Genomic DNA, 136,702 nt, shown 5'->3' with positions numbered 1-136,702 from the left:
CCTCACCTGAGGATGTTTTTCCCATTGCTTTTCAGAGCAGCGGTGCAGCTCACCCCCGGAGCTGTCCCCTGCCCTCGTGGTCTGACTTCATTTGACCTGCTCCCCGGACAGGAGCCCCCGAAAGCAAGCGACATGCGCTCATGCAGCTAAGCCTCGCACGTATGAGAACCTGCTCCAGGGCCGGGAAGGCCCAGGGCTGTGTCCCTACAGTCACTGAGTTTTGTAGAGTTTGCAACAAACAGAAACGGAACCCTGCCCTTTTACGGGCAACCTGAGCCCTTGCCTTTGCTCTGCTGCTGTGTCCGGCACCACAGGCACCTGTGGTCTCTCGGGCCACGTTTATGCGGCCAGTCGTCACCAGCGGTCCTGGGACAGGGAGGAGCTGGAAGCAGTGGCTCTGCCAGCCCCGTGCTGTGCTCCTGGGAGGGGGGCGGGGAGGGAGGCACACCACACGGAAGGTGCCCTCCAGCGCCTGGCACCTGAACTCCGTGCGGGCAGAGGAGGGCAAGGCCCGGCACGCACAGAGCCAGAGCCGCTCGGAAGAGCCTTTGAAGTGGAGGAGCCGCTCCCAGCAAAGCCCTGGCAAGTCCTCTCCTGCCACGGGCCGGGCTGATGTACGGGTCATCCTGATCGGGCGGACGGACGCCGGGCGGCTGGGAAGGCTGTTTCCGAGTGTGCCTGTGAGGGCGCCTCCCGAGGGGGACGGCGTTCGAACGGGGAGCCCGGGTGGAGGACACGGCCCTCGCCTTGCCCAGCAGCAGGCCCGGGGGACCTGTGGCTGTGGGAGCTGGGCCCGCGGGTCAGGACCGCGGCTGGGCACAGACCACACGCGTCCCAGGCTCACGGCAGGTTCGTCCTTTGCCCGTCTTGGGATGGGTTCCTGAGAAGCCGCTGACCCAGTTCCCCCGCCGGCCCCGCCTCTGTGCCTGCTGTCTCCCGGCTCCGGGCACAGGGCCTGCAGGAGCTCGTCCGGGGCACCGTCTCAGTCCTGGGCCACTGCCCTTCCCGCCCCCTCTTCCTGGCTGTATAGTATTCCAACGCACCTCCTCTTCTTTGTCTGGTCGTTGCCAACGGGCACTGAGGTTGTTTCCATGTCGGCCACCGTGATCGATGATGCCGTGACCATGGGGGTTCACGTGTCTTTACAAGTAAGTGTTTTCATGGGTTTTGAGTAGACGCCCGGTAGAAGGATTGCTGGGTCTATGTGGCTCTATTTTTAACGCTTAACCTCTGATAGGGGCTAATATCCAAAATATAAAAAGTGCACATACAACTCAACAACATCAAGAAAACAATTCAGTTAAAAAATGGGCAAAGGACCTGGACAGACACTCCTCCCAGGAAGAGAAACAGAAGGCCAACAGACGTATGACAGGATGTTCAAGTTGACTAGTTATTAGGGATGTAAATCAGCACCTACCACGAGGTGCCACCTCACACCTGTTAGAGTGGCTTTGACAAGACAGGTAGTGACGCGTGCTGGGGAGGTTGTGGAGGGAGAAGAGCCCTCGCTCACTGCTGGCGGGATGCAGGCGGCGAGGAGGGTCCCCTCCTGGCCTCCTCAGCTGCCAGCAGGCCCCACATTCCTCCCTCCTGGCCCATCCCTTCCTCTGTCTTCAAAGGCGAGACCTCCCCGCAGCGCCTCCCTCCGGCCGGCCTGCCCGTCACAGCTCCTTCCCTGACTGACTCCCGTCCGCCCCTCACATTTCAGGACCCTGCCAGGACCCTGCACGGCCTGGACAACCCAGGTAGATCTCTGCGCTCGGGAGCCTTAGTGTAATTCCAGCTGCAAAGTCCCCTTTGCCTGTAACCCACGTGGTCTCGGGCTCTTGGGCCAGCACTTGGCATCTTTGGGGCGGTTTCTCTCTCTCAGCCCTGTGGCCTCTGGCCCGAGTGATCGGATTTAGATCCGGAGAGGGGCCTGCTTGTGAGGAGACTCAGGGGTCTCAGCACTGAAGGGGCTGCCACAGGGCCATCGGGCATTCAGGGAGAGGGCAGTGCCCAGGGTGCCCGGAGAGCACTGGCTCTGACTGCAGGGCTGGAGGTGAAGTGGGACTGCCAGGCCACCCAGGGGCCAGTCCCGCCCTGGAGCTGCTGCCTCCCCACGGCTCCTGCCCGGGGTGGTGGCTGAGGCTCCAGGTGGGGCCTGTTCCGGGATCACAGAATCCTCCCATTGCCCAGGACAGTGCTGGACAGCCCTTTGCACCCTCGGGCAGCTGGTCCAGAAAAATCGGCTCCCAAGCCTCCCTCCGTGCCAGGCCCCCCAGGGCAAGCCCGCCCACCAGGCACAGCCGGCCTGGCTCTCCCCTCTCTTTGACTGTGCCCCTCCCCTGGGAGGCTAGGTGGCTCTCAGCGATCGATCACTCACTCGGCCATCAGCAAATTGGCTTTCAGGGAATTGATTTCTGGCAAATCTGCTGAGAGTGGCCAGGTGGCACCGTGACAGGATGGAACTGGAGCCAGGCCTTCCTCCTGCAGTGACCAGGCAGGGTCGAGGAGGGGGCTGGGGCTGGGGCTGTCCATGGATGGAGGTGCCCCACCCGGCTGCCACCAGCGCCCCAAGCTCTGGCCCCCCTGGGGTTCTGTGCTGCTGTGCTGGCCTCCGTCACAGACCATCAACGTCGGAATCCAGGTGTGGGGGGCGAGCCAGAGAGGCCTGCTGAGGACCAGGCCGGCGGGTAGCTGCAGAGTGGGAGGGAGGGCTGGGGGCTGGAGGTGGGGCGGTGCTGGAGGTGGGGGAGTTTGCAGAGATGGGAGGGAGTTTGCAGAGACAGAAATGACCGCTGGAGTGGAAGGCATCGGAGGCAGAACCTCGGGGCATGGCCATGGGGGGGGCGGCAGAGGGAAGGGCCTGGGAGGAGACTTGGGGTTTGTGAGGCAGGAGGCCAGCCTAGGAAGGTGAGGGGCCGTCGCGGTTCCAGCCGCCCCGTGCACAGACCTACTCACGAGGTGGGCTTGCCCCGTGGCAACGCTGCTAGTGTCCGGGGCTCGGCCCCCGGAAACTCCCTGGACGTGATAGAAGTTGGCGGATCCTATATGGATTTTTTGTGGGCTAGACTTTCATGCGCCTATTAATGTGATATGTGTTGGAAGTGGCTCACGTCCCCTCTAAATTTCTGCTTTAAAAATGCCTGATGGAGGAGGGACGGCCACTGCGCTGCGCTGTTGACTGGAGGGTAGGTAGCCGGGAGCCTGGGGACCAGGCTGTCCCCTTCGCCAGCCTGGGACAAGGCCGTCTGCCCCTTCGCCGGCCTGCTCTCCGGGTTGGCTGGGCCCCGGGCTCCTGGACCTCTGTCTGCCCTGTGCCCTGCGCCCTGAGGCCCAGTCACTGAAGGGTCTGTGGGGGGCCAGGCACCCCCCAGAATAGAGACAGGCCTGTGCCCTAGGAGAGGAGGTCCTCCTGCCTCCTCTCAGTGTCGCCTCCACGTGCGACCACAGAAGCCACGCAGGCTAAGCAGCGGCTTTACTCAAGTTCCATTCATTGCCCAGACCTGCCTCAGGCGCCGTCCTAGCTCATCCTGCGCATCGCCCTTGGCACAGCGCGTGCTGCCGGCTGGGTGAGGAAACGCGTCACTGCCGTCGGACGGAGGGAGCCTCCCCGTCCCACCTCCCCGCGGGAGTTTCCCGCCGAGGCTGCCGGGCGGGGTGAAGCCGTGTCGCGGGGCTGGGGCCCCCTGCCTCCCCGGGTCTGGGCGCCTGGGGCAGCATCTCGCAGGGATACAGCAGGGGCGAAGGGAAGCCCGCTGGGGGCTGGGCTGTCGAGGAGGCAGCTGCCACCTGTGCCACGTGTGAGGAGCTGAGGGGGCCACGGGCCCACAGCCTGCGAGGCTGCGGCAACCAGTGCGCCACCCGCGACGGGGACCCTCCCCGTCGACCCTGCAGGCGCGATGCAGCCCGGCTGGCACCGTGATGCCAGCCTTGCGAGACCTCGAGGGAGGGGCACCCGCCAGGCTGGGGCCGGATGCCACCCACAGACACGGAGATGGTGGACGCCGGTTGCTCTAGGCGCCTAAGTTCGGGGTGACTTGCTCCGCAGCCACTGATAACTCACGTGGCTGCCAGGCGTCTCCACGTGGCTTTCGAACGTCTGCTAAAATGTCACTTTTTTCTCCTTATGCTGTGAACGTAATGAAATGCTGCCTCCTCCCAGAATGAAAGCTGTTTTGTCCTGGACGAGCTTGCGTCTCAGGACCCACTTCCGTCTCCCCGCCAGCTGTGGTCTCCTGGGGGCCACGGGGGCCTCGCCGTCTCCAGCAGTGGGAAGGGCCAGGCGGCGGGTCCGCATTGCTGTCTGACCTCCCGCCTCAGGGGCGCGTCAGCCACAGGCCGCTCCACACGGCCCGGTACGCCGGGGCGGGCAGACTGGCAGGTGCCCAGGGGACACCGGGGAAACCCAGGGCCCCAGCCTGCTCCCAGCGGCCACCTCTGAGCCTTAAGCCATCACGCTGGCGACAGGGTCGGACGGCTGAGTTTCCAGTGGCGGGCACTGTCCGCTGCTGCTTCACTCTGGGAGCTGAAGGGCTGCCCACCGGGTGCCGTCCCTCCCTCCCACCCCACCCGTGGAGTTGTGCCACACCTGCGTCCACGCCACGCTCCCGCTGCGTCCCACGGCGACGTGGCTCCGCCTCGCCACGGAGTGGCCGGCTGAGCTGTGACAACGCTGCTCGTCTGTGGGCCGTTTGTTCTGTTTACCTGCTTTCTCTGCACCTGTGCCCAATGCTGCCCCGGCTTGGACACGCCCCTGCGCCCCCAGGAGCACATCGCCGGGCCTGGTTTTCCCCGTCTTCCAGGAGCCACGGGTGCCCCCGTCCAGAGCAGCCGCTGGGACCACCCACCACCCCAGGACCCTCCCCCACTTTCGTCCAGGAAGAGCCGAGCCCTGGTGGCCACAGTGCTGTCCCCGGTCCCCCTTCAGTGACGACCGTCATCCCAGGGACTCCAGAGAATGGGGCCAGGAGGCTGTTTCATCAACGGTATCTCCCTCCCCTCGTCCACGTATCCGAGTGGGTTTTGAATATTTCCGCCCCCCCCCAAACCTCTCGTTTTATATTAATCTGTGTTTTATTTTAGAACCATTGTCCCATTTTGCTGTTTCTCTTTCGACTTCGGTATGACGTCTTTACCTCACCTCCGAGTGCAGTCAAACTGTGTCTTTAAAAAGCTTCCTGGCCCCGGCCTGCGTGGCCCCGTGGTTAGAGCATCGGCTCAAGCACCGAAGGGTGGCGGGTTCGATTCCCGGTCAAGGGCAGGTACCTGGGTTGCAGGTTCGCTCCCTGGCCCTAGTCTCACGTCGATGTTTCTCTCTCTCTCCGCCCCCCCTTCCCTTCCGCTCTCTCTAAAAATCAATGGAAAAGCATCCTGGGGGAAGATTAACAGCAGAGAAAGCTTTCTGGCCTTGTCACGCCAAGAAAGGACCTCCCCTCCTGCGTTATACACGTTACTTTCAGAAGTTCTTAAATCACGTAAATCCTTTGAAATTTGTTGCTCTGAGGTAGCAAACGTTGTTTTCGTTGGCCACAAAATACAGTCAGTAAGCCTGCGGAGGCATTTGCATCTCACCCATATTCTAAGAACTAGAATGGAAGTGACCTCGCAGCCGGGCCGCAGTGGCAGAGATGGTGTCGCCGGTGCTGACAAGGTGAGAGGCCTCCCTGCCGGCAGCTGCTGATGGAAATGAGGCTGGTGGGGCGACGGGCGCTGATCTGTGCGGCCGCGACCCCCGATGCCGCGCTCTCACGCAAGGGCACAAAGATGCCCGCGGCTGCCTTATTTCCGACTCTAAGTAAGCGGAGCCGAGCCCGTGCCCATCACGATGAAACTGGTGAAATCAGCCGCTGCACGCCCGTAATCGAGCGCAGCCCAGAAACGCGTGGAGCTAACGGACGGACGCGGCGTGTTTGCACATACGGTGTACAGTGTGCGGACGCAAACACACAAAATATTTACATAAACACGTAGTTTTAAAATAATTTTTAAAACTATGTTTTTATTGATTTCAGAGAGAGAGAGAGAGAAATAGAAACATCAACGATGGGAGAGAGTCGCTGACGGGATCGAGCCCGCAACCCGGGCACGTGCCCTGACCGGGAATCGGACCCTGATCTCCTGGATGCTGGGTCGACGCTCAGCCGCTGAGCCCCGCTGGCCGGGCAAAACGTATATTTTACATACATATTGCATAAATATGAGTTGCATTTGTATTTATCAATGTGCAGAATTACCCAAGATAATTTCTGCCCACGCGAGGGAATATTAGTGCTGACAGTGTGATCCTGGTCCCGAAAAAGCGGTCTCCACGCGGTCGGTGGGCGCAAAGGGTTTGAAAGGAAATACGCTGAACTCCTCGGGGGCCGGTGAGAGTCCAGGGTTTCTTTTTCCTTTGTTCTTACACTTTCTGAATTTGTAACTTTTAAAAAACGGCAAAGAGCAACCACTTCTTTTTAAATAAAAGCAGCGCAGCTGTTTCCCAAAGGAGCTATTTGGTCGCACACCGGAGTGACGGGACCGACGATGCCGAGCGTGGAGGGTTTTCTCATCAGGGGCAAGGTTGGTCCAGGCAGCGGGGGGACGCTGCTGGGCCTGGAGCCGCCCGTCCGGCCAGGCGGGGTCTCCGGCCCTCCAGAGGGAGTTGGCCTCTGTCTGTCTGTCCCTCAGGGGTTCTGAGGACAGAGGATGGAAGTCAAGCCAACAGTGTTCACTGCGGCCACATTGGTCCTTGGCCCCCACATCCATCCACGTCCCCTGCGTCCATCCATGGCCCCTGTGTCCATCCACGGCCCCTATGTCCATCCACAGCCCCTGTGTCCATCCATAGCCCCTGAGTCCATCCACGTCCCCTGCGTCCATCCATGGCCCCTGTGTCCATCCATAGCCCCAGGCCTTCTCATTTCCTTCACAGAGGCCCCTGAAGAAGGGCTGGTTCCTTCCGTTACACCGAGGCCGGCACAGTGCACACACCTAGATGACGGGACACCAGGTGGGGGGGTAGGGGGACAGGCATGGCCATCAGGGTGCAGGGAGCATGCCCAGAGGCTGTGGAGTGTGTCGTGGGCATGGGCCTGTGCGTGGACCAGGAGGGCTTCCCGGAGGAGGGGTGACTGAGGAAGGCAGGGGTGAGGCAGGTGGACAGGGTTTCCTGGGGCCTCCTGCTCACACGGGTCACCAAGGTGCTTGACGTCTGGGCCCCCATCGCCCTCAGCACACGTGGCCCAGTGGGGGTGCGGATGAGGGAGACCAGCACCCCTGATCTTCACAGGAGCCTGCACAGGGTGAGGGCCGGGTGGGTATCACACACTGAGGGTGAGAAACGTCTGCCCCGGGCTCGAGGGGGCCTGGAGCGGGGGCACCTCCGCGCCGGGCACATGTGGGCACGTCTTCCGCCAGCTGCCGAAGGCCCAGGGCGGCTGTCGGCTTCTGCTGAAGCCTGCGGTCACGCGGGGACATGAGGCCTGGCAGGTGAGAGGGAACGTTGGCGGGAGGGGCGAGAGAGGCCTGGAGCGCGGGGGAAACGCGTCGGGAAGCTTATTAATCACAAAGATTAAATTGGCAGCCGCTCAGCAGAAACCTTTCTGACTCGGTTTCCAGTTCCCGCGAGGCCCCGCCGTGCCTGGGTCAGCACAGGCTCTTCCTGTCCTTGTCACTCCTGTCCCCGCTCAGCCCTGCACCTGAGCCCCCTGGGGTCCCCCCAGGCTCATCTTTCCCAACAGTGAGGTCGGAAACCTGCCTCTTCACAGTCCAGCCAAGCTCAGAAATCCCAGAGCATCAAAGGTGACGTCTGAGCTGTGGACAGCCGGACGGAGGCCGCCCTTTGCTGGGCGACGGCTGGGGCCGTGGCCCCTGGGAAAAGGAAATTCCTGCCGTTTGAAGCTGGATCCTGGGACTTGGCCTGCACACTGGGGCACGTGTGGCTTCTGGAAAATTCCCTGTGCTGCAACGTGCCAGCGGACTCTCGCCTGCCAAGGTGTCTCCCGGGGCGTCTGGTGGCATAAAGTGCCCGCTCTCTGTGCAGCTGGGATCTGGAGCCCCCGACCCCCAGGGCTGCCCCCCCCCCCCACTCCGCGCCCTGCTCCAGGGCCTCCTGTTGCCCGCAGGGGCGGGAAGGGCAGGGCCTTGCTCAGAGCTCTCGCCTCCCCGAGCGCCCGAGTGGTTCTCGTTCCCTCTGTCTTTTCAGTTAGATGTTTACAAGCCGAAGCTGCCCTTGTGCCAGGTTGGCTTCTCCTCTCGGTGGAAGGCCGTTTGATGACCATTAATGGAACTTGCCCTGAATAATTGAGCAGCAGCTGGAGCCGAGGCCGTGGTACCTTTGATGGCCTTCAGTTGTCTGGGTTCGGGTGTGGCCAGGGCTCACCCGTGCCGGCAACCGAGGACTCGTGGCCTCGGGTCTGGGTGGAAGGCTGAGGGTTCCTGCCCCACAGCGGAGTGGAGCAGAAGCCCTCCCGGCCTCTGGGCGTGGCCCCCTCCTCGCCCCCAACCCCCAAGCAGCGCACGGAACTGTGCCCCTGGGGCACCTGAGTGGTGACAATAGACCTTCGGTATAAACATCTTAAACACAATATTAAGAAGCAGGGTTTGCTGGTACATAGTAAAACACGGGGCCAGCCCAGCCGGGCGTGGCTCAGCGGTTGAGCGTCGACCTAGGATCCAGGGAATTAGGGTTCGATTCCCGGTCAGGGCACATGCCCGGGTTGCGGGCTTGATCCCCAGTCGGGGGCGTGCAGGAGGCGGCCGATCAATGACCCTCTCATCATTGATGTTTCTCTCTCTCTCTCTCCCTGTCCTTTCCTCTCTCTGAAATCAATAAAGATATATTTAAAAAAACACACAAAAAAAACACGGGGCCGCCTCAGGGCCGTATCCCTCTGAGAATGCAAGGACGGCTCAATGCTCAGGAACCGATCGATTTCACACATTAGCAGCAAACGGAGAGGAGCATGTGTCTGCAGCACCACGTGCCCCCTGAAAACTGGGCACGAGCGGGACCCCCATCCCGTCAAAGGGGGAGCAAATGAGCTAATCCCAGGCCGTCCTCACCGTGGTCTCCTCTGCAGCCATCCAGGGATTCAGATGGAACTGTACCTCCTGTAGGGAAAGAATTACAACATAAATTATTAAGTGAAAATAGAAAGCAGAAAAGCAGTATCTTAATATATAAATAGATGAAACACAAATATGGATAAAACACCTTATATACTTATATATAAATGTGGTGCATAATTCATATGTAAATAGTGTATGCGCCACTCACACCCGACGGGTACCTGATCTGAGATGCAATTCACAAGCATTATTTACATGTACATACGTGTGTTTATGTCCCGGGCATCAGCAGCCTAGGAATACAAAAGAAAGCTGCATTTATTGTTATACTCAAAGCACAGCCCAACCCCTGGTCCCCTGCGGGAGGAGCCCCCCCCTCCCAGCCGTCCCAGCGCCTGGAGAGTGAGCCCAGCCCTCTCCTGTCCAGCTCAGAGGGACCTTCGCCGCCTCCCAGGGCACCTGGCTCCAGGCACAGCTGCGAGACGTTTGCTCTGGGCGTGTCCACAGCAGGCGTGGGCACAGCGGGCACCTCAGCCCCAGACTGAGACTGAGAGGGCAGCAGGACCCTGCCCGGCAGAGCTGTGGCCCTGAGAGGGTGGCGGGAGGGTCCCTGGGCGCCAGGCCAGCTGCCCCAGCCCCGGTGCCCGCACACGGAACACAGGGCTCCGTGTCAGAACTCGCGTGAGCAATGGTTTCTGCTTCGTGTGATTCTAATCGCAGGCATTTCTAGTTTCTGTTTCGTGAACATACAAGTGTTTCGTTGCCCTTACTTTCTTATTCCATTGATTTTATTAAAAATTCCAGAAAGTAAAATAATACAGAGAGTGTGAGGAAAAGCCAGCAATCCTCCCGCCTCTGCTCTTCCCCCGCGGGAACCGCACGTCTTTCTCACCTTTCTCTGGCTCGTGAATGAGACTCACGCGCTTTTCCCTGGTGGGTCTCGCTCTGAGCCGCTCCGAGGGGATTCGCAGCCAGTCCTGGGCTTCCTGCCTCATTCTCGGCAGCACGGGGCCCTCGGGCACAGGGGCCCATCACCGGTGACCAGGGGGTGTGGGCTCCTCTCTGCAGGCCTGTGAAGAGCCCGGCTCTGAATGGGGGCCAGGCAAGGGCCTGGGAGGTGTCCTGTGGTGGTCACCATCCGGACTGACCCCAAGGCCAGCCCTGGAGAACTGACGACTGCCTTGACCCCCAGCCTGGGTCCTTGGCCCCCAGTTCCTACACAGCACCTCCCAGCAGCCCAGTGGTCTAGGGAGGTGGACAGCATGGCAGGCTTGGCGGGACCCTGCTTCTGAGGTGGCCCAGCTTCCTGTCTGGGGAAGGACGGAGGCCTGGCCACAGCAGGACAGAAATGCTGCCTACGGTGGGGGGACAGATGAAGGCCTGGGAGGTTTCACAAGCACCTCGGGAGGACATCAGCCGACAGAAGCAGGCTGTCCGGGGCCACGCAACCTGGGACTGTGAGGCTGGAAGGCAGGTCTGACCGAGTGCCACCTCTGGTCCCCGAGACCCACAGTGCAGGGAGCTGGGTGGGAGCGGGGCCGTGGGGCCCGCACACCTGACCCTCACAGCAGCACCTGGGTGGGCCAGGAGCAGACGCCTTAGGAGCAGCACCTCTGAGCCCTGGGCAGCCGGGCACCCAGGGTGAGCTGCTGACAGCTGGTGCGGTGGGCGCTGGAGCTGAGAGGGTGTGGACGGGACCCAGGGCGGCTGGCAGGGCAGGAGAGCACAGGGGACCCACTGCTTCGCTCCTCCCTGACGCCTGGCACGGAGCTGCAGCCAGACAGAGGCTGCTGGACCCGGGCCTCCCGCCAGAGCCCCTCGAGGGGGCAGCCAGGAGCAGGCTCATCTCAGGGCCTGCAGTGGGGGTGAGGGCTGGGGGCAGGTGGGGTGAGGGCTGGGGGCAGGTGGGGTGAGGGCTGGGGGCAGGTGGGGTGAGGGCTGGGGGCAGGTTCAGGTGGGAGGGGTGGGGGCTCAGTGGACGAGCTGCTTTATCAGGGAGGCTTAGTGAGGGACAGACCCCGTCTAAAGCCAGCGTGAGCCAACGCAGACTGCGATGCCCAGGCTGCACACCCCTAGGAAAAGTGGGAGACAGGGAAGGGCCGCAAGAAGGAGCAGTGAGCGGGAGAGATGTTTGCTGAGAGAGGGCCAGGGAAGGGGGCTGCCGCCCAGGGAGTTGGGTGTTCGCAGCCCCCCTTCTCTAAGCCATGTCCACCTGCCCCCTGGATAAAGTGTCCAGCTGGATAAAGACACAGAGAACAATAAGGATTGTTCCGAGGGGCCCGGTGATATGAAACAGGGTGACCCCGAGAGCCAGCTGCGACGGGCACTCACCTGTGCTGGGTGCTGCGTGCGCTGCAGGGCAGGGCGAGAGGCTTCACTGAAGCCTGCCCCCAGCATGGGGGGCGCTGGCCCCCCGGGCTCGCCTGCTCCACCCCTGGCCCCACATCTCTAAGGGCGGCCCCGTGGGCACCGGGTCTCCACGTAAGATGAGGACTGACCAGGCCGACCAGCCAGGGTGCAGGCTCCTCCTGCGGCCTGAAGTGGGGTCCGAGCCTGTCTCCAGAGCTGCCCCCAAATAAGGAGCCCCCCAGGTCTCCCAGAGGCAGCTGCGGACCCTTCAGCCTCGCCAGGCAGAGGGAGGGGGTGGGGGTGAGTGGCCGGGCTGCAGGGGGCGGGGGGCTGGGCGGGAAGAGGCTGTTGCTCCTCCAAGGCCAGTGCTGTGGCCTCGCCCCCAGGGCCAGATGGCGCTGCCCGGAGGCTGACTCCTCAGGCAGCAGCTGACACCTGTCGAGGGGGCTTGTCCTGCAGCAGAGCTGTGTGTGCGGGGGGGCGGGGGGCAACCAGAGTCATCGGCTGGGTGGAGATGGGAGAGTCACGTCCGGGGCTGGGTTATGGGGGTCTTCCTGGCTCCACACGTCTCTATAATTATAACACTTTGCTACCATGTGCACACGTTGACGTGGACATCAGGAAATATCACGTAATAAGAAGCAGTAATGTACCGCGGTGTCCAGGGGAGACCTGGGTGTCGAGGCTTGTACAGCCTCCACCGACGGGTGGGCCCCGACCCCAGTTCCCCGGTTATTCCAGCGAGTTCGGTGGCCTCGAGCCCGCTGGCAGGCTGGGAGGACAGCTGCCCAACGAGACCCCACACAGCCCCGCCCCACGCCGAGGGCACTCCTGCCAGTCTTCTCGCCTGTCCCTGCACAGCGGGGCCTTCTGGGGCCCGGCGGGTGGCTGTCCATGAGAGTGTCAAAGCAACGCCCCTGCGCCCAGCGGAAGGCCACCCCTCAGACTGTCAAGCTCAGTGGGTGGCTGGCCTGGTGGCTGGCAGCTCTATTAACCCTGGGCGTCCTGGGCGTGGTAGAAAGCAACCGCCGGTCCCTCCCAGCACTCACTCGTGTTTCACTCCCGACAGGGCTGCACAGGCTGAGCTCCCAAAGGCACCTGGGAGCCTGGCCTCGGGTGCTCCCCCCACATGGAGGCTCCTGCCCTGGACGCCACACGGCCGCTCCGCCTCTGGTCCTCACAAGGAGGCCCCAAAACGTGAGGTGATGGCCTCAGCCCTCAGGAAACGTCAGCGATGTGTGGTTCCTTGGCCTTTGACCCTTTTGGGGACCCATGTGATCTTATCTTCCTGTGGCTTCCAAGACCTCTGAAGGCAGCTGAGCGATTCTGAGCCAAAGCCAACATTCTGGCTCCTAGGAAGGAGCTGGGGTGAGAGGAAGGCTTAGGTCCAGGTTCCCGGAGCATCTTCTCCAGGCAGGGCCAGTATCCCCTCCATCTCCGCCTTCTGGACCCACAGGGCCTTCCTCTGGGTGCTCAGTGTCCCTCCTGTGTGGGGGGCTCCCAGTAGCCTCTGAGCTCAGACTTTGGGAAAATGGGAAGGCTGGACCCTCCCAGCTCCTCCGGGTCTGACTCCCACAGCAGGGGGCGCTCTAACTCTAGAAAGCGCCCATGGGGCCTCCAGGAACAAATGTCTTGTGTAAAGGGGAGGCCAGACCCTGGGCCCTGGGTTTGCCTGCCCGGTCTCCAGAGCAAATGTGCTGAGGGCCCTGTTCCCAGCTCATGGAGCATTGAGGGGGACGGTGCAAGCTCAGGCCCCATCCTGGCCTGGGGTGGGATGCCTGTGACATTAGGGCGGTGCCTGCAGGAGGGCAGGGGAAAGGGGTGGCGTGGAGCCTCAGGGACTGTGTGGCCCCATTAGCTGACAGTCTGGGGAAGGGCAGCCCCACTGGATTGCTCGTGGCAGCTGATGCAGGACACCGGAGCCTCTATTCACAGGAGAGGAAGCTGAGCCCAGAGAGGTCAGTGACCTGCCCAAGGCCACACAGCCCAGAGGTGGCAGAGTGGGGACCTCCCTCCTTCCCCTTCCTCTGAGGCAGGGCCTCTGAGGCAGGCAGCTGGGTGAGCGAGGCTGTGTCGGCCTTGAGGGTGCAGATGCCTGGCCGGCTCAGCTGGCCCCCTTGCAGTGCTGAGCCCTCAGCCTGCCGTGTGGACAGAAAGGATGAACATGCAAAGAGTTGGCACCTGGGAGCTGCAGCGAGGAGGGCGTGGGTCCTTACGTAATGTGCCCAATCTTACATAACCACTCACAGGACACAGCCCTCTCTGGGTGGGGCCAGGCCAACACGCCCCTGACCCAGCAGGTCCATGAGCATTGCCTGGGCGTGCCCGTCTGCACCCCAGAAGCTGCCGCCAAATGCGCCTGGAAGAAATCTCACCCTGGGCTGAACCCCGAACACAAAATGCCTTTGAATTCCCTGCACGAGAGGGACTTGTGGCCCCAGAGCCCCCGGCTCCAGCTTCCTGGTTCAGTTTGTTTTTCTAGGATGAGTTTGCACCTCTCGGTCTCCGCGAGCAGTGAGCTCACCTGTGGGTCCCCCCAGCCACAAAGCCGCAGAGGCTGAGAGGAGGAAGAGGATGCTGGGGGCAGGTTAGACTCCCCTCACCACCCTTTCCCCCTCCACCCCTGCCCCCCAGCCTGTGGCTATAGCAAATGTGCCATCATCACCCTCGGGCCCTGGCATTCACCCCGGGGACCGGCTCTGAGAGGGCAGGCGGGAGGCAGGGCTGGTGGAGGGTCCCCCCAGGCTCAGGCAGACCACAGCTGCTCCTGTCTCCCCGCCAGCCCCAGCCCAAGACTGGTCCTCCCTTGAGTGGTCCCTGTAAGCGAGACGTGACCCCTAACAAGGTCACCGTGGCTGCCTGGCCCCGGCTGCGGCCTACCTCCATCAGGGCTAAAAAAGGCCCTGCTGATGGACAGGGGTAGCCAGGGAGCCGGCTCTGCGGTGGCCAAGGAGTGGCCTCCGTCCCAGGCACTCAGCCCAGCTCTTCCTTGTGACCCGAACTCTGTCCCCTTGGAGTTTCTTCTGTCTGCCCATCAACTGTCAGCCGCTCCCCCTGGGTGGGTGGCCTGGCTCCTCCCTGCACTGCTCCCTGGGGCAGCTGGATGACTTCTACCCCCTCCCAGGGCAATGTTAAGTGTATAAAACAAAACACAGGGTTGAGATGGGAACACAGGGCATTGGAATTGTTACCAAATATTCGGAAGCCCCTGGTGCCTGCTGGTGACCTGCTGCTTCTTTGTCGATAGGCCGTAGAGGGGACTCTTCCAAACAGTTCCAGCTGACCTGGGCCTGGCCCGCCTGCGAGACAGGCAGACGCAGTGGCCTCATGGGCTGCTGTCCCTTTCCGCCCTCATCACCAGTTAGAGTTTAAACGCCCCCCTCTCTCTCTGAGTTCATCAGGGTGAGACCCCACCTAACCTCCCTCCCAGTGCTCCAGACCCAGGAACCAGCTCCAGTGGGGCCACTTTGGGCCAGAACCCTCAGGGACCCCCACCACCGGGGATGGTGCCATCCAGCCTCTTGGCCCCCCAAGAACCTCCCCGGGAATTGCTTGCTCTGGGTCTGCCTTCCAGCCTGGCCCTCGGCCTCCAGCCAGATGGGCCTTTCCTGGCCTCTGGCCCGACACACCTACCCTCCTCCTGTCCCCACCTCTGCCCCCCCCCCACAATCAGTCCCTTCCCGGAAGGCCACACATGTCCCCCACCAGCAGCTACTCCCCTCCCTGCCAGCCTCCCTGGGCCCTAGGTCAGTGGCCCCACGCCCCAGTTTCACCCCACTTCCCAGCAGGGTCTGGTCCACCCCAGGCCCCCGGGTCCATCTGGAGTCAGGAGTGTGAGCTGGGGAGGTGGGGCCTGCGGTGGGGCTGGAGCTCTGACAGGCCTGGCTCTCGGGGCCTCAGGGCTGCTGACAGGGGGCAGCTGGTTCACAGTGACAGGCGGTCGGGCGATGGCACCTGTCATCGTCTCTGCCCTCCGTGCTGAGCGGAGGGACATGTCTGTGTGTCTGAGAGAAACCTCCCAGCCCACCCCCCGGGCTGCCTGCCCGGAATCTGCCAGCTTAGACCCGAGCAGAGGGGTGGGGGCTCCCGGAGACCTGGCAGTTCCCATTGTTACGCAGCAGGGTGGGCTGAAGCTGGCCCTGAAGTTGGGGACCCCTGGTGTCCGGACCAGGCTTTGGGGTCTGCAAACACAGGGTGTGGTGTACCCAGGGCACAGGTCTGCCACGCCCCCCCCCCCTCGGGGTCACTAGCCTCACAGCCCTGGCCCAGTCAATTCCACACCCTGTCCTCTCTGCTTCCATATCTGGAAAATGAGAGGAATGTGGCCAGCAAGGAGCCCACAGCAGGGGGCTGCCAGGAAGTGCTGCCCCTCAGCTGTCTCCGCCCGGTTCCCCTCCCTCCTTCCCTCTGTCATGGGCAGTTAGACAGACGTGAGCAGAGCAGGACGCTGAGCCAGATACAGAAGGTCACCAGGGCAGGAGGCCCCGGGCGCCTAGCAAGGGGCAGAACTGGGAAAACAAGAACCTCGCCCCAGGGCGACCTTCCCTCCCCAGCATGTCGCTGGTCATGCAGTTTAGACCTCTGAGCGGTTCCTCCCTAAAGATAACATCTAGGCCTCAGTTGTATTTCGGCTCCAGGCCCAGAAAAGCAGCAAAACCAGACACGTGGCCCCGAGGCTGTCTCAGGACCAGCTGCACCGACTAATGACCCCCTGCCCTGGTGCCGACCAATCAGTGGGGACCACGACCCCGAAAAGCACCTGGAGAGCTGATCAATATTCTGCTGAAATGCTCCCAAGACCTCCCCCAAGATTCCCACCTGCAAGAGAGAGATAAATATGCTCAAGACAAAGCACCCAGTGTGCGCCCCAACCATGGGAGCCGCCAGCACCATCACCATCCCCCTTCTTCCCTCTATGGGACCCCGAGACTTGCAACCAGGGGAGCAATGGTCAGTGGCAGCTTGTCCCAGGCTAACCCCCTGAACCTGTCCCCAGGGCCCCTTTTCTCTGACTTCCCAGGGAGCTAGAGCAGCCCCACCCGGCTCTCCTGGTGCCTCTTCCATGCACCTTCCTTGTTCCACTGTCTTAAGTATATTTTTGCCGCACGAAGGGGCATCAGCACAGAAGAGGAGGAGGTGGGATGAAACCCTGGAGAACAGCCTGGAAGCAGTGGCATGGAAACTGGCCTTTGTGGATGGGCTGGATTTCAACGGCTGGCATTGAGGAAAGAGCATTTCTGGCTCCCCTGCCCCCTGACACCACTGTGGCTCCCCTGTCTTCCTGCTGGAGGCAGACTGAGCCTGCGGCCTTCCTGGAGCTCAGCTCCTCTGCTTTTATTGTGGTGTAAAAGCCGCTGGAAGTTTCAGACCATCCCATGTGGTTTCACTTATTTGTTGGCACTGAAGGCAGATGTGTGTTTGTAGATTCCAGAGGAAACCGTCCTGGAGCACAGCAGAGGGGACCCTACCTGGGACAGGGCCACTAGAGGCTGGGGACAGGGGCTCAGGAAACCGGGACAGACAGACAGAGGGCTGAGGGAGATCGAGGAGCTGCTCCAGCCCCCTGGGTCAGTCCCTAGCCCTGGCCTCCACTGCTGGGCTGCACAGCGTGGGTTGGTGTCCCCAGCTTTGCTGGGGGAGGACCCCACTAGGATGGGGCCTCCTGGAGGCTGAGGACTGTCCACAGCCAGGCTGCCCAACCTGCTGTCCTTTTAGAAGGAGACGCCGATTTCGGCATGATGCCCTGAGGCCTGCCTCTCAGGCCTTTTAGAAGCTGGACAGTCCTTCAAGGGGGAGATTGAGCTTGGTGCCCACAGGGCAGGCCTAGCCCCCTATAGGTGCTCCCCATAGCAGTGGGAAGCCCCTCAGCATGGCTGCTGGGGGTGGCCTGTGCCGGTGACTAGCCTGGGGGTTGCGTCTGCTGCCTGGAAAGAGGCCTCGGCTGGAGCCGCCGGGGAGAAAGGAAGGACCAGGGGATTTGCAGGGAGTGGGGTTAGGGGCCTCTGGGGTCTGTATGCCACACCATGGCCGGACACCACCTCCCCCGTGGCCCAGACCCCCTTCTCCAGACCCCTGCCTTGTCCCCCCCCCCCCGACTGTGCTCTTGGCCTGTTTCACAGCCATGGCGCCTTTTCTGAGCCAAGAAGTTGGGTTTGCAGAGGACCCAGGCGGCACTCCCTCCCTGTGGTCACCAGGTGCCGAAACCCCCTCTGCTGCTGAATCTTGGGGGGGTCCCTCTCATAAGAGGCTCCCCACCCGGCCCAACCAGCCCCAGCTCAGCTGACCTGACCCAGAGGGTCTCTCCTGCTGGCTTCACCTGGGGGCCCTCCCAGGACACCCCGCTCCCCTCCTCGTTGCTCCCCTGACCTCGGGCAGGGCTGGGACCCCTCCTCTGCTGAATGCATTTACTGTCTCGCACTAGGTCCTGGAGTTGAGACAGAGCCAAGCAGGGTGGCTGGGAGGAGAAGGGGCTCTTGTTTCCGCTCAGCCCCTCACCAGCTGCCCAGTCCCCCCTCCAGGGGCCCAGGGCTGGCTGTGAACCGTGGCTGGAGCAGGTTTTCTCTGGTGGCCATTCTGGGACCTCGGGGTGGGGAGGGGTCTTTCTCCAGGTGCAGGGAGCTGCACAGGGTGGGGGTGCTCTGGCTGGGACCCCTCCACACACATATACTGTGTGATGCCGCCTGTCACTCACACTCCTCTGCCCACCTACCTCCCACCAGGCTGGCCAATCAGATGAGGCCACCTCCTTCCCCCACCCACAGAGACCCCCCAAGGGTGGGGAACCAAGTTAGTCTGGTGAACCTGGGGGTGGGACTGAGGAGGGTGCTGGGCAGCACCTGTGGTCTCTTGGCTGTGGAACCTGTAAGGATGGGGACCCATGGCAGCCGGGCCCCACTGCCTGGCATGAACGAGCTCTCGGAGGGAGGGTGAAGGAAGCCAGAGGGAGAAAGATGGAGATGGGGGTGCCGGGGCCGCTGGCAGGGGGGCCTCCGCAGTGATGGTCAGGCCCCCAGTGCCCAGCCCCCTGCTGTTGGGATGCTGAGGGTGGCTCTTGGGTGTGAGGGTCAGAGTGGCTGGGACAGGTGAGCGGTGGGAGGAGCCGGGAGAGGTGAGGGTCCCGACAGCACAGCAGAGGGGCCGCAGATGGAGGAAGGCCAGCGATGGGGTCAGTGGGGGCCCAGGGGGCCTGGGGAAGAACACCGCGGTGCCAGTCTGGTTTCTGATGCCCTCCCGGCCACACTGCCCCACTCCTGACCCCCTCTGCTCTCTACTGTGGGACAGACAATCCCAGCAGCACCCCACTGGCCCTGACCTTGGCCCAGACCCATCGGCCCCCACTGGCCACACACAGCCCTCCATCTCCCCCCCCCCCCGTGTCCTTGGGAAGCGTGGGTGGACACACCACCACCACCCGGCCCACAGCGCCCGAGGGCCAAGGAGAGAGCTCCTTGCCCTTGAGGCCAAGTGGCTCACACTGAAGAGGCTCAGGTGGCAAGACTGGTCCCCAGATTGTCCCCAGGCACCGAGGACCAGTGAGCTGTGGTGCCCATGAGCAGCCCACCTTGGCCAGGCGCCTCTAGACTGGGGACAGCTGATCTTCGACCCAGAGGGTCACGGGCACCTTTGCTTCCTGTGCCCGGTGGCCCTGCCCCCTCGGCCATCCCCACTGTCCTCCATCCCACACAGAACAGAACTAAAGCCCCAGCAGGCGCTCGGCTTGTCCTTGTCACGTCCCAGGTCCCAGAATAGCCTGACCTTCTGCCTCCCACCCTGCGCGTCTGTTCCCGGGGTGGAGTGGGTGGCTAGCCAGGCGGCCGGGGCCGCGTTCCCGCTGGGCCTGACTCACTGCCGGCTGAGCAACCCCTCGCCCCCGCGGCCCATCCCTCAGACAAGGAGCTGGCTGTGCCCGGCTCGGAGGGGGCACAGTGACCCCGGGGGGAGAACACTCGTAAGTCGTGCAGCCCTGTGGTTAAGTGGGGCTGTGGGGCCGCTGGTCATTCAGGACAGCTGGAACCAGGCCCACAGGATCCCAGACTCGAGGGGACATCTTCCCCGCCCTCGCTGCCCGGCCCCCCTCCGTCTCACACACCCGTCTGGTTAAAATAGAAACTGCTGCCTAGCAGAGTAAGGGCCTCTGGCTCTGTCCCTTCCCCTCCCCACCATCCAGGGCCCAGGGTGGTGGCTGGTCCCGGGGTCCCTGGTGACCGGGAAGTGTTGGTCGGTGGCCCCCGCCCGACTGTCCACTCAGCCTGGCCCACCCTGGAATTGGGCTTGGGCTCCGAGAACTTTCCGGGGGATGCGCGGAGTTTGGGGCCGTCCACTGCATCTATCATAATTATTTTAATTAAGGAGATAAGAAACACAGCTCATCAGATTTAATTATAATCAGCCGCCGACAACCGTGGGCTAGTCAGTGACGGGCGCTGGTAGCTCCGACTTCCTTGTGAGATGCTGGAGAAACAGCCTGAGAGGCTGTGGAGCTGAGATGGGAGAGCGGGCACGGGGGACCCCATCCCCCGAGCTCGGCGCACACGCTCGATGTCTGCCGCTGGGCCGCCTGTGTCGGGGACGCACTCCCGTCACCACTGGACGTCCTCGGCAGTCTTCGACAAGACGCCCATTTTCATTTTACTCTGGGCCTGCCCAGGATGCAGGGTCCTGGCCCACATCTGTGTGGGGACGTGCTCTGTGGCAGTGTCATGTCCCCGGTGTGGCACCCACGGACACGTATAAGTGGCCACTGACCTTGGTGGTCAAGACAGAAAATACTGGGGGTGCAGGGGCACCCACAGGGGCGAAGGAACCCAGAACCCGAGGGCTGGGAGCAGGGCGCCGTGGTGCGGGGGTGGGGAGGTTTCCCAGACAGGGATGGGTTGGGGTGGCCTGGCCATTCGTCACATGGAGACACTGGGTTTAAAGGGGCAGGAACAGGACAGCCCTGAGCCGTGGACTGAGTGTGGCTGGGTCCAGCTCAGGGCCCCTCCGTCCGTTCGGGCACCCACCCTGCTGGAGGGGTGACTTGGGCAGGGGCTCCAGCTTCGGAGCTCAGGGACCCCCCGTCACCGTGAGGAGGGTCGCAGGTCCTGTCCTCGTGGAATGGGAGTTGGCTTTGTGTCCAAGCGTCTGCACAGAGCGCCAGGAAACTCCCGGAGAGGCTGGCCTGGGGCTGCGCATCCTGGCAGACGTGGAGCAGACAGACAGACAGGTATCCAAGCCCCCACCCTGCCCAGAAGAGCCCTGAGCTAACAGGGAGCCACCCTGAGGACCCACTGGGACGTGAGGGGCCTCTTCTAGAGGGGACGTGGTTCCTTGGATAGGACACGGCTCCTTGCGGAGACCCCAGGGTCACCTTTCCACCTGATTTCCCTCCCAGGCCTGGCCTCACTGCACCCCACCCCCTCCTGGACCTCAGCTCTGTCCTGTGTCCCGTGTCCCCTCAGTCCCGGCACATAGCAGATGCTCAGCTCCTGACAGGAAGTCACTGACCACAGCCAGGGCCAGGCCTTGGGGCCCCAGGTGAGCTGTGGGCCCTTGGGCAGGTGTAGCCCTAGTCACACGGGTTTTTGAGTCCAGGGAGGCACCTTGAGGGCAGGCCTTGGTCCAACCAACGCCCCACACCCTTCAGGGCTCACAGTGTCTCAGCCAGAACTGCTGGGGGCCCATCAAAGCCAATCACACCCGGAGCCCCTACTCCCGGGTGTCGCCAGTCCCCAGCAGGCACCCCGATGTGTGGACACCACCGTTTGCTGGGTTCTGAGCCCTTGAGGCAGAATTAGGACTGAGACTGGATGGGAGCACAAAGCCAGCGTCACCAGGGGCTCGTTGAAGCACAAAGTGCCCCGGGAGCCACCCTGGGCGGAGGCCACCTGTCCGTCACCCGTCACCGGGCCTCCCTGCCACCCTGCAGAGGGCAGGTCAAGGTCACGTCCAAGGCTCCTCACAGGTTTCAGTGGAAGAGGCCCTGTCTCCATTGCACCTCCATCTGAGCCGAGAGAGACCGCAAACCAAATTAGCCGAAGATTGAACAGGAATTGATTTTAATCTAAAGCCCTTTCAGTGCTTCCTCCCACCGTGGGGACCAGATGGAGCAGAGCTGTCTTCCGACTGCTCTCCTATCAGGTCAGATACTGGCACCTGACCTGCCCCCGCCCCACGCGGCCTCCTCCCGATGAGGTCGGCTCTGCCCCCGTCCTGGTGACCGCCCAGAGTCGCCTGCGGTCACCGAGGGAAATGTAACTTCTCGTATCTGACCTGCTGTCTTCTCACAGAGCGATAGACACTCCCCTGAACCAGACTCTTAAATCCAGGCCTGCTCACAGCAAGTTCTGCAGCAGGAGCTCGTGGGCGACCGTTGGTCCTTCAGGGGGAGGGAGGCCGAGTGTCCCCAACGCCGGCACCGCCTCGGGGAGCGAGCGGCCCTGTTTTGGGAGCAGGGCCCACTTTTGATGCACCAGCTGAGAGGTTCCTGGGCCAGGATCTGGGCTATTAACTGGCTGCAGGATCTTGGGAAGGTCCCGTTAGACTTGCAGGAGTTAGACTTCCTGGAATCAGAAGTGCATTTTGGGAGCACCCATAGGTGAGCACGGGGGACAGACAGCCTGAGTCGCCAAGATGCCCCACCCCACAGGGTCCCCTCCTGGTCCTCAGCTCCTAGTCCACTGGCCAGTCACGGAGTCCCAGGGACACGCCTGTCCTTCCCAGGCCCAGGCCGCGGAAGCGGCAGGTCCTGTTCTCCTCTGTCCGGTCTCCCTTGCCCTGTGCACCTCGGACGGTGCCACAGGAGCCTGGTGCCGAGGTCGCCTGCCCTGCAGACTAACGGCCCCTCCTGGCCAGGCCCCCTCCGCCCGTAGCACAGCCTGACTCCCCATCGCTGAGAAACTGAGGCCCAGCTGCTCCTGCGCCTCCTCCCCAGGTGGCCGGAGAGGGGTCCTCCCTCCCGGGGCCATGTCTCAGCCCCAGTCACAGCCTCACCCCTGCGTCCACACCCTGCCCTGGTCCCAGCTGCTCTGGGCGGTCAGGCCGCCCCCTGGGCCTGTCTCCCTTCCTACAGCATCCCTCAGGCCCCGGCCCTCCCCCAGTCCTCACCCTCAAGCTCCTGTATGGAACGATCTGCGTGTGACCCCCCCCGACTCACCACCGCTTTACACCCACTTAAGAAACACTGTTTGCTCGGCTCCCAGACTGGGGTCTGGAATTGAGAGGCCGCCTCTCAGGGATGGCGACAGAGTGTGTCCCATTCAGTGCCTGGAGCTCGGAACCATCAAACATGGGCCGGGAGGACCTGAGGGGTCACCCGGCACCGCGTCCCTGGGCTGGGAGTGGAGACCACGGTGGTTGTCATTATAGAAGCTCAAGCGGAGCCCAGGGCGGGGCAGCGACCTCGGGGACACCCAGCGGCTTAGCCCGAAGTCCCGCTGCCCCATCCTCGCCGCCCTGAGTCACCCAACCTCAGCCTGGTTCCGAGGCCGGGCTCGGCTCCTTCATCCCCGTGACTCCAGGTACGTTTTTGTTGCTGTGTTTCTAACATAAAAAGAACCGTGCTTCTGAGGACACACGAGTCTCTCAGACAGCGACTCAGAGCCGGATGAAAGCCGCAGCGCGTCTGCTGCAGACGGCCCTGCGCATACCTGGAATCGCGGCCGTCTTTGATCACGATGCCCAGGGAGCCCCCTCCGAGATCAAAGCGGGCGGCGGACAGGCCCTTTGAAGTTGGCGGGGCTTTTCTGAGACGCAGGTCCCGGCAGCCATGAGATCTGCTCCAAACGAGGAGGTTGGCAGGTGAGCCCAAGCCTCCTGGCAGAGCTTTGCCTGCGTACACGCCTCTCCATAGGAGCGGTCGCTGGCCACCCCGCACGGCCACGTGGGTGCTCCACGTGGGCAGCCACCCCTCCTTCCCGAGTTTCCCCTGAAGATGCCCCTCTCCCCAGTGCACTGATGCTGGAGGGACTGTGAACGTGGCAGTGGACACGTGGCCCAGGCCAGCTGATCAGCACTGCCCAGCCCCTAAGGCCCTGATCAGCCAGAGCGGACGCGGGACCCAGGTCACCCGCCTCGGTTCTGTGGGAGATCCAGGTGTTTATCGAAAGGGGGGCTGCTCTGTGCCTGGGGCTTCTCTGGGCCTCAGTGTCCACCTGAGAAGCTACAGGAGGGAAGCAGAACCGAGAGGGAGAGACATGGTTCTAACAGCCTTGTCCAGTCCCCTGGATCCAGCTGTGCCTGAAGCTCATCTGCCCCTCGCATGTAATAATTCTCTAATCCGATCCGTTGTCCTGCTTCTCTGAGGAAGTTCTGAGAAACCTCGATGCCCGACCACCGAGCATCGCTTCTCACAGACGTGAGGCTTGGGGTGGGGGGGGCTCGAGGGTCTCCTAGTGACGGAGCGTCCGCGAGGAGGGGCCCCTCCTCCAGCTGCCCAAGCGGCCTCTGAGGGGGCCTGGAGCTCCGAGGGCTGCCCGCCGCTGGCCCCTGAATGACGCCGTGAAGCCATGAAGTTGTAAACTGGAAAGAGGCTGCAGCTCTCCGTGGACACTTTCATCAGGAGGTTCCTGAAGGACCCCGGAGGTGTCGTGTGTGTGGACTGGCCAGAGTGGGTCTGGTCAGCTGTGGACCAGGGCAGAGGCCCCCAGGGATGCCAATCGGGCCCTCCCTGGTCACCCCCAGCCTTGCCCAGGTCAGCACTTCGTGTGAACACGTTGGAGGCCCCCTCAGCTACGGGCGGAGCTCCGCGACCCTTCCACCTTATCACCCCTGGCTCTCCCGCTCCCCCCACCACACACCCGGCACTGGTGTCACTCTGCCCTGAGAGCCAAATGGCCTAGAGATCGCGTGTGGGAAGGCCAGCGGCAGGCACTGCGAGGTCCAGGAGAGAAGGGATGGGGGCCAAGGCCGGGGCAGTGGCAGCTTCGACCATTCATTCCCGTGAGAGACCGTTTATTCACCCGCCTCGTTCCAGCAGCCAAGTGCTACCCCTGCCCCGGCTCATGCCCAGGGTCACCTCGAGGGCCTGGCCTGAGCACCGGTCAGCACCGGCTGGGAGCCTCGCCCAAGGCCGCGGCGCTGACCGCCGGCTCTAGGCGCCGGGTCCTGGGCCTGCAGCCCGGCACACACAGGCAGCCGTCCCCGGGGCCTTGGGAGGTGGGGGTGGGGTGGGGGCCCCACAGCCCTCACACCCTGAGACCCCGTGCAGGGCCAGCCTCTCGGCTCCTGGGCGCGGGAGGGAGGGCGGGGTGACGCCTGCTCTCATCACCCGGCCTCAAGGACCGGGGCAGACGGCCGCCCGGACCAGCCCACACAGGCTCTTCGGGGAAGGGAGCCGGGCTATTTCTGCCCTCTGACGACACAGCAGGGCAACTCTGACTTATCTCTGCTGCCACAGAGGCTGCTTTGTGCCCGTGGGCCCTGCGCCCCCACCCCGTAGAGTCCCAGCATGAGACAAGGCCCCTGAGTCAACACCTCCCAGAAAGCCCAGGGGCCCTGCCAGCCGACCTCCTGACCCAGACGTCCCCTGACTGTTTGTCACAGGCCCACGTGGGGTCACTTGTTCAGGCGACATCTCCACAGTTAGCGAGGGGCCCTCCCCCAGCACTTCAGCACTTCCCAGCCCCCCCAGGCCTATCCAGCCTCCAGTGGCCGGAAGCGCGAGACCCCTCCGGCTGTCAGGCGGCCTGGAATCAACGCAGAGGGCGCCTGCTGAGGACGGGTTATCTCCCCAGGACTAGGTAAAAACGGGTTATCTCCCCAGGACTAGGTAGAAGTGAACTCCACAAGCAATTGCCACCCAGAAATGACAAGCCGGGCTTGTCGCGGGGCAGTGAGGTGGCTGTGAGGTGGCCGGGCCACCGTGGATACCTGTAGCAGGTGTGGCCCTTCTGCAACCACAGGTCACGACTGCTGCCTTCCTTGATGACCCTGTCACCTTTCCCCCAGGGGCTCAGGGTGCTGACCGCAGCCCCATGCCCCCGGGTGACCTGATGACCCCGGCCAAGGTCTCAGGGGCGGATCTGCAGGCTCCTGGCTGCCACTTCCTGCCTGGAGTGTCCTGGGCTGGTCTCAGGGGTGGAGCCCACAGGGTGCCACTGAGCTCACCCCACCAGGGCCCACACTTGGGTCACAGGCCCCACTGGCGGATGACATGGGCCACATCTGGGCAGTGGGGACTGGGCCGGCTGGAGCTGTTCCGCGGAGGGGCTCTGTGCCAAGGGCTCCCTCTGCCCATCAAAGCCAGTCCTGGGCTTGTCTCCAGATTCTCCTCCTCATGTTTATGGTGAGGGGACCAACCCCTGGTGGTCTGCAACTTCCACCAACAAGTTAATAGATGGGGCCACAGGCAGGAGGGGGCCCTTCACCGCGGGTGCCCATTTCAGATTTCTGTAAACAGACAGACGGCCAAGTGGTCTGCATTATTTTCCACCACCACGGACACAGACGTGGAGAGGCAGGAGGGCTTCTCGGAAGAGGCAGCTTTCTCTCAGCCACCAAAATTTCCTTGGGGCTGGTGACATAAAGCACAGCAGGCCCAGACACTGGAGCGCTCACCGGCCGAAGCCAGGGGTAGGTTTCCTTGCCAGGGGCTGGCACAGTCGGTGTGCTGAGCACATCGCTGAGGCCATGTCCCATTACAGGCGCTAAATATACTCAGGTGACCTCATTGCCACCGCTTCCCGGAAAGGGCGCTATGCACACGTGTTTGTGCACATTCGGATGCGTCCTGATAACTGAGCCACCTCGCAGCTGCCACCACTGTCCAGACAGGGAGCATCTCCTCGCTCGGCCAGCCCCCCCCACCCCCACGGCAACCTGTTTTCATTTCTGGGCCGCCCACTGGTCGTGCCTCTCAGAGGCCACGAACACGAACTGGGCATTATTGCGTCTGGCTCCTTTCCCTTGATGACGTGTGAGTGTCGTCTGTGTGTTGCGTGTCCCTTTCCGTCCCCATGTAATATTCCACCGTGTGGCACAGCACCGATGCGTCCCAGCAACCCCATCGAGGGTACCGGGGAGCTTTTTGCTCTTTGAACCCCAGGGAGAGGTTATGTCTGCGAATACCGCCTCTCACAGCCCGCAGGGTGGGTCGGCATTTATTCACATCTCCAGTCCCCTCAGCAGCGTTTATGGCTCTTAGCAGAGAGGATTGTTTTGTTTGATTATTTTTTTAATGTATTTTTTCCATTGATTTTTTTTTTTTTTAATATATCTTTATTGATTTCAGAGAGAGGAAAGGAGAGGGAGAGAGAGAGCTAGAAACATCCATGATGAGAGAGTCATTGATTGGCTGCAGCCCGCAACCCGGGCATGTGCCCTGACCGGGAATCGAACCCTGATCGCCTGGATCCTAGGTCGATGCTTAACCGCTGAGCCACGCCCGGCCGGGCCCCATTGACCTTTTTGAAGAGAGTGGAAGGGAGGGAGGCGGGTGAGATAGAGAGAAACATTGATGTGAGAAAGACACATCGACTGGTTGCCTCCCACATACATCCCGTCTGGGGCCGGGGATGGAACTTGCAGCTGAGGTACATGCCCTTGACTGGGACGTGAACCCTCAACCCTTTGGTCCGAGGGCCAACGATCCAACCACTGAGCAACACCAGCCGGGGCTGAAGGAATCTTTATGTCACCTCATCTGATGGGTAGAGAATCTGGGGCTGACAGTGTTTATTCAGCCATCTCCAATCTTTACTTACGGTGAAGTTTTCATTTCATATATTTTACACTTCAGTGTTAAGATACTGATTTGGTCCTTTCTCTAGTTTCCCTTTCTCTGGTGAGATTTCTTCGGACGGACGCTGGGGCCGGTCAAGTTCCAGGAGGGGTAACCTCAAGTAGCTCCCTTCTCAAGGTCAGATGTGCGCAGGCGTCCGGGCTGCGGGGAAACCTCCTGGTTAACGGAGGAAGCAAATGTCAGCTCCCAGTTCTGTGCAGGGCCCGGCCCAACCTGAGAACCGAGTCGCAGTCCGGACTGTGAGGCGCGGAGAGCCGTGCATGACCCGGGGGCTCCTTCCTCTCCGGCGGTTCCCCAGGAGGCAGCCGGAGGCGTGTCCGCAGCCCCAGGGCGCCGAGAGCGCACTGGACACTAGCGCTCAGGCTGGAGGGCCGGGCGAACGAGAAATGGCCAGGAAAAAGGTACAAAAACGTGACGGTGGCTTCTCAAACCAGTAAGTGATACAGTGACGTTTAGAGAATGCAAATGTTGACCGAATAGAGTGTAAATGCCCAAATAACTTGCAAAAACACGTAACGCATACAACACTCACAGATGAAAGCTCGGGAAGCCGACGGGATTCAAACACAATGTGAGGACTGGACGCGGAAAGGAGAAACCCGAGGGCGCTCGAGCCGCCCACCCAGGGGGCGAAACAGGTGCTGATCAGGATCCCTGCCGCAGAGAAACAGGGTAACACGTTTCAGATTCAAGGTAGCTGCTGGGAGAATAAAATGTTTCCTTCTCAAGTAAAGACAAAGCGTAAACAGTGCAACCCTGAGCAGTGTCTCGAGAGAAACAAAGTAACAGCACACGCGGAAATGTTACACCAGGAGAAACGTGCCAAGGATGGTGGAAGAAGACAACAGAACACAATCACAGTGAGCCCGAGGGGGCACCCAGCTGTCACGGGGCACCCAGCTATCACAGGGGCACCCAGCTGTCACAGGGGCACCCAGCTATCACGGGGGCACCCAGCTATCACAGGGCACCCAGCCATCACGGGGCACCCAGCTATCACAGGGCACCCAGCTATCACGGGGGCACCCAGCTATCACGGGGGCACCCAGCTATCACGGGGCACCCAGCCATCACGGGGCACCCAGCTATCACAGGGCACCCAGCTATCACGGGGGCACCCAGCTATCACAGGGCACCCAGCTATCACGGGGGCACCCAGCTATCACGGGGGCACCCAGCTATCACGGGGCACCCAGCTATCACAGGGGCACCCAGCTGTCACGGGGCACCCAGCTATCACAGGGGCACCCAGCTATCACGGGGCACCCAGCTATCACGGGGCACCCAGCTGTCACAGGGGCACCCAGCTATCACAGGGGCACCCAGCTATCACAGGGCACCCAGCTATCACAGGGGCACCCAGCTGTCACAGGGGCACCCAGCTATCACGGGGGCACCCAGCTATCACGGGGCACCCAGCTGTCACGGGGGCCCCCAGCTATCACAGGGGCACCCAGCTATCACGGGCCACCCAGCTGTCACGGGGCACCCAGCTATCACAGGGGCACCCAGCTATCACGGGGCACCCAGCTATCACAGGGCACCCAGCTATCACGGGCACTCAGCTATCACGGGCACTCAGCTATCACGGGGGCACCCAGCTATCACAGGGCACCCAGCTATCACGGGCACTCAGCTATCACGGGCACCCAGCTGTCACAGGGCACCCAGCTATCACAGGGGCCCAACGAGAAAACCCAGGCCCCTGCTGTCACAGGAGATGGAAATCAGACAGGACCAGGTGAGCCCACCAAGGACGCTGCGGCCCAGCCTTCCACACAGGCCGCCCTCCGCACACAGAGGCCCGGGCGGGACAGGGTGCAACCAAGGCACGCGAGATCTACGTCAACGCCTTGGCTGTACAGGTGGGGAAACTGAGGCTCGGAGAGAGGGGACTTAGCCAAGGGCACGTGACAAGTTGCCCGGGCTCCTCCCTCGGGGTCTTGCCGTTTGCTTTCCCTCCAGGGCTGCAGGGGGCGCCCAGGAATGGGGTCTCCTCCGCTTGTCCCCGGGACTGGCCAGGGTGACTGCACCGCCCCCACTTTCCCTGTCTGCTCACAGCCGGGGGCGGGGTGGGGGTGCTGCCTGGACCCCGTGGACCCACCACAGACCCCAGGGCAGAGCCACGTCTGCCTCAGAACCTCTCCCCCTCCCCCGCGCGTCCCAGAAATCCCCGACTTTCCAAGATTCTGAAGAAATTCCTCAGTGATTTAGCTACTGTGGTTTCTTTCGAAAGATACCATTAAGGGTGGAAAGCAGAGTGGAGAAGATGGAAGGAATCTGCAAAAGCCTGGCTTCCTGACCGTGAGCAGGACCCGCGATCTGCAGGCGCAGGGTGAGGGGGACAGTGGGCGGGAGACACGGTTTGAGAACAGCGATGCTCAGAGGGCCCGGGAGCCGTGGAACGGCGCTCGCTCCGCAGGGGGGCAAGTTCAAGCCGCGAGCTGGGCCGGCCGGCGGAGGCTGGACGGACGCAGAAGCCCAGGCCCGCCTGTTGGTGGGGTGGAATATTATGCGGCAACGAACACGGACGCCCGCGGCTCCACAGAGCGAGCGCGTCTCAGCCACGCCGCGGGGCACGGTAAACGCCACACACGAGACGGTGTGTCCCACGCTATCCCCCGTGTGAGAGGCCTGAGCCAGCGAGACGCCTCGCGGAATGGCGGTGCGAGGGAACCTTCCCGAACGCCGGGAACGCCCGGTCTCTCCCCGGGCGCCGGCCGGGGGCGCGCTCTCTGTGAGCACCCGCTGAGCTCGCGTGCGTCTGTGCTCCCCCGGATGCGGGATCTGCTCCAGAAAACTCGAAAGCTGACCAGCAATTTAAAAGCCGTGGATTTATACCCAAACCAGGGAAGGGCTCTCCCGACCTCCCCTCTGAAAAAGGGGCCGAGTCCTGTGGACCCGAAGCAGCAGCAGTGGCCCTGCCGGTCGCCCGCTGGCGGAGCCCAGAACGGAAGGTTCGCCCGCGCCCCCAGCGAACACCGCGTCCCGGCCCTTAATCCAGCCGCGGGGCTGAGCGGCGTTCCCCGAGGGGGTGACCAGGTGGGTCCCTCCGGAGGCGAAGGTGGGACTGTCCCTGTCGGGTGCGCCGTTCGCTGGTGACTTTAGTGGTGAGGGTGCACTGGGGGGGGCGCGGGGAGGGGACGCACAGCCTGCATGGTGTTCCTGCGGATCCCACGGGGCTCCGGGCGAGTGCCCGCCGGATGCCCACGGCTCCCAGCTCGCACATGGGCCCGTCCCCTGCGCCAGGCAGTGGGTGGGGGCCAGGGTGTGCCCGGGCGGCCCCTGCCTCCTGCACCCGCTCTGCTCCTCCAGGCCCCCGGAGCCTCCCTGGCAGGGTTCCCGCTGGCTGATGTCCGGGGGCGGGGTGGTGCTGACAGTGTCATTATTGAAAACCTCCGTGAAATGCGATTTGCGCTCGGCGGTGATGGAGAAGCCGGCCTGATGTGCCATTCAGGAGGAAGGAATCTAATCTCAGCGCCGGACTCAGGCCAGCGACCGCAGCTCTCTGGTGGTGTCCCCGGCGGCCTTGCAGGGTCCCTGCCCCCTCGAACTTCAGGGGACACATTTTAGAAAGTGTCCCTTCCTTAGGTTAACGCAGGGTCACACTCGGAGGGGCCCAGGGATTGCCGGGCTGGAGAGAGAGCGCCCAACTACCCCGACACCCATGTGCGCGGGCCTGGTCCACGGTGGCGCCAGGGCCCGGAGGAGGGGAAGCGGGGGTGCTCGGCCAGGGGACAGAGTCTGGGTCGCGCAGAACGAAGGCTTCTGGGGTGTAACGTACAGTGTACGATTGTAGTTAACGCTGCGTCGTGTCCTTGAAATTTGCTGAGAGGTGATCGCAAGTCTTCTCGCCACAAAGGAAGGGGGGGGCGCGTGGTGGGTGTTAATTAGAGCAGCTGTGGCAACTCTTCCGTATTGTGTACTTATGTCCGATCGTCGAGTTGCACACCTTGAATATATATGATGTTTAACGGCCCGTCACACCTGAAGGGAGCTGGGGAAATAAAGCTGGGGGGGGGGGGGAGCGTTTGGAGGCAGATTCATGTCTGGGAGCATCACACAAAAGGAAATTAGTGCAACTATGGCCTCTGACTTTCTAGACTTGTAACCCCTCCATGTGGGGACCTCGGTCTGGGTGGGCGACTCCGCCTGGTGGCCCTTCGGCCTGCACAGCTCAGGAGGCCGGCCCTGCAGAGCTAGGTGTGCGGCTGGGGTCCGTCCTGCTCTGCTGGGCAGGCTGTGCTAGGGGACAGCTGTATCCCCAAAGCCCGCTGTGTCCAGTGGGGGTCACCCCCTCCAATTGCTTCTTAGCATAGCCACTGCCCAGGAAGGCAGGGACCACACCCAGGGACACTGGCTCTGCCTGGAAAGGGCTGGGGCAGATGGGATGGACACGGTGGCCTGGAACAGTGGGGCTGTGTCCGGGGATGCCCTGCTCAGAGCTGTCCTCAGGTGGCCTGAGCTGTGGAGCTGGAGCCAGACTGTCCTCAGCAGGTCTGGCGCAGTGTCCAGTGGTCAGTTCTGGGTCCCATGCTGGGAGGCGAGTGCTGGGGAAGCAGCCCATCCCCGGGGGTGGGCCCCGTGTCTGGCTGCCTGGGCCGTGGTCAGGGACGTGCTTCTAGTACAGGGTGGTGCACACGCAATGGCTTTGGGAGGTGACATTGGCGTTGCACCCTCCACTGGTGGCCTCACTAAGGCTGTGGCTTCTGTCCAGGGCCCGGGTGTGTGAGTTTGGGTGACAGTGAGGCCCACTGCCTGGAAACACACCCTGTCTCCCAGCACCTGGCTGGAAATTTAAGACTGCAGCAGGTGCGGTGTGCTCAGGGTGCTCGAGATGGCATCCTCTCCAAGTACCAGCCTGTCAATCCCCAGGGGCTCCAGGGAGCTTTTGGGAAAGATCCAGGGAGCCCTGCTGCCTGTCAGGCTGTGAGGGGTCGGTGCCGTTCCCCGGTTCTCATTTTCAAGCTGGGGAGACTCCACAACAGCCGTGGGCAGGTCGGGTTTCCTCCTAAGTGGAACTGGCTGGGCGGCCAGGCCGATAAGAATGTGGTGCTGCTGGATGCTGAGCCCAGCCGGGTCCGATTTCTCCCTGGAGACAGAAGCCCATTGTTGGCGGGTGGTTCCCAGGGACGGCGGAGGCCTCTGGGGGCCCGGGCACCCCCAGCTGGGCCGGGAGAGCCGAGGGGGCTCCAGAAAGATGAGCCCAGTGGGGCAGATCTGGTTTGATTCGGGGCTGGGGATGTGATAAGTGACCCTTGGTGGCTTCTGGAAGCAGAGTCAGGAGGAGGGGCTGAAGGCAAGGCCCCGCTGTGCGTGGAGGGGCCCCCACGAGCCCAGCTGCCCTGACACTGTCCCCAGGGAAACCAGACCCGGAGGCCCACGGGGTCCTCCCTTCCTGCTCTCGCCCCCTCCTGCACGGCCTGGACAGGGGGTCAGGTTTTTAAAAAATAATTGTGGCCTTCCCAGGCGTGCAGTTCAGTGGCGTCAAATACATTTACAGAGCGGTGCGGCCATCGCCACTTTCTACACCTAAAGCCTTTCACTTTCCCCAGCAGAGACTGTCCCCTCAAACACTAGCCCCCCCAATCTGCCTTCCCGCTCTACGCACCTGGCCAGGTCCCGAATAGAATGGAATCACCTAATGTCTGTCCTGCGTGTGGCTCACTTCCCTTTGATAAGGTCTCAGGGTCCCTCCGGTGTAGCGGGTGACGGAAGAGCACTCGCTGTGGGGGGGCCGCACACGGTCATGCGTCCGTCCGTCCGTCCGTCCTGCTCCACCCGTCAGCTATCGTGAGTGACGCGCTGTGAACACCGACGTGCAGACGCCTCCCGTCGGCATGGGGGGGGTCCAGCTTCTCCACACCCCCGGCCCTGGCTGCCCCCCGTTTTCTTGACTCTAACCCTTGCGGTCGGGTGCGGTGCCATCTCGTTGTGGTCCGAGTGGCGTGTCCCTGATGGTCAGTGATGCTGAGCACCTCACGGGCTCGTGGGCCATTCCTGTATCTTTGGAGAAGTGTCTGTTCCCTTCCTTGGAAGTGTCACCTTTTTTTTGTTAATCTTCACGCGGGGAAACTTTTTCCGTTGATTTTTAGAGACAGCGGGAGGGAGGGAGGTGGGGAGGAGGGAGAGAGAGAAACATCGATGTGAGAGGGAGAGACGTCGATTAGTTGCCTCCTGCAGAGGCCCCAACTAAGGCTGAGGATCGAACCTGCAACCCAAACACGTGCCCTTGACCGGAATCGAACCCGCAACCCTTCGGTCTGAGGGCCAACGCTCTAACCACGTTGCCAGACCCGCCAGGGCTGAAGGGCCAGATTTTTTGACACAAATGTTCTGATTGACCTGGAGCCAGCATGGGCCCTGCCCATCCCCCCCGAGGCCAGGCTGTCACCAACCCTCAGGGCCACCTTCTGGGAGCTTGGCTAAGGACCAGCGGGTGAGGGGGGCGATCGCCCCACAGCAGCTTCCCCTGCCCCCACCCCAGGTTCCCTGGCTTCTCGGTGACAGGGCCGCGGCGAGAACCCACGGGCAGGGCTTTCTCACGGTTTGGGTTACAACCCCGAGCGGCCCGGAGACAGGATTAATTGGACGGATCAGAAACCGCCCTTCTCCGTGTCTCCTTTCACGGGCTCTCTGGCGAGCACCTACCTACTCCAGACCGGCAGGGACTCCCGCCCCACCCCTCTGGGATAGAGCCTTCTCACAGCTACCCAACACCAATTAATTTGTCTCATTTACATGAAAAAGTGCAGAAGATGTCTTTTTACATAATTAACTATATTTTGCAGGTCATTAAAATTCTGCAGTCTTGCCCACAATAGCACCCCATTCACCAGCACAGATAAGTGTCCCTGGGGAGGGGTGGTGAGAATGGGGGCCAGGAGGCCGCCCTGATACATATTCATGAGGGGGCCCCGGCTGCTCCTGCTCGCAGGGCTGTTCTTGTTGGGGGGGCGGCCCTGTCAGGGGAGCAGGCGGGCCTTGGGTGGCCTGTGTGAAGGCCAAGTCCCCAGAGCTCTGGTCAGGGTCTCACGGCCCCTCCCCCCTCGGGTCAGTGCACGGTGTGTTCCCAGCTTCCTAGAACCACCCGTGGGTGCCTGTGGTGCCCAGTGCCGGGGACAGAGCCCAGGGCTCCCTGCATCTCCCCCACCTCCCACCCCACCTTCCTCCTGTCCCCAGGCCAGCCCCTGGGTGATTCCAAACAGAGGAGGCCTTGGCCCCAAGGGAACTCGCCCCTCCCCTGAGGGACAGCAAGTGGACTGTGGGGACGCGCTGAGGCTGGAGGTAAGGCATGTCCCCATGTGCCCCCTGCACCCCTCCTTGCCCGGACATGACCACATGGCCCCAAGTGGGCGCCCCCTTCAGCCCAGCCGCTTCCTTTCCCAGCCTGGTCCCTCCTCGGGGACAGGGCTGACTTCCCCTCCTCCTGGTGGCTTCTCCACCTTTACAGGAGCTCGGACGCGTCACACCTGGAGGCCCTCGAGCTCGCTCACAGCACCTCCCGCCTCCGGCCGCAGCCCAGGAGGCCCAAGACTGTGTTCTGTTGGGTCCCTTGTCCCCGAGTGGGAAGCAGGGGACCCTGCGGTGACAGCCAGGAAGGCAGGCTCCGTGGGCTTAGGGGCAGCCTGCAGGCCGGTCCACGGGGAGGGGGTGTTGGGGGGACTGATGGGGGGTTCTGCTCCCCAGAGAAGCAGAGGGCACTGGCTGGAGGTCAGGGCAGGAGTGTCAGGTGCTGGCCCTTGACCCCCACGACCTTCATCCCCGATAAACGGATAGCGGAGCCTCCCCCGGGGTTTCACGAGCACCCGGGAGGATCCTGCCACTGGCCTGCCCCACAGCCCGGGTCCCCGAAAGCCCGTCCTTGGGCGCTGCAATTAACTTAATTAAATTGTCCTGCCCCAGAGGGAGGCTCTCGCAGTCTGGAAAGAAAAAAAAGGGGGAATTGAAATTCTGCCCGGAGACAGTAAATGGGAAGAAAGTGTTCAGCTTTAGGAGGATTAGAGACGTGACTCGGGGGACGACCCCGTGACTGCCCCTGGCAGAGTGGACGGTGGGACGAGAGGGGCCCTGAGGCGCCGGAGCAGCCTGTCCCTCGGGTGGGGGTGCTCCGGCCAGTGAGTGGGGGGATGGGGCCTCCGAGAGCCACTCCGACAGTTTGGCCGCTGCCCCAATCCCGTGCCGTGCCCTTTGACCCAGAAACTCCGCCACCAAAACCCCTCGGGCAGACAAAGGCCGAGTGTCATTGTCACAGCGCCCGCCCGGGCTGCAAATGCCGTCCTGGAAATACCCCGAGGGCTTGTTTTAACCGAGGACGCGGCTCCGGCCAGCTCACTGGCCTTGTTCCGTCAGTTAGAAGCCCCTGGACCAGCTCAGGTGAGGCCAGTTCCGCCCTCACGTAGGAGACCGGTTGGCCCGGACTAGCTGTAGGTGCCCTGGCGCCCCTCACCCCTCCCTGTCCGCCCCACCCCTCCCTGCCCACCCCCACCCCTCCCTGTCCGCCCCCACCCCTCCCTGTCCGCCCCCACCCCTCCCTGCCCACCCCCACCCCTCCCTGTCCGCCCCCACCCCTCCCTGCTCACCCCCACCCCTCCCTGCTCGCCCCCACCCCTCCCTGTCCGCCCCCACCCCTCCCTGCCCGCCCCCACCCCTCCCTGCCCACCCCCACCCCTCCCTGTCCGCCCCCACCCCTCCCTGCTCGCCCCCACCCCTCCCTGCTCACCCCCACCCCTCCCTGTCCGCCCCCACCCCTCCCTGCTCACCCCCACCCCTCCCTGTCCGCCCCCACCCCTCCCTGTCCGCCCCCACCCCTCCCTGCTCGCCCCCACCCCTCCCTGTCCGCCCCCACCCCTCCCTGCTCACCCCCACCCCTCCCTGCCCGCCCCCACCCCTCCCTGCTCACCCCCACCCCTCCCTGTCCGCCCCCACCCCTCCCTGTCCGCCCCCACCCCTCCCTGCTCGCCCCCACCCCTCCCTGTCCGCCCCCACCCCTCCCTGCCCACCCCCACCCCTCCCTGTCCGCCCCCACCCCTCCCTGCTCACCCCCACCCCTCCCTGTCCGCCCCCACCCCTCCCTGTCCGCCCCCACCCCTCCCTGCTCACCCCCACCCCTCCCTGTCCGCCCCCACCCCTCCCTGTCCGCCCCCACCCCTCCCTGTCCGCCCCCACCCCTCCCTGCTCACCCCCACCCCTCCCTGTCCGCCCCCACCCCTCCCTGTCCGCCCCCCCAGCCTGCTCCCTCCCCACAAGGCCAGCAAAGGGGCTCAGGCTGAGCACAGGTGAGGGGTCAGGGTGACCAGGGCTGTATAAATTGTCTCGTCTAAAAGCCAGGAAGAAAACCCCCCACTTCAATCCAGAGAAGAGTGTGTATGTGAATTTGCATGTTTGAAACAAAAGAATTAGGAAACAGCAGGAACCTAATGGCTCAGGGGAGAGACGCCCAGGGCAGGGGGGCCGGGGGGGGGGGGGGGGAGGGGGGGAGGGGGGTCTCCCCAAATCTTTCTGCTTTGTGTTAGGGCGGCGCCCTCCCCACTCCAGGCCGAGAGTCGATTTTAGACGAATTAAAGACGAGCGAGGAAGGAAAACAACGCGGGGATGTTCCTGTGATTCAGGGGCCTCGGAGACTCTGCTGAGAAAACAACCGAAGGCACAGCCACAGCACCGTTATTTTAAATTAAATCAAGAAAATTGATGACAAGGTGGAGACTTTTACCAAAGAACTGGAGCGAGTTCCTGCAGAACCGGTGGGTGTTCTGGAACTGAAACACCCACGTGAAGTTAGGCAGCCGGGCCTGACGGGCTGAGACAGGCCTCGGGTTCAGGGTCTCCCCTCGCTGGGGGTGTGGGGAGGGGCCCTTCCTGGAGGGCGCTGGCCCTGCCGTGGGAGCCCCGCCAGGATGAATGGGGCTCTGTGTGCAGGGCGGGGACCCAGCGGAGGCCTCCGTCCCCTTCCCAGGCTCAAAGGCAAACGCGACCTTTCAAAGCTGTCTGACCCCAGGGCGGAGGCCTGTCCCCAGAGTGAGACCAGAGCCGGGGTGACAGTGGGTCAGTGTTCTGGTCACAGGCGGGTGGGGCCCGGGAGGCAGACCTGGCCCGGGGGCCCCAGGCAAATGTCCTCATGCCCACTGTTGGCTCTGCTCTCAAGGGTTGGGTGAGCCCCTCTTTATGAGCCAGCCTGGAAGGGGGGGCAAAGCCTTGGGCCCCACCCCAACCTCCCACTAGCATGGAGCCCTGGGCACAGCAGGGCAGGATGCCTCCAGATGGGGGTGGCCTGGAGTCTCCTCCGCCTGTCCTGACTCCTGTCCCCACCCCAGCACCACCCCATCGTCCTGGGTCTCAGGTCTGGTCTGTCCTACCCTTGTCTGGACCTCCCAGCTGCCCCAAAGTGCTTGACCAAACCTGCCCCGCACACCTCCAGTCCAGGGAGAACGAACATACGGCCCAGACGCAGGGCCCGGTGTTGCCCCTTCGACGGCGGGCGGCCACGCAGCCTTGGAGGCCTCCTTCCCCACACGCCCTCCGCGTGGGCGGCCCCAGGTGAGGGGGGCACCTGTGAGTGTCGGGGCAGCTGCTGGAGTTGGCGGCGTTACCTCTGAGCTGGATGGCGCCGGGGCCTTCCCCGCGGTTCCCTATCAGGACGTGCAAACATTCTCACCACTCCCAGGGCGGACACATTTGTTTTGAATTATGTTTGTAAAAAAAAAAAATGTGGGGGCTGTGACATGTTAATAGTAGCTTACAACTGAGATCATTTCAGTCAACGCAGCCGCTCTGGAAAAAATGAATTGCAGCGGCGAAGGCTGGCGGAGCCCCGTCGGCCGAGCGCAGACAGGCCTTGTCATCGCATGCCACCATTTGCGGGACGTCACCGCGAGGGCCTGTCATGGATGGTCTGAGCGAACTGTGTGCATGTTGTCAGCATCCAGTCCTGGTTCTGATTTCCTCTGGCAAAGCCCTTGACGGAGACTGGCCGTGTCTGTTTCGTGTCCGTCGCTGTCTCTCTGCTGAAATCTGCTCCTTCTGTCCGCAGGCCTTCCGTGGCTGCTCCTTCTGTCCACGGGCCTTCCGTGGCTGCTCCTTCTGTCCACGGGCCTTCCGTGGCTGCTCCTCTGTGGGCTGAGCTCCTGCCGTCGCGGGTGCGTTGCTGAGCCCACCGCCGTGGGGCAGGAAGCCGAGGCTGAGCCTCCCCCCAGGGCGCCCGAGTCTCCCCTGGGGTCTGGGGTGGTGAACAGGGGAGAGCGAGGGGAGCCCTGTTCCTCCGAGGTGAGTGTCTGGGTGACGTGGCGAGAGGAAGAGTCACGTCAACGTGTGGTCTAAGGAGACGTCGCTGCTGTCTTCACTCATCGCGTGGTTCTGTGACGGCTACGTTCGGAAGACGGCGTCACGGCTGACAGGCCCGGCACCCCCGGCTCTTCGGAACAGGGTGTTTCATCTCCCGAGGACGCCCCTCCTCCCGAGGCCTTTAAGGAGCCACGCAAACTGCCGGGAGCTGGGTTCCAGGTGGCTCTGCTGGGCGGCAGCAACAGCAGCACTGAGTCACCCTCGGTGGCTCCTTAGGTTCAGTACCAGCCGCATTGCCCACAGCGGAGCCGCCTGTGCCCCGGGCCTCGTGTAGGGATGCCAGCTGGAGGGAGGGCAGGACCCGGATACGCAGAGAGAGCCCTCGACCAGGGTCCTGACCGGCCCGTCCACCCAGGGCCTCCTTCCCGCCCCCATGTGGCGATGGCCACGGAGAAGCCCCCACCCCGAAGGCCCCACCAGGTCGGGCGGATCCAGGTGCCTCTCTCTGCACCATCTCCAAAGAACGGGAACCTTTCCTTTGCGTCTGGAGTTGGGGGCTTCGGAGACTGGTTCACCCCACACCCCTCTTTACAGGGAGGGACACAGGCCGGCTGAGCGCTGGCCTTGGCTGGGCATGGGGGCTGGACCCGCAGGCTCTGCCGCCTGCAGCAGGCTCCCCGCCGCAGGCCTAGCACCCGGCCCTGGCGGAGAGGAAATCGTGGCCTTGACCGAGGTCACGGAAACGAGGGGGCAGTGCCGGAGGACGGGCCTGCAGGGTCTGAGACGCTGCTCTGCGCTTATCTCTCTGTGTAACCTTGGGGCTTACAAGTAATTAAAAATTGATTTTCTTTTACTTTGTGGTCCTGAAATTTCAGGGGTCTAACTTCAGGATATAGCTGGGTCTCCTCAGCTAGCCCCCCTCCTGACCTCCCCACCCTGGGCCCTGGCCGAGGGCTGGACAGTGTGTCCTTGCTGGCCCGTGTCCCCCCTGAATGGTAACCTTGGAGTGCCCTCCTGGCTGACACCTGCTGCTTTCAAAAAACAGACTTTAGCCCGGCCGGGCGTGGCTCAGCGGTTGAGTGTCGACCTAGGATCCAGGCGATCGGGGTTCGATTCCCAGTCGGGGCACATGCCCAGGTTGTGGGCTCGATCAATGACTCTCTCATCATTGATGTTTCTATTTCTCTCTCTCCCTCTCCCTTCCTCTCTCTGAAATCAATAAAGATATATTTTTAAAAAAACAAAAAACAGACCTTAGTCATTTAGCGGGAATCAGGTAATGCCCAGCACCTGTGGGTGACACGTCTTCTTGTTGGGCCACTGCCTCTCGCGCCAAGCACAACACTCGCTGCTCCCCAGATGCACCTGGTGGCCCGGCCCTTCCCCCTGGCGCCTCTGGTCGCCCTTCCCTGGCCTGGCTGAGACACAGGGAAGCATCTACGCGCAGGACGTGAGACTGAGCTCACCCGGCCAGCTCATGGCAACCTCCCAGCACCCCCAAGGTGGAAATACACCCCCTTTGCAAACCAGAAGTGGGCTCAGAGGGGCCGAAAGACCGTCCCAGGTCTGCACAGCTGGTAGGCGGGGGAGCGGTCTCCTGCCCGGGTCCACCTGCTCCCAGAGGCCTCACTGGTGACCTTGGCTGAACTTGAGTCTCCAGCCACTGCTATTCCTGGTCACACCGGCCCAGCCTCCGCGTCCCCAAGCCACTCAGCTCCCCAGGAGTACGTGTCCCCTCTCCTGTGCTCGGTGCTCACGGCGACCAGGCAGGGTGTGCGGCCAGGATGAGGGGACACTGCTCAAGGGCCCAGAGGACAGGGTGAAGTTCACACCCTGGAGCTGGCCTGTGCCGCCCGGCTGCCCCTTGGGCCCTTCCACGCATCCTGTAGAGCAGAGCCAGGAGCCCAGTGAGCCGTCTGCGGTGGGAACGGGGGGCCCGGGCAGCTGTCCCAGGGCTCGCTCGGCAGCCTGGCATTGGATAGGACGGGCTCTCAGGGAGGCTGAGGAATGAGTGCGAGTCCCCTGTTCCAGCAGAGCCAGAGGCGGGGGCCCTGCTGCTGCTGAGGGCAGGGGCCACGCCGTTCCTCGCAGGAACCCACGAGAAACCCAGCCGGCCCTTTGCAGCCCGGCCACCATAGCCACGGAGGCTGCCGGCCCTCACCCGCCCTCGCCTCCAATCCCCTGGACACTGGACACAGTCTATCAGAAAAAACAGGGAAAGAGGAGCTGGCCTCCCGAGGTGGCCGCTTCCCGAGGCTCCTGCACATGGGTACCGAGGGCCAGGGTGGCCTCTAGCACGGGCCCAGCCTGCTCCACCTGGCCTGCCCCCCCTTCCCCCCCGTGTGGCCATCAAGACGCAGCTTCCTGGGGGAGGGGGTCTCCTCGCCTCCGCGACTACATGCCCCTGTCTGAGACCCCTGGTAGCTGGAGGCGCCCAGCACAGTGGCGTCTCTGGGCCATGCCTGCCGCCCTGGGCACAAGTCTCAGCTTCACTTGGTTATTTCGAGCCTGCGGGCTGGTCTTGGCCGAGGCACAGAGGCGTTCTTTCTTGGCTGTGCTCTGGCCCCGGCTGCTTTCTCCTCTCCGCCCTGTGGCTTGGCCGGCTCGGCACCGCACGGCTTCGGGGCAGCCTTCTCAGGCTCCCCTCCTCACCGCAGAGCCTGGGGGCCCCCGGGCCTCCCCAGAGAAGGGCCTTCCCTGCTGGGCCCTCGCTGTCCTGCGGCTGAGCCTTGGGAGCCGGCACTGTGCTCCTGGGGCTCTTGGAAGGTGACTTCCCTTTGGGTGTGCTTGAGCCTGAACGAGGACCCTGTCCGTCAGGACGCCACCCTGCCTGAGGCCCAGCAACTGACCCTGGCTCAGGGACTCGCCTGCGGGCTCTGGGACCACCCCCACGCAGGGGCCAAAAGCTGACCCCACTCCCATCTGAGCTCACCGGCCCCCCCCCACTGCTGCTGCCACTGGGACTCTAGAACCCGCCTCACCCTGAGCTGGCCACCCAGCCGGACTCTGGACCCTCCACACAGGCCCCAAAGAGGTCCAGACAGTGGCCAGGGGAAGGGCAGCCGCCCCCCAGCACACCAGGCAGGCAAACCCGGCCCCCTTGGCAGCTGTGGTCCTGGAAGGACACGCGGGGCCCTTCTGTCTGCACTTGGGGCTCTCACAGCAGGAAACAGGAGGCTCCAGAGATCCTGGGCCCCACCGAGAGTCAGAGCCCATCCCCCGGCTCGCCAGGAGGAACCCAACCCAGACAGCCCCACCCTGGCCTCAGGAGGGGAGGCACGTCCTGCGGCCTGGCCTTGGGGGCCGGGCAGCCGTGGTGAGACTGTCCTCGTGTCTCCCTGGAGGGGGGGCTGGTTCCTCCACCACCTCCCCAAGGCTGTGGGTGCTGGGGCCTGTGCGCACCCCTCCAGACACCGCAGGTCCTGCTAGAAGCTCCCACCCACTGGCCCACCAGGCCCCCACCTTGTGTGCAGATGGGTGTCAGAGGAGTCCGACCACTGCCCCCCAGGCTGGGGCTGCCACAGAGGGTGCCCTGGGTCTGGGACCCTCCTGAGGGCATCAGGGTTCATTCCAGCAGAGGGCCTGCGAGGGGACTTCCACTGCCTCCCACCACCCAGACCCCGAAACACCTGTCTCCATGCCCACCAGGGGGTCCTGCAGGGACAGACACGCACCCAGGCCAAGGCTGAGGAGCTGCGTGCCGGGAACCTTCCCAGGAACGTGGGTGCAGCTTCACCTCCAGACACGCCCACAACCTGCTGGGCCTGGGTGGAATCGGGCCTCTGCCCACCATGACCACCGTCAACTCCCAGAGCCCCCTCCAGAGCTGGACCTCGGTGGTTGATGGTCAGGATTGGAAATTGGAGGAGACGGGGTGGGCTCAGGGACACCCACAGCGCATGGCACGTGAGCACGGGAGGGCCAGGCGTTGGGGCCTGTTCCCACTGACTTCCCCAGGGCCACATGCCCAGGTGGGCCCAGGACACTGGCTCCTCCTTGGTCCCTGATGGGGAAAGCCCCTTGTCACCCGGGGCCGGAGCACAGCATGATCTCGGGGCTCCCAGGCCAGGGCCACACTCCAAGGGTCCTCAGTGGCTGTGAGGTCAATGCCTGAGTGCAAGGGTGTAATTTCTATGTAATGAAGGGATCAGTAACCGCTGTTCTCGTGAGGTCCTTTATGAGGACCCGTGTGTAGCCAGCAGGGGACCGAGGCAGGACAGGCTTCTCAGAGCAGCACGGCCCTGCCGCCCCTGACCACCTCCGCTGGGGACAGACTGGGGTGTGAAGGAAACTTCCAGAGCCCTCCTTGCCAGAGGGCAAGGGCCTTGCTCCGGAGGAGGGGGGGTGGCTCCAGGGGCCGGGAGCAGCAGCTGGCCGGGGATGTTGGCTCTAGCACCCACCCCACCCCGCAGGGATGGCTGTGCCCGGAGGGGCTCTGGGGACGGGACGAATGCCTGACAAAAGAGGAACCATCCACACTCCTGACCAGACTTCCAGGAGCTCTGGGGTGAGAGCAGCAGGGCCGGGCTCTGAGCTCAACCTCCCAAAATAGCCCAGGGTGTGGCCAGCGGAGGGAAGGGCAGCTGACTTCAGGCCGAAAGCACCCCTGGAAGCCCCAGCTGTCTGGCGGCCACACCTGCTGGGCTCAGAGCCAGAACATGGTCTCAGCAGAGGGGCAAGGACGTTGCTGGGCCACCCACCGTTTGGGGCCTGGGTCCCAGAAAGGGCTCGCTGTTCCCCACCTTGCCTGTCCTTCACTGACCTTGGGCCCGCCCTGCCCCTCACTGGGCCTGGATCTGTCAGTGAGCGGAGGAGCCGTGGGCGCAGAGGTGTGGGAGAGGGACTGTCACCCCTTGAGGAGGCCTGGGGGTGGGGGGAGTGTGGCCCCACCCAGGTGGAGTCTCTTGTTTCCCCCAGGGGGTCTCTGTGGGCTCAGGAGAGATTCGATAACCTAACTCAATAAAATGAGGGATGAGTTTTCACTTCATCCCCGTGAGTCATGTTTTCTCCACAAATGCTCTGAGCCTCCAAGGACACCCGAGGCCCCAGTCCCTCTGCTCCCACATAGACCTGCTGTAGCTCTGGGGACACCTGTACCCCCGACTGACACCCAGTCCGGGGCCTATGAGGGAGGGCTCTGGGGAGAAGGGCCGGGAAGCAGGTGTCCTATGCCAGGCTTCCTGGGTCTCGTGGCTTCCTTTGGGGTGTCTTGTAGCAATGTCCATGCTGGGGGTGGTCGCAGGGCCATCTGGAGTCCACAGAACCCAGGCGTCCCTCACGTCAGCCCCAGCCAGGCCCTGGAGCAGGGAGTCTGAGCAGGGATAGGATCAGCTTCTGGGACCTGCACCATGAACAGGACAGACACAAAACTGCTCTCAGTCTCTGCGGCTGGCAGACAGACAGACCCCTGGGTCTCGTAGAAATGTGGGTGTGGTGACTGAGGAACACTGTTCAGATCAGGGAGGGGCTCTCTGCGGAGGTAACATCTGAGCAGAGACCAGAAAGGGGGAAAGGGGGAGACGGAGTGCAAGGGAAGGCAGTCCTGACAGATGGGCAGCACGTGCAAAGGCCCCGGGGTTGGGTGCTGGGAGGTTCCAGGACAGCAAGGGGGCAGCACGGGCACGGCTGAGAAAACCAGGCTGAGAGTGAGGGTGGGGTTGGGAGACTTAGGGCCAGGAGACATGAGGGGTCCGAGGGGGCTTTGCATCCCATGCTGGTGGTGAACCTGCTGCCAAGGAGAAGCCACATCTGGATGCACCGTGAAGACAAAACACGCAGCTGTCTAAGGCCTGGAGTCGAGGTGCAGGGAGGGCCTCCCACCAGCCCAGGGGGTCCCTGCCCAGCCCCAGAGTGCAGACTGTCACCCACATCCCCCCGGAAAGTGTGAGGCCGCGTGTGCCCAGGGCCTGGAAAATATCCCGCCTCATCCCAGTGTGAAGTCACCAAGGGCCAAAATAATCTAGTAGTTGTATTTATAACTGAGCGTTAACTGTATCTTTTGGACAAGAGAATTCATGTAACTATATGTTACCTTTTAACAACACAAAGAATACCTGTCACCGTCCTGAGAAATGCAACAGAAACTATCTTTAAAGCAGGAGATTCCACCAGGGGCAGCAAGTGAATTCCTAGAGGTCTTTGTACTTGGATGGAGGAAAATTACATTTGTGCTTTTACCAGGCTCCCAAGCCCTCCTGGGGAGTGGGTGGCCATGGACACCGGACCCTCACCTCTCTCATGCCCCCTGCACCCACGCTCAGTTACACACACGCGTACACACAGGCACACACGGGTGTGCACACTCACACTGTGCCCAGTGTGGGCCGTCAGATGGGGGTGGCGTCCTGGAGTGGGCACTCACCACCCTTGCCCTGTGACAGCCTTTCTTGGCCCCCACCCCCTGGACTGGCCCAGGCTGGGGTCCCCCACTCCAGCTCTGTCCCTACTTCACATCCCCATGGGGCCCCACGGGGGTGATGGGGGGGGGTCAGCAAGGCCAAGCCTCCAGGCTGCAGACACAGTGGCCCCTCCTCAGCCCTGGACCCGGGTGGGACTTGGTGTCTGGGTGAGCCTGGCCATGCTGGCCACTGGACCCTGCCCTCCTCCTAGTCACAGATGTGACTCTGGGCCCTGGCTCCTGGCTGAGAGTGGAGGTGACAGCGAGGCCATCACACTTCACTGTCCAGCTGGTGTTCAGGGATGACCAGGCCCTGAGTGATGCCACATGGAAGCTGCTCCTCGCAACCCAAGGACCTCACGACTCAGGGACCCCACAGCCCAGGAACCCCACAGCTCAGGGACCTTATGGCCCAGGGACCCCGTGCTCCACCTTTTGTTCGAGTCCTCTCCTGCCCTCCCCCAGGACCAGGATGAGGGGAGGGGACCTGGCCCGAGGGTCCTCTGGTGCCAGCCAGGCAGCCGGGCTGTCACATTCCTGAGGAGTGAGACAGCGGCCTGGTTACCACAGGCTGTCACCGCGGAGCCCACAGTTGGGGTACAGATCCACCCTCCACTCACAGGGCCAGGCCAGCCGCAGGCCCCACAGGTCCCAGAGGGGGCGGGTCCCGGGAGAGGAAACAAATCATTTTTGGTTCCAGTGTCACCATCACTGCTGTGGAGCCGGCAGTGAGGGGTCCTCCCTGAGCTCTGGAGACTGCACACCCGTTTCCAAGGGCTTGGTGTCTCTTTAGTGGCCTATCCACCAAAGAGTAATTTACATACAGAAAAGTTCCCGAATCATAAACATGCAGCTCGATGCACTTAAAAAAGTGAACACACCCATGAAACCACCATCCAGACCAAGACACTGAGCGTTTTCAGGGCCCCGGTGGCCGCCCCCATGACCCGCAGAGGGAGCGGCTATCCTGACCCCCTCGCCGCCCGTGAGCTTCGCGGGAATGGACTCTCACGGTGCGGACTCCCTTGTGTCTGGCTTCTTTGGTTCAGGTTACACTCGTGAGACTCGTCTGGGTTACTGTGGGCAGAATTCATTTCTTTGTCATGACTGCATTCACCTGTATGGCCGTGTACTTGTCTGGGAGTTTTTTCAGCATCGTCAGTGGACAATCGTGTGTGTAGTTTAGGGCTTTGATGAATCATGTGGCCCTGCCTTCAGGCCTGCTTCTCAGGGTAAACTGGGGTGAGCATTTCTAGGGATGGGTCATCAGATTTGTGTGCTTCCAACTTTGGGAGACACTGCCAGACAGTTTTCTAAAGTTTGGGTACTGTTTACACAGTCACCAAAAGCCTGCGAGGACCCTTGCTGTGCAGGGGCCGGAGCCCGTGATTTGGTCTGTCCTTATAATCTGGCCATTCTGGTGATCACTGTGGTTTCAAATTTGCATTTCCATGGTAACTAATGATGTTGAGCACATTTTTCACAGGTTTGTTTGCCATGTTGTGAGTACTTTCCCAGTCTGTTTGTTTAAACAAACACGTGGTCCTTGGCCCGACGTTTATTCTCAGTTGATCATGAGCAGAATTCACGTCCAGTTGATCCAGCATGGAGCCAAAGATGGATTTGTCCTTGGAGGCAGAGCATGCTTTCAATCTCTCCCTTTACGGGGGACATAAACTGTGAATTTTAAAAACCAAGACCAGCATGAAGGTGTATTTCCACTGAAGATCAATGAGTTTTCTACACAACCCGCAGCCAGGCCTCTGAGACATGTGCTGTGACCGCTTGGGACAGTGGCAAGTCCAGGTCCAAGTCTGAGTCTGGACAGGCAGTGTGGGCCAGATGAGAGGGGCTGAGAAGTGTGTGTGGGGGGAGGCCCTTGCGCAGGGTCCAGGACCCAGCTTGCAGCAGGCATACCACCCAGCCCCCAACTGGAAGGCAATCCCTCCCCTCCCACTCACGACCTGTGGTTTGAAAGGAGTGGAGCAGGTATTGTTCTGGGAGACACTGAATCCACCCTAATATTTTAGTAAGTCCGTTATATCAGTGGTGTGCTGGTCAGTCGCCAACAGTCAGCTCTCAGAAGGGGATAGGCTGATGTGTGGTATATGACCATTACCATGGTGTAAATTCTGCCAATTTAAATGACTGTCTTCAGATCACTGATCGAAAAGGTGGGAGCAGATGCACAGTGGAAGCCCTCCAGCCAAGCCAGCCCCCAGCACCACTGCAGGACACATGCTGATATGGGCGGTGCATCAGCACCCTAGCCCTGGCCTCGATCCAGCACCTGGCCCCACTGTAGGGAGCTGCTGGTGTCACTGGCATGACAGGTGGCACCTGAGACACCCAAGTCACGCCCTCCACCCTGGGGCTTCTGCAGCTGCTCCTATATCAGATCCTCAGCTGCAGAGCCTACATGATCTCTGGGCTCTGCCTGGATCCCCCACGTGTGCTCTGTGTATACCACAGGCTCCAACCCAGAGAGCACGTCCTGCTCAGGAGAAGTCTGGGCCTGGGCTGGGCTGGGTGGGGACCACATGCCTGTTTACTCTGCCCAAGCTCATCGGCTAGACAAGCCCAACGGTTCAGGCCAGCCTGGAGGAGACCTCTTGTGGGCGCCCTCCCTCCTCCCGCTCTGAGGGCTTGTTGGGACTGCAGAGCAGATGCCAGTGGGGCCTGAAGAGGACCCAAGAACCACAGGGCCTTGGTGTTCACCCGAAGGGTCTGCTGGGGAGGGCAGCGTGAAGGGGGCAGGAAATAGACCCCGGGCCTGTAGGGAGAGACGGCACAGGAGCTCCTGGGAGGACAGGGAGAGCTTTGATCAGTACCTACTGCCTGTTCCATGCGCTCGGGGGGAGCAGGACTCGGAGGCCACATGTCGCACCATTGGTTGCACTGGTGGGAACCTGCCGAGCAGGGCCACGTGCAGAGACACAAGCAGGCTGGGGCAGCTGGGGCCAGGCCCGGCCAGGGCTGGGGACAGCTGGGAGCCCCCCTCTCCTGGGCAGGTCACTCTGGGGGGTGAAAACCTTCTGGGATCGGGGGAGGCTGCACAGCTCTGTGGATACACGTAAGGGCCCCTGAACTGCACACATACGTGAGTGAACCGCATGGTATGTGAAGTTTGTCTCAATAAAGCCGGTATTTAAAACAACCGCCCAGAGTTCCAGACACTCCCCCTGCCCAGGCTGGGCCCAGCCACATCCCGGAAACCCGGGGCCCTTCTCCAGGCTGCTGTTCAGACCCCTGTGAGCCCCTGTCTCTGCTGCCAGCAGTTGGGCTCCAGCCTCTCTGTGGGGCCAGCTGGGAAACACACATGCTTGAGGGAAACAATGAATGAGTTCATCCGGACACAGTTCAGGCAGAATGGGGCCCACTCTTCATGAGCTTCTTTATGTGCATCTCTTGTGTTTTACCCTAAAATTCTCTTGGTTCCTAATCGCTGAACTACTCTTCTTCATCCTAAAACAAACAGAGACACACACACGACCGTTCAAACACGAATATGTCACTTCCAGCACTGAGACCCCTGCGCTGTGAGACTGGTGCCTCGCTGGACTTTGAAACAGCTGAGTCCTGTGGTCTCCGTGGCTGGATTATAAATCCCACAGTTCCTGCGTCACCTCTATTACTGGTGGCCTCCCAGGTCCCAGAAGCCTTCTCCATGGAGGAAGCTTGTCCAGGGGCCTCGGGCCTGTGGGCTGGGGCCTGTTCAGGGGAGGCAGTGGGCCCACCTGGAGGGGGAACCCCGAGGGACACCTCTGATGAAAGCCATCCAGACTCGCCCACCTGGGCGTGGCTCAGAGGTTGAGCTTAGACCTAGGATCAAGGGGGTCACGGTTCAATTTCCGGTCAGGGCACATGCCTGGGTTGTGGGCTCGATCCCCAGTTGGGGGCGTGCAGGAGGCAGTGGATCAATGACTCTCTCATCATTGATGTTTCTCTTCCTCTCTCTGAAATCAGTAAAGATATAAAAGACATTTTTAAAAAAAAAAGTCATCCAGACTCCTCTGCAGCCGCCAGGGCCCTGGGCACAGTGCCCATTTTGAACACACAGTAGGGCCTTTCTCAGGCTTAGGGAAGGATGGGGGAGGCAACTGTCTTTCCTGCTTGTGGGACAAGGGTCCCTCCCAGCCAGGGCTTCTGGCCACTGCTGGCCGACCTCCCTTCACACTTGCTCACCCGGCCCACAGGCGGGCCGTCCCCAGGAAGGGAGCTGTGACCCAAGGTAGCCAGTCCTGCAGGCCTCCCAGACCCTTCCCAGCTCGCCAGCCCTGTCAGCACCGATCGCCCCTAACAGAACGAGGGGTGGCCTCCTCAACGTGACAAGAGTCCAATGCAGGGGTCACACACCCAGACCCCCAGAGGGTTCGGAGCTGTGACCAGGAAGCAAGTGTCCTGCAGGCCTGCTCAGCCCTGAGCGAGGTGGCCAGAGGTGCGGGTGGCCCTGCTGCCGAGCCTCCTCGGAATGTGGGTGTTCCCCGGGCGTGGCCAGGAAAGGACTCGGGCAGCTGGCCTCAAGGTGGTGGGGGCAGCACCTACACCTGCCCCTGTCTCGCCCAGAGGTCAGGGTGGCCCCTTTCACCGGCGTCTACATGGAAACTTCCCAGCTGCAAACCCGGCCACTCCCGCCCCGCTGCGCCTCAGGAGGGCCGAGCCCCTCACCGGGTCCAGGCCCTCCCCTGCTCCGGGCCTCACAGTGTGGCTCCCACACCCAGACGCTGACCTCAGATTCCAATGCCAGAGCCTGGAGCCCTGAGCTGTGCGGCCAGGATTCCCCGTGAGGGCGTGGCTGGGCCTCCCTCTGCTGCAGGCTTTGGGAGGGGTCTCCTCACTGCTGGGTCCCCCCCCCCCAGGGGAGCACACTCACAAGGCAGGCCGCTCAGTGCCACACGTGACCGTAAATTCTCCATTTGCTGAGCTCCTCCGGGCTGGGTTTCTGTTCTCACAACAGGCACTTGCAGAGGCTGTTCCCTCATGGATGGACGGATGGGCGATGGACGGACGAGCAGACATAGGCTGGGCAGGACAGAGCCCTGGGCAGGACAGGAGGACTGTGACTCCACAGAGAGGGTTTAGGATGAGTTCACAGAAGTGAGGGGCTTGCAGGAGAGAAGTTTGGATTTCATCCTGATGCAACAGAGGCCCTGGGGGATCCCGAATGGGGTCCGACGAGGTCAAGTTTAGGTTACAGAGCTGGTGAGAGACAAGCCTAACCCTAGCCCTAACCTCCTGCCCTGGATGTCAGCACCAACACGGCCAGCTCGGGCATGGGGTCCTCAGACCTGCCCTCTCTGTCCCCAGGACGGAGGACCCTCCCCCCTCCCCACCCCAGACCCCGTGCAGCTGGCAGGTGGGGCCCCGCTCTCTGAGCTCCAGGGGTGCACCCCCACTCCTCCCTCATGGCCCAGGGAGGGTCCCTGGGAGTGGCTGTCCCCTTGCAGCGGCCAGAACAGAGCATGGTCCAGTTCGGGGCTCCCCACACACGCAGGCCCTGCGGGCAGCCATCCCCACCGCAGGCCCCCGCCTGCCTGCCCATCTTGTTTGCAGTGGCCAGGCCAGCTCCCCAGCCCCTCCGCCCACGGCCGGCCTTTGTTGTCACTTCTTCAAAGCGAGCACAGGAAACGCCGGCCTGGCCCACGTCCCTCTCTCACCCTCTCACATCTTGAACCACTTGGAGAGCCCGGCCCGGTCGCCCACAGTCCCGCCCTGAGCCCCAGCTCCGAGGACCCTCTAAAAACAAGGGCTGACCGGCTCTGTCTGTCCCACGCTCAGGAGGGAGGCCGGGAGCTGCACCTGCACGAACAAGGTAGAAGGAAGCCTCATTGGGGCGAAGGACCAGAAGCAAGCACCCCCAAAATGCCAACCCCCCGTCGGGCTGCTGTTCTCTTTTCCAGATGTTTCGTAGCCACATGTGAACCACGTTTATAACAGACGGGAGCACAGAACCGTGGCCTGGAGGCTGCACACCAGGAGGAGGCTTGGGGGAGACTGGTGCTTGGCCTAGTGGCCCCCACAAAGCCATGGTCACGTGTGGCTGCAGGGATTGGGCAGGGCCGAGGCGAGCGCTGGGCTTGGAGTCAGGCTGCTGGGTAAGGTCAGCCCATCACATACCAGCTGAGTCACCCAGGCCAGCGGCTCAACCCCTCTGAACCCCATCTGGGGGATGGAGTGGGTGATAATGGCAGCTTTTGGGGTCTTGTGGAGACTGAAGGAGCCACTGTGTGCAAAGTCCTGCCCTCAGCCTCCACCTGGGCCTCCCACCCTTGGCTCCAGGAAGCCACCTTCCCAAGCAGGTGCACCCACTCCATCCACGCCCAGGGATGTGGGGGGGCACTTCTCCGTGGTAACAGCAGCAGTGGCAGACACCTCTCACCGGCCCCCAACATCCCCTCCCTCCGCCCTCAGTACAGAACTCTGGTTTTATGGGGCAGAGACATTTCCCAGCCTCTCCACAGTGCAAGGAAACCAGCAAGAGGAAGGCGGCATGCCATGGGGCTTCCAGGAGAGCTCCCAAGGGGGGGCCAGCTCAGCTCTGAGAGTCCCCCTTGTCCCGGGTCTGTCTCCTTCCACCTACCTGGAAAGCAGATGTGAGGGAGGGAACCCCCGCAACCATTTTTTACCTTGAGGTAGCCACAAGCATGGAAACTCTGGGGATGGCAGAGCAGCAAGACGGGGGGAGCCTGGGCCCCAATGACATCATAGAGCCACCACATGGCCCCCGAACGCCTGCTGGAGAGAATCAGCCTCCAGTGTCTTGAGTCGCTGCCATCCCAGCGCCATTACGAGCAGGCATATGCAGCTTCTAATGGGTTTGTTGGCCGGGAGGCCCTGCTGCTCCATGACCCAGCACCAGGCCCTGCGCTCACTTCTCATATGTGCATGTCATCCTATTGCCCGAGAAAGTGGCTATTACCAACCTCTTTTCCCGATGAGGAAAGTGAAGTTCAAAGAGGGCTGGCCACGTGCCCGAGAGCCACAGCCAGGCAGGAGGAGCGGCCAGGAGCCAGCCCAGGTCTGCGGACTGCAAACCCCACTCTTGGCCAAGTGCCTGCCGGGCGTATGCGGGGGGTGGGGTGGGGGTGGGGGGGATAGGGGTCTCTGCCCAGCTCACAGCCGCAGGGCACAAATCAGCCGTGTGGGACCCAGGGCTACGACCCACTGCCCTGCCCCCCTGTCCTTTCACAGGGACATTCCCTTTGTGGGAACAGCCTCTGTCCCCAGAAACCCCATCTGGAAGACAAGGGGTTACCGGCCAGCTTGGACAACGACACTGGGGCCCACCAGCTGCTCCAGGTCAGGAGTAAGCCTCTTTTCCAGCTTTCCTCAGACCCGAATCCTTGCCAGGGCACCGACACTGTGGCCTCTGCCTCCAGAACCCAGCACCGGGCTCAGGAGGCCCCACAACTGCATGAGATGCCCGGACCCTAGTGGAAGCTGCCTGGGCCAAGCCGTCCCTGGGATAGCTGGCCTCTGGGACCAGGGAAAGGGAGATGGAACAAAGGGAGGGACCAGGCCAGAAGGTGCCAGGCCAGCAGCCGGAGACCTTCTGCCCGCTTTCCACGGTGACTTTCCTCCTCTGGCCTCAGTTTCTCCACCTGAGAATTGAGGGCAGCGGGCAGAGAGCCTGAGATCAAAGGACAGAAGGATCTGACTTGGGACAGGGCGGAGCCCGAGGCCAGGGATGGGCAGGTGGCCCAGCCCTGGTGCCCACAGCTGCCGCACCCACACCCCTGCCCTGGGCGACCCATGGCCTGGAATGTGGGGCTGTCATGCCTGCCCAGACAGGGCCCGGCCCGGCCCGGCCAGGACGGGGGACGCAGGCATCAAAGGAGCCAGGCTGCTGGCACGGGGGACAGGCTGGGGCACGAAGGCCGTGCTGCTCCCAAAGTGCTCACCTGCCGCAGGTGAGAGCCGGCTCCTGGCGCGGAGGGCGTCCTGGCCCCTGGGAGGCAGCCGAGCGCCCCAGGCAGGGCCCGGGCGTGGTCCAGGCTCCAAGCCCTGGAGGCCCAGGCTGGCAGCTGAACACCCCTTACACCCAGCAATCCCACCCCAGGGCGTCCCTGCAGACGGTAGAGCACGTGTCTCCCACAAACAACCAAGAACGTCCTCAGGGGTCCTACTGGTGACAGCCCCCGAGGCAAACAGAAAAATGCCCCGAGACATCCCATCCTCTGCCCCAGAACCTGACTGTCCCCTCAAATGAGACAGGGACTTTGCAGGTGGATCAAGTGGAAGGTCCTGAGGTGGGAGGTTCTTGGGGGCCACCCACGGGCCCAGTGTCATCGGATGGGTCCTCTTCAGCGGGAGGTGGGGGTCCGAGCAGGAGACTAGAGGGTGGAAGCAGGGGTGGGGTGAGGGGCCACGGGCCGCGTGAGGCGCCCCCAGAGGCCAGGCGAGGCCAGGGGCGTGCTCTCCTGGAGATTCAGCGTCTCACACCCTCGAGAAGTGGGCTCACTCAGGGCAGGTCCCGGCCCAGTTCATGGCGCCGAGGAAACTCACGGGGAGTTTAAAAAGGCAACGAAGTAGAAATGGATGGAAACCTCCCTCGCACGATACAGACACCCATCTCTGCCACGGCGGAGGCACACTTGATGGGGACACATCCACTTTTGTCCCTAAGACCGGAGAGACCACCATCGGCCGCTCTCCCTGCTGCCGAGGCCCTGGCCAGAGCGGTGAGGAGAGGAAAGGAGCCAGGGGGTCGACGGGAGCAAGAGATGGGTAACATCAGCACTGTTCTCAGATAACAGGACTGCAGACCTGGAGGGGCATCGAAGGAAACCAGCCCAGCTTGTCACAGCCGAAGGAGCATTTCACATGGTGACTAAGTTCAGGAATGATATGCTGGAACCTGTGGCCTTCATCAACACAAGTAACAAGAAATCGCAGAAGATAAAATGCAAGAGGAGGTCCATTGAAATAGCAAACAAACTGATAAAATCCCCAGGAACTTAGCAAGACACCTAGAAATTCTATGTGAAGGAAATTTAAAAATGCATCCATGAACCCGGCTGGGCGTGGGATCCAGGAGATCGGGGTTCGATTCCCGGTCAGGGCACATGCCTGGGTTGCGAGCTCGATCCCCAGTCGGGGGCGTGCAGGAGGCAGCCGACCAATGACTCTCATCATTGATGTTTCTCTCTCCCTCTCCCTTTCCCTTTCCCTTCCTCTATCTAAAATCAATAAAGATATATATTTTTAAAAATCCATGAGACAAAGCTATATATTTTTAAATTAAATTTATTAGGGTGACATTGGTTAATATAATTATATAGGTCTCAGGCATACAATTCTATGATACATCCTCTGTGTATTGCACCGTGTGCCCACCACCCAAAGCACAGTTGTATTTTGAACAAATCCACAGGCCGACTAGGCCTTCGTGTGGATAGATTCACGTCACACAGACGTAAGCCATCTGTAGAGAATCTAAAACATTAATGCAATTCCAGCAAGAATGCCAGTAAAATGTGCTAAACAGGATAGCAGAAGTTCAAATTAAAACGTGAAACATACTCACCGGTGTAAACGGCTGGACGGCTGGACAAGGCCGTCCGGAACACGGGACGCCTGGGAGCTGCTGGGGACAGTTGCTAGGACAACGGGAGGGCTCTCACCTGTGACACCAAAACATCAAAGGCGGGAATACAGGTGGTGAAACTGAACGTGCTCACGGCAACTGCGGAGAGAATGTACTTCCATTCTTAGGGTGAAGGAAGGCCTCCCACACCTGACACAACCCGGAAGCCGTCAAACGTCAGGTTCACATCAGCTGCCTCGGGGGCTCTGCTTCTGTTCAGATGGGAGAAGTCACAGAGCGTCAGCCCCTCCTTGACGAGAACAAGGCCTCAGAGGCATCATCTCGGATCCAGGGGGAGCTGAGGTGGGAGGACACGCTGAGCTGAAATCTGGTGCTGATGCCCCCGGGGACAGACGCCAGGTACCGTTTCCCCTCTGAGCACAGAACCACTGACATTCCGACGCTCACGGAAGCGCCCGGTGAGGCTGGCGGTTTGGAGGCCCTGGAGTCCAGACAGAAGGGAACACATGTTCGGGGGTCACGCTTGACCCAGGCCCTGCCGAGGACTGGGGGCTGCACCGGGGGCTTGGGAGAGGGCTCTGCAGCCGGGGACACCAGCCAGCCAGGTGTGAGGGAGCATGTGGACCAAGGGAAGCCCGCCTGGGCCTCGGATCCTGCCTGATGCTCTGTCTCCCAGGCCCTGGGTTTGACTGAGAGGAGCCCGGATGAGGAGGGGCCGGGCCAGGCTTGGAAGGCTTCTTGCAGCTGCTCTGAGGGGGGAAGAAAAAACAGACTGGACAGGCCCCCCCCTTGGACCTAGAGCAGCTGATAGTGGCTTCGGAGGAGGGACTGGAGCGTCACAAGGAGACAGACCACCCTGGCTGGGGATGGGCACTGCCCGCCAAGTCCAAAGCCAGTCCTGTGGCCTTGGGAGTGAGAGTGGGCACACCGAGCTCGGCTCCCATGAGCCGCTGGCAGGATGGTGGCGAGAAGATTTCGGGTCAAGTCAGGACGCCGGGCTCTGGCTCTGCCCTCTCCCGACCAGCTATGCGGCTGGGCAGTGGCCTCCTGTGGACGGGAGCACAGGCCTCTGCGGCCGCATCTCGCCTCTGCCTCTGGGTAGCTGCCATGGGCGGGTTTCCAGGCTCAGAGCCTCTGGAGGCCGTGGGCCTTTGGGTCCAGTGCAGGGTGAGCCCTGGATGGTCCCATGAGCCAGGGACAGGTTCTCAAGACACGTCCTGAGACAGCGGGGACCCCCTTTCCTTCTCTGCCCTGATCATCGGGGTGCCTGCTCTCTGTGTGACGGCTGAGTTTCCATGGAGTGGGGGCAAGGGTCCACTCCTGGGTGGCCCTGGGGAGCAATGCTCAGTTTGTGTGTCCAGTTAGCTAAAATATAGTCCCCGGCGATTCAATAGGACACCAGTCTGGGCCCTGCTGTGAAGGTGTTTGTGGATGGGGTCAGCGTCTACAGTCAGTCGGCTCGGTAGAGAGGATGGCCCTCCACCACAGGGTGGGAGAAAGCCTTAGGAGCAACACTGAGGTTTCCTGGAGAGGATTCTGCCCTGGACTGCACATAGCTCATGCCCGGGACTGTTCAGCCTGCTGACCTGCTTTATGGATCGATGGACCGTGGACTTGTCCACCAGCCCCCAAGCCTCCTGTAAGTGTATGAAGTCTCCAATGGCCCCATCTCTCCCGTCAAGCCCTGCCCGGCACAGTGGGCCAGGAGGGCGGGGCTTGGAGCCCCCTACGGAAACAGCCCAAGAGCTTTGGGCTTGTCCATTTTATAGACTGAGGTTGGGGTCTGCAAGGTGTTCTTTTAATTATGCATTTTCTGCTAAAAATGAAGTTTTCACATCACTGATGGAGTCAAATATCATTGATGCCCAGAGGAGGAAGAGGCACGGGAGGGGCAAGGCAGGGGAAGCCCAGCTGCCCCCCCCCCGCCCCCGTCCATCCACTTTGACCGGGTGAGCTGGCCTGTGCCGCAGGCCGGGGGAGAGGGCCGGGCAGGGAGCCTCTGCAGCCTCGCCAGGCAGCGCGGCCGCTCCTCCGGCATCGATCCCTGGCAGGCGGCCCAGCTCGCTCATCAATCACCCAGGGTGGACAGAGAAGATTCTGGAATGACCTGCTTCCCCTGCTTTCTTTCTCAAAAAGGGGGCTGGCGTCAGGGAGCTGGTGGCCTCATCTTACTCCTACCTGCCGGGACCTGGGGTGGGGCTCCAGCTCATTTTCCTGGGGCTGAGCACCCACTGTTGTCCCCAGTTGCTCTGCCTGGGAGGAGGGCTGGCTGCAGTGGTCCTGGGGGCGTAGGGCCAGCCCTGGACCACAGGCTGAGTCCACCCCAGGCGACACCTGAGGGCCATCTGGGTTCCCAGCACACAGGTCCCAAGGGGCCTCTGCTTCCCGCACCCCGATGCGGGGAACCCGGAGGAGGACAGGCTTCAGAACAGGGAAATAAAGATGGTGGAGGGACCCTGAGACCTGTGGTCAGGGGCACGGGGCCCCCCTCCCTGCACACCCCAGGGCAGGCCTGTGTAGTATAAGCTGCTGGGAGGTGAACTCGGAGCTCTTGGAAGGTCCGCCTGGTGGAGGAGCCTCCGGCCACGCCAAATAGTGACCACGTGCTTTAGGGTGGGGGGGTCTCTGGGTCACGTGGCCAGTTGACCTCAGCAGGGGCTGCAGACTGAGGGAAGCTACTTGAGCAATCAATCAATCAGTCAATCAATCAATGGGCTTTTGCTGTGCAGGCCCCTTGTAAGCTCTGGACCCGGGGCTCGCTCTGCCCTGGTTGGCAGTGCTCTGTGGGTAAGGTCACGCCGGTGCCCGGAGGTCCTGCTCTCCTGACCCAAGGAGAGGACCACGGAGCTCTGTGTCATGTTTACAGGCTCGGCCTGTGTGCTGACCTGAACCTGCCCGCTTTCCTGGGGAGACACCGTAGCCACGAGCAAGCATAGCGGCTTCCGTAAGCTCTGAGTGCTTCCAGTGAATGGCAGCACCTGAGGGTGGTCTCGGGGACCACACACTGGTGTCCAGGTGAAGGTGGCCTTGTCTGGACTGTTCCCTCCAACTTGTCCAGGTGAATCCCGGGCAAGGCCCCACCCTGAGCCACACCTCCCAGAGCTGCTGAGGGGTGACTTGTCCTGCTGTCCAGAGCTTGAAGGCTGGAGACCACCCACTTGCTCCTTGGGTGGGGTGGAGATGGGGGCATCTGTAAACACCTCCATGAGCCCCCCAGGCCTCAGTGTCCGTAGCTGGAGAAAGGCCCGGTGGGGAGGGCGTTGGGGTGAATTCCTACCTTGGCCACCTCCCAGGGCCACCCTGCGGTCACATTGGGGGCCCCGCCCCAGGCTCCACCTCCGCCCAGGGGCCAGGTTCTCCTCAGGGCCATCTGAGCTGACCTCAAAATTCAAGTAGAATCAAAAGTTTTTTCAGAGTTTGGACAAAAAATTCTTGTGATTTTTTTTTTTCTTCAAATAGTTTGGGCTTGGCAAGTCCCATACTGTACTTCGCCAAGTGCTCCTTCCTCCTGTAATTTAAAGAAAAACCCAAAAAGCAAAACCACAGTGCATTTGCAGGAAACTTGGTCCATGTGCCGCCGATTCTGCCGCTGTCATCAAAATCTTGGGGTGGAGAACCCGCTCGGCGTCCAGAGAGCCTCCGGAGCTTTCCCTGGGCTTTGCAATTTTATTTTATTTTATTTTATTTTATTTTATTTTATTATTTTATTTTTTATTTATTTTATTTATTTTAACTTTTAACCTGTCAATGAGGCGTCTCTGGGGAGTCAGGAGTTGGCCAGGCGCCGGTGGCCAGGTGAGGCCTGCCCCTCCCTGTGGCTGCCAGACCCAACTGCCGGGCGGGGGGGGGGGGGGGGAGCCTGAAGGGGCTCCTGGGTTCTGTTCATTTAAGAAACAGTCAAACCTGTGAAGAATTTTTGTGAGTTTATTTGAGCCAAACTGTTGACAACTTCCGGGAAGCAGAATCTCAACGGACTGAGAGAATGCTCCAGACAATGGCAGCTCTGCCCCCGGTTTTATGCATTAGAGTCAGAGCTACATGAAATCCATCGGCGACAGGTGAGGGAGGCGGGAGGAAGCAAGGCCGGGAAACCTCTGGGATTGGATAGGAAGTAAAATGATAGACACACTTCTTTTACTTAGGTGGGTGCAGGATAGTTAACAGTCAACAATTAACTCAGAATCCGACGGGGACAGTGTCCTCTCTAGGGGAAGGGCCCTGGCTGCGAGGGATCCGTGAAGTGGGAACGATACAGTAGAAACTGGACGTGGTGGGTCCAGGCTGCCTGTCACCACTTCAGACAATTAGGCAGAGACAAGGTTGGGTCATATATGAGCCAACTCCAGGGTGCCAGGTAAGTCCTGCGCCATGAGGAAGACCGTGGCATTGGCACATGTAGGCACCAGGCGGGGTGAAAGCAGCCCACAGCCTCCCTCCAGCTCCGGGGCCGGGGCTCTGGCCTCCTCCATGCTCAGTGGTTTTGTGGGTGCTCAGCTTCCAGTGCCCTTGAAGTTGTAGGTGCTGCCAAGACACCAGAAGGTGGTCCACTGAAAAGCCATTAGACTGCCCGGCTGGTGTGGCTCAGCGGTTGAGCATCAACCCAGGATCCAGGAAATCGTTGTTTGATTCCCGGTCAGGGCACAGGCCCGGGTTGAGGGCTCGATCCCCAGTCAGGGGCGGGCAGGAGGCAGCTGATCAGTGAGTCTCTCATCACTGATGTTTCTCTCTCTCTCTCTCTCCCTCTCTCTGAAATCAATAAAAAAATATTTTAAAAAAGAAAAAAGCCATTAGAACCAGTCAGTAATTTTGCAGAGTTGGGAGGTAAAAACATTAGCATCCAGTGGTCAGTAACTTCCCTGGGCACAGTAATGACCAATGAACATATGTGTCAACACTACCACTTGCCACAGCCAAGAAAATCTACAAATAAATCCAAAAATGCACAAGACCCAGATGATAAAACTTTTCTGAAAAGCAAAGGAAAAAACAGCAACCCCCCCGCCCATGAGTATGGGGAGAAATTTGAAATACATAAAGTGCTCAATTTTGAGAAAAAAATGAGTTCTCCCAGAACTAATCTATAAATTGGGGCAAGTCCCACCCATTATTTATGGGATTTGACCAGCTGAGTCCAGCATTCTTACGAAGAACATTTGAGAGAATAGCCAAGAACGTGTGAACATAAGAAATACGTGTCCTATAAAAGCCCTCACAGCAGGGTGGTCTCGGCCCAGCCGGGAATGTGCGGGGAGATCAAAGTGAGAGGCGGCAGAAACAGACCTGGGCGTGGGGGACGCTCCCTTCCCGGCATTTCACGTCTGGGGGGGGGGAGCGGGGAGGGGTCTGCAGCCCAGATTCCAGGCAAAGATCGTCAATCCGTAAAGTGCTCCTCGGAAATCAATACGAAAAAGCCCAGTGACGAAGGGGAAACTGGCAACGGGCCGGAGGAGAGGGCCCTAGGAAAACAGGCAGGCGCCGCTGAGTTTATGGGAAAGGGTCCGACGTCCCAGGCTCAGGGGGTGCAGGCGGGGACGCTCAGGAGAGACCCCCAGTCGGCAAGCGACGAGCGTCTATGTAGCGGACACGGGGGACGTTCGGCCGTGTCTGTGAACGGCCCTCTCCCGCATGCCCATCGCTCGACACACGTGCTTCTGATCTGCTCGTGGAAAGTCCCACGTGCTCAGACAGCCACAGGTGCATCTGTTGTTAATTCTTACCCGAGGATATTTTTTCCACTGATTTTTAGAGAGAGTAGGAGGGAGAGAGGGAGAGAGAGAGAAACATCGATGTGAGACACATGGATTCGTTGCCTCCCACATGGACCCCGACCGGGGCTGGGGATCAAACCTGCAACCCAGGCACGTGCCCTTGATCGGGAAATTAAACCCATGACCCTGACCCTTCAGTCCCAGGGCCGACGCTCTAACCACCGAACCACACCGGCCAGGGCTGGGGTGCAGTTTTAATGCCGCTTTGTCTGAAGTAACAAGCCCTCCAGCAGAGGCAGGGTCAGAGGGGAAACGCAGACACTTTTCAGAAGGGGTCTGCAGGTCCACGTGTGGTCTTGGGTTTGGATAAAACAGGAAAAGCTGCCCCAGCGTGTGCCTGACAGACCTCAGGGGCCCCCAGGAGAACCCAGGGAAAGTTCCAGAACATGCCTGCAGGGCGAGCCTCCGTCACTCTGGGTGGAGGAGGTGTGACGGGGTGTGAATGCACGCTTCTGAATTTGAAATTTTAATAATCACATGCGCATGCATCACTCACGGTTGTTTTTAAGTTTTTAGAAAGCTTTAAATTCTGGTTGTTGGTCACACAAAGTGGTCCTGCCTGAGAATAGCGCCGTCAGCTGCTTGGCCCTCCTTCCCCAGCTCGTCCCTGGCTCCCGAGGGCTCACCCTCCTCAGTGGGCAGTGCCAGTCCTCGATCTGTGTGCTGGGTGTATGGAGAGCTTTGTCCCAACATGTCACCGGTGCCTGGGTGCCCATGTCTGGGTTTCCCCCTTCCTCCTGAGATGAGCCAAGGAGCCAGTGGGGCAGGAAGACTGCACAGGGAAGCCCAGGCCAGGAGGGGCCAGAGCTGGGCGCCTGGAGCCCCGTCACCCAGCCGGGCACAAGGGCAGGAAAAGCAGGCACCAGCTCTTAAAAGGGCCACCCCACCACCCTGAGCCACTCTGATCGGCGTCCCCTCCACTGGGTGTGGATGAGAGAGGCTGCCCAGGCTGATCGAGACCGAGCAGGCTGCCAAGGCGCCTGCCCTGAAGTCTGTGGGCCCCACAGGGTTTGCAGGGAGGTGGAGGTTAGTGCAGGCTGGACCACCCTTGCAGGACAGTGGTGCCCATGTGCTCCGCATCCTGCAAACCCCGTGCCCACCCTCCCCAGTGCACTCTGTCCCCCAGCACCTGACTGCCCGCAAGATGGCCCTCGGGGGACGCCGTTGGCAGTGACAGTCCGAGCAGCATGTGTGGATGGAAACTGGGGGATCCAAAAGATGCCCAACAGACAACAAACCCTGTGGGTCCCCAACAGCTGGGGAGGGGAGCACCCACCCACAGGACTCCCCAGAGAGCAGAGGCAGAGTCGTTTCTGAGGAAGTGAAGGCCTACGCCCCTCCGTCCGCGACCTGTGACCGGCTCGCTCCCTGTGTCCTCTGAGCCATCAGGGCCCAGCAACCCCCACCCTCCCAGGGTCAGAGGCAGGAAGTGGGGGTGGGCGCTGCCCTCAAGACTTGGGGCCACTCCTCAAGGAGATGGAAACGTGGGTGCGCCCACACACCCCTTCCTGAGACTACTCTAAATGGCCCTTTCTTCTCAGCTGTCACTTGGTGTCAGGAGAAGGGCAGCTCCAGCCTGTCACCCGCCCCGAGGCAATGGGAGTCAACAGCTCACTCCCTCATTCCTGCCTCAAGGCCCACGACAGGTCCAGGTCCCACAGCAGCGTGTGGTCTTGGTGGCAGCCACAGCAGCCATCTCAGTGGGAGGGAAGCCTCTGTCAGCCATGCCCCGCACCCCCGGAGCTCCCACGGAGACCCCCACATCCCCAGCCACCAGGGTTGCCCCTGACCAGCCAGCTGATGGAGGGTGTGTGGCATTGTGGTGGGGAGGACAGGAGAAACTTCGGCCCGAAAGACTCACAGGGCCCTGTCTCCTGACACCCAGTCTGCCGGTGCCACACCGTGCCCGGGCCTGGCCAACGGTGTCCCTCATCCTGAGCTGGATGGCCAGGCCATGCCAGTAAGTAGGGCGAGCCAGCAGAGGACTATCCCACCTGCCACCCCTCGAGGCCATGGGCCAACCCTGTGGTGTGGCCCTTTGCCACAGCCCTTCTCCCTGACCCCCCAAGCTGGCTCCACACTGGGTCCTCTCTCTCAGCTTCTCCTCTGGATTGATACAGAAACTAAGCTGAGCGTCGCATCCCAAATCACAGGCTGGCACACGGTGGGGTCTCAATTTGAACTCGGGTCTCCATGTCCTCTGCTCGGGAACAGGCCCAGTGAGCAGCCAGCTATAGAAACCACCCATTTGCTCTCTACCTGCACCTCCCCTCAGGCTGGCTTTCTCTTGCTTTCGATGAAGTGTCCTGAGGGCAAAGTGGACAAAGGATGCACTCTGTGGAGAGGCAAAGGCGCCCTGGGATGCCCTCAGGCCCTTCCCACCTGGGCATCTCCCTCGAGCCCAGCCTGAACCTCAGGTGCACTGGAAGCTGAGCGCCCACAAAGCCACCAAACAGGAGGAGGCCAGAGCCCTAGGGCCCTAGAGCCAGTGGGAGGCTGCAGGCTGCCTCACCCCTGCCGGGTGCCTGCTGCCTCCATGTGCCAATGCCACAGTCTTCCTCACGGCACAGGTCGCTGCCTACGTTCTTACCTGGCATCCCCGGACCTCTGCAATGAGAGCTCAGAGCCTGGCTGGGGATGGTGTCCTCTCTAGGGGGAGGGGCCTGGCTGCAAGAGATCTATGAAGTGGGAATGATAGTGACCTTGAGGTAGTGCCAAGGATGCCCTAGGGCAGGGGTGGGGAACAACCAGTCCGCAGGCCATACACAGCCTGTGAAATCATTGGGGCTGGCCCTGCCAAGGCCTCACCAGAGAAGCAGTTCCAGCCATCACATTAAGGGTGAGTTAATTAAATGTTTGACCAAATATAGCAGGCTAATTTTTAAGTTGATAATTTTGTATGGTCCAAGAAGGATGTTATAAATATCCAGATGGCCCTCGGCAGAAAAAAGGTTTCCCACCCCTGCCCTAGGGGATAGAGCCATCACCACACACACCTGAGAGGTGCCCGAGGAGTCGTGCCCGCGCCCACCACGTCCTGGAAACCTGCCATGTGAGCGTGGTTACTCTGCTGTCTGGGGGCTGGGAAATGCACTGGACACTGGCCCTGCCCATAGGAACCTCCCAGTCTGGCTGGACTAAGAGGGGGTGACAGTGATGCCCGTAACAGTGATGACAGAGAGAGTGGGTAACAGAGCCTCAGGTGGGGTTTAAGCCGGTCTGGCTCCTGCCTGACCCAGACGCACCGGGCTGGAAGTGAGCTCGTATGGGGGGTGGGCAGGTGTCCCTAACCCCCCAGGGGGCCTGAGCCAGGCAGGCACTGGGAGGTGTCCAGGCCCAGGCAAGAAGGAGCAGGCCCTCGCCCGCGCTGCTGGGGCGCCTGAGTCACCCAGGATGCGGCAGCAGGTGTGTGGGGAGGGGCAGGAGGCCTGCGCCCTCGGGCGGGTCCCCACAGCCTCCCTCTCACGCGATGCTGTGTCCCGGGGTGCAGGGAGCAGCCTCGTCTGGGAGGCAGGGCTGGGCGCGGAGCAGACAGGCCCCAGGGCGCGGTGTGGGAGGCAGCACCCCCGGGCCCGCCGTCCCTGCCCTGAGGTGAAGCCACAACCCCCCAGGCTCCTGCACCCTTACTGCCACAGGGTGATCTTGGGGTCCTGGGCAAGGGCGCCAGCTCACTTGCCCCCCCCCGTTTCTGCCCATCAGGCAGGCACCTGGGTGTCCGGCCTGGGCCAAGGCTGGCGGTCGCTGAACCATTTGGGGCGAGCGGTGAGGGGGAGGCCTGGGGCAGGGGGGCAGCAGCCCCGGGCTCCAGCGCCCCCAGACCCCGTCCCCGCCCCACGGAGCCCAGGCGGCCTCGGCCGCGCGGTCCTGCCCCGTCGCTCCCGCACCGTCGTTCACCAGCCACCTGACCGCTGTTGACCCAACTCCGTCCCTTCTCCAAAGGTCGCCGGCCGCCGCTTTTGTTTCTCGAGCGTCCAAAGAACCACGTGGAGGGACCGAGACGCGCGGAGACCTCGGGGGCTCCGTCCGGGCGGGGCGGGGCCTCCGGGCTCGTTTCCCGCGCGCAGCCCCCGCCGTCCCCCCAAAACGCCAGGTGCGGCGAGCAGCGGGGAGGCGCTGAGCTCGCCGGGGCGAGGCTGGGAAAGGGGTGCGGGCGGGGGCGGGCGGGGGGCCGGGCGCGGGCGGCGGACAAAGGGGCCGGGGCGCTGCGGGAGCGGGCGGCGGGGCGCGCCGCGGGTGCGGGGCGCGGGGCCCCGAGGATTGGAGGGATGCTGAGTCGGGCTGGGGGCGGGGAGGCCCCTGATAGGCGCGCGGGAGGCGTGACGTCACGTCCGGCGGGGGAAGCCCTGCCTCGGCGCCCCGCCCCGCCCCCACAGGTGGGACCGCCGACGGGGCGCTGGGCCGGGGCGCGCCCTCGGGGACCCGGGCTCGGCCGCCGCGCTCCCCGCCCCGCGCCCGCAGGCAGCGGAAGGTCCCGGCGCCGCTGGGCCATCCTCCGGAGGGGAGGGGAGGGGGGCGCAGGGGGGGCCGGCCGCGCCCCGCCCGCCGCCCCGCCCCTGGACGGCCCCCGCCCCCCGCGGCCGAGGGGCCGGGCCGGGCCGGGGGAGGCGCCGAGCGGGGCTGCGCTCGCCCGCTGCGCCCTGGGCCGCGCAGCAGCCGCCCGAGCCCCGCGCCCGCGCCGCCGGCTTTGTCTGCGCCGCCGTCTGCGCCCGAGCGCGCGGGCCTGCGCTGCCCTCCGGGCCGGGAGCGCGGCGGCGGTGCCGGCCCCGCCATGGAGCTGCGCGCGGGGCGCTGGTGGCTGCTGAGCGCGGCGGCCGCGCTGCTGGTCTGCGCGCGCGGGGACCCGGCCGGCCGGAGCCGGAGCTGCGGCGAGGTCCGCCAGGTCTACGGCGCCAAGGGCTTCAGCCTGAGCGACGTGCCGCAGGCGGAGATCTCGGGTGAGTGAGGCTGCGCCCGGCCCTGGCCGCCCGCGTTCCCTGCGCCCGCCCGCCCCGCGCCGCCGCTCGCCCCGCGCTCCTGGGGCCCCCGCGCCCCGGGGCGCTCGCCTGGGCGCCCGCGCCGCCTCCCGCCCTCCCCGCGCGGTCTCCCCGCTCCGCTCCCGCGCCGCCGGCCCCCCGACAGGCGCACCGGCCCCGTCCCGCGGAGCTGCCCTCTCTGGGCCGCGACGGGCGGCTCCGGCTCGATGCCCCCTCCAGGGCCGTGGCCACCCGCCCGGCCCGCGCGGCGGCCGTGCGGGACCAAGCGGGGGGCCCTCGCCCCGGGCGGCCGTCGGGGCGCAGCTGCGGTGGCTGCGGGCTGGGACCTCCCTCCCGCTCGCCTGTGCGGGCCTCTCCCGAGGCGCCGCGGGTGGGCCGGGGATTCCCGCGTGGTTCCCGGCACCGCAGCCTAGGGCGCCGGGGTGGGGGCGCAGCCGCGGGCGGGACGCCGCCCGCAGGGTTCTTGCCTGGAACTTGTGCCCGCCTGGCATGCCCACCTGCCCGGCGCTCTGGGCCACTTCCCGGGAGTCCAGCTGCAGGTGGTCAGCGTTTTGGATCCCACCCAGGGGCCGTGTCATTCCTCTGCGAAAGCACCGACCCTCCCAGGTGGCCTCAGCCACCGCGGCCCGCAGCCCTGCCCCTCCCGGCCCTCAGGAGTTTGGGGGACAGCAGTGCCTTTGAGCGTGGGAGGTGCAGCCGCGGCCTAAGGACCCCCCAGACCCCCCAACTCTACCTCCGCCTGTGGCTGTGTTCGCTGCCACTCTGGGTCTGTGCCGGGTGCTGGGGCACAGCGGGCCAGGTTCCTGGCCTGGGTGCTTCTTGCAGACTAGGGAGGGGGCAGGGGAGGGCCGTGCGCAAACCCGACATGAGGGACATGGAATGGCCAGGGCCACAGGACCGCTGAGTGAGAGGGAAAGTACATCCGTGTGAGGGTTGGGTCCAGGGCCCTGCTTTACTGGGGTGGGGGCAGCCGGGCTCTGGACCCCGGCTCCCAGGAGGGGCGGGTCACAGAAGGCGGCCTTGAGAGGGCCACCCCTCCCTCCACACACATACCCCGGGTTCCAGAGAGGTCTCTTCTTGGGTCCCTGGACAGGCCCCCTGTGCCTCCCTTTGCTGACTGTGGGCCGGCCTGTGGTTGTCAGGGGCTGCCTCCCTCCCGGTGCCGGCCAGCACAGGCCCTCTGCACAGTTTGGTTCATGCTCCACCCCCGACCCCTCCCACACACAGAGGAACTTTTGCCTGGATGTCCCTGGTCTTCCCGTTGGCCCCCAGGGTCTCTGCACCCACCCAGCCCCAGATTTTGGACGGAAGCCTTCCCTGCGGCCCTCCTCCACGTCCACTCCCTCTCAGCCGCCGTATCCTTGGGGGCCACCCCAAACTTGCTTGCCTCCAGAGGCCTCCATCCCAGTGAGGCCAAGAGACAGAGTGGCAGAGTTTGAGTGGCTGCCAGGGGCTAGGAGACAACTCTGACACTGGGGAGGCCGAGGCCGGGGTGGGGGTTGGGCCTTGTCCCCCTTGGACTGTAGGAGGCTGTGAATTAGGGGCCGAGGGTGAGCAGACTGTGATGGGTGGGGGCGGGGTGCTGTCCATCAAGACGGGGGAGTGTGGCCACCCAGCAGCTGTCCAAGCATCGCCCCGGCCAAGGCTCCAGGCGCCACCCTCCTCCGGCTCTGGAATGCCGGGGACTGCGCCCTCCCTGCCAGTGCCCCGTGGCTCCTCCATCAGCAGAGCCTCCCTACCAGACCCCCATAATCTCCCACAAGCTCCACAACTTTAAGGTGCCCTCCTCAGTGCCCTATAGGGCTCAGGCACCAAGTTGAGTGCCAGCGTCACATGGGGCGAAAGAAACAGGGTGACCTCCCAGGGCAGCGGCCACCAGCCCTGTCCCCTCCTGCTCTGTGTGACTCAGCCGAGCGTCCGTGGGCCGGGTGCCCTCTGGTGGCCCTGCAGCAGCACACTGCTCTTGGGGAGCCCTGCTGTACATACGTCCTCTCCCTGGCAGGGCGACAGCCGGACTTCTCTAGCAGGAGACCCGCTCAGCTGGCCAGGTGGGGCGGGTGGAGACGGGAGGGGGGCAGCCTGGGGTCTGGGGTGGCCTGTCAGCCTCATCCCAGGGGAACAGACGTGGTGGTGGGCTCTGAGAGGAGACTGGGTTTGGGGACTGCCCCTCCCAGCGGTGGTGACCACAGCTGTCACCGCATTTTACAGGTGAGGAGGCAGGCCCCGCGGAGGGGGAGGAGATGGGGCACACGGCCCAGGTGGCCCTCCCTCAGGCCCGAGCTGCACAGGAGCCAGGCCCCGGGCAGAGCCAGGCTGGATCCCTCCGAGGTGCTGAATCACCCAGCACAGTGGCAGCCTTTGCCTCTGGTCCCAGATGTTTCCTGAGCACCTGCCTGGCCTCCCACCACTTGGCACGATTTGTCTTGTGTCTCTCTGACCCTTCACTGGGGTCCTGGGGTTAGGGAGCACCTGTCTGCACACTTCCCTGTTGTAGCCACAGAACCTGGCCTGGCTCCTGGCACCAGTGAAGTTCTGGGTCAACTTCCACTGGGGACTCATGCATGTCCTGCCATGTGCCAGGCTCTGCCAAGTGGGCAGTACCTGGGCAGAGGAGAGGGGCCAGGGGACTCCCAATGCCACACAAGACCTGGCCACTATTTTGCCTCAGGGTTAGGACTGCCTGCCAGCGAGGGTGGGCACCAACAGGCGCCTCATCAGAAATCTTTGCTTCTCTGCGTCCGCTCTGAGCACATGGGTGGTGGGCACTGATTCTGAAGAGGGGTACCCAGAAGCCCTCTGTGTCCCTTACACTTCCTAGAGCCCACGCAGGGCCTGTCCCTCAGCCGTGATCATCAGGGCTCTTGCGAGTCCCCCACCAGGAGGGTCTGTGTCCGTGTCCTGTTCAGAAGGCAGAAGCCCACCATGTGCCTGGCATGGGTCCCCAGGGTGGTCCGTGCATCTGGCTCTGCCTTGAGCTGTCTTTCCACCATTCAGGGAGCTAAGATTTCATCATCCCTCACGTAGGGGCAGGGCCTATAGGGGTGCATGGGGGCCCCAGGGGAGCCAGGATCTGACAGGGCCACTTGCATGATGCAATGGTCTGGGCCCCTTGCTGCAGCCTTTACTGGACACATCGCCTGCTCCTGTGAGAGGCGGGGGTCCCCTGGGCATCGGTTCCCACCCTAGTCGGCCTTTCTGTGCCTATTTCTGTACCTGTGACAATGGCAATAGTCTCGACCATCCCTGAAGGTTGGGGGGGGGGAGCATGCTGCCTGGGCACTGCTTGGGCACCCCAGGCCACGTCCTCCCCTTTGCTCCTGCCCTAGGGTCTGCACAGGCCACTCAGACCCCCAGGGGACGGCGCCTAGCCCTTGAGACCAGCCCTTACTATGAGCCAGACTCGGGGGATCAGCATCTAGTCCGTATGTCGGGTGAGGGTCTTAGAGCATCACCTGTTTTACAGATAGGTAAACTGAGGCCCAGAGGAGCCACGTGTCTCCCTTCATGGTCCACGTGGAGCTCTGAGGTCTGGAGCCCAGTCTGCTGACCTAAAGCCTGTGGCATCAACGCTGTCCAGTCCCAGCTCTGAGGCCTGAAATGGGGGCTTGAGGTCAGGCCCTTCTCTTGTTGGCCCCCAGTGTTTAGACTGTTAGAATAGTCTAAACTCTCCCCTGGTACTCCTTCCAGCCCCAGCCCTGGCCTCCCTGGCCCAGACCTGCCCCCATTGAGCCTGATGCCCAGCTGGGCTCACTGCCCTCTGCCTTCCCCACTGCCCGGCTGGTGAAGGCCAGCTCTTTGGTGGCCTTGGGACCTGACGCTCCAGCCTTGCTAAGGAGGGTTATTCCTGGGCACCAGGGACATGAGTCAGGTAGCCCTGGGCGTACATGAAGGATGGCCTGGCTATGTGCTGGTGGCCACCTGAGGAGAAGCCCCCGTGTGTCTCCAGCCCCAGGCTGGGCCAAGTCCTCAAGGAACCGTGGATACGTCCTCTGCAGGGGCAGGCGAGCCTAGGAGATGGTGGTCGTTTGGTTGGTACACTGGCTGCACTAATTAGAAACAGTGCCAGCAGTGGTTGGCAGGCCTGCGGGCGGAGGAGGCCTCCCGGAGAGGGGCCGGGGACACGCTGGCTGGGTTTCAGAGCCAGGAGGAGAGCACCATGGGTGTGTGGGCATCCTCACGCCTTCAGTTGGTCACCTGCATGCATTGGCACCGGTGTCAGCCTGGGAGAGGGGCTTGCCAAGGGCACCCGGAGCCAGTGTCTGCCCTGCCTGGTTGTGAATGTGCCTCCTTCTGGAAGCCAGACCCTCTTCCCCGGGCCTGACTTGGTTCAGGGGGATTTCAGACCAGGACTTGAGACCTTTGTCAGGGCTTGGAGGGCGCCGGGCTGGTGCCCACTCCCAGCCCCTGCCCATGTAACACCCCTGTGCCCCGTACCAGGTGCCAGCCCCTATCATGTCTAACTGCCAACATAGCCCTGTGGGGTCTGTGGGGTCCGGCTGTTGCCCATAGGCTTGAGAAGGTGAGGGCTCCAGCCCAGGGCCACCCACCCCGGCTCCCAGCTCCTTGCCGACATGCCAGCTGGCAGCCATTCCTGCCCGTGTGTGTCTGGGAACAGGCCTGGGCAGGTGCCCCGAGCTGCCAGACATCTCCTGGGGGCGGGGGCGGCACAGTGGGGGGGATGCCACAGTCTTTCCTCCTCCTTCCCCTAGGCCTCACCCCCTTCCCAGGTGGGAGCATATGGCAGCCAAGGGCGAGATGTAGGCTGGTCTGTCCTCCCCCTTGGTGGCTGCTGGGCTGGGGGGGCAGGGCTCAGGCTGCCAGTCCCGTCAGGCCAGGCCATGGCCGAAGAGAAACTCTGGGAGTGAGGGGTGCACACCTGCGCTCTCCGGGCAGGAATTCTGGAACCCTAGGTGGGTCTGGGGGGCCGGCTCCTGGCTGGCCCACCTTCCTGGCACATGCACCCCCTTTCGCCAGGCGGTTCCTCCTTTCTGTCTCCTCCCTCGGGGCTTGGCCCTGCTGCCCAGCTTCCCCAGGCACCCTGCGGGCTCTACCTGTTTCCCGGGGTGCTCCCCGAGTCTGGGCAGTAGGTGTTCTGAGCGTCTCCCTGTGCCAGGCCTGGCTGGGTGCCGGGGTCAGGAGTGGGGCAGCTCCCCCAGGCTGCGGGAGCAGACGCCACAGGCCAGGCGTTTACACAACACCGGTGTCGTCTCACAGCACATATGCTGGGGGCCCAGGATCAAGGTGTCCAGAGGCTGTGCCGTCCTAGCGTCCCTCCCTTGCTTCACCCTCACGTGGGGTTCACTCTGTGTCTGCCTCCAGGTCTCTGTGTGAAAATAAGGACACCAATCCTAGTGTAGGGGCCCACCCAGCTCCTGTAGGTCCTCGTCTTAACCAGTTACATCTGCAAGGACCCCCAGATCAAGTGAGGTCGCCTTCTGAGGTCGTGGGGCCCGTGACGCTAGTATATGAATGGGGGGGCACTTCCTATGGGAGGGGGTGGAGATTGTGGACTCTATTTCATGACAGTGAGTCCTTAAGACAGGGCCATGCCTCCCTGAGTCTGCCGCAGGCCCAGGGGCTCAGCCCTGGTGACGGATAGCACAGTGTTCAGACCACCCCCTGGGCCCCTCGAAGGCTTCTGGGCACAGCCCTGGCTTGGGCGGCCTCAGCTTCAGGCTTTGTGCTGCCGGTTGGTCCTTGGAGCCTGGTAACGGCTGCCCTACCCACCCACTTCTTGTGGGGTGTCGGGGAACCAGGGTGGGCAATGAGGGGCCAGCCTTAGACCCTCGTGGGTATCAGGTGGCCCCTGGCTGGGAGTTGCGACGGTGGCTCCAGTGTGCCGTGGACAGGCTCAGGGTGCCCACCTGCAAGAGGGAAGGCCTCCAAGCAGAGGACACAGTGTGTGGGGCAGGTGTTGGGCCCCAGGTGGACTTCGGGGCAGGCAGGGGCTGGGGGACTTGGGACCGGGGTGGGGTGTAGAGAGGAAGAGAGCAGGGAGTCTGCGGCTTGGGTCCCAGCTCAGGAAACTTACTGCTCTTTTGTGCTGAGTGCTCCCTGGATTCTGGGGCTTGGCTGGGTGACAGGGCAGCCCCGGAGGGCTCCATCAAGCCTGCTCCCTCACCACCCGCCCTGAGCTGAGCCCCCAGAGGCCCAGAGTCCACACCAAACACCTGGGGAAAACCTGGGCCAGGGCAAGAGTGACTCCCTCAGCAAGCAGGTGGCAGGGGGGCAGTGAAGTGATGAAGGAGAAGCCACTTATGGACAGTGCTTGGAGTCCTGGGGACCCTCTTCTGGGTCTGTTTTCCTACCTGCACACTGAGTGCTCAGACCAGACAATACTCAGTGTGCCCACAGACATCCCGGGTGTGGCTGAAGGAGGCAGATCCTGGGCCTGAGGCCCTGGCCAGCTCCGGGGGACGCCTGGCAGGTGGGAAGGAGGGGTGGAGACGGAGAGGGCCCAGAGTGGGGCTCCTGAAGGACTTCCCCTTACCGGCCAGCTCTGGCCTGGTCCTGTCTTTGGCCCCAGGCCCTGCTGTAACTTCCCTGTCTGCTGGCTGGGCCCTGGGGCCCACCTGCACCCAGATCCCCATGCCGAAAGAGGCCTGCCTGGAGGTGCGGCTGTGTGGTCTTCACCCAGCTCCAGCCCCACAGTGCTGCTCCCTGGCATTCTGCCTGCCTCCCGCCCTCTGCTCGCGTCCTCGGGTCAGTTTTAGAACAGTCTGGTTCCCTCTGTTGGAGCCCAGCCGGGGTGGCGGACACCAGGTGATGGTGCCAGCTGCTGAGAGAGGTGCCCCAGAGAGGAGCTCATGGGGACTAGGCCATGCAAGCCTGCCCTGTTGGGGCACTGGAGGGACATCCACATGGCCCTGCCCTGAAGTTTACCTTGGGCCACATGTCCTGGGCCCTCCGTCAATCAGTGCCTCAGCCTGTGCAGGTGTGGCCTGTGTGTACCTGCAGACAACAGCCGCAGCACTGAGAACCTCTGTCAGAGCCTGTGGGTGGTTGTCCGGGCCCACCCTGTGTCAAGACCCATCCTCAACGCCCAGGGCCACCTGTAGCCATCAGGGACCCTGGGGTGAGCTGTGTGTGACGTCCGAGTACGTCTGGGGCCCTGAGTGCCCACCCTGGCTCTGGGGGCTGCAGGAGTACACCCACCCTCCTGTGACCACCTCCAGGCTCTGGGGAAGATGATGCCACTGGCTGCCAGGGTTGGCTCAGGCGCTCACTGGTGTTTCCAGTTGTCATGGAGTGTGGGACACACTGGACCGGCAGAGGTATTTAAAGGGACAAGACTTAAATGATTGAGCCCCACGTCCCTGGTCCCTTCCCCCGGCCTGGCGGGGGCCGCCCATGGGACATTCCAGGTGTGTTGATGTCCTCCCTTGGGGTGACCTAACCCCCAGATGGAGGTGTTATAGCTCCATTTTTTCTAACCTCTAAGTGGAAGTTACATTTCTTGTTACCGTGAATGAGGCACAGAGGCATGTCGGTGTCAGGGGCGTGTTTACCAGTCGGAAGCACCCAGACTCCCCTTCCCTTCACCTTTGTAGCGGGAAATACCACCTCCACTCGCCGCAGCCCCGGGATTCCCAGCGGGAGACCTGCTGTGGGAGCGCTCTGGCCCACGTTCCGTTTGTGTCAATACTCTGACGACTGCCGCACCTCCTGGCTTCCTCTGACCCTCTGCACAACCTTTCACTTCAGCACAGTATTCTGAGAAGGGGCCTGAGGGCTTGGGCTAAGGGGGTGGCTGGTGGAACCCCGACGTCTACACCCAGGGAGCCTGGGGACAGGGCAGGAGCGGGGAGGGCCTCAGGCACCTGGGGCCCAGCGGGAGCCTGGCCAGCGGCCTGCAGGTGGAGCGATGGGGGTGAGGAAAGATCCTGTGTCTGAAGCACTCAGTAGGTTCTGCTCGAGCTCCCACTGTGTGCCGGGTGCTGTTCTTGGTGCTGAAGCGCAGCCACAAACAATGCTGTCAGCACAGGGACAAGAATCTGAGGTCTCAGGAGCTATGTGGCTTTGCTGGCCACAGTGACTAGTGACCACGTGTGACGTTTGTTAGTTAAAGGAGAAATAACGTGAGTTAAGACAAGTGCGTGGGGTTCGCAGTCACGCTCCTCCCCCCCTCACCGCGGGCTGTAGAGCTGAGACCCCTCCCCGCCTGGGAAGGGCCCGGGCCCCAGGTGTGGCTCAGCCGCCCTTGCTGTGAGCCGCGGACTGATTGTCCTGTCCTTGGTGGGCACTTGATATCCACAGAAAAGTAGGGAAGGCTGGAGGGCTGCTCTGAGGAGGTGGCATCAGAGCCAAAGGAAGGAGGGAGGGGCTCTGAGGGAGACCACCTGCTGGGCTAACGGGCAGGCCGTGCCTCTGGCCCAGGACCGTGGTTCTCGCTGGCAGTCCTATTAGAAAAGATGCTGGGGACTCTGCTGGGCTGGCCGGCCTGCAGAGGGTCCGGCGCACCCCCACCCCCACTCACTGGCTGTGTGACCTTGGGCCGATCACTGAACCCTGTGCCTTGATGTCCTTTTCTGTGAAGTGAGGGTGGCAGTGGGGTGGGCTACTCCTTGCGGAGCCAGGCCCAGAACTCATGCCACACAGAGTGGGTGTCGTGTCGGGAGCAGCTGGTGGAGACCCAGGCCACCCTCTCTCCCAGTCCGTGGTCCGTCTTCCAGAGGTGGCTGTGGGGAAGGGTGCCCACCGGTGGGGAGGGGCCAGCCTGCACCTGGCCAGGCCGAGGAGCCACGCTGTGGGTGCGAGGACTCAGGGAGGTCCAGGCTGGAGGGGAGGACTGCCGTTCAGCTCCCGCTGCTGCTTCCTGGGTGTAGCCATCCATGGTGTCTGTGTTCCTGCCTGACTGGCCCTAGCCCTGGGAAGTTAGGAATTTCTGGAAAGGTTGGCTGGGGCCCTTCCTGGAGGGGCCGCCCAGAGTGAGGGGGCACTGTCCCCAGCACGGGGCCCTGCAGCCAGTCAGGAGGGGCTCTCGGGTGGCCTGGGAGGGTGGCAGCTGGTTGTCAGAAGGGAGCTTTGGGCAAAGTCTCCAGAGGATGCTGCAGGGCCTGTGGGCAGGGGACGGGAGACATTGCCAGGGGGACCCCACACGTGGTCAGTTTGTGGCCAAACCTGGGGGTCTGGCAGCCTGCCAGAGGGGCGTCTCCTCGCTGAGGTCATGGGAGGCCTGGTCATTTTCCCTTGGCTTCTCTCTGAGGATGAGGCTGTCTCCATCCCCTCTGCTGTCTGATGTAGGTCTGGCTGCCCAGAGCTGTCTGCATGGGGTCCCGGTGCCCCTCTACCTGCTGGGAGTGGCTGGGCAGGGTGGGGACCAAGACATCGCCTCTGGGGAGCAGACCCCTACGTCCTTAGTGACCTGGCCCCACCCAATGGTGCTCCAGTGTGACCATCCCCAGGAGAGGAGCTGGGAAGTCAGGGAATTAGACAGTCTCCACATTCCCTCCTGCCTCTAGGACCCCACAACGGGTCGGCCTCACCTCCGGGGGGCCAGGCACGCAGGCAGGCCCCGAGAGCGACTCCACCGGGACGCATGCGCATGTGCGTGCCCACGAGTGACGGTGGGAGCCCGTGTGACTTCAGCCGGGGCTCTCCCCAAACTCCACACAGGCGGCCAGGTTTAGCAGATGAGATGACAGGACACGGTGAAACTGGAATTCCAGACAGACAGTAGTTCTGTAGTGTGTGTCCTGAATTTAATTTCAAATGAACTAATTCATTTTTAGCATAAGGATGCCTCACATATTTAGTATAACCATATCCCATATATTTTGGGGAGAGGTTGTTTTTTGGGGTAAAATATGCATAACAAAACTTACCCTCTTAACCACCTGTAGGTGCACAGCTCAGTGGCATTAAGCATATTCACATGGCAATGCAGCTGTCACCATTGTCATCCCCAGAACTTTCTCACCTGCCCAAAAGGACCCTGTCCCCATTAAACACTCACCCCCTCTCCTGCCCCAGCCCTGGCTCCCACCCCTCCACTTTCTGTCTCTGTGGATTTGACCGCTTGCAGGAAGGACCTCAAGCAGAATTCACAGTGTTCATTGTCCCTGTGAGTGGGCCTGGTGTGTCGGAGGTTTATCAGGCTGAAGAGTTGGCGCTTCAGTTGTTGAATAATTCCCACTATGTGGACCTGCCACGTTTTAGTTCTGTGTGAACAGGGGTGTACATGATTCTGTTCAAGTCCCCGCTTTCACCTCTTTGGGACCACTTTTACACTAAAAAGTAATGCATCACTTTTCTGAAATTCACGTTATAACTGAGTCCCATCTTGTACATGCAGTGCCCACCTGCCCCTCTCCTCTGGTGCCTGCAGGGCTGGGCCCCCTGCTGGGCACCCACACACCTGCTAGCTGGGCCCACTGCCTGGGCGGTCAGGCTGAGTCAGTGGCAGGATCCGTCCTGCCAAGAGCCCGCCTCTCCAGGAGGCCATCTGCAGCTTGCTGGCGGAGGTGTCTGCCCTCCTGCGCAGGAATTCCCCTGGGACTGGAATCTGTGGGAAGGTGGGAGGCTGGGATTGCTCATCTGTGCTGGGCCTGTCCCCTGCTACTCCAAGCTGAGTGACACTGAAGTCACTCTAGCTGCCTGGGTCGGCTCTGTCGTGTTGAAGAGGAAAGAGGAGTTGCTGTGAAGATTAAATGATTCTGAAACCTGGAGATGCTGAGACCCTTGCATAGCATGTAGGGAGCCCTGCATCTCAGTGGGGAGGTGGCCAGGCCTCCATGACAATGAGAGACCCCTCATGGGGCGGGAACTCACCCTATAGGTTCCCCTCACACCCACACACCCCTGGTTGTCCTGCTGACAGAGGAGCGTTCACAGGTCAGGGAGGGGCCAGTTTCCAGGGAGAGGTCGAGACTGTGGCTCTGGGTCCGTGATGGTGTTCCATTGTTTCCTTAATGCCAGCACTGGGCACAGGTTCTGTACAGTTTCCTTACATATTTATTTATGCTGCATGGGGTCTGGCCTGGGGGCTGGGGGCTGGGGGCTGGGGGCTGGGCAGAGTCCAGAGAAGGGAAGGGGAGGTTCCACAGCAGGCATACAGCCACCTCCCATCAGGACTCAGGGGGTCGGGGGAGGACAGGTGCTTTGTGCCCTAGGGTCCTGGGAAGGCTTCCTGGAGGAGGGGAGAATGAGTGGGCCTTGAAAGAGGGTGGGGCAAGGGATAAAGGCCTGTGAGTTGGAGGTGTTATTGGAAACAGCAAGTCGCCAGCTGGGTGGGGGTGACTGCAGGGGCTGGTGTGCCAGGCTGGAGGCGTCCATGACCTTGAGGAGGGCTGCCAGGCTTCGTGGGAGGTGGCTGGGTCGGGCGAGCAGTCCCCCAGGGTTTATGGAGCCTGTGTTGGGTGTGGGCCAGGCTCGGCCTGCCCTGGCAGGCTCCCTTGGTGGCACCAGAGGCTCTTCTCTGTGTTCTGGCCCAGCTGAGAGTGCGCCAGCTCTGCCTGTTTGGTATTCTTGGGGTGGATGGATGGGCCTGCACTGCGTCTTTGTGGGGACTGTGGCTGAGAGGATTGAGCTTCAGCATGCCTCTCTGCTAATCCAGGATGTCCCCTGTGGACATGGCAGAGGGGCAGCACCAGTCCATTCCAAGGCATCCTCGGCTGCCCCCAGGCCCTAGCAGGCTAGGTGGGAGAGCTGTGCCTGATGGGTGTGTAGACCTGTCCCAGGGGGGTGCCCCCCACTGCATGACTTGGGCAAGGATGAGCTTGGCCTGGAGGGTGAGGCTTCTAAGGGGCATATCAGGCCCAGGACCCTAGAGAGAGCTCCCTGCACTGCAGCGAAGACTCAGGGTCATGGGTGCAGCAGATGCAAACCCAAGGTCCCCTTTGTCCGTTACTTGTCCTGAGGCCACAGCATGACTCCTGAACCCTGAAGCAGCCTTCGAGAGGTAAGCGGAGGGGGCCAGAGCTGTGACCAGGCCCATATTTGATGGGGCCCACTGCCTGACCCAGGCTCCCACAAGCCTGGTGCCCACTGGCATGGTGGCCTGCCCAGGGGTCCCTGAGCAGGAGCCAGGCTGCATAGAGCAGCCTGGGAGTTACTTGGTGAAGCCCCTTCTTTCAGGCTCTTAGGGGTTGTGTCCTGCCTTGGCGATGGCACTTTGCTCAAGAGTGACCTGTCTAGCAAATCTCTCCTTGTCCCCATGTGCAGACTAGCCAAAGGGGAACAAATGGGACTGCTGCACTGAGGGCGGGGTGGTTCAGTGGGCGAGCAGGTTTTCTCCCATGGGCGGGCAGGCATAGTGAAGGCAAAGGTAGGGCTGGAGCCACGGGGAATGTAGGGTATTGGTGGGAGCCATGAGGATGTCCCAGGAGGGGCCCAGGTGTGAGAGGGTGACCTAGGAGGTGGGGGTGAGCCAGGGCAGGCTGTGGGCAAGTGGGGTCTAGTGTTTCCCAGGGGAAGCAATCAGGACCTTGGAATGGAGGTGAGAGACCGGTGGACTGGGGGGGCAGGCCAAGAACGCCAGGTGGGTGATGGTGACCTAGAGTGCCCCACAGCACTGGGGATCTGGTCGTTGTCAGTGGGAGAGGGGATTCCCAGGTGGCCAGGTGCCAGTCTACCATCCATCCAGGAGGGAAACTTGGCATCACCCACCTCCCAGCCTCATCACTGTCCCTGGGTGGGCCCGGGGTCCTCTGAGCCCCGGATGCCCCGCGCAGCCAGCGGCGCTGCGTGGGTACGGGGGGGGGGGTCCTGCCGCCCGCAGTGGGCACCTGCCGCAGTGGGCACCTGGTCGTCACCAGGCGGAGGGAAGCCAGGGGTTGTAGGCGGATGCGGGGCGGGCTGCGGGCGGCTGGGGGCGGGTTGCGGGGCGGCGCGTGCCCGCGGGGAGCCGCCCTGGCCCTCGGTGCGCGCGGCGCGGCTGCAGCGCTGCCCGGCGGTGGCCTGAGCCCGGCCCGCGGCCTCCGCGCTGACCGCTCCGGCGCCTGGCCTGTCCCCCGAGCGCTCGTGGCCCCGCGCCTGCTCCCCCGCCTCCCTGCCGGACCCCGGACCCCCGCGCACCCCGGAGTCGCGCGCGCTTCCCGGGCCGTCGCCCGAGCCGCCGCCGCCGGGAAGAGTTTTGGGCCAAGGCCGGGGTGGCGTCCCCGGAGCTGAGATCCAAGCCGGGGGACCCCCCCCCCCGGGCCCAGCCCACCATCCGCCGCATGGCCGCCTCCGTCTCCCGTCCCGGCGCGTCCCCACCCGCAGGGCGCCGCCGCCTTCACTCCCCCTTCCCACCGGCCCCCCACCGGCCCCGGCCCCGCCGGAGCCCGTCGCCCCTGCACCACCCTCCTTCTCGGCCGGGCTCCCGGCATGACGCCCCCGCTCCCCCCCCCCCCCCCGTCTCTCCATCCTCACCGCGCCCCAGCCCCAGCCCCGCGCCCCTCCGCGCCCGCATCTCCGCAGCGTCCAGCCCCCGCCCCCCACTAGCCTGCCGCAGCCCCCTGACTGCAGCCGGCCCCCCTTCCGCTTCCCCAAACCCATCCCCCTGCCCTGCGCCGGGTCCCCGCCGCCTCCCGCGCCCGCCGCGCCCACTGCGACAGGCCCCTTCCCGCCAATCGCCGCCTCGCCCGCCCCCCGCCCCCCCGCCGCCCGCAGCCCCGCCCCCCGCAGCCCCCGCAGCCCCCGCGCCCCGCCGCGCCCACTGCGCGGCCCCCGCCCCCCGCGCCGGGAGCGCCGCATCCCGGCCCCCGCGCCAGGCTCTGGCTCCGCAGAGGGCGGTCCGCACCCGCCGGCGGGCGACCAGTGACCGGCGCCCTGGGCGCCCGGAACCTCCGCGGCGGCGGCGACAAGGGTCCGGCCCGGCGCCCGGCCTTTGTTAGGCCCGCGGGCAGCAGGGGCCCCCGCGCCCCCGCCCCGCGGCTGCAGCCCTGCCCCGGCTCCGTCCCGGTGCGGCCGAGGCTCCGGTCGGCGGCAGAGGGGCGCCTCGGTGACGGGCATTCGGCTGGAAGGGTGGAGGGGCGCGGGGCGGGGGAGGGGCCGGGAGGGCGCGGGGAGCAGAGGGGGGCCTCGCAGCCGCTGTGCTGGTGTCCGGGGGGGCTCGGAATGTCCTCTCCCCGGGGGGGTGTCTGAAGCCGCCTTCATGGAGGGACTGTCAGTGCAACAGGGACTGGCCAGGGGCGAGGGCTGGGGGTGGCGGGCAGAGCCGGACAGTGGGCAGTGCCCAGGGAACCTCCCACCATCCGTCCAGTGCCCTGCCCGGCAAGCTGGCGGATATGTCCGGAGGATCCTGCCACCCCTGGAGCTGGGTGGGTCCAGGAGCAGGGTGGGCGCGGGGCAGTTGCCCGGGAAGGGCTCTTGCTTGGGGAGGCTCCCTGCACCCCCGGCCTGCAGTCAGCCCCAAGCCTGCTGTGGGATCCAGACTGAGGAAGGGGTGCGGGACCGAGCCTCTCCAGACCTGCGCCCTCCCTCGGGGTGTTGGGGGCTCCGGTGTCTGGGAGTGTCGATGTCCCCCGTTCCAGCATGGTCCAGGGAGGCCGCTGAATCAGAGGGGGTGGCTGGGTCAGTGGGTGCAGAGCCCCTGGGGGTGGCTTTAACGGTGGTTGAGCTGGCAGTGTGCACAGCCCTGGGAGCCGCGGAAGCTTCTGGAGAGAGGGGCTGGGCACCACGCCATCTTCCCCCTGCCGTCTCCTTGGGAGGGCTCTACGGCCACCAGCCGCTGGGCTGCTGGGCTGGGCCTGGACAAATGAGATGTGTCCAGCATCAGAGATGATGACCAGTGTTGGGATGGGGTCTTGGGCTAAAGCGTTGGGGTGACCCTGCTGGTGGGGTGGCTGCTGAATGGGGACGCCTTTGGGAGGCAGCCTGTTGGGTAAGACAGGAGGGCTGGGGGCCGTGTCAGCAGGTGGCAGGAGGGTGCGAGCCACACAGACTCGGGGAGGGGTAGTGAGGAGCCGCAGGAGTCTGGGGTGGCCCCAGGAGGTCTGAACCCCAGCCAGGGAAGCAGGTGCAGGTACTTTGACTAAGGAGCAGGAGCGCCCGTCTCGGAGTTGGGGGCCTGAAACAGCCCTCTCCTCTCCCCTCAAAAAACCGGGAACCTCGGAGGAGGAAGCATCGGGAAGACTCAGGAAGGGAGAGCTCTGGAAGGATGTGGGCAGCTGTGCAGAACCCAGCAAGGGACCCGGCGGAAAGGAGGGAGGCTGTCCCTCGTTGGCCAGCTGGGGGCACAGTCTCTGCCCGGAGGGGTCAGTGGGGAGGGGAAAGGCCAAGTGGTGGGGAGTGGAGTGGGGTGGGGGAGAGGACTGGACTTGCCGCTTTAGAGTGGATGGGGTGGGGGGAGCGGGACCGGATCCCTGACCTGGTCCGCACCCTTTTCCAGGTATTGAGCTGAGAGAAGACATAGGGGTTTGGGGTGGAAGGGTTTGAAATGGCAAGTAGAGAATCCCTCGGTCTGACTTGCACACCTCCAGGGTCAGGGAGCTCATCCCTTCTTCTGGCAGACCCCCGCCCCCAGCACTCTTTGGCTCTGACCAGGAGGGGCAGGCTTGCATTGTAAGGGGGTGCCCTGGAGAGCCCACCTCTGATGTCCAGGACCAACGGATAACCTATCCCCAGGCTGAGTGGTGCCAGGGCTGGGCAGAGGGGAAGCGCAAAGCCTCTGCACCTTGACCTCCAGCCACCGTGTCTGCCCTGCAGCGGGCTTGGGGGGCCGCCTTGGTCCAGCCTGCCCGGGGCCTCAGGCCGGTGTCCGAGCTCTGGCTCCGTGTCTTCACTCCCGTGTGTGTCCAAGGAGGGAGGGAGGGACGGGGGCTGTGCTGGGGCTGCCGGAACAGCGCAGGTCACCGGGCGGCTGGGCGAGGTGGCCAGGCGGGGCCCAGTGGGGCTGAAGGGAGGCTGCTGCGGTGGGGCCAGCTCACAGCTGTGAGAAGCGGGTGGGCTGACGGTGCCAAGGAGCCCTCGGCGCCTTCCGCAGGAGCTCCCAGTGTCTGGTGTTTTGTACTCGCCTCTCTGTGCTCGGCCTCTGTCTCTGCTGTCTGTATAAATGGCAGGTTTCAGGACGGGGGAGGGTGGTCCACTAGGGGACCAGGAGGGTTCTGGAAGGAGATCAGTCAGCCCAGGATGCTGCTGCCCCTTTGGCCTGCGAGTGGACACGCTGTTGCAGCCCCTCTGAAGAGCTGTGTTGCCACCCCCCTGCTGCCCAGGATCCAGCCAGCCTGGCGGCCTAAGTACCCATCACAGCTGAGCCTAGGCTGGCACCTGCCCCTCCTCCTCCCCCAGGGCATGCCCGGAGCTTACCCCCTCACCCCCACCCCCAAGCGTCAGGCGAGGGTCCTTACCAAGGGTGCTCTCCTGGTCCCTGTTGTTGGAGGGGGAGGCTGGCAGGGTGGGTGGCCTCTGGTCAGCATGGAGGGGTCAGGCTCCTCCTGGTTGGGTGCATACAGCCTCATTCCACTGCTGGGAGACTGTTTGGCATCTGCTCAGCAGGCTGGGACCTCCGGGGAGAGGGCCCTGGTCCTGCTCTGTATCCTGCCCCTGCTGGCCGGGGTCCAGGGCCTCACATCAGTCAGCGACAGCAGCTGAGAGGGAAGGATGGTAGCCAGGGATGTTCTCATGTTCCATCCCTTCGTGCCTGGAGGTCCCTGTCCCCCCTTCCCAGGGTGGTCTGCGCCCTTTGGGTCCAGTGCCTCTGGCCAGCCCAGAACTGCCTGTCACCTGGCACCCCCATCATAGGTCGGGTCCACCTGGACCTGGGTTTCGGTGGGACCTTGAGCCCCGGGTGGTGTTGGGAGGAGGCTGAGGCTGCCCTGCCTGCCCCTCGTGTTCCTTCCATCCATCCGCAGCCTGGGCCGGGGCAGCCGAGGGGCACCAAGCAGGTCGGAAGCCTCCTCCAGTGAGCTTTGAGTCTGGCAGCCCATACCCCCCAACACACACACACAGGACCCCAAAGCTGCTCTGTGCTGGGGGAAGATGTGACCTGAGCTGCCTCAGCCCCTGGGTGTCCTTCCCTCCTCAGTGCATGGTGGCAGCAGGGTGGGGGTGAGGCCCAACGTCCTGCCCTGGGCTCAGCCTTCTGCACCCTGCTTTGTGCCCACCCCCACCCCACCAGGCTTGCCCAGGAGGGCCTGGAGGTGAAGAGCAAGGGGCCCCACAGGCCTCTCCAGGCCCCACCCCGACCTCCTCTGCCTTCATCCAGGCACCTACACCTGAGCTGTGCCCACTCTGGGGCCTGCGGTTCACACCCATTGCCCAGGAGACCCCTGCCAGTCTGTGGCCAGCTCTGGTCCCATAACTGCGTCAGCCTGGGTCCATGCACCCCCAGCCTCCCACCCCTCCTCTGTCTCACACTGTTCCCCCCCCCAGGTGAGCATCTGCGGATCTGCCCCCAGGGATACACCTGCTGTACCAGCGAGATGGAGGAGAACCTGGCCAACCGCAGCCGCGTGGAACTGGAGACGGCGCTCCTGGACAGCAGCCGCGCCTTGCAGGCCACACTGGCCTCCCAGCTGCGCAGCTTTGATGGTGAGTGGGCCCCAGGGCTCGGGGACCACAGGACACCCCAAGAGTGGGCAGCTGGGCACGCGGGACTTCACCTGGGGGGGCCTCTGCCCTCAAGGTGGCTCCTCTCACAGGTGGAGCTCTCCTGAGACCAGCCTTGTGCTGGCCACCAGGTGGCCTGGAGCAGGGACCTCAGTGTGAGGGCTGAGATAGGGCCTGGCCTGGCCGCAGAGTGCTGGGCCTGTCCTGGGGTGGGGGCAGGAAGAGTTTTGGCCCCCGGTGTGACGGTCATACCTCTAGGGTAGCTGCCGTTGCTGGCATTCATTCCTAGTTCTTGTGGAGAGAGAGCAGGGGGCTCTGTACGGTGAATGTTGGGACGACATCATGATGCCTAAATGGGTGCAGTCGGGGGGGGGGTCCTCAGGAAGTGACCTCTAAACCGAGGTCTCCATGGAGGGAGAAGGCGCCTGGCAGTGCTGGCGAGATGGGGCAATGAGCCTGAGAGATCAGGGGGCCCACGTGGCTTTCGTCCAAGACCTGTGGATCTCGGCTCCCGGCCTTCTGTCCACACAGCTGACCTCACAGGCTCCCAGGGGGCCAGGAACCCCGAGGTCACTTCCCCATGAGTGCTGGGCCCAGCCAGCTTGAACTGGCCTCAGCTCATTAGGCCCTGCCTGTCCCTGCTGGGCCGTCCACACTATCCTTTCCTCTGACGATGAGCCTTGGAGCAAATCTTCCCCGGCCACCTGGGGAGGGGCAGGTGGGACATGGACGGAACACCCAGCACTCGGGTCTGTCCTGTGTGTGGGGACCTCACGGCCACCTCCCCATGCCCAGATCACTTCCAGCACCTGCTGAACGACTCGGAGCGGGCGCTGCAGGACTCCTTCCCCGGCGCCTTCGGGGACCTGTACACACAGAACACCAAGGCCTTCCGTGACCTGTACGCGGAGCTGCGCCTCTACTACCGCGGGGCCAACCTGCACCTAGAGGAGACGCTGGCCGAGTTCTGGGCCCGCCTGCTTGAGCGCCTCTTCCGGCAGCTGCACCCCCAGCTGCTGCTGCCTGACGACTATCTGGACTGCCTGGGCAAGCAGGCTGAGCCCCTGCGGCCCTTCGGGGACGCCCCACGCGAGCTGCGCCTGCGGGCCACCCGCGCCTTTGTGGCTACACGTTCCTTTGTGCAGGGCCTGGGCGTGGCTGGCGACGTGGTCCGGAAGGTGGCCCAGGTGCGCCCAGATGCCCAGGGCTCTCAGAAGCCCCTCAGGGACCCATGCCCTGCCCCAATACTTTGCATCTCAGCCTCCTGGGCTCCTGGGCCTTTGTGCCACCTCCTGACCCTTGGTTGCTGACCCTGGGGACCTTTGGACAGCACATCAGAGGATGTGAGCTCCACTCTGGGCAGCCCACCCACTGTCCAGTCCCATCCTTGACCAGACTGGGTCCCAGGCAGAAAGGGAAGAGAGAGGGCCTGAGGCTGGTTGCTGAGCCAGCCCCAGGGGTCAGGTGGACAGGAGAGAGTGATGTGTGCTTGGAGGCTGGAGTGGGCTAGGGCCTGAGGCCATCCATGCAGGCCGGTGCCTCGTCCCATTGAGCAGCCCATGCCGAACCCACCCGGTGACAAGTGTGGGAGAGCATTAGCCTCAAACCCACACTGCCCACCGCCCTGGGTGTGAGCCCTCTCTCCCTCCAGCTGGGGTCTTTAGCGAGTCACCCTTCAGCCCTGAGCTTGGTCCCCTCACCTGTGCAGCAGTTGTATTTACAGGAGGGCATCCCTGGGAGGGTGACACAGTGGGACAGGGAGTGGTGATCAGGGCGAGCGTCCCCATGGCCAGCACCCACTGGGCCCATTGAGAAGAGCCAGGACCCCTGAGAAGGGCCAGGCACGTCCCATTGTGGCTGGAGCAGAACTGCCCAGAGCCCTCGCCCTGGGGCTTCTTGGGGGGCCGGGCACACGCCACGAGGTGCTCAGGCTGCCTTGGCTCCCCAGGTGCCGCTGGGCCCCGAGTGCTCGCGGGCCGTCATGAAGCTGCTGTACTGCGCGCACTGCCTGGGGGTCCCCGGTGCCCGGCCCTGCCCCGACTACTGCCGCAACGTGCTCAAGGGCTGCCTGGCCAACCAGGCCGACCTGGATGCCGAGTGGAGGAACCTCCTGGGTGAGCCCTCCCTGCCACCGCCGCCAGCTTAGCCGGGCCCTGGGAGGCAGATGGTCCCTGTGGTCGAGGGACAGGGATTCCTTCTGAATGTTTGGGGGAGCATGATGCGGGCAGCTGCCTGGGAGGGGGCCCCGTGGGGTCATAGTTCCTGTCCTTCCCCGCCAGGTGAGGGCCCAACATGCACACATGCCAACATGTGTGTGACATAAGGTGGGCCAACATGTGCATGAATTAACACGGATATGTGCCCACATGTGGCCTAGCACACACACCAACAGGTATGAGACACGTAATGGACCAGCACGCACACCTGCCAACATGTGTGTGACATGGTGGGCCAACACATGCATGAGCTCACATGTAGCTGACATAGGTCAGCTGGCACGTACACATGCTGACACACAGTGGGACCATATGTACATGCTGATGTGCACATGCTGGCATGGGTCCAAAGCACACATGACATGCATGTACTGGCGTGTACACATGTGCTGGCGCGAGGGGGCCAGCACACATCCATATCAACACGTGTGAGCCGACATGTACCTGTCTCTGAACTGACATTTGGGCCAGTGCGGTGTGTGCCTGTCGGCGCGTGTGAGCTTGCATGTGCCGACATAGGTGGGTGGCATGCAGACAGACAAACTGCCTGTGTGTGCCCATGCCTGTGCCAGACTCCATGGTGCTCATCACGGACAAGTTCTGGGGCCCGGCGGGCGCGGAGAACGCCATCAGCAGTGTGCACCTGCGGCTGGCAGAGGCCATCAGTGCCCTCCAGGACAAGAGAGACACTCTCACGGCCAAGGTGCGGATGGGGGGGTGTGGCGGGTGGGGGGGTGTCCCAGACTCCGCCTCGTGCCCTACAGGACGCTTGCGGTCTTCCCCCTAGGTCATCCAGGGCTGCGGGAGCCCCAAGGTGAATCCTCACAGCCCTGGGTCTGAGGAGAAGCGGCCGCGGGGGAAGCTAGCGCTGCAGGAAAAGCCGCCCTCGGGCACTTTGGAGAAGCTGGTGAGCAGCCCCTCAGCCAGCCAGGCCCGGGGGGTCGGGGAGAGGTGGGCAGGCTGGGCTGGGGCACCTGCCCGGTGGCCTGACTGTTGCCCCGCAGGTCTCCGAGGCTAAAGCCCAGCTCCGCGATGCCCAGGACTTCTGGATCAGCCTCCCCGGGACCCTGTGCAGCGAGAAGTTGGCCATGAGCGCCGCGAGTGACGACCGCTGCTGGAACGGGATGGCCAAGGGCCGGTGGGTGCCGCCTGGCCGACGACAGTGTCTCTCCTTTGAGGTCTCAGTAGGCCCATTGTCTGGCTGGAGGCACCAGGTGCCTTGTGCTGCATGTGGCCATGCCTGACATGGGACACAGCAGGATACAGAAAGCTGGGTGGGGGCCAAATTCTTGCCCTGATCCAACTCCTCACTGCATACACCCTGCCCAGTGTGCCCACACCCCGCTGCTGTGGGGCCAGCATGGGCTCCTATAGGCACCTGAAGGCCAATGGGGCCTCAGACCTGCCACCCTGGGCAGGAGGAGGGGTGTGCTTGGGAGACGCCGCTTTGCAGGGACCAGGAGGTCACCCAGGGCTGCCCTCCTGGCCCCAGGTATCTCCCTGAGGTGATGGGCGACGGCCTGGCCAACCAGATCAACAACCCCGAGGTGGAGGTGGACATCACCAAGCCTGACATGACCATCCGCCAGCAGATCATGCAGCTGAAGATCATGACCAACCGGCTGCGCAGCGCCTACAACGGCGAGGACGCCGACTTCCAGGATGCCAGTGAGGGCCAGGCGCAGGCTGGGGGGGGACGGTGCCGGGGGCTGAGGGCCACGGGGTTGGAGCCGGGGTGCCACGGAGCCCCATCCCACTGGGGAAGGGTGTAGGGGAAGGGTCCTCCCACCTCTGCTCCACAGTGGCTCTGAGGGGCTGCTGCTGCCCAGCCCCCAGGTGTCCCCAAGCACAGTTGAGAACTGGCTGGGACGTCCCTCCAGCCTCGACAAACCCTAGCAGTGCCAGCTGCCCCGAGTCGGTGCCACCCGGCATGGGAGGCCCACCTGGAGGGAGGCTTCGCTCGGGGTCCCAGGGCGGGGGGCCTGTCTGAGCCTCGCCTCTCCCCAGGTGACGAAGGCAGCAGCAGCTCAGGTAGTGGGGACGGCTGCCTGGACGACGCCTGCGGACGGAGGGTCAACAGGAAGACCTCCGGCTCGCGGACGACCCTGACCCACGCCCTCCCGGGCCTGTCAGAGCGGGAGGGCCCGAAGGCCTCGGCCGCGGGCTGCCCCCGGCCCTGCCCGGCCCTCCTGATGTTCCTCCTCACCCTGCTCCTCTTGGCGGCCGGGCCCCGGTGGCGGTAACTGCTCCGGGCCCCGGGGACCGAGGCCAAGGACTGACTTTGCCAAAACACGAACAGACGATATTTAATTCCCCTCGTCCTAGAGGCCCCAGAGCGGGACAGGGAGAGACAGCGGGGGCTGCTGTCTGTGACGCATGGGGGCGGGGCGAGTGGCACTGGCCCCCCAGACCTGGCTTTGCCGTCACCCTGGCTTTTAATTTTGTGTGAGGTCCTCAGGTCAGCCAGGAACAATGTCCCCAAAAGCCATGTATTTCAGGGACCTTCCCTGGGCCCAGGGTCAGAGTGCCCCCTGCTCACGCAGGCCTGGGGGCCTCCCTCCTGAACCCCACCTGCCTGCCCATCCGCCTCTCCCCCAACCTCCTGCACCATCGCCGACCAGTACTGGGCCTACGGGGAGGCGCCCTGAGCCTGTGCCTTCCTCTTCTGCCTCCTCCCACGACAACTAGGGGCTTCAGGTGTCAGAGAGCAGGGCCCACCTCTCGGCGCCCCAGGAGTCCCCGAGAGGCCCTCAGGGTTTCCGCCATCTGAGACCTCGACGGGCCTTTGAGACTATGCACGACCCCTTCATATGCAGCCAGGCCCCACCCTGTGACGCAGCAGCACCCCCAGGACCCGAGTCAGGTGAGAGCCCGTCTGTCAGTCCCTGCGGACCTCGTCCTCGCCAAAGACCAGCTGCAGGGCCTCCGATGTGCCACGAGCGGCAGCCGGCACGGTCTTGGGTCCTGGGCTCTGCTCTCAGTTGTCTGTGGGGTGGGCTTGCTGTACCTGGCCAATCCCAGGAGAGCAGGCCCAGGCCCTCTGCAAAGGTGGGCATCCCCTTCACGCCCAGGCCGGTGCATGGCCTGCACAAGGACTTCCAGGTGTGGGGAGGAGCAGCCTGGCCACCGTCCTCCCTCCTGTCCCCATCCAGACCCAGGGCCAGGTGCCAGCTCAGGGGGAGATGGGCCAGGGCTAGAGGCGACCCATGGTCGTCACCTGGCCACAGGGATGCTGAGTGACAGGTGAAACTTCAGCTCAGGGCCAGCGAGTCCTGGCACTGCAGGTGGGGGGACACCCGGGTCCCTGCCTGGACCCCACCAGCTGCAGGGAGCCTGGGGAGCTGTGACAGTAAAGGGCTTTTCCAGATGTGCAGACATGTACAGATGCGTCCATCATTCACTGGGAGCTGCTTTCTCAGCTCCTCACAAATAGCTTTTGAAGGACAACCTGTGGGCCGAGGATCTGGGTGCACCCCTGCTCATGCGGGCCTGGGGGCCCTCCTTCCTGGGCCCTGGCTGCTGCCAGCCCTGGGGAGGGGGCTGGCACCGTGCCAGGGAGGGGCTCAAGCAAGGAGAAGGGAGGCCGGAGGGTCCGGGGGATGTGGAGCCAGTGTGGGCAGGGACGGCCGTCCTAGGCAGCACTGGGGCCCCAAACAAGCTGCTTAGCATCGCTTTGCTTTCCCTCGGGGTTGGGGAGGCCTCTGGCTGCTGGTCAGGACCCCTGGCACTGTCCTTGTGTGTTGGGTCCAGGCCCCCAGCCTGTGGTCCACCAGGCAGCCCAGTCCCACAGGCACGCCCACCCCATGTTAACCCTGAGTGTCGGGGTGGGGGCTGGGCCTGGGGCCTCCTTCCCTGTGGGCGAGGGCCAGCTGGACTTGAGGTCTTGGGTGGTGACCAGCGAGCCGGGACAGCGCACTTGTGCTGCCTGGGGATGGCCCAACGGGGTCTGTGTTCCATCCCCACCCCACGTGGGTCTCTGGAAGGGGCTGGCCGGGCAGTGGTGTCAGCAGGTGATGTGTGTTCTTGTGTCCTTGTATGAATAAAAGGCTGGAGACCTCGTGTGGCTGCTGTGATCCGTCCCTGCACAGCCGGGCAGCGAGCCTGTCCCGTGGGCTGTGCACAGCAGGGAGCAGCTCAGGGGCTGCTGGGAGGTGTTGGGTGGGGGCAGGGGGACTGCACCCAGCACTGGGGCCCCAAGGCTGCAGGGGGCAGGGTCTGCATGTGCTTGTCCCACCTCAGGAGGACTCAGTGCCCTGGAGAAGGAAAAGGCTGGGCCCCCCTGCTCTGGACCCACACGCCCTCCCACATGCCTGGGAAGGTTCCAGTTCCTGCCAAGGAGCCTCAGATGCCCAGGAGGCCGGAGCTGGGGGACCAGTGTTGTCTTGAGGCCAGGCCTGGTGGCATGTTCTGATGGTCCAGTCCAGCCCTGGAGCCCCACTATGTTTCACATCTCTCACCAGAGAGACCCCTGCCCCAGCCACCCTGCCACTCCAAGCAGAGTCCTGCACGGTCTTGGGACAAAGCTGCCAGCCCTGTCCTCGCCCCCCATCCCCTTGGGTGCTGCTGTATGCAAGGCCTGGCCCCTTGGCCGGAGGCTGGAAGCTGACACAGACGCAGGAACCGCTGCGGGATCCCTTTATTTGGGCACCACGGCCCACACCAGCAGCCTGGTAGACACTCAGCAAAGCCTCTTCTCGGGGCCTGGAGTGCCGAGGGCCCAGCCAAGAGCCGGGCCCCCTGGGTGTGAGGGGCGGGGCCCCCCGCAGGACAGACGGGTCCCCCAGGCACTGCAGCTCCTGCTGGCCTGGGTGCAGTGGGGCCTCTGGATACTTGCAGAGCAGTCACCTCCGGCCTGCCTCACCCCTTTTAGAGCCCAGGGTGCCTGGTGCCCAGCTCCTTCCCTCCCTGGGCACTGGGGCAGCCTGGGGCCCACTCAGCCTCGGGCAGCTGGCGGTCACTGCTCATTCCTGGCTGTAGCTGGAGTACATTTTCTTCTGGTACTGCGGACACCTAGGCTTCTGGCACTTGTCCACGGACTTCGGGGGCTTCTGGGGCTGCTGCTTGAACATGGGCAGATACAGACGCCCTGTTGGGGAAGGGAGGGCACAGGTGAGGCGGGTGTTTGGCACAGGACAGCCCACCTTGGAGGTCTCGGTCCTGTCCACTGGGCCAGGTCCTGGACCATCCCTGAGCTCCCAGGCCCTGCCCCCGTCAGTCCCCATCATTCCTCCCAGGAGTCCGGGAGGCCACAGAGGTACTGACGACCCACACGGGCGGGCAGCCAGCACGGGCCGGTGCTTGTGCAGTTGTGCACACACTCAGACGCACCCGTGGGTGCACACAGACATGCAAACACACATAGCAACGCATGCTCCGCTCCTCCAGGCGACCACATCCCTCCGCCTGGAGACAGCCTCTGTCCAGCACTGATGTTACAGTCAGAGCACTAGCTCTTGTCCAGGGCGGAGGGCCGATTCCCCCAATCCTCCGTCCCTGTGAGTAATGGGAGGGCAAGAACAGGGGTCGGTCTGTCTGTTGGGAACCCAAGACAGATGGCAGGTGGCATGTCAAGGCCACCAGAGATGGAGATGGGGCCCAGGGCAGGTGATGGGCAACGCAGGATGAGGTCCCCAGAGACCCATCAGCCCTCGTCCGCTCCCCCACGCCCAGGCCCAAAGCGAAACCTCGGAGAAGCTAAACATTTCCACCTCCTCTGTGTGGCCTGAAACTAGGAACAGCGACCCTCCCCTCCCCTGGCTTCCAGCATAAACCCATTTCCATACTCGACCTGGGGAGGCAGAGAAACGAGCCAGCAAGATCTCAAAATACGCAGGGACGGCCAGAACCTGGAGGTGGGACTGAGCCCTCCCCGGCCGGAGAGGACAGGGTGGCAGCCTGAACCCTCCCCCAGGCGACAGGGCCACGCTGGCTGACACGGTGGAAATGGCGTCTCCAGGGCCTGGGGGGGGGGAAGCACTCGCACGGGGCCAGGCTGCTGGCAATCCGCATGGGAAAGAAGGAAACGGGGTCCCTACCGCACACTACAACTAAAAACACACTTCCAATGAAAGATGGACCGAAACGTGGAAACTGATGCTTCAAAATGTGGGGAAGACGGAGCACCTGTGATGGGCAGATGGAGCCACTTCCTCGGGACACAGAGCCACAGGCCACAAGGACGTGACCACGACGGGTCACCACGGCACCTTGGCATTCAAGCCTGAGGAAGACCAGAGACCTGGCCGGCCACACCACACACAAGCAGCTCTTACTGTCGACCAAAAAGATCAATAGAAAAAACGGGCAGACGCCACACGCACAGGTGAGTCACAGACAGGAGCCTGCCAGCGGCTGAGGAGCGGATGAGAAGCGCTCGGCCTCACCGGTCACCAAGGAAATGGGAGACTCGGACGTGCGGTGTGGGGCCGTCCAGCGGGAAACAGAACCACCGACGAGCTGAGCAAAACCACGGGAGAGATGGGGGTGGTTCCACTGTGTCTGTCCAGCACCAGGCCGGACAGTCGGTGTGGACATCTGTCCACCAGGGTGGTGAGAGCTCAGGGGTCGTCCTGTTATTTTGCTGGTTTTTATAATTTCCGTATTGCCCCAGATGGGACCCTGGTTTTGTAGAGCCTGAAGCCTGTGTGTTGGCTGTCCCCCCCAAAACAAGGGGAAGCTAAGCCAGGGCCTCGGCCTGCGGAGGTGGGGGCCTGGCTCGCAGCCGGCCTACAGCGTGGCCAGCGGAAGCATGGCGGGGCAGGGGGCGGGTGGCAGGTGCTCGGCTCCCAAGGCTCCGTGGAAGGAGACCCTCAGCTCCTGCCCCACGGTTTCTGCCTACTTCCTGGGACCCAACTGGCCACCCTCACCACCCGGCCCTCCAGAGAGCACAGAACTCTGGCTTCTGGGCGGAACCCTGATACCGGCAAATTCCAGGCCATTTGTCTCCATCACCAACATTCCAGCCCAACACCGACGCCCTCTCCCGCTCCCCAGGCCTCCTCCCGGCTGACCCTCTCCCTCCCCTCCCAGCTTCCTGGGCCTCTCTGCCCAAGGCTCCCCCCTGACCTTACCTGGCCACCCCTCAAGCATGGGATGCAGGGAGGGGCGGCCTCCAGACTGATCCCTCCATCTCCCGCCCTGCCCTCCCCACCGCCTCCCATCTCACCTGAGCCCCGCAGCCCCAGCTTCCACTGAAGTCGCTGCCTGACCCCCTGCAAAACCCTACACCTCCGCAGTCCTGCCTTCCACCCACCCCACCCCACCCCACTCTTCCCGTGCAGGCCTCGAGGGGCTGGGCCAGCTGGCCCAGAGCGTGGCACAGAGCAGGCCCACAAGGCGCCACGGGAGCCACCGAGGGCGTGGAGACAAGCGGTCAGTTCCCACACGTTCTGGAGACGGGCGGCCCAGTTCCTCGAGGAGCAGGAAGTTTGGGGGAGAGCGGCCGTGAGGATGGCGCGGGGGTGTGGCCTGTGCCCAGCCAGCCTTCCAGGGGCACAAGGCCGTGGGCCAGACAGGTGTGGGCGCGCCACCCCTTGAGCGAAAACACACGGAGCCTCCCCGCCGACGGAGCAGACAGGAGAACAGGACAGAGCACAGTCCGGGCGAGGAAGCTAAAGGTTTACGCCCGATGAGTGACTTCACCGGAACGATCGGAAGGCCCCCGGGGTGCCCCGTGTCCTCTGAGAGGGGGGTCGCGGCGAGCGTTCCCCAAAAGCCACAAGGTAGCCTGCTGTCGTGGTCACCTGACTCCGCACAGTGCCAGCCAGTGCGCCACGGCGGGACAAAGGAGGAGCCACGAACGTAGGGGCTGGGACACCCCATCTGCACAAGGGTGCCCAGAGGGGAGAGCAAGTGGGGGCCTCCGTCTGGGCGCGGGAGGAGGGAGCCTCCACGCCAGGCAGGTACGGGCACAAGGGGCATCGAGTGACGGGTGGGGGAGGCGGGCCGGCGCAGCAAGGACCTGGACGGGACGTCTGCACGTGGACACGGGGAATGCGGGCTGGGCTCTGCGGCCCTGCGCCCGGGTGGCCGCAGGACAGAGTGGAGGGTGGGGAGGGGGCGGCAGGGGCTCTGGAAGTGGCCGGTTTACGAGGGGCCGCGCGGACTCCCCGAGGGACCGGATGTGAGGTGGGGAGGCAAGAGCAGCGGACAGCGAACCTCCAGGAGGGAAACCGCCGGACCCCAGCGCAACGCCGCACCGCTACCCGGAAAACACCGCTAGAAACTCGTGTCCCCTAACCAAACGAACGAGGGGCGGGTCCAACGAGGCACCGTCCATCTGACTGTGGACGGCAGCAGGTGCGCTTCACGGGGACAAGCTATGGAGATGGGTCCCACGGGCGCCGGTTAACCAGAGGAGCGCGGCCTGCGCCACCCGGACCTTGAGAGCAGCCCTGCTGGGCGGCGCCCACACCTCACACAAACGTTAACCCCAGGCCGCTTCCACAAGCACAGGGCAAGCGGGGACCCACGGAAACCCCCAGGCGTGCATCCCGGGTGGTCTCGTGTGGGGGCGGCTTCCGCAGTCAGCTCCCAGCAAGCCAGGCCCCAGAGGTCAGGACGGATCAGAGAGCCTCAGGCAACAATCAGAGGGGGAGAAGGTGCCAGGCCTGAGGACTGGGGAGGCTGCTGGGCTTCGGGGGCTCAGCGAGTCAGGAAGAGCCACGCGGCGCGGACCCACGGGCCCGGGAAACTGACTCAGTCCGCGTGGGGGGAGGGCCCGCACGCGTCCACCGGTCCCTCAGGGGACCAGAAAATGTCCTTGTTCTCTGACGCCCCCCCCAGAGAGCCCGTGAAACGGGGGGGGGGACCCCTGAAACCTGAGCGTTTAACCTCTGCCAAAGGGGAACCCAGGCCAAGGCGAGCGTGGCACTCAGGTGAATGAACACGACGGAAACACCGTCGGCAACGCTGGGCAGAAGCACGTGAGGCAACCGAAGGTGGGCGGCGTGGGGAGCGCAGGTCAGGGCCACAGAATGGCCACTGTTCTAATTGAAAGTGGGGGCGAGAAACCTGCGTGCGCACAGGGGGCTGAGGAACTGCGCGTGTGTGTGCATGCGTGTGTGTGCATGTGAGTGTGCGTGTGTGCGCATGCGTGTGCGCGTGCATGTGTGTGCGTGTGTGCATGCGTGTGTGTGCGTGCATGCGTGTGCGCGTGTGTGCGTGGGATGAGACCCTGAAGGAACACGCTCGGGACGCATGTCCTTGCGTGGGGGTCAGGGTGGTTGTCACTGTCGTCACACTGTCTTTTTAAAGGGTGACAACCACTCCCTGTTGCACAAAAACTAAGCTGGCCCCAGGGACAGTCACGTTGCAGGAAAGTTAATAGCAAAGAAAGGTGCCCAAGGCTTAGTCTGGAGCAGGGGTGGGGAACCTTGTTTCTGCCAAGGGCCATTTGGATATTTATAAAATCACTCACGAGCCACAGGAAAATGTCAACTTAAAGATTAGCTATGAGAGCAGCTCCGAGGTTTACTGAATTTCGAGGCCCGCCTGCGCTTGCCGTGGCAGGGCCGGACCCAGTGATTTCGCAGCCACACAGAGCCTGCGGGCTGGACGTTCCCCACCCCTGGCTTAAAGCCTACAGACTACGCTTCCACCTTCAGGTGCACACGTGTGCGTGCTCGTGCATCTGTGCGCACATGCGTGGGTGGGTGCATGTGCGCGTCTGTGCGGACACACAGCAGCGTCAGCCGTGGGAAGTTCCAGGTATCGGGGTAAATGCCATTTATCTTTCCTTCCTCCTGCATGGGATGGAGCCTGGGGCGGAGGGCAAAGGCGTGGGCTCCTGGGACGCCCCCAAACAGCCCCAGGACGCGGGAGCACCTTCCGGCAGCAGCCTCTGCTCACTAGCACAACGAGAATTCACGAGCTGGCGGACGTAGCGGGAGCCACCCACACCCCTTCTTGGAGCTCACCCAGCCCCTCACCAGGAAGGCCCTCCCCAGCCAGGAGCCACTCAGCCACGGTCACATTACGGGGCTGCCCAAGGTCACATTACAGGCAGGGCCTTGTCCCCTCTCCCAGGCGGCTTCCTCACCCCCTTACCGGAGCATCACCAGGAGCCCCCAGCAAAGTTCCCAACGGGGAGCCCCGACTTTGACAAGAGACCCAGGGAACCAGGCAAAACCACAGCTGCAGGCAGGACAGCTGGGACCAGCAAGGGGTCAGCCTGGCGGGGTCCCCACACAGGCTCCTTTGCCCCTTGCCCACCCGTCCCACCTGCCCCCACCACTCTGCGCTCAGCCGCAAGCCCCCTGCCGCCCCTGGCAGGCCGCCCTCACTCCCGCTGCCCCCTCGCCCGCCCGCCCACAAAAGCAAGCCCGCCAACCACGGCCCACCCTCCTCACGCCATGATCCTGGCTCACACAGGCACATCCCGTCCCTGCTCCACCTCGGTCATGGTGATTTCACTCCCACTGTCACCCCCTAACACGCCTGGCACACGCGGACAATACCCGGGTGCCTTGGGGAGGAACAGGACACACCCGCCCGGGATGGAGCGCAGAGGTGCGGGCTCCGGGGAGCACCTTCCAGCACCAGCCTGTGCCCCAGCCGACCCTCATCCGCCTGAAGGCCGCCAGGTCCGCGCAGAGGTGAGACGGGTGACGCCCTCGGGAGCCCTGGGCTGGCCTGTGTACGGCTGAGCAGCACAGACAGGGTTAAAAACACACCCCGGGGACCACTTTATTGTGAGGTCAGGAGGGAGACGCCACCACAGCCCTCGCTCGGGTGCAGACTTCCCGCGTTAGGGCCGCAGGCAGCCCAGGTGGCCCCGGGTGCAGGTGCCCGCAGGTGAGACTCCGGCTCTGGCACGGAGAACACTCCTCTACGGAGATCCTTCCACCCTCGGGCTCTCTTCCAGGTGGGTCCCTGGATTGGAAACTGGCAGACAGGAGGACCGTGAGGGGCCTGGGCACCCCCAAGGAGGTGGGGCGCAGGCAGGTGCAGGAGTGCAGGCCCCGCCCGAGCCCACACCCCCTCCTGGCCTCGCCACCTGGAACGGCGCTTCAGCTCTGGGTGCCGGCTCCCCCACAGCAGCCCTGGGCTGAGCGCCTCGGGGTGCGGAACCAGGCACCGCTGGGCTCTGTGCTCACACGTGACATACACGGCTGATTGCTCTTCAAAGCGGGAGCCTCGCAGCCCTGGGCGCACGGGCCTGGATGGCATCCGCCGTGAGTGGGGAAAGGCCAGGCTGGCTCAGAGCCTCCCTGTCTGCGCACAGGCCCGTCTGGGGACTCTGGAGAGTAGCTTTGCCTGCAGAGATCTCAGGGATGCTGGGGACCCTCACCGGCCACCCCGCGGGCCAGAGCCTGTGCTCTAGAAGCAGCGGGCGGCACTGGGACTCACCGAGGGCCATCAGGGTGCTGCAGTCCCTGCCGTGGAAGTCCATCCAGGCTCTGGTCTTGCAGCTCTTGCTGCAGGTCAGGATCCCGTAGCAGCGGCTGCAGGGCAGCAGGCGCACCCCGACGGAGCGGCCACACTGGGAGCAGAACTTGAAGAAGGGAATCCTGCCAGGGGGCCACGTGGCCATCAGGCAGTGCCTGCTCCCCCCCCCACCCGGTGCCGCCGACCCGGGCTCCTCGACCTTCCCGGTGTCGTCTGCATGTGGATGGAGACCTGAAGTCCCATCCAGGGATGGCCAGCCCAGGCCGGTCAGAACAGAAAATAAACACCGTGTCCAGGGCGCCCCCCGGGGGCTCTAACAAGGCTGGGCAGTGGGACCAGTGGGACCCTCATGTGCCACCTCACGGGCGCGGAGGGTTTCTGTGTCTTGTGGGAAGAGCAGCTCCCGGCGGGCACACACCTTCCCCCTCTGCCTCAACAGGAAAGTGAACCCAGGTGGGCAGCCCCGCCTGCCCCTCATCAACCCGACTGTCCACCAGGTGGGCAGCCACGCCGACCGACCTGCCACATGCCTACCACCCAGCTGCCCTCCAGACACAGAGCACCTGGCTCCTCCAATGTGCCCCGAAGCCCCCACTGCCACTCCCATCCTGGCCCGTGCCCACGGCAGGTGGGGCCCTGCCAGCTACTTACTGCTCCAGCTCCTCCAAGTGCTGCACCCGGAATGGGCTGGGGCCCTTCTGCTTCAGCCTGTGGCAGGGCATCAGCTGTGCTGTTCCCAGAGACCCGCGTCAGACTCCGTGCGCCCTCCTGGTGGCGCTGGGGTGTCCACGGGCGGAGGGCGCACCGGGCTGCCTGCCTCGACCACCCGCCTGCAGGGAGCCCACCCTGGAACTCCAGGGAGGCAGGTGGGGACCCCAGGCCCTTGACATCCCGCGATGGGTCCCAGGAGGCAGAGTGGGGCTTGGCCTGGAGGGGTCAGGACGCCCATGGCCCCCGGGGGGCTTCCCTCTGCTCCTGCGTCCTGCCCAGCCTTCTGCAGCCCCCAGGGCACCGTTCCCCTACACCGTCCACCAGCGCAGTGGCCCCCTCGTCACGCCAATCAAAGGCTCTGGGGCAGCACCAGGTTTCTCTGGCCTCACCCAGCGCGAAGCCCCCTCTGGAAGGGGGACCCCAGCTCTGCTCTCCAGCCACTGTGGGAGGGTGCAATGTGGGCTGGGTGACCAGAGGGCAGTGAGTCCCCCCACAGTACCCACAGTGTCCACCGTGTCCCTTCCCTGTGCTCGCCTTAGACACACCTTATCCCCCCAGAAAGGCCACCTAACCCCTGCTTCCCCGCCACCCCTTCAGACACAGGAACCCCACAAGGAAACACCTGCTGGCCAGGAGAGCAGGAAGGTGGGAGCCCTCCTTCCGCCCCCACCCGCCCCACCCCCACCAGCACACAGGCCGCCACTCGAGCCGCTGTGGCGAGGAGGACCTGGGCCCGGGAAGCCAGCTGACAGGGCACCGTCGTCCGGGCAACGTTGGGACGGCCGTGTGGCACCAGGGATGCTTCTGGGACAGGTGACCGTAGAGAACGCGCAAGGGCCCTGTACGGTGTGGCTCAGGGACTGAAGGGTTGGGGGTTCGATCCCCAGCCCCAGTTGGGTGGCAACCAATCAATGTGTCTCTCTCGAATCGATGTCCCCGCCCCGTCTCCCCCTCCCACTCTGTTGAAAATCAATGAAAAAATATCCTCAGGTGAGGATTTAAAAATAAAAGAACATACAAGGGGTCCTGCGCCACAGCTTCACAGGTCACGTCTTCAAGAGGAAATGTGAAAGTGGGGGGAGGGCGTTCTATTAGTTGAGACACGGCTCACCCCCCACCTAAGTCCCTATAAAGTGCACGGTCCAGCGGCTTTTAGTGCATTCGCGGGTCACAATCAATTCCAGAGCATCCCCACCCCCCAAAACGGACCAACTCAACAGCCGCCACGTCCTGATCCCCAGCCCTGACAGCCACCACGCCCTCACCCCCGGCCCTGACAGCCACCACGCCCTGACCCCCGGCCCTGACAGCCACCACGCCCTGATCCCCAGCCCTGACAGCCACCACGCCCTGACACCCCGTCCTGACAGCCACCACGCCCTGACACCCCGTCCTGACAGCCACCACGCCCTGACACCCCGTCCTGACAGCCACCACGCCCTGACCCCCGGCCCTGACAAACGCCACGCCCTGACACCCCGTCCTGACAGCCACCACGCCCTGACCCCCGGCCCTGACAGCCACCACGCCCTGACCCCCGGCCCTGACAGCCACCACGCCCTGACCCCCGGCCCTGACAGCCACCACGCCCTGACCCCCGGCCCTGACAGCCACCACGCCCTCACCCCCGGCCCTGACAGCCACCACGCCCTGACCCCCGGCCCTGACAAACGCCACGCCCTGACACCCCGTCCTGACAGCCACCACGCCCTGACCCCCGGCCCCCAGCCCCCGGTGACCCCTCTCCACTTGGTCTGCGGCTTTGCGCGTTCTGGACGTTTCATAGATACGTGGTCCCTGTGACCGGCTCTTTCTCTGAGCATCAGGGTTTCGCGGTCCATCCACGCTGTGGTGTGTGTCAGGGCTTCACTCCTCTCTGAGGGTGGAAATATTCCGTGTGCGCATCGGCCACGACTTGCCTCTGCCGCAGACATTCGTGTACGGTGCTGGGGGGACGTTGTCATTTCTCTTGGGCACGCGGACGGGAGCGGAATTGCCGGATCACGTGGCGACCCTGGTTGGCATGTGAGGAACCGCCGACGGTTGCCATTCCCTCCCCAGCAGCGGGCGGGAGGCTCCGCCTTCTCCGCCTGCTTCTATACTTGGTACATTTTCATACTATTTTCATTGACTTCAGAGAGAGGAAGGGAGAGGGAGGGGGAGAGAGAGAAACATCAGTGATGAGGGTCACTGATCGGCTGCCTCCTGCAGGCCCCCACTGGGGATCGAGCCCGCAACCCAGGCACGTGCCCCGACCGGGAATCGAACCCCGATCTCCTGGTACCTGGGGCGATGTCAACCGCTGAGCCACGCCGGCCGGGCCACTTGTTGCATTTTGATCACAGCGTCGCACTGAGGTGACACCTCACTGGTTCTTCCCTGACGACCAATCATGCGCCTCTTTCCACGGGCTCGTTGGCCATTTATACGCCTCTTCAGAGACAGCCGGGTAGAGGCCGGTGTAACTAAGACTGGCTCCATCCGTGCCTGGTTTCTTTTCCGTCTGCGTCTTCCTGCTGTGAACTCCGACCTAACGCTCAGCCAGCGCTGCGCGGCCTCGCGGTCACGGAGGAGCTGTGCTCCGGGCGCTTGCACCGCGCGGCCACGGAGGTTTCCGTCAGCGTCGCCCGGAGCAGCGCAGCCGCCGGGAAAGACGTCCACGGAGGTGCTGGCGTCAGCTGGAAGCAGCTGCATCTCAGGCCAGCAGGGGCGTGGCTCCCGGCTCCGTCCCCGCGTCTGCTCAGCGATGAGCACCTTAGCTGTGTCGCCGCACTGACTGTGACAGCTGTGGGCCGCGGAGGTCAGCCCTGCGGACTGTGGCGTCGCCTCGGCTCGATCCCGTCCCTGGAAGTGACTCGACCCTCCAGGACACTTGCATTCCACGCAGCTGCTGGCCTGTTGTTCAGTCTCGATCTGGGGGTCGCTGGACCCTCTCTCCACCCTCAGACAAATTTCTATTCACATTTTCTGTCCGGTTTTTAATTCAGTTATTGAATTAAATTATCGAATTGTGACAGGTTATTCTATACACAAGTTCCTTATGCAATGTAGGATTGACAGCTACAGGGTGTCCCCGAAAAATGTATGCACACTGACAGCTCAGCTTCGAAAGTGAAACGTATCTTAATAAACACCGCCTTTATCATTACTGTGGCCACACTGTGCGCACATTTTTTGGGCGCCCTATAAATTCTCCCATAGGCTGTCTTTTCATTTTCCTGGCAGTGTCCTTGAAGCAAAAAAAGGTGTTTATTTCTATGACGTCCAGTTTATCTATTTTTCCTTTCATCGCTCATGTTTTTGGTGTCGCATCTAGGAAGCCATCGCCAAATCCTAGGATGTGAAGACTTACCCCTGAAGTTTTCTCCTAAGAGTTTTATAGTTTAAGCTCATCCATATTGAACTAATTTTTACAGGCGACGTGAGGGGTAAACTCCATTCCTTTGTGTTTGGATAACGGGCTGTCCCAGCACCAGCTGCTGAAAGACGGCTGTCCTCACCCGTTAAAACCCTGGCGGCGGCGGGACAGGCCTCCCTCATGGCCCGTCCTGGCCCAGCCCTTCCCCCCGGCTGTGCCCGCGGGCACCCACCTCTCTTGCTCAGGTACAGCAGCTTCGGGTCCCACTGGCCCTCCTTGGCCAGGACGGCGCGGCGCAGCTGGAAGCCCACGTATTCCAGGAGCCGCTTCCGGGCCAGGAAGATCTCCCGCTCCGCCGGCATCAGCGTGTGGAAGGGGCAGTGGGCGATCTTCCGGTCCTGCGGCACAGCGCCAGTCACCGTGGGCACCGGCCCCCCCGGGGTGACACACACGGGGTGGGGGGCACACCTCCGCCCTCGGCGCTCATTGTGAGGATGAACGGGAAGAGCACCCCAACAGCCAGGCCCGGGCAGCCGCGCCCGTGACGCCCACGACACGCCTGGGGGCCGGGCCTTCTCTTCCCGAAGGCCGGGACTCGCTTTGGTTGGGGGCATGAGGGACCTTTGGCCCAGCTTTGCCCAAGAGACCCGAAAGGCCCCAGCTCCACCCCGTCACCGGCAGGAGACTCAAAGCCGTACCTGGTAGAACTTGAAATACCCGTAGTCTACGACGGTGCCCACGGCCACCTTGTCCCCCTGCGTGAGCGTCACTGGGGCCAGCATGTCAGCCCCGTAATTGATGAGCTGGTCGATCTGCGGAGAACGGGGCTCCGTCACGCGCTTGTAGACCCCCAGCCACCAGGAGGCAGGATCTGGAACTGGGGTGTCCAGGCCCCCAGTGGCACCCACGGCTTCCAGGCCCTTTGGCCAACCTCACTGGCCGGCAGGAGGACAGCCCAGGGTTGTGGCTCCCAGCAGGGGAGCAGGCACTGCCCAGACAGGCTGCCACCTACGTTCCCCAGGGAGGCCCCTTTCCCAGGGGCACAGAGAGAAACCAACGAGATAGATGCGCCACCTCACGGACAAGAAGTTGGGGTGTCACTGCATCAGCTGTTGTGGGGAGTCAGGCCCGGCCACTCCTGACTCCCTTGATTAGGATCCTTGGCTGACGCCCACTCAACACAGAAAAATCTAGAATCCCGCAGCCAGACCGAAACCACGGCCCACAGCTTTCCCGAGGAAATCCAGGGGCCTTCTGCACATAGTTTAGATCCATAACCTTCGAGGGCAAGAATCTCTCATCCATCCTCAAGTCGTTAGAACACCGAGGCTTGGAGGGCACAGAGCACGACCCCGTGAGGCCCCGCCTGCCGGGAAGGAGGCCAGACCCGGGGCCCCACACGTTCAGGCTCAGGACCCCGTGCCACTGGACAGTGTGCCCACCCCCCACGCCCACTGCCTCACCAGGGCCAGCCTCCTGTCCATGCTCCTCCAGTGCTCGTAGAAGATGTCACAGGCCACACACAGGGCACTGCCCAAGCCCTTGGTCAGGAGCAGGTTGGGGTCAGCGCCATGGGACAGCAGCTCCTTTACAACCTGGACACAGACAGGCCTGTCAGCACCACCAGGCCCCTCCCTCCGCTGCAGGAAGTCTGGGAGCGAGGCCACAGCTAGACTCACTGAGGCCACCCCGGGCGCTCTCCACGGCTCCCACCCATAGGCTCCCCTGCTGCCAGCTCCAGGGCCAGCTGGGGGTGGGCACAGGGTGGCTCCTTGAGGGGTGGCTGCCATTCCTTCCACCCGGGCACCCCGCCAGCACTCTGTTGGCACACTGTCCAGTCTTGTTGGCCATCCCAGGGGTACTGCTGAGCCACATGGGCCAGTGCTCGGCCTGTCAGCCCCTTGCCCCTGGGACCAGTCTGCCTCTGCCTGGGGCACCTGGGCCTCTCTGACCGCCTGGTCAGACAGGAGTGGGCCACAGGTCCATTGTTCCCTGTAGTGTCCCCAGCTGCCAGCCCAGGTGCCACCCGGAAAGCCAGGAGTAAGAACGTGCTCACCAGGTCATTCCCGCTGGCGATGGACAGGGAGAGCGGGGAGTGGCCGCTCCACAGCAGGCTGGTGTTCGCCCTGTGGGACAGGAGGAGCTGGACGATGTCCCTGGCGCACTGGGTGGGGAAAGGCAGAGGCCAGCAGGTGAAAGAGGCCCCGGGCCCGGAAGGACCTGGCTCGGATCCTTAACCCAGACGTCCCGAAACCGTTTCCTCCACCCAGCACCTTGCCCAGCTCAGAGTCTGAATTCTAGGCAGGTGACTGGTGGGTGGGTGGGTCCTCAAACAAAGATGTTTTCTAACCATCTGTTATTTCCAATGAAAAACAGGAAGGATTAGTGATGGGTGAATTGATTTAAAACTTGTTTTCCAAGGAAGGAGAGAGTCAGGACCCTAAGGCTGTCACAGCAGGCGGGAGCAGGTGTAGCTGGGGCTCAGGGTCCACCAGGACACAGCGGGGGGGAGGAGCCCAGTGCTGAAAGGAGACGTTTTGCATGGGGAGAGTCATTGCACCCTCCTGCCCTTCCCCCTGGGGAACCCCAATCTCCCTTCTCCTCCCCACTGGAACGCAGACGTGATGGCTGGACTGCTGCAGCCCCCGCCTCTCAGGCCTGGTATTTTGCCCCAGCCGCCTGACCTCCACCTAATGACGATGTTGCCTCTAGTGTCCCCTAATTTTGCTTCCCCAAAGCGTTTCCAAACCCCAAGTCAGCACAGAGGACACAGGTGTGTGGGTTGAAAAGCACTGTGTGCAAAGCCCGGGCCTGGCCCCCCAGTTCCCCCAGGCCCACCTCCGCCACTTGGTTTCCTCTTCTGAGGAATTAATCCCACGGCCCAAGGGAGGCGGTGCTGCAGGGCCAGAGGGGCCACCACGTGGGCTCTGCAGGACCCAAGCCCGCCGGGGAACTGAGTCAGAGGGCGACTGAGGTATACAGGCCAGTTCCAGCCCAGGCGTCCCAGGCCGGCCACGCCCACATGTGTCTGAGCAGGCCCCACACAGGGAAAACAATGCCACGCCGTGACCCACGTGTGTGCAGGCGTGTGTGTGGACGCGTGTCCCTTAAACGTGCTCTCACACAGCGCTTCAACACACAAGTCACGGGCAGGGCCTGCTGACACTCTGCTGTGCTTTGACCTAGTGTATCCCATCTCACTGTGGATGTGACCCACCCCGTTCTGAAACCCGCTCAGGCAGGGTGGCCGGGGGCCGTCCCAAGGTCGATCCCCTCAGCGCAGCTCGTCCCCCACCGTCGCTGCTGGCTCACTGCCCTGCCCAACACACACAGACACACACTCGCACATGCACCTCCCAAGCACACACCCACACACTTGCACACGCGTGCACACATGTACACACATTGTGACACATATAGTACAACTCACACAGACATGCTTATGTGCATATAGGTGCATGTACACAAGCACAGAACATGCATGTGCACATTCATGTAAACACACGCACGTGTGCACACCCAGGGCACACACATGTGCACACACATGCACACAGCTCCCACCTGCCCCACAAAGGCCCTGCTCACCCTGTGGTTGTCCTCCCGCTCACAGGCCACGTGCAGAGGGGTCCTGCCTCCCTCATCAGGGACGGACGTGCATGTGCTGTAGTAGATGCTCGGCGGGCCTGTCTCGTTGTTGAGCTTCATGCTTGAAGGCAGCAGGTCCAGCTGTGGGCAGACAGAGGGCTCAGGCCCTGGCCCTGAGCCGTTCCCCTAAGTGCCCAGAGACCTGCCACCTGCCCGACCAGGCGGGGCCACGAGCCCTCTGCAGGTGGGAGCTCACACACAGATGCTCACTCAGAGGAGCCGGCTGCCCACCTCTCTGGACTGCAGGTCTGAGGCAGCACCCCGAGAAACCCTCTCCAACGCATCCTGCACGTGCACCCCAAGCCCTCCCCTGGCGCTGTCACTCGGGTGAGCGGTGTGCACACTGCTGCAGAGCCAGGCTGGTTTGGGGACCACAGAGCATCCACCAGTCTTGTCAGGACAAGTGAAATGAAAGTGAAATTTGGAACTAAATGGACAGCACTGTCAGCAGAGGGCCCCGGGCCCCACCGCCCCCCTCCTGCGCGGCAGGCAGCCCACCTTGCTCGCTTTGTAGACATCGTCCTGGTCGGTCGCCCTGGCGTCCACGTCTGTGATCGCGTGGAGCAACAGCTCCGTGATCTTGACTCCCTCCTCCCCGGGAAGGGCAGCTGCAATGTGGAGGGGGGTCAGGGCCCCCAGCTGCGGAGGAAACGCAGGAGGGGTGAGGCACTGCTCCCTGGTGAGGGACTCCCCACGGTGCTGGGGCCTGTCCAAGGTGGGAGCCCATGCTGGTCCCAAAGTCCCATGCACAGCACTGCTTTCTCACCAGCCCCGTGTGACACTCAGGGCAACAAGGGACCACGGACATGTCCATTCCAATTCATAAAATGCTCCATCTGCCCGGGCCACAGACAAGGGTGCAGGCCCTGGTGCCAGTTTCATTTTAGACTGACTGTCCCTGCCTCCCTCCAGGAAAAGCCTGTCCTCCCTGGCAGGCCCTTTTTTCAGGCGCCTGTAGCTCCTGATGCCAGTCCTTACTCTTCCAGGTGCCAGTAATACTGCCTACTCAAGTGTTTTAATGAAGCAAAACTTCCATTTGAAAGATGAATGTAAATATCCAATTCTTGATTGGGGATGGATGGGTGGGTAGACGGATGGATAGATGGATAGATGGGTGACTGGGTGAGTGGGTAGATGGGTGGGTGGATGGATGGACAGGTGGGTGGATGGATGGACAGGTGGGTGGATGGGTGGATAGGTGGGTGGGTGGATGGGTGGAAGGTGGGTGGGTGGGTGGATGGATAGATAAATGGGTGTGTGGGTGTATGGGTTTATATGTGGATGGGTGGATGGGTGGATAGATGGATGGGTGGATGGGTGGATGGATAGGTGGGTGGATGGTGGGTGGGTGGGTGGATGAATGAGTATGTCTGTGCCAAGTTTAAAGGCTGCAACCTTAGCCAGTTTCAAAGGTGGAATCCAATTAGTGAACTTAAAAAATTATGACGAACTGTCCTGGGCCCCATGTGGACTCTGTTCTCCTGATCACTTTACCTTACTCTCAGGAGAGAAGGAAAGAAACGGCCTGGCCAGGGGGCCCATAAGGTGAGACCCACCTGCCCCTGAGAGTAACGGCTGAGTAACACCAGCCTGTCTGTACCATCTACACTCTAACCACAAATAAGGGCCTGAGTGACTGCAGGCGGGCAGGGTGCCCGCGCAGCCAGAGCAGGAAAACGGGGTACCAGTGAGGGTCAAAACCCAGCGCTCTGACCTCACACCGAGTGGCCGGCTGCAGTCTGCCCCCTGCCTTGCTCCCCACACCCGTGGCTCTGGCTCGGGGCCCTACTCGGGGGGCCGACCTCAGGGTCCTACCTCGGGTGTCCTACCTTTTGGGCCCTACCTCGGGGGGGAACTGGATGTCTGTCCTGGCACCGTTCTCGAGCAGCAGCTTCACCCCGTCCACGTCCCCGGCCTTCACAGGGAAGAACAGGACCTGCATGGGCACGCGGCACAGGTTGGGGTCAGCGCCTCGGTGCAGCAGGCGGTGGATGGTCAGCCACCTGTTTCTGTGTCTGGAAGGATCAGCGTGACGTGTCACAGGCTGGAGGAGAGGCAGGACGCAATAACCAGTCCCTGCCACGGTGTCAGCGAGTGCAGCTCCCGTGAGGCTGGCGTCCTCTCGTGCGCAGGGCGCAGGTGAAGCAATGTGACGTGACCGTCACAGGACCGTTGCGCAAGTCACACGACTCCCACGTGCGATTTAGGATTATCATGAGAATCACTTCAACCTCGCAGATTCCCCGACAGGGTCTGAGACACCCCGGAGGACGCAATTCGAGAACCACTCGTCCAGACTGAGTGGGTGCGTGTGGGCCTGTGTGGGTGTGTCCACGTGTGGGGGCCCCTGCATGGTGCCCACCGCCCGTGTGCCAGTCTGGGACACACTCCTGTGGACTCTCTCCTGCGTGTCCCCCAGCACCAAGCCACCGGAGGAGGTCCCCTTGAGACCCCTTAAAGATAAGGCACAGGCGCGAGAAATACCCCTCCCAGGGGAGCAGGGAAGGGACGTTGAGCCTGCGGCCCGCCCTGAACGTGACCCTGGCCCAGCCCCTCACGCCGGCCACCTACTCGATCATGGACAGCGCCATCTGCCTCATGGTCCCTTTGTCAGAGCCCGTGTCCCCGGAGGACACCTGGAGCATGCTATAGGCCTGGGCGCTCCTCTCCAGCATGTCCCGCGACAGCTCAAAGGGGAAGTTCTGTACGCACAGGTTGGACTCGAAGTTGGTCTCGCTAGCAGTGTACAGCGAGCACTGGTCCAGGCTCTCCAGGGTGTCACCCAGCCCCCGGTCCACGTCGCTGACACTGCCCCTGGGCGATGTGGACACCCACTTCTGGGGGCTGCCCCTCTGGCCAACGGACTCCTGGCTGCCTGGCGTGGGTGCCAGCGGGTCAGAGTACGTGGAGGCTGCGTTGCGGAGTGCGGAGTGGCTCTGAGTGACTGTGAGTTTTGGAACTTCCTTTGAAAAAAACTAAAAAAAAATATATATATATATATATTTTTTATATATATATATATATATTTTTTATATATATATATATATTTTTTATATATATATATGTCATTAGTAGGAAAAAGATTACAGTGGCAACCCCATTAAACACCTTAATTGGCAAGGATCTGTGCCCATGGCTGGGAGCGGCCCTCACGGGACCTGGGCGCACAGCGCTGGCACAGCCGTGCCCACGTGCCTTCCCGAAAACCTGCACGGGGGCAGCCAACACCTTGGAGGCACCGTGGAGGCCTGAGCCACGCGTCAGCCACAGCCACGCGTGGTCACAGCACTCAGGGCGAGACCCGTCCAGCACTGGGCAGGCGTAAGTGGGAAGACGCCAGACTAAGACCATAAGGAGTCTCCCCACTGGCTACACACTGAAGTGTCCACTGAGGGTCAGCGGCGTCCCCCCCGGCTCCTCCCTCCACTGACTCCCCTGAGCCGCCCCCCCGGGTGTGGAGAGGCTTGGGGACCAAGCAGCCCCCTCCGTCCCAGAGGCTGCCACTGAAGGGGACCTGGTGCGAGAACAAGAATGACCTCTGTCCACGAGACCACCCTTGACCTTGAGAGTTGGTCATTATTACAGTGAGCAACTTCCGCCGGGAGATACCGTCACCCACAACAACCGGAAGCAGGGCTCGGCCCCGGCCAGCGACTCAGCGGTTAGAGCGTCGGCCTCCACGCCCAGCGGTCACAGGTTTGATCCCTGGCTCCGGTCGGGCGCGTGGGAGGCAACCGATGTGTCTCTCACCTCGATGTTTCTCTCTCCCCCCCTTCCTGCCTTTCCTTCCACTCTCTCCAAAAAATCAATGGAAAAAAACATCCTCGGCGAAGATTAACAAAAATAAATTCAAATAAAAAAGTAAAAAACGAAGCAGGGTTTAAACCAGCGCTTATCCAGGGACCTCCAGGCAGCACTCTCGCAACAGGAACACCACGAGGGGTCTGGGGCCCCAGCTGCTGGGCACGTGGCCCGTGAGGACACGTGTCCCCTGGAGCCCTGGCAGCAAGCCCAGAGCACCCGAGCGAGTGGCCGGCTCCACCTCTGCCTCCTGCTGTCGTTTCACTGAGTCTGAGCCTAGTCCCTGCGAGGAGGGGAGGCTGGTGGGCAGCTGAGAGACGGAGGAACGGACGGTGGGGGGCGGGGGGCTGGGGGCAGGTGGACACTGAGCCCGGCGCGGAGCAGGGGCTGACCTGGGGCTCGAGCACCGTCCTCTCTGCGATGTTGGCCTTGAAGGACCTGGTCGAGTAGTAGACAAGGAAGCACATGCTGAGGGGCGTCAGGCCCTCGTCCGAGCACTTGTTCACGTCGGCCCCGTTGTCCAGCAGCAGGTTGACGATGTTGGTGTGACAGTGAACCTGGAGGGAGAAGGCCAGTCTCACGAGGACAGCAGGCTCCCCCCGCCGGGCGAGAAGGGCACCCCATGCTCACGCGGAACATGTCTTCCTGGAGCGAGGGCCCTCGCCGGCCTGAGCTCGGAGACAGCGACACCGGCGCTCTCTCGGGGTTGGCAAAGGGACGTCAAACGTGCGACCAGGGCACGTGAAGGTCAGCGGGCCCTCACCCTTCTCTACTGGACTCCACACGTCCCCTTCAGGGACTGGGGGGACTCCTGCAGGAGACCCTGCAGCAGACACAGCCGGGGGGGGCACTCACTGCAGCCGCGGCAAGCACGGTGTAGCCCCGCGCATCGGCCACGTCGGGACTAGCAAGGTTGTCCCTCAGGATCCCGAAAATCCAGTTGTAGTTCCCTTCCTCGGCCTTCAAGATCATCTCCCTGGCAAGCCGCTCCCTGGGTCCACGGCAGGCGAAGCCGCTCCGGTCCCCCTCCAGGATGGCGCCCATGTTCCAGCTGGAGTGCTCCTTCCTGTTCCTGGCAACGCCGGGAGCTTCAGGGGACCCAGCACCTGCCACCCAGCGGGCCGCCCTGGGCCTGGCCCCGCACACTTTCCCTCCTCCTTCCTCTGCTCCAAACTGCCCAACCCGCCTTCCTCCCCTCCCCCTCAGCCTTGGGGCTGCACCACGGGCCAGCTGTGGTCAGCGTGGACATGGCACAGCGGTGGAACTTGCTGCCTGCCGGTGAGGACACTCGGGCTAAGTGTCTGTCCTGGGCAGCAATGTCTGCGAGTCCCCCTCGGGCTCCTAATTCATCTGGGTGCGTTGGGGAAGGGGGGGCTCTCACAGCAGGGGCCCCGGTTGGGCCAGGGGCCGGGCACACACACATGGGTCTGGCACTTGGCACCAAGCAACCACATCCCACCTCTGCTCTTTCACTTTCCTATCTGAGTAGAGAACATGCAAGTCCCATGGCCCATTCACCACACACACACCAAAGCCTGTCAAGGACCTGTGATTTTATGGGAGCTTCTGTACCCAACAGGCACCAACGACAATGGGTGAGCTGATGTTTGCATGATGCACGGAGGGATGCATCAGTGAATCAATGGGTGGGTAAGTGGATGGATATGGATGGATGGACGGATGGATGGATGGATGGATGATAGATGAATGGATGGATGGGTGGACGGATGGATTGATGGATGATGGATGGATGGATGGACAGATGGATGGATGGATGGATGGATGGATGGATGGATGGATGGATGGATGGAGAGATGGATGGATGGACGGATGGATGGATGGATGGATGGATGGATGGAGAGATGGATGGATGGACGGATGGATGGACAGATGGATGGACAGATGGATGGATGGATGGATGGATGGATGGATGGATGGACGGATGGAGAGATGGATGGATGGACAGATGGATGGACAGATGGGTGGATGGACGGATGGATGGATGGATGGATGGATGGATGGATGGATGGAGAGATGGATGGATGGACGGACGGATGGACAGATGGACGGATGGACGGATGGAGGGATGGATGGATGATGGATGGATGGATGGATGGATGGATGGATGGAAAAATGGATGGATGGATGGATGGACAGATGGACGGATGGATGGACGGACGGACAGATGGGTGGATGGATGATGGATGGATGGATGGATGGATGGATGATGGATGGGTGGATGGGTGGATGGATGGATGGATGATAGATGAATGGATAGATGGGTGGACGGATGGATTGATGGATGATGGATGGATGGATGGACGGATGGATGGATGGATGGATGGATGGATGGATGGAGAGATGGATGGATGGACGGATGGATGGACAGATGGATGGACAGATGGATGGATGGATGGATGGATGGATGGATGGACGGATGGAGAGATGGATGGATGGACAGATGGATGGACAGATGGGTGGATGGACGGATGGATGGATGGATGGATGGATGGATGGATGGATGGATGGAGAGATGGATGGATGGACGGACGGATGGACAGATGGACGGATGGACGGATGGAGGGATGGATGGATGATGGATGGATGGATGGATGGATGGATGGATGGAAAAATGGATGGATGGATGGATGGACAGATGGACGGATGGATGGACGGACGGACAGATGGGTGGATGGATGATGGATGGATGGATGGATGGATGATGGATGGGTGGATGGGTGGATGGATGGATGGATGGATGGAGAGATGGATGGATGGATGGATGGATGGGTGGATGGAAGGATGGGTGGATGGACAGATTGATGGATGAGTGCATGGATGGATATGTGGATGGATGAGTAGGTGGGTGGATGGACGAGCGGATGGATGCATAAGTAGCCACTTGTGCTCACAAACACGCATTCTAAAAAAGTTAGAGATATCTGAAGACAAAGTTTAAGAAAGAGATTAAAATATTCTTAAATTTTTTACTTAAGAAATCAGTTTCCCTTCAGTCCTGCTAACTATTCCAGGACTGTGGGGTGCAAGTGTTTCGGGAGACCAGCAGAGCAGCTCCGTCATCTCCTGGCCATAGCTGGAGAAGCCAGAGGCCTGGCCAGCCCCCAGCCCACTCTCCCCTGCTCCCCCACCCTTGGCTCTCTGGCTAGATCCATGTGAAGACATCATGGTAACAACAGTCCCTTCTCTTTCTGTGGATCTTGCGCAGGGTCTTGACCTCTAATCACAGACAGGACCCTGCACAGGTCTGGGGCACTGGCTCCGACCTACACAGAGGAAACTCACTCAAGGTCCCAGCACCAGGATGGGACTCAGCTCAGTGGGCTCAGTTTACCCTATTCCATACCCCGTTCCAGGCCCTGGCTCCACTCTCACCAAGCAGCCTCCTGACCACTCCTTCCCCGGAGCAGGCCGGCAGGTCCCCGGGACCCCACAGCTCTCCCACACACAGGTGTGTCCCAGCCCACGAGCTCTGGCACCAGCTCTCCCTCCATCAACCTGGCAAATACCCCGGGTGCCAGGGCCACCGGGGCAGCAGGAGCGGGGCTCCCAGCCATCAGGGGAGAACAGCGGTCCCGATTACCTGAACTTGTAAGCTTGCTTCTGGATTTTGACCATTAAAGGGGTCTCATTTTTGATGAACCAGGGTTCTCCGTCCTCAACAAATGGAGGGATGTCGTGCAGGAAGAGCCGGGAGTCCAGGTCCCTGCGGAAAGAGCGGGTGATGGGCATGTGGGTGTTGTCGGTGGAGTAGATGTACAGGTCCGGAGGCAGAATCAGGTCGTCGTTCAGCAGGAAGCGCTTGTAGTCATAGAAAAACGGGTCCCGCTCCTCCTGCAGGTCCCACTGCATGGTCTCCTCCTCGGAGAGGCTGACTCGGGCGGGGCAGTGCCTGAGGAAGCCCGCGAACTCCGGGTAGCTGCGCATGGAGAAGCCGCTGGGTATCTCTGTGCACAGCTTGACCAGGTGCTCCCGGAACCACAGCCCCACGTCCTGGCAGCCGTCGGGGTAGGTCTCAACGCCCGGCCCGAACCGCTCGTCGGCTTTGTACAGCCCCTGTGAAACAAGACCGGGGCAGGGGACTCAGCAGGGCTTTGGGCTCTGCCACCAGTGTTTTTTTTCTTTTTTAAAAATATATCTTTATTGATTTCAGAGAGAAGAATGGAGAAGGAGAGGGAGAGGGAAACATCAGTGATGAGAGAGTCGTCACTGACCGGCTGCCTCCTGCAACCCCCTGACTCGGCATCGAGCCTGCAGCCCGGGCATGTGCCCTGACCGGGAACCGAACCGCCATCTCCTGGATCCTAGGTCAGTGCTCAAGCGCTGAGCCACGCCGGCTGGGCTGCCACCAGTTTCTTAACATCCAAAGAAGAAATGTCCTTGTTCCCCCAACACATATTAATTGAGGCTTCGTATGTCCCAGGTACAGGGACCAAAGCGAACATGTAGACACGGACCCTTCCCTGGAGGACCAGGGGGCCAGGGGTGGCCTTCCCCAGAAGGTGCAGACGTGACCCGGGGTCTCAAGGTGGAAGAGTGTGTGGGGTACCAAGAGGGGCTCATTTCAGGGAACCCCCTGCAGCGCTAACACCGGGGACCCAGCCGGGTTCCCCAGCAGTATGTGGGCAGAGGCGCCAGGCCCCGGGTCAGACGGACCAGCAGGTGTGACTGTGGAGGAGCCGATCCGTGCCGCCCCTCAACCTGGGAAACTGCAGCAATTCCAGGGCCCTTCTGGATGCTCCCACCAGGTGTGGAGACAGAAGAGCCAGGAGGAACCAAAGAGAAACAAAGAGGGACAACGAAGCCCCCGGACAAGGGAACCTGAGGCCAGAGCTCCCTGCAGGGAGCACAAAGAAAGGCCCAGCCCCCAGGGACCTGCTCTTTCCTGCGATGGCGCTGAAGGACGCCTGGAGGTCGTGGGAGGGCAGAGGAAGCCACCTGGGCCTGAACAGTGGGACACACGTGTCACTCCGAGGGTGCCCTCATCCGGGATAATCCGTGGCTCCTGTGTCAGTTCTCCACCTGTTCAGGCCCATCTGAGCAGCTCCGACGGCAGGCCCGGGGCTGGGCGCCCCAGATATAAGGCTGCGTGACGCCCGGCCTGCCCATAAGGTGACCCCAGTCTACAACAGGTGGCAGGAATGGCAGGAAGGACCACACAGTCTGAGGGTGACTTCTTCACACACAGAGGTTGGGGCAGGGGCCAGGGCGTTTCTAGAAGCATCTGTGGCACCGGGACACAGTCCGAGCTGGAGTCTGTGAAAGTGGCCAGGTGGGGCGGGAGGGAAGACGGGGTGCGGAGGCAGGCGAGGCGGCTGGCGCAGCAGTGGACCTGGAGGGTCACTGTGCAGGTGTCTCCGCAAGAGCGATGCCCTCGGAGGAAAGACTGGACGCAGGGCGAGGAAAGACTGGACGCAGGTCAAGGAAAGGGGGCGAAGGGGGCAGTGGCTGCAGATCCACGCAGAGTCCGAGGCGCAGCACCCCTGATCCAGGGGCTCCAGGTCTGGGGGTTTTTATGAAGAAATAACCTGTCATCAGAGCTATAGTCACAAATGTGGCCACACAGCTCACAATGCCGCTAATCACCGGACGGTTAAATTAAGAGGTGTGTCCGCAGATGCAACCTCCTGAAGGATTTTAATTTTCAGTTTTTGGGGTGTGTGTTGTCAACCGATGGTCACTGGCACCAGTTCGGGGCCAACAGGGATCTTCAATTCAGGGTGCGGTGAGAAAGGAAACTTTATTCCGTGCAGAGCAGCTCAAGTGTGATTCAGCCCAGCTGCGGGCTCTGCGCCAGCGAGATTTCTCCCCCTTCCGTTTCGGCCCAGCCAGGGAGACACTCGCTTAGGCGGGAAGGGAAAGTGTGCCGCCCGAGCCAGAGGGCAGCGGCTGGCACAGACCGAAGTCCCCGCCCCTCCCCGACGGGCCTGACCTCCCGCAGTGAGGACTCCAGATCCTTGCAGGTTGATCGGTCCAGAGGCACTTTCCTGAGTGGTCAGAACGGGGCTGCTCTGGCTGCTTGGTGAAGAGGCCGAGGGGGCCCAACGGCGCAGCTCCAGTGCGATGGGGGAGCCTGGACGCCGCTGGCTGACACGGGCTCCAGGAGCTCGGGTACCAGGCCGCTCCGGCGGCAGGAGCAGCGCAGGCAGGCGGTTCGGCGCAGGACTTCCCCTGAAGCGGTTTGCGTGAGAGGCCCCTGTGCAGAAACGGCTGCTAAGCCTCGTTTTTGTTTATTTGTTCGTGTGGGGTTTTTGTTTGTTTGTTTGTTTTCTATTCGAGCCCAGTTAGCTACCAGGAGCCCTTCTTAATAGGTATCTTCTTTCTCAGGGTCCACAGTATTCGCTTTTGAGCAAACAACTTCAGTCCTAGGAAAGCTTCCCGGCAAACACGGCAGGGCCTGAGAGCAGGCCGCGGCCGCGGTGCTGTCTGGGGGCCCTGCCGCCTCCGTCCCCGGAGACCGCAGGGAATGAAGGAGCGCGCTGCCCCAGGGAGGTGGGAGGAATGTGTGTGCACATCTGCTCAAAGTCTGTAGATGCGAAGATAAAACTATAAGACATCAGCAACGACAAGGGAGGGCTCAGGATGTTAGAGAAACGGGTGGACGGGGACTCCTCTGGGTGGATCCTACATTTGACTAGGAAAATATCCAATTTGTACATAAGTAGAAAACTAAATGAGAGCTAGATTTTATGGATAGACTCTTAAACCATGAAAGCAGAATCGCACAAGGGGCTGTGGCTCTATATCCAGTTGGCCCGAGAGAGGAGCCGTTTCCTGTGATTTGACCCCAGGTCCCTGGTGGGACGGGACGGTTGGCCAGGGAGTCCTGAACTGTGTTTGGAAACCATGACGGTGGTAACGATGCTGAGTTGTTATTGTGAAACTATTACACATAAAGTATGAGACAAAGCAAATGAGTAATTTCGTTAACAGAAACCGAGATCGTTAGGACTAAGAGAAAAGTAGGCGGACACAGAGGTATCGCTGTGAGTGGAAGCCCTGCCCTCCCGCACCGGGGCTGGAGAGAGATACCAGAGGAACAGGTGACGTCTTTGCTTATCAAGAGATGTATTTCCAGCCCAGCTGGTGTGGCTCAGCGAGTTGAGAGTCCTGCGCACCAAGAGGTCGCGCGTTTGATTCCTGGTCAGGGCGCACGCCCGGGTTGCGGGCTCGATCCCCAGCGGGGGGCCTGCGGGAGGCAGCCCATCGATGTTCCTCTCTCTCTCTCCCTCTCTCTCTCTAAAATCAATAAGAACATATTTTAAAAAAAGAAATGTATTTCTAGATCTGCTACTAAAAAGCCCTAAAAATAACAACCACCCAACAAGGCAGCAACGAGCACCCAGCCCGGTGCTTAAACACTGTCCCACTAAAGAGACCAGGCTCCCCAGGCAGACAGCGGATTCTGGTCAGGGCGGGCGCATGAAGGGGCCTGGAAGACGAGAGAGTGACCGGAACCTGCTAGAGCTGTTTCAAAATCGGAAGAGCTAAACCACAGAGGCTCTACCTGACCGAAGGCAGGACAACCTGAGTGTCAAGTAGCAATAACAGCGGCAAGAAATGAAATACATCAACTGTGTTAAAACCCATGAGTTTACAAAGATACTAAAAAAAAAAATTAACCATGGTCGGCCGCCACGGGAGGGTGTCAGGAAATCAATTCATTATTCTGAAACCTGAACGGGAGCCCCCCCTTCACCGGCACCCACGGGGCCCACCCCTCACCTGGAAGAGCTTTGTCTTCATGTACAGGGTGCCGTAGCCTTCTCGGAAGCTGAGATAAAACATGCCCGTGAAACGGGAGCCATCGGGCCACTGGTAGGTGCCGAAGCCGTGGCGGTGGTCCCGATAAAACTGCCCGTGGTAGGACTGTGGGCAGAGAGCTCTGTGACGGGCGTGTCTGAGACGGTGCCCCTCACCGCCCAGAACCTCACAGGACCCCTCTGGGCCGAGCCACCATGAATGGGCACCGTCAGGGTTGACCACTCATGGGGTGCCTGGCCACAGGGTCCCCTTCGAGTCTGGGTGGCCAACGTGACCGAGCTCGGCACCCAAATCATGCAGAGGGGGTGCCAAGCGGTCAGACACCCCCTATGGCCACCCTCCCTCCTGCCTGTCTCAGGTGGGGGCATTGGGGGAGGTGTTGGAACTGCCCGGATATCCTGAGTCAGGAAGGGAAAGGCCACAATGGGGTCAGTGCCCACCCTGGGCTTGGGCAGAACCTGTCTCCCCTCCGCAGCTCTGGCCTGGGCTCCGCTCTTATCCTGTCCCACCCCCACTCAGGTTCACGGACAGCAGGCTGGCCCAGGGCGTGGGGGGCGCTGCCAGCCTCCAGGTCACCTGTGCGGCCCTGGGGGGAGGGCTGTGGGCTCTGGCTAGGAACACGGGTGTGGCTCTGATTTAAAACACCTCGAGCAGGAACCACGAGGTCACCGGTTAGACTCCCAGTCAGGGCACCTGCCCAGGTTTCGGGCTTGACCCCCGGTGGGGGGCGTTTCTCTCTCGTTGATGTTTCTGTCTCACTATCGCTCTCCCTCCCTCTCTCTCTAAAAATCAATTAAAAAAAAAAAAAAAGAGCTGGTACTTTGCAAGGTGCTTTTTCTTTTAAAAAAAAGCGCTTGCAGGAGGCAACCAACCGGTGTGTCTCTCTCTCTACCTCTCCCTCCCCTCCCTTCCACTCTCTCTGAAAAGCAATGGAAAAAACATCCTCAAGTGAGAATTAACCAAAAAACTCCCCGATATTGAGGCCCTGGCTGTGGGCCCCCGTCTGTTAGGGGTGGGGCTGTCGGAGACTGCGCCTCCCCGGGGCCCTGGGAGGAAGGGAGAAGGCGATGTCCGATGGCCAGGCTGGGCCGCCCGGTGTGTCAGGTGCCGCCTTCGGCACCAGAGGCGTCTGGACAGCACCCGGTCGCCTGTCCGTGCTCCACATGGAGGGGACACTCCTGTGCCTTCTCTTTCCTCTGGCAATTGAGATGGCTCCCCACCTGTTTTCCCTGGACTGACCCTACCCCCGGCCCCGCACATGTGACCATGCCTGACCAGCCAGAGGACTCCTGACCCCAGCCCCCGCCTTGATTTGGGTTTGGCCACAGGACCAGTCCCCAAGCCAGACCAGGCCCCTGCTGTCCCTTCACAGGTGGAACCTGGCTGTGGGAGGACAGGTGGATGCACCCAAGCCTGCGATCACCGCGAGGGCGCAGTCCCGCCCCGGGCACCATGATGTCAGGTAAAAGAAAAACCAGCCGAGGGCTAAGAAACAAATCTGACAAGAGTCAGCGCTCCAGCCAGGAACGTCCCGGGGACCCCACGCCTGGGCAGAAGCTCAGCACCGGTTCAGTCCCCTGCCCGCCTGCCTCCGTCCTGGTCACAGGTCTGGAGGCTCCGCAGAGCTCGGGGCACGTTCCAGGCATCTCTCAGGCAGGAAGGACGTTAGCCTGGCCACCCTCCCGTTGCTGGACCTGCGAGTTCACGTCGCACCCCCCTCAGGAGGAGAGAGAGGGGCCCTGGTGGCCGAGCCCCGGGGGAGGAGGGGAGGAAGCACCGGGAGCCAGTTACCTCGCCCGTAGGCCACGAGAATTCTCCATACCCCAGCTTCATGTCCAGCCCGAAATGCCCCTGGTAGACGCAGCCGTCCTGCCACTCCTGCACGCCATGGACCAGCTGGATGTAGGCCTCCTTCAGGTCCTGCTCCCTCAGGGGGCCCTGGGACTCCTCCTCCTCCTCAGGGGCCTCCAGACCCTTCCTGGGGGTGTGAAGGGCAGCGAGAGGAAAGAACCAAGCTGGCCGAAGCTCTCAAGAGTGACCGAGTGCCAAGAACCCCACTGCACAGCACCGCCCCTCCCAACAGCCCCGGGGCAGAGGCCGTCCATGTCCTCGTGGTCCAGAAAGGGAAACAGGCAGTGGGAAGCGCAGCAGGGCTGTCCAGCAAGGTAAAGGGGGTGCCCCGGGGGCAGCGGGCTGACAGCTGCCCTGCACCAGCTGTCCGTTGGATGAGCCTTGTCTCCACCACCCGCCTGAGTGCCCCCTGCAGGGTCTTCCCTCGGGAGCAGCAGCGCCCACCCAGAGCTGGGCAGACACTTGCGGTCGATGACCAGGCTAAACAAGGAGGGGGAGCTTCGGGGGGAGAGATGACCCGAGAGCAGCTGGAAGGGCAGTAAGGGACGTGTAGGAGGAAGGAGGGACGCAGGGGTGGGTGGACACCTGGCAGGGGCAGAGGACGTGTGCTGGGGTGGGCTCGCCTGTTTCCTGCTCCCGCCATCTAAAAGTTCAGCCCTGACTCAAACGTGGGCCCAGCCTTGCCCAGCACACACAGCCTCGCCCCCTCCCCCCTCTCAAGGCCTCTCCAGGGAACGCTGCACCTGGGCACACAGCGTGTGAACACTCAGACTCCGGGCCCCCGCCATCAGATGGCCCTCAAATGCCAGCCGCGAGTGAGCCACAGAGGCCTAAATCCCCTGCCCAACAAAGAGGGTCCCAACTGCTACAGACTCAAGGGTCTCTGTTCCATATTGTTGCACGTCCGTAGGAAGGAGTCAAGGACAGACACCCACATGCAACAGTGATGAAATCTGGGCCTCAGATATGCTTTGTATATATATATATTTTTTTGCTTACTTGTGGTTTTGGGTTGAATTGGGCCCCCATGCCCCAAAATTCGTATGTTGGGGTCCTACCCCTCCAGAACCTTACAATATGACTCTATGTGGACCCTAATCCAAGGTGACCAGGCCGGGCTCAGTCACCCATTGTGGCAACTTCCCTCGGGGCTGCTGATACAATGTTGAGGTTTCTCTCTCCAGGAACTAGTGTTTCCAGGGATAATATACCTTCTAGCGATGTCTTAACGCCTGTCCCAAGGCTGGATCCCAGCTAAGCCGGGCGGTCGGGGTCAGAGTCAGACCCCCGCGGGAGGCCCCGCACCTTTTGGGGAGCAGCGTGGAGCTCTCCAGGGTCCCCGGGTCCTCGGAGGCCGCCGGCTCGCTGCCCCGCCCCTCCGGCTGGTCGTCGTCTGGGACTCGGACAGGTAAGTCTGAGGAGCCCCCGCCCTCCATGTCTAGCGTCCTGGGACCTGCAGGCAGAGCCGGAGACGCGCGTTAGCTCAGGGCCGGGGGGCCCCGCGGGCCACAGCCCCGCGGCCGGGAGCCCCCCCTCCCCCAGACCCAGACCGGGGCCTCCCCGCTCCTGCTGGAGCCCGGGGAAGCCTTCGCCAGAGCTCCGCGGGTGTGAACCACCGGGAGTGCCGTCGGGGCCACCCTCCCACGACCACAGGCTAGAGCCAGGTGGCCGGGTCAGTCCAGCTCCGGCTAATTGCCCGAGGGGGGCGCAGTCAGGGCTCCCCCATTCCCGGGGCTCCTCGGGGGCACGGCCCCCACCCAGCCCTTCACTCAGCCCATCACCCACGTCGGGTCCCTAATCTCTCCGCTCCACCCCAAGGGGCGTGGGACCCACGTACAGGCCCCCCCCCCGCCGCCTCCGTGGAGCTCGCAGGCCCCCCAACGCACGCTTCGGCTCACCGCGACTCGCGGCTTCCCCGGGACCCCGACGGCGCCCCGAGGCTCAGGCTCCGAGAGCTCGCAGCGACCGCGGTTCAGCCGCAGCGCACCCCGCTCGCCCGTCTCCGCCAACCCCGCGCCGGCGCCTGCGCGTCGGGTTTCCCTGGAGACGGCGGCCCCGGCCAATCCCGCGCCGGCCTCGCCAGGACACGCCCCGGACACGCCCCGGACTCCAGGGCGGGGCCCCCCTCTGTGACCTCCGGGGACTCCCCAGCCGCGCCCCGCGCCCCGCCCTGTCCCCGCCCGGTGCCCCGCCCCGGCGCCCCCGCACCTCCCGGCTGAGCCCCCGAGCGCGCGGGACCCGGCTGGCGGCCTCCACCGCGACACCGGTCCGCACGCGCGGCAGAGGACGGCGGTCAGCCTCCGCGCCTCGGGCACCCCGGGGAGACGGCGCGAAAGGCTCCCAGCGCCCGCGGGACGGGAGCCCCAGGAGCCTGAGGCTCCCCCGCGGGAACGGGAGCCTGCGGGGCGCGCGGCGCGGTCGGGGAACGGGCGGCGGCCCGGCCACCGGGAGAGGGGCAGCCGCCTGGACGGATGGGCCAGAGGCCCCAGAAAGCCTCTTCTTTTCGGGCCCCACTTCGGTATTTGGAATTGTTTCCCAGGCTCACCAAATTGTCAGATTTGCCAGAGGTAGTTTTTGGGGTCTTTTTAACGACTGTTTAGTCTCTGCCCGGCGATGTCAGTCCCTAAAGCTGCTGTAACAGAGCCCACACTGGGCGGCCCGGACCAGCGCCAGGGGTTCTTTCCTCCGTGTCTGGGTCTCCAGGTCCCCTCCTGTGAGGACGCTGGTCCCTTGGTCACATCCAGGGTGACTTCCCTGCATCTGCAAAGGCCCTGTTTCCAGGCAAGGTCACCAGCAGGCACCAGGGGTGAGGACTCCGCCACTCAACCCGCAAGTGAGACGGCCGACAGGTTCGTAGGATATTTTCAAGTTTTAGTTGACTTTCCCTTTTCACAAACCAGTTTCACAGGCAGCTCGTTTTGCCTCTGCCCAGCTTCCCAAACTGCAGCTGGAGGGAGCCAGGCCCAGGAGGGGCCACCCACACCCAAGGCAGCCTTCAGGGTGAGAGGTGGGCTGAGAGGGAGACTGGTCACCCTGGCATCAGCCCAGTGGGGGGAAGGAGTGGGAAGTTCAGGCAGGAGGCCCTGGGTCAGAAAACTCCCCAACAACAGGGGGGTTTGCTGGCTCAGGAGACCACAGCCCAGAACAGGAAGGTCTGCAGGTTTGGGGTGACTCAGTGGCTGAACAATGTCACCAAGGACAGTTTCTCCTGTGGCTTTCACCCCAGGCGGCCTTCCCCTAGGGGCTAAGGAGGGAACGGAGACCTCCTCGTTCCCCTCCTTGCTTCCGGAGAGCCCAGGCCCTTTGCTGCAGCAGTGCTGGGAGATCAGCTTCCCTGATGGGCTGGAGGTTACCAGCCCACTTCTGGAGCTGGGGGACAGCAAATCTATTGGGTTGGATCCTAAAGAACTTGAGAAAATTGGAATTTCATTGCCTCTCCATTCCAAGAAAGTCAGTCTGTCCTTAGGGCAGAAGGAAATGGATTTTGGAAGGAACTTGGTAGATGTCAGGACCTGGCTGCAAACCGGTATTTGAGTCCTTAGCTCATGAGGGAGCCCAGGTTAGAGCACAGACCTGAGTTACCAATGCTTGGTGGCTGCAGCTGAACCGAGAGAGTCAAGATCACCCGGAGAAACTGTACAGGTTCCTTTTGTCAGACTTACCCAGTACTAGGTGTGGAGGTGGAGGGATGCCGGGGTGGGGGGAGGGAGGGGGAGGGTGTGTGTCTGAGGGGGGTGGGGGGGTTGGAGATGTGTGTGGGGGGGTGGGAGGCACAGGAGAATAATCTCTGGTAGAATGGGTTGCAAATCTTAGGTAAACAATGGAGATGAATCAGAAAAATTTATTACTAGTCGAATAAAACTGGATTTGCAACTAAACAAACATACTATGCAAGGCTGCACGGCCGTTCCTTTCCACGACACCGGTCCATGAAAGGCACTGGTCACCAGATAACCCCACTGCAGAGGAGGCTGTGCGCGCATTACATGACATCCATTGTTTAAAGTTACACGGGTGTCCCAAAAATTACTAAGGGAAATAAAAACAACAAAAATACTGGTCTGGAAAGAAAATGATGAAAAGTTAATGGTAAGTAGCTTTATTTGTGTAAACCGCGTTTTACAACGAGAGAAAAATAAAATGCAGAAATGACAAGGGGCAGTTTATCAGGCAGGTAACAGAACAGGCATAAAGTTAAACGAAAGGGCGCCTCGGGTGGCAGTGCAGCTACAGGCAGGAGCTACTAAGAACGCACGAGACCAGGCGGTTTACCAGCAGGACGATATCGAGGCTACTGGACAGGGCACCAAGCTGTTCCACACGGCAGCCAGCTCGGGGCGCCCCTCCCCGAGCCCCGCTGAGCCCCCCGCCCCGCGCCGCCGTCCGCGTCCAGTAAACTCCGCGGGTCGCAGGGACCAACATCGGCGGCTCCAGCAGCCCCGCCTCGCAGGTCGGCCGCCAGGCCCCGCCCACTAACAGCCACCGCCTCACCTGTAGCCAATCAGAGGAGGGGTCCCGCAGGGCCTGACCAATGAGGCGGCGGCCTGGGGCGTGTGGGCGGGCCCCGCGCGGGCACAGCCAAGATGCTGCCCACGGCCCGGCGGCCTCCGGGACGCCGCGAGCCCGGCCGGCCGCCAGACCTCCCGAAATAGACCGCGGGGCGGGGCGGGGCGCCCGAGCGCCGGCCATGGACTCGGGACGAGCCGGACGCCCCGGGGGCGCCGAGGCCGCCCCGCCGCCGTTCGCGCACGTGGCCCCCGCGCTCTTCCTCGGGAGCGCGCGCGCCGCGGCGGCGTCGGAGCTGCTGGCGCGCGCGGGCGTCACCCTCTGCGTGAACGTCTCGCGCCAGCAGCCCGGCCCGCGCGCGCCCGGCGTGGCCGAGCTGCGCGTGCCCGTGCTCGACGACCCGGCCGAGGACCTGCTGGCGCACCTGGAGCCCACCTGCGCCGCCATGGAGGCCGCGGTGCGCGCCGGCGGCGCCTGCCTCGTCTTCTGCAAGAACGGCCGCAGCCGCTCGGCCGCCGTGTGCACCGCCTACCTCATGCGGCACCGCGGCCTCAGCCTGGCGCAGGCCTTCCAGGTGGGGCGGCCCTTCCGGCGGCGCGGGGCGGGGCCGCTCTCGGAGGCGGGTCTTCCGGGGGCGGGGCCTTTCGGGGCGGGGCGCTCGGGTGGGCGGGGCGGGGCGGGGCCCGGGCGCTCCCGGGGGCGGGCAGTTGGGGACTTCGGCGCGAGCGCTGCGCCCGTGAAACCGAATCCCCACGTTTGCAGACGGTGAAGAGCGCCCGCCCCGTGGCCGAGCCCAACCCTGGCTTCTGGTCTCAGCTCCAGAAGTACGAGGAGGCCTTGCAGTCCAGGTCCTGCCTGACCCGGGAGCCCTCCGGACTGTGAGCCCCGGTTGGTCAGCCCAGCCCCCAAACTGGGCGCGGCGTTGCCTGGGAGGAGGTACTCCATCCGCAGCCCCAGTTTACTCGACAGGGCTTCGTCGGAAAATCGGAACCATTTGAACTTTAGGCAGAAAGACATTCTAGCGAAATCAAGGCCAGGAGCCAAGGTCGGAAGATGGGGAGGTTCGGGGGTCACAGACACCGCCACCCTGATGCCGGCTGCTGGCCAGTGTGACACGGGCCACTCTGGGAGGACGCCGGGGGCCGTTGGCAAACTCCGGTGCCTGCCCGGGGCTCAAGCCATAGTGGCTTTTCCCCAGCCTCACACTGATCGCATCTCTGCTCTCTGAACACAGCACGGAATCCACGGGGGTGGGCCCATGGTTTCCAGACTTGTAGCTGCTGCACCGTGCTGGTGAGGGTGCAAAGCTGTGACCAGCCGCCCAGCTTACCCACCTTTCCTTGCTTACCTCCCCGTTTCAGCAACAGCCGGGAGCCGCGGCCTGACCTCCTGCAGCCACCTTCACACCAACGGTGCACCAGACACGTGCGCATCTGGGTGCACATTCCTCTCCTGCTTCACTTGCACCTCACCTGGACATCCTAAGGCCTGAGGACAATACTCGGAAATTTATGCCCATCAACCCTTCTTAAATGAGATGGTGGGGAAGAGAAAAGAAAAGTTGAGTAATACATGTTGTCAAGCAGTAATCGGTGCCAATTCAGTGCCAACAGGAACCCCCAATTTCGGGTGTGGTGAAGAAGGAAGCTATTCAGTGCAAAACAGCTCGATTGCGACACCACACGAAAATGCAGGCCGGGCCACTGGGGGTGCCTGCAGGATGAAGGCTCAGGCCACCCCACCCGGAGAGACCAGTACCAGGGAGGAGCCGGCTGAGGGCGGGGGGGACGCGAAATGAGTAGTAGTAAAAGGAAATTACACCAACTATGGTTATTTTACTCGTTACTTTGTTATTATATGTTTCTATATATTAACCAGGAACTATAATACCTGATATTCACATTGTAAGTCCTGAGAAAGAAGATACTAAGAGCTCAAATTTTAGAAGGTACTAATTGGGCTCAAACTTTAAGAAAAAGTGCCTGGTAGTCATTTCTACACAGGGGCCTCTCATGCAAACTGCACTTCATGGAGAGGCCTGCACTGAGCTGCCTGCCTCCGCTGTGTTTCCCAAGCGCACTGCTAAGGTGGTAGGAGTCGGGCTACGACTGCGGCTGCACCTCTTAGGGATGGGGGCTACTGACTGGTGACATCGAGTGGAGCTGGATCTGAGCCAGGGACCAAAGGACGGCACTGCTCCAGTCAGGTTCAAGAGCAAGAGGGTTGGGGAGGGGGAGGCCTCTTTAATGACCCCTCGTGCCTCACAAAGTGAGCGTCCCGTTCCCACAGCTTTGGGCTCTGCTGGGTCAGAGGTCTTCATTCCCAGGTAGGATGCTTACACCTGGGGGCATCCCATGCTCTCCTGGATGTTGGCCTCACATCAGAGGCATCAGGCAAATCAGGGCTGCTCTGCTGGGTGGAGTGACTGATCCTGACTTTCAGGGTGCAGTGGGGTTGTGCTGCTGCTCAGTGGGGATCAGAGGAGCATGCTGTGGCACAGGACACTCCTGATGCCTCCCCTGGTTAGGTTGGAGAGGGGGAGGGAATTACATTGCAGCCACCCCAGACCTTTGTCAGCAGGACAGGGACAGGGTAGAGTGGAGACAACTCCTGTGGGCTTCACAGTTCACAAGGTGCTTTGGTGGACTGGCGTTAATATTTCAAAATAGGTCTCTTTGTTCCTTCAAGACTGGCTTGTGTTGGCCCCTTACATAAATGTGGGGTGAAAGGCACACACACACCCCCGAGGGCAGAGGAGGTAACAGTTTCTCTGGACCAGTAAGGCTGCCTCCACTCTACCTCTCCTATGTGCAGAACTGGTTGCAGGGATATGTCCAGGGCCCTCCAGGAGAGAAGGGATGAGACCCAGCCCCACCCCCCCAAGTCCAGGGGACCAGGAGGGCAAGAAGTCCCTGATGCTAACTTACCCTCAAGGCTCAGGTAGCTGACAGACCTGCCTGAGGGTGATTGGACAGACTAGTGCATGTGCCCAGGTGCAGTCCCAATGATCTTGCCCCAGCCTCACTGACCTGGGTGTGAAGCTCAGAGAAGCTGGTCAACTGGAGTGCCATCTAAGACACTGCCCTGGTACCATGGGACCACTGTCACCTAGGCAGGCGCTGGCCCATAGTGGGCAGCAAGGACTGATCAAACCCCAGTCCTCTCCCTACTGAGTCTTTGGCCCAGGACTGACCCCTCCTCCAGATGACTGCAGGAATACTGGGCTCCTAGTCAGTTTGGGGTGGGGGCCCCAAGAGAGAAGCTGTGACCCCCAGATAAGATGGCACACGGGGACCCACCTCAGTGTATGTGCTCTGCATCAGTGAACACACATCTTCCCTCAGCTGTCCTTCCCGCCCACTGGGGAGGAGGGCAGGCAGGATTGCATGGTTACCGGTGGGGAAACTGAGTCCAGAAGATTCAACACTATTCAGGGATGACACTGAGGTCAAGGGCAGTGTCTTAGTCCAGCCCCACACCTTGCCACATGGCCATCGAGCAGGAGAGAGAGGTGTGCAGGGTTCCTTGGTGCTCTCCAGGCCAAAAAGCCCCTTCTCCCTAAGGCCCTGAGTTTGTGCGCAGGGCTGATGGTAACATCTTGGTGGTCCCTTTCATTCCATGGCTTCGAGGTCCACCTGACACCCTCTCATTGGGCGTCCTGCCTGGTCTGAGCCCAGGTCCCTGCACAGGACTGAGCAGGTGGGGTGGGGGCCGGCAGGCCAGGTCCCCTTACTGCCCCAGCACTCGCCTCCTACACAGTCCGGCCTCCAGGGCCCTGGGGACTATGAGCAGCAGAACTTTCCCCATGATGGAACACCCACTCCAGTGTGGTTCCTCTAGCCACGCTGCACTCCACACACGCGGAGCCCTGGAACAGCCGGGGCCACTGAGGCGCTGAACTTACAAGGCTAGTGGCCACCTGAATGGCAGCACAGCCTCAAGGCTCCTGAGCTCCACCTTACCCCACATGGCCCACGCAGGGCCACTAGTCTCACCCGGGAGCGGGTCGGGGGAATATAAGAATACTCCCTCAGATCAGTGTTACCCCCTAAGGACGCGTAACGTTGAGTTCCAGGCGCTACACTCAGCTTCACAGAGGCAACCCTGCCCCAGGAACCTGGCCGGCAAAGTCCCCGAGGGCGCGGTGCCTCCTGGGGTCTCCCGGGAGTGGGCCAGGTAGGAGGCGCACAGGGCCCGGAGGCCACCTCGCTGCCTGCCACACCCTGGCGACAGTGCCCCCAGGTCCCCAGCTCCCGGCTCGCTATTCCACCCCCAACCCCGTGCACAGCGCCGGGCATCTGCGTACAGAGCCTTGGCCCCCACGCACGGCCCCGCACGCCCCGTTCAGCCCGGGGCACAGCGCACCAGCTCCGCGCACAGCGCCCACGGCCACCTGTGCACAGCGCCTCCCACTCCCAGGTCCACGTCTCGTCCCTCCCCACAGCGCCCCGGCCTCCCGGTCCACCGCTCTGCGCCCCGGCCACCTGGTCCCCCGCGCACAGCGCCCCGGACCACCGGTCCTCTACTCAGAGCCCCCGGCCCCCGGGCCCCCGCGCACAGATGCCCCGGCCCCCGGGCCCCGCGCACAGCGCCCCGGCCCCCGGGCCCCGCGCACAGCGCCCCGGCCCCCAGGTCCCCCGCGCACAGCGCCCCGGCCCCCGGGCCCCGCGCACAGCGCCCCGGCCCCCAGGTCCCCCGCGCACAGCGCCCCGGCCCCCGGGCCCCGCGCACAGCGCCCCGGACCACCCGGTCCTCTACTCAGAGCCCCCGGCCCCCGGGCCCCCGCGCACAGCGCCCCCGGCCCCAGGTTCCCCGCGCACAGATCCCCCGGCCCCCGGGCCCCGCGCACAGATCCCCCGGCCCCCAGGTTCCCCGCGCACCGCGCCCCGGCCCCCGGGCCCCGCGCACAGCGCCCCGGCCCCCGGGCCCCGCGCACAGCGCCCCCGGCGGCGGCCGAGCGGAGCCGGAGCGGGGCGGCGCACGGCGCGGGGCCGGGCCGGGCGGCTCCCGGCGCGACTTCCTGTTGTGCCCGCGCCCCGCCGCCGCCCGGCACCCTCGCCGGCTCCCCGCGGCCCGGGCGGAGGCGCCCATGGATTTCACCTAGCGCGGCGGCATGGCGGCGCAGTGCTGCTGCCGCAAGGCGCCCGGCGCCGAGGCCGCGCCCGCCCGCCCGCCGCCCGCGCCGCCGCCCGCCCTGGACGTGGCCTCGGCCTCCAGCGCGCAGCTCTTCCGCCTCCGCCACCTGCAGCTGGGCCTGGAGCTGCGGCCCGAGGCGCGCGAGCTGGCCGGCTGCCTGGTGCTCGAGCTGTGCGCGCTGCGGCCCGCGCCCCGCGCGCTCGTGCTCGACGCGCACCCGGCCCTGCGCCTGCACTCGGCCGCCTTCCGCCGCGCCCCCGCCGCCGAGCCGCCCTGCGCCTTCGCCTTCGCCGCCCCCGCGCCCGCGCCCGCGCCCCCGGCCCCGCCCCCGCTGCCCGCCTTCCCCGCGGCGCCCGGCGCCGAGCCCGCCTGCTGCCCGCTGGCCTTCAGGGTGGACCCGTTCACCGACTACGGCTCCTCGCTGACCGTCACGCTGCCGCCCGAGCTGCCGGCGCACCAGCCCTTCCAGGTCGTCCTGCGCTACACCTCCACCGACGCCCCTGCCGTGAGTCCGCGGGGCGCGCCCGGGCGGGGCTGGTCGCGGGTGGTCTCGGGCGGCGGCTCGCGCTCTGCCAGGGCGGGGAACCGACGTGAGGCTGGGGCGCCTGCAGAGAGGCCGGGCCGCACTGGCCTCTCACCTGGTGCTCCCTCACCAGGTGCCCCACTGATCCCCAGCTGGTGCCTGGGGAGCCCTCGGAAGCCTTGGACAGAGTGAGAGCCCGCGTACTGGCCCGGTGGGTGGTGGGGACAGGGAACAGCGTGCCCGGAAGGGAGGCCTCTCCTTTCAGGTGTGTGGGGACAGGCCCTGCCTAGGTACAGGGCAGCTTCTGGTAGGTACTTGCCCAGCCAGGAATCTGCTGAGCCTGGCACTGAGGAGCCGACCAGGGGTGGCAGACGTGGGAGGGCCTCCGTGTGACCCGGGCTTTCCAAGGTCTGTTCTGTTCTTTGGAGGTGGCATGAGGGGCAGACCCGATGGAGCAGGAGGCTGAGAGCCAGGTTGGCTCGAAGGCGTTGGGCTTCCTGGGCAAGGCCTGTCGGGACACTGTGGCTGAGCAGCCCTATGTCCCCAGCAGACACACGGAAGCTCTGCAGGACTTTGGGCATGGAGCTCCCACTGCCCCAGAGGCTCTGCCAGAAAAGCTACATGGCCCCGGGCTCCCATGTGGACAGCACACATGTGATACCACCCCCCTACACACATACACGCACACATCATGCACACAGCTCTGGAAGGCCCCAGGAGGTCCCGTCTATCGCTGCCCATGATATGCAGACGGACACGGTGAGGGACAGGTGGTGTCGAGGCATCAGGCCAGCAGCCACCACGGTGACATCTGGACAGGAAGGGCCTGGACCAGACACATACCTTTGGGCTTCCTGCATGATTCCCAGGAGCACTTAGTAGGCCCTGCCGCCTCTTCTTCTCTGAGCTCCCTCAGGGATGCTGGCCACGGGTGGCAGACGGCCCTGCTGTCTGCTCAGGTAGCCTGGGACTCAGACAGATGTGCCTCCCAGCACAGCAGTGAGAACTGGGGGGCCGTGCTCCTCCCTGGCCTTGACGTGTGAACTTAGAGCCCATGTGTCTGATTCACCCAGACCGTGGCCGGCTGAGTGGTGGGACCAGGGCCCTCTACAGCCCGTTGGGGGTGGGGCCAGGCCAGCAAGGGTGACTGTTGTCCCTCGGCTTTCTATGGCTTGCTGTGGGGCCCTTGGGTGCTCGGGCCCGCAGGGGCAGCATGGTCCCCACAGTCTGTGCACCTCTGGGGCTGTGGGCTGGAGCACAGGGAACCTGGCCCACGAGCTGGTCTACTTGCCGGGGGCGGAGTGTTGGTGTCTGTCCTCAATGCCCACCATCACTTGTGAATGCCACGGGCTCAGGGCCTGAATCCCTAAGCTTGTCCCTGTGACAAGATGCAGCTCCCTGGGAGGCAGTTTGGGGCGCTGCAGACTCTGGGGTCCATGCCTGTTACACCCGTTCCTGAACCCCACCCACCACCAAGAGCGGCTCTCTTCCTGCCCTGTGGTGTGTGGAGCCCTTGGGCGCTCTTCTTCTCCAGCCCGTCAGCTCCCTGGCTCTGGGCACCCTAGGAGTTTGTGGCCCCCTCTGGGGTGGGGTCCTGCTGCCTGGGGGTCTGCCCCAGCCCCTGACTGTCAGGGAGGACTGTGGACCCCATTGGTCCCTGTGAGCCTGAGGAGTGAGCAGCACCGGCTGGGCTAAGAGGTGGATGTGGGCAGTGGGAACAGGAGGCCTGAGCTGGGTAGAGCCTGAGGAGGGCCACAGGGGAGTGGAGGGTCTGTGAGAGGCTGTGGTGGTGGGGTTGAAGAGAGTTTGGGGGGCCCTGGGGGCTTGTCTCCAGGGTGAGCAGAGAGCTGCCTGCAGCATGGCCCACTGCAGGGCATCTCCTTAAGGCAAACTCCGGGGTCGCAGCTGGGGATCTTCTGGGGCTGGGCCCAGGAGTGTGCATTTTTTAATAGGCTCCCAAGACAGGCCCCCTGAACCTGTGGGGCAGCCATGGGGGGTCAGCCAGACACTGCTGCAGGCTCCCCGTGGTGAGGGGACAGAGACGCAGCAGCTAGCGTGAGCTTTGAAGATGTCTGCGAGCACTGGCAGGGGTCTGGCCAGGTCTGCAGGGGAGACAGCCCCTCACAGGGGTGGACAACTGGATGCTGGTGGCTGCTGTGGGGTCTGTCCACAGTGCTCCAGGCACAGCACCAGTGACCCTCCCATGGCCACTTCTGTCCAGCCCATCCTCTTCGACAGCCTGGCCTTGGCTCACTGCCCACTGTCCCCCTATCTGGAGCCCATCTTCCCGTGGGGTCCCTCCTGGTGGGGCTGGCTCCATTCCCAGAGGTGACCCCCAGCTCAGGGTGCTCGCTCATGTGGGGGTCATCAGGAATCTCTGGTTCCCCACGTTTCCGCATCCCTGACTCCCTTTCCAGGCCGAGACCAGATTTGTTGCTGGTCGGCCTGTGAGAATTTGGACTCAGGTGTTCTGATTGTGCCTCGGTTTCCCTTTGGAGGCTGGCTCCAGGATGCAAGTCCCACTGCCTGGAGGGAGGGCTGGCGCGGGTGACGTAGTGCAGGCCACCCTCTGGGTCAGCGGCGGTGACCAGGAGTGGCTGCTGGCCCTGGGTGAGCCTGGTAAGGCCACCGCCTCCCGGTCCCCTGTCCTCCCTCTCTAGCTGCAGGCCCCCAGGAGCTCTGGGCCTAGAAGCCTGAGCAGGACAGCAGTCCGGGCCCATTTCCCAAGGCCTTGCCTTCTCAAGGAGACTTGTCCAGCTCAGGCGTGTCCTGGTGTCCCCACAGGCCCCCTCGGGGTGCCCTGACCTCACTGGGGAAGGGAGCCAACCAGCAGCTGCCCCCATGAAAGGCTCTGCCTGCTGTGGCGGGGAAGGTGTCTGCTGATGACCCGCCTGCCGTCTGCCTGCAGATCTGGTGGCTGGACCCTGAGCTGACCTATGGCAGCACCAAGCCCTTCGTCTTCACCCAGGGCCACTCCGTCTGCAACCGCTCCTTCTTCCCCTGCTTCGACACACCTGCTGTCAAGTGCACCTACTCAGCCGTGGTCAAGGTCAGCGCCACCCACCTAGCTCTCCTCACTCCCCCAGCCCGGGCGGGATCGTTGTCCTAGGAGCCCACCCTCCTCACCGAGGGGAAGGGCTGCCCTGCAGGGGGAGGGCTGCTTGACAGTCGGGGTCCTGGTCCCCGGGTGAGAAGGGGGCTCAGATGGAGTTGCCAGTCCTAGCCTGAGGGTCGCAGCCCCCACCCAGGGGGCAAGAGATTTGCAGATGGGGAGCTTAGCGTGGGGGTTCTCTGATGGGGGTGACAGGCTTCCTGACAGGTGTGGGGCTCCCTGGCCCAGTTTGTGGTGCCCTGACGGGGCCTGGGGTTCTCCATCAAGGACACAGGGCTCCCTAACCTCAGTTGTGGGTGCCTTGTTTGGGGAATGTGGGGTTCCTACATGAATATGGGTTTTTCAGACCCGGGTTGTAAGGTTTTCCATTGGGGACTTGGGGTGCCCGATGTGCCCTGATGGGTGGGGCCTCCCATGTGCAGGCCCCATCGGGGGTACAGGTGCTGATGAGTGCCACCCAGAGCACCTACGTGGAGGAGGAGGGGGTCTACCACTTCCACATGGAGCACCCCGTGCCCGCCTACCTTGTGGCCTTGGTGGCCGGGGACCTGCAGCCAGCGGACATCGGGCCCAGGTAGAGCCTCCGCGTCTTGCTTCCTGCATCTGCTGCTGCTGCTGCCCGGGGCCCTGGCCTTGGGGCGATGCTGCCACGGGCTGGGTGTGCCTCCATCAGACACCACACTGTGGCCCCCACCTCATGGCCATGACCTGGGACCATCCCTGCCAGGATCCTCTCTCCCCACATGCCCCCAGACCTGGCAGCCCTGGCTCCTGACCACTCAGCACCCCACTTAAGCCCACAGAAGCTCCTTTTCCTCAGAGACAAAGGAACCAAGTGGCCCCTCAGCATTGCGCTTGGCGCTGCCACAGAAGGCCTGCGTGGTGGCTGGTGGCCATTGAGTGAGGGCAGGGGCAGGGCCGGCTGGCCTTCAGCCAGGCTGGACAAGGCCTGGGTGGTACTTGAGCCCCGAAGCAGAGGGAGGGCCTGGTGGGGTGAACAGGGCAGGGTGAGCCTCGGCCCACCCTCTCCGCACTGTGGCAGGAGCCGAGTGTGGGCCGAGCCGTGCCTCCTGCCCATGGCCACCAGCAAGCTGTCGGGCGCTGTGGAGCAGTGGCTGAGCGCGGCCGAGCGGCTGTACGGGCCATACATGTGGGGCAGGTATGTCCTGGAGCACCCGGGAGCCCTGGCAGGCTGCAGAGGGGTCAGAGGGCAAGTCCCCATCCTGAGGAGAAACGGGGCAGGGGGAGGGCCTTGTCCGACCTCTGGGGAGGAAGTGACGCTCCCCACCCAGGCCCCCGGCCGTCTCGTGGTCACTGGCCCGCTCTCCCCCCGGAGCAGGTACGACATCGTCTTCCTTCCCCCCTCCTTCCCCATCGTGGCCATGGAGAACCCCTGCCTCACCTTCGTCATCTCCTCCATCCTGGAGTGTGACGAGTTCCTGGTCATCGATGTCATCCACGAAGTGGCCCACAGCTGGTTTGGCAACGCCGTCACCAATGCCACGTGGGAGGAGATGTGGCTGAGCGAAGGCCTGGCCACGTATGCCCAGCGCCGCATCACCACGGAGACCTACGGTACTGCCTGTGATGGCCTAGGGCGGGGGGCAGGGGGCAGGGGGCAGGGGGCAGGGGGCAGGGGACGGGAGGCGGGCGCTGCTCTAGACTCCTGCCAGCTGGCACCACGAGGGCCAACCCGGGCACTGGGGAGGGGCTGACGGCCAGCCCACCTCCAGGGCGCAGGCCCCCTGCCGCGGTGGGTCCAGGGAGGTGTCCTTGGGTGAGTTTCATGGGCTCAGGGCAGGGACAGCCTGGTTCCTGCCCTGGTGCTCAGGCCTGTCCCCTCTCCTCCGCGACCGTCCAGGTGCTGCCTTCACCTGCCTGGAGACGGCCTTCCGCCTGGATGCCCTGCACAGGCAGATGAAGCTCCTCGGAGAGGACAGCCCGGTCAGCAAGCTGCAGGTCAAGTTGGAGCCAGGTATCCACTCCCCCCAAGCCCTGCTTCCGGCTTGCAGATGTCGCCCCACGACCTCCTCGCCCGCCCCGTGAGTCCTCTACCTCCGCCGTGGCTGCATCCCTGCAAAGGCCGGGCCAGGTGCCCCCAGCCCCAGGAAGGCTTCCTGAGCACCTGTGACCGCGGTGGGTGGGCCTCAGTCTCCCCCAGGCTCCTCAGGCAGGGGGTCACCACCCAGAGCCTATGTTGTTTCAGGGGTGAACCCGAGCCACCTGATGAACCTGTTCACCTATGAGAAGGGCTACTGCTTCGTCTACTACCTGTCCCAGCTCTGTGGGGACCCCCAGCGCTTCGACGACTTCCTTCGAGTGAGCAGCCCCGCCCCGGACAGACCCTGCCCCTCCTGCCCCTGCCCGGCCCCCAGGCCTGCTGAGCTCCATCCCGCCCTCACAGGCCTACGTGGAGAAGTACAAGTTCACCAGCGTGGTGGCCCAGGACCTGCTGGACTCCTTTCTGAGTTTCTTCCCCGAGCTGAAGGAGCAGAGTGTGGACTGCCGGGCAGGTCAGTCACCTGCTGCATGCCCGGGTCAGCCCACCAGGGTAGCACTGGGATGGGGGGGGGGGATGGAGGGCCTCACCTGCACAGGATGCCACCTCTGCCCGGAGGAAGTCCCACAGGTTCATCCGTCCTTCCTTCAGACATCCTTGCTGGACAGTGTGAGCCTCAGGCTGGGAGGCCATGAAAACATAGGGGAGGGTGTGCTTCTCAGCCTGGTGGGGCCCAGGGGGCTTCCAGGAAGAGGTGGCACTTGGGCCAAACTGACCTATTTAGGCAGCCTCAGGAAGGGGGTCATGGAAACTGTGTGTGCAAAGGGCCTGGGGCAGGGTTGGCAGGGTGGGGGAAGGTTTGCCTCACAGCTGGCTGAAGTCTGCTGGCCTGCTTGTGCGACACCCTGGGGGCCTGAGGGCTTAGGGGCTAAAGGAGAGACTGGGAGTGGTAACCCTGTTTTGGAAAGTTTGTTAGGTGCACCAAGGGTTTTGGAGGTGGGGGTTGGGTAGAGTCTCCTCCTCAGCTGCCAGCTCTAGGGCTTCAGAGCAGGAATGTCCCTGTACCGGCGTGGTGCAGACCCCTGCCCCTCAGCGCCGGAGTTGGGTTTTAAGTGCCTGATTGTCTTGTACCCAGGAGAAGTGGGGGGGGGGGGCTGGGGCTCCCTCACTCATCAACTTGAGCCTCTGGCCTCCCTGTTCCCCTGACAGAAGCCACTCGGTGGCTTGAAATGGCAGGTGCTAGAGCTGACCCTAGCCTCCCTGAACTATCCCTGCCCTGGGATAGTCATGCCCAGGGATACCCTCGTGGTCTGGAGTCTCCTGGGCAAGCCTCGGGCAGCCTTTCCCAGCCCAGTGGGGACCCCTGGATCGCACCTTCCTGCAGGGCTGGAGTTCGAGCGCTGGCTCAATGCCACTGGCCCGCCCCTGGCCGAGCCGGACCTGTCTCAGGGATCCAGCCTGACCCGGCCCGTGGAGGCCCTCTTCCAGCTGTGGACCGCGGAGCCCCTGGACCAGGCAGCCGCCTCGGCCAGCGCCATCGACATCTCCAAGTGGAGGACCTTCCAGACGGCACTCTTCCTGGACCGGCTTCTGGATGGGTCCCCACTGCCCCAGGGTGGGTCCCGTGGCTGCCAGGGTGGCTGGGAGGGATGTGCCAGCTGGCCTTAACCTGCCCTTGGCCCCACAGAGGTGGTGACCAGCCTGTCCAAGTGCTACTCCTCCCTGCTGGACTCCATGAATGCCGAGATCCGCATCCGCTGGCTGCAGATTGTGGTCCGAAATGACTACTACCCCGACCTCCACCGGGTCCGGCGCTTCCTCGAGAGCCAGGTGTGGCCACCTGCACGGGGCCCGCCCTTCCCACCCCCACCTCCTCACGTGACCCTCTAGTTAGGCTGGGCATCCCAGACAGTGGGGTGAGGGAAATTGGCCTCTGGGTTGGCAGTGGAGGCAGGAACCATGTGGGAGGAGCCCAGGCCCCACCCATCCTCTGGAGGCCATGTCCACAGGGGAGGAGCTGGGAGCAGAGTCTGGAGGTCTCAGCCCACTTGGCCCTGGCCTGTGGGCATTCGGGGTCATGGCCTGGGCACCAGGGACGTCTGAGCTTCTCAGAGGCCTAAAGGTTCCAGGCCTACAGGGGCCTCTCCACCCTGTCCCATCAGTGCTCTCAGCCTGGTGCCCTGGAGACGGGGCCTCTGCAGAAGGCCTGCAGCGGCCTTTGCCCCGGAGAGTGGGCTGGTGGGAGGGGCAGAGCAGCCAGTGTGACCCTCGTGCTCCCCCAGATGTCCCGCATGTACACCATCCCGCTGTATGAGGACCTCTGCACTGGCGCCCTCAAGTCTTTTGCCCTGGAGGTCTTCTACCAGACGCAGGGCCGGCTGCACCCCAACTTGCGCAGGACCATTCAGCAGATTCTGACCCAGGGCCTGGGCCCCGGCACGGAGCCCAGCATGGAGCAGGGCGGTGCCGGAGCAGACTCTGAGGTGGACACAGACACGCCCGCCCTGCTGCTCGGGGACGAGGCCCCGGGCAGCGCCATCTCTCTCAGGGACGTCAACGTGTCCGCCTAGCTCTGACCTCCCAGACACCACGATTGTGCCTTCTGTGGCCCAGGCCTGCCATGACTGCGCGTCAGCTCCGGCTACGAGCTCTGCCTGGGCCCACACACCCTCCTGTGGCCGCTCCCGGGGACCTCCTCATGGCCACCCGAGGCCCGTGGACCTGGTCCCCCACCTCTCTTGCACTGTAGGCCCCAGAGCGGCCAGCGTGCCACGTCCTCCTGTCTCAACACTGACCTCCGGGCACTGCCCCTGGGGTAACTGCCACACCGTGCCTTACGTCTGCCCGGAGGCCTGGTCTGTGCTGTCCCCACAATGTGCCTCCCGCAGAGCCCAGCACCCCGCCCCTGGGGTGAGCAGCCTCGGTTGGCCCCTGGCAGAGGGAGAGGATGCCGACGCGCCCTCGTGTGGGGGCAGGGGACACCGAGGAGAGAACAGACATCCCTGGGGAAGGGCCCCTGGACAGCCTTAGCCCCTCAGGGAACACAGGTCCCGGGCCCCGGGGGATGCGGGACAGGACATCTGTCCTGTGGCTGCTGTGCTGGTGCAGCCAGGCCCGAGGGGAAGGTAGCGGGTGGTGCCGGTGCTCTTCTTAGGCCCACCATGCTGGGAGAGGCCTGGGGACCCCATGCTCAGACTGGGCCGTCCAGGAGACCGCTGTGACGGGGTCACCATGGTTGTCCATTAAACCTCCACTCTGAAAACGACCTGCCTCCTAGCCCGTTCATCCTGACCTTTGACCTCCACACCCGCCTGGCTGCTCGGAGGTGGGGCCAGCAGCTGGTCACAGCCCATCTTCAGACACACAGGCCCCTGGCCAGAGGCAGGTGTGTGCTGGACGGGGCCAACGGTCTCCCTCAGTGCTCCGGCCACTCCTGGCCATCCCGGCTCTGCCCCAAAGCCTCCAGGGTCTGAGGACCAGCAGCAGGCTGACCCCTCCCTTCCCAGCTCTTCGGCCAGGCCTCTGGGGCCCCCGTTGGCTCCTCAGACACCAAAGCAAAGGAGGCCACTTGTCACCACCCCTTGAGCCTTTCTCAGGGTGGTCCCCCAACCCAAACTAGTGAAGGAAGAGGTGAGTGGCAGGGCGTTTGGTCTCAGAGGATCGAGACGGAGGGGCTGTGACTGCCACTAGCGCAGGTCCTGCAGAGGCTACTGTACAGGTGAGGCTCAGAGGAGTGATTGAGGTCGGGGACTCCACTCAGGCGTCACCTGAGACGTGTGGGCTGTGGCTGTGATGCAGTCACTGAGTTCCCACGGCGGTGGCTGGGCTCAGGCCAGCAGAGCAGCAGTGCCGTCTGGTGACAGGTCTCGTGCCTGGACTACATGGTCTGGTCCAAAGTGACATGTTCCTCAGCCCGCTGGCCAGACCCAGGCACAGAGCTGCTGTCTTCACGAGAGCCAGGATGTGGCACGACCGGAAATGGTGGCCTCTTCCCTGCCGGGCTGTGTGCAAGTCTCCAGTCCCAAACGTCCAGGCCCGGCTCTGGGTGTCTTTGGCAGTTCAACTCTCACAAAGGGGTCTCAACACGCTAGGTTCCGGCTCCGTGGGCCCGCAGCCCTCCTGGTCAGCGCCTGTTGA

The 136,702-nt window shown here is 62.9% G+C and overlaps 4 protein-coding genes and 1 long non-coding RNA gene across 10 annotated transcripts; 4 read left to right on the top strand and 1 right to left on the bottom strand.

Moving 5' to 3' along the window:
* Positions 1–35,325: 35,325 nt before the first annotated feature.
* LOC308559671 lies at positions 35,326–39,617 on the top strand. Its single transcript, XR_013999190.1, has 3 exons — positions 35,326–35,479; positions 36,619–36,846; positions 38,133–39,617. It is a non-coding gene; the product is annotated as an uncharacterized lncRNA (long non-coding RNA).
* Positions 39,618–64,722: 25,105 nt separating this feature from the next.
* Positions 64,723–88,812, top strand: GPC1 (glypican 1). The gene is made up of 9 exons (XM_081143302.1): positions 64,723–65,029; positions 82,361–82,519; positions 83,333–83,724; positions 84,486–84,651; positions 85,326–85,456; positions 85,541–85,660; positions 85,758–85,891; positions 86,246–86,421; positions 86,761–88,812. Exons 1-9 carry the CDS (start codon positions 64,864–64,866, stop codon positions 86,994–86,996), a joined length of 1,680 nt encoding a protein of 559 aa, XP_080999428.1. The 5' UTR covers positions 64,723–64,863; the 3' UTR covers positions 86,997–88,812.
* Positions 88,813–89,372: 560 nt separating this feature from the next.
* Positions 89,373–119,310, bottom strand: ANKMY1 (ankyrin repeat and MYND domain containing 1). Of its 4 annotated transcripts, none has more exons than XM_081143519.1 (18): positions 119,188–119,310; positions 118,595–118,742; positions 117,230–117,416; positions 115,400–115,543; positions 111,258–111,730; positions 108,512–108,728; positions 108,049–108,213; positions 106,427–106,830; positions 105,699–105,870; positions 104,354–104,494; positions 103,796–103,936; positions 102,267–102,374; positions 101,674–101,805; positions 100,909–101,022; positions 100,443–100,608; positions 96,793–96,871; positions 96,103–96,263; positions 89,373–89,839 (listed from the first exon to the last, which is right to left on the bottom strand). In XM_081143519.1, exons 2-18 carry the CDS (start codon positions 118,723–118,725, stop codon positions 89,715–89,717), a joined length of 3,060 nt encoding a protein of 1,019 aa, XP_080999645.1. In that variant the 5' UTR covers positions 118,726–118,742; positions 119,188–119,310; the 3' UTR covers positions 89,373–89,714. The 4 variants fall into 4 exon arrangements, with proteins under 4 accessions (XP_080999645.1, XP_080999648.1, XP_080999647.1 ...); XM_081143522.1 differs by having other exon boundaries at positions 118,501–118,742; positions 119,188–119,307; XM_081143520.1 differs by lacking the exon at positions 89,373–89,839 and adding an exon at positions 95,418–95,637.
* A 2,647-nt stretch (positions 119,311–121,957) lies between these two features.
* Positions 121,958–123,765, top strand: DUSP28 (dual specificity phosphatase 28). 3 transcript variants are annotated; one of them, XR_013999241.1, is made up of 3 exons: positions 121,958–122,369; positions 122,558–122,731; positions 123,157–123,765. XR_013999241.1 is itself a non-coding variant. In XM_081143523.1 (3 exons), the coding sequence occupies exons 1-2, from the start codon at positions 121,977–121,979 to the stop codon at positions 122,675–122,677; spliced, it is 513 nt and encodes a 170-aa protein (XP_080999649.1). In that variant the 5' UTR covers positions 121,958–121,976; the 3' UTR covers positions 122,678–122,683; positions 123,157–123,617. The 3 variants fall into 3 exon arrangements, 1 of the variants encoding a protein (XP_080999649.1); XR_013999242.1 differs by having other exon boundaries at positions 122,558–122,840; positions 123,157–123,617; XM_081143523.1 differs by having other exon boundaries at positions 122,558–122,683; positions 123,157–123,617.
* A 3,043-nt stretch (positions 123,766–126,808) lies between these two features.
* On the top strand, positions 126,809–135,830 carry RNPEPL1 (arginyl aminopeptidase like 1). The gene is made up of 11 exons (XM_081142685.1): positions 126,809–127,436; positions 130,363–130,503; positions 130,989–131,140; positions 131,609–131,725; positions 131,906–132,141; positions 132,428–132,541; positions 132,773–132,885; positions 132,971–133,079; positions 133,950–134,180; positions 134,253–134,395; positions 134,848–135,830. The coding sequence occupies exons 1-11, from the start codon at positions 126,909–126,911 to the stop codon at positions 135,133–135,135; spliced, it is 2,172 nt and encodes a 723-aa protein (XP_080998811.1). The 5' UTR covers positions 126,809–126,908; the 3' UTR covers positions 135,136–135,830.
* The last annotated feature ends 872 nt before the right edge of the window (positions 135,831–136,702 follow it).

Source organism: Miniopterus schreibersii (genome assembly GCF_964146895.1).
Source record: "Miniopterus schreibersii genome assembly, chromosome: 7".
Classification (NCBI taxonomy): Eukaryota; Metazoa; Chordata; class Mammalia; order Chiroptera; family Miniopteridae; genus Miniopterus; species Miniopterus schreibersii.
This window is presented reverse-complemented; position numbering and strand designations above follow the sequence as displayed.

What these genes read in the sequence shown, in the direction of transcription:
- DUSP28 (XM_081143523.1), top strand. Translation starts at nt 121,977, where the DNA reads ATGGACTCGGGACGAGCCGGACGCCCCGGGGGCGCCGAGGCCGCCCCG. An exon ending in GCCTGGCGCAGGCCTTCCAG is followed by an intron (nt 122,370 to 122,557) that starts GTGGGGCGGCCC and finishes CCACGTTTGCAG; the next exon opens with ACGGTGAAGAGCGCCCGCCC.
- RNPEPL1 (XM_081142685.1), top strand. Translation starts at nt 126,909, where the DNA reads ATGGCGGCGCAGTGCTGCTGCCGCAAGGCGCCCGGCGCCGAGGCCGCG. An exon ending in GCAGGTCAAGTTGGAGCCAG is followed by an intron (nt 132,542 to 132,772) that starts GTATCCACTCCC and finishes ATGTTGTTTCAG; the next exon opens with GGGTGAACCCGAGCCACCTG. An exon ending in GGCGCTTCCTCGAGAGCCAG is followed by an intron (nt 134,396 to 134,847) that starts GTGTGGCCACCT and finishes GTGCTCCCCCAG; the next exon opens with ATGTCCCGCATGTACACCAT.
- GPC1 (XM_081143302.1), top strand. Translation starts at nt 64,864, where the DNA reads ATGGAGCTGCGCGCGGGGCGCTGGTGGCTGCTGAGCGCGGCGGCCGCG. An exon ending in CCAGCTGCGCAGCTTTGATG is followed by an intron (nt 82,520 to 83,332) that starts GTGAGTGGGCCC and finishes CCCCATGCCCAG; the next exon opens with ATCACTTCCAGCACCTGCTG. An exon ending in CGAGTGGAGGAACCTCCTGG is followed by an intron (nt 84,652 to 85,325) that starts GTGAGCCCTCCC and finishes TGCCTGTGCCAG; the next exon opens with ACTCCATGGTGCTCATCACG.
- ANKMY1 (XM_081143519.1), bottom strand. Translation starts at nt 118,725, where the DNA reads ATGGAGGGCGGGGGCTCCTCAGACTTACCTGTCCGAGTCCCAGACGAC. An exon ending in TGGACAGGAGGCTGGCCCTG is followed by an intron (nt 101,023 to 101,673) that starts GTGAGGCAGTGG and finishes CGTTCTCCGCAG; the next exon opens with ATCGACCAGCTCATCAATTA. An exon ending in CAGCACCCTGATGGCCCTCG is followed by an intron (nt 89,840 to 96,102) that starts GTGAGTCCCAGT and finishes CTTCCCCAACAG; the next exon opens with GGCGTCTGTATCTGCCCATG.